Raw genomic sequence first — 131750 nt, forward strand, 5'->3', positions numbered from 1 at the left:
TTGAACAGATGTTGTCTTGTAAGCTCCCCTAAGCAGCTCCATTTTCCAATCAGAATTGTAACTGGAATTATGTACAGAAGATAATTGCAGCATTTATAAAAGGGGAGTCCAAAAAACTGGCCTTGCAGCTCAGCGAATTGAGGTCACCCAGCAAGCTGCTGCCCTCCCCTCCTGCTTGTTTCAAAAAGCCAGATGATTTTATTAGAGTCAGCTGCTGAATAGAGACTGTTGGCATTACAGCCCAGGACAGACAGCTAGGACACTCTTGCCACTAACTTATTTCTTGGCCAGAGAACAAACCAATGCTTGCTGTATCATCAAACAGGTAACGGTCTCTTGTGTAATTAGATCAAATTATTATAACAGTGATTATAATAATTTGTATCTATTTGTCCCTTAAAGCAGCTCCTTCATCATGTTTTTCACTGTCTGCTCTGTGATTGTCTTGCTGAAGTAATGAGCATTTTGGGCAGGGACTGTCTGTGTCATATGCAGGGCTGATCACTCTCCTCATGCCTAAGGAGCAAGGTTTTGGAAATTGTATTGTATCACTGAAGTCAGCTGATAGTAACAGGCAGCAACATCTGGATCAGTATATAATAACTGCCAGGAATCCCAATATTATTTTACTTTCAAGACCTGTGCAAACATGTAAATCCACCAGGACTGGGCTGTCCGTGCAGCTGGCTAATGAAACATTGCCAATTATTTTAGGCCTCAGCTTGTTAGATGCAGCGACCCTGCTATTCAGCAGGTGTAAATCAGTACAAAATAGCTGTTGAAAATCTGACCCATAGATTAGAGAGCTATATGTGAAGCCAAGGAATGATTTTTGAATATAGCACTGCCTGAATTAAAAAAAAAAAAAAAAAAGTTTGGATTAAATCTCCAGTCTGCAATGCTAATATAATTATAATGTTAGAAAAAAGACAGCATCAACCATGTTAAATAAACATCCCTGTGGCAGAAAGAACAGAACTTTTTAAATAGACAACATATATCTGTGAGCCAAACAACAAACCCTTAGGTTTGTTGAGGCTCTCCAGAGTACTTTTCTTCAACTTAAAAGTTTCTCCATAGCTCCCTTTTCCTTCCATGTTCTAATCCCAATTATATGATTTTCTAATACCAACCTCAGTGCATGGCAGATAGATGAAATATTCCTCGCAGACAAGCTTGTGGTTTGACCAAGTTCCACTGATTTTTTAAGAGCTTCAGCTTGCTACATAGACTTGATTGCAATATGTCTGTAGATGCAGAAGTGTGTACACAAAATCTGATGTTAATGTCTAAATGGGGCACCACAGACCCTTGGATAATGGGCCATGAATTAAAGTGTGCAGGGTGAGGCTTTGCTTCAGTCTCAGCTGTTCAGAGACCCTGCAGTGGCAGAAGTTATGTCCACTGGAAGTTCACTGCAATGACCAGCCCAGACTCCACCAATGCACAGTGACAGCATTGCTTCTTCTTCAAGAACAGATTTTGTTGTTGCACTCTGCACAGTGCAAAGCACACATGGATGTATTTATGTGTACTAAATTGCATGCCTATATAATATACACACCCTGAAAAGACATTTATATTACTTACAACTGAAAGGAACAAATATTAATATTTTGAAAAATGAGGTTTTCTTTGTCTCCATAAGTTTTCAATTTCTCTCCACTATAATTTAAACATAATTAATTTTCACAATTTTGACCTCAGAAGCACTCAGACTAATGGGTTTAAACCAGGTTATTATTCCTGCCTATTCAATACAAGCTCTTAAAAGACAATGCTGGTTAAGGGATAAGTAGTATTCCATAATACTGGAAGCCACTGGGATGATGGATAAGTTGTGAAAACCCAACATTCCCAGCATGAGCAGGTGGGCTGGCAGGTGAACAAAGGCCTGTTATACAGGTCTCTGCAATTCTTTGTGCAGATTTTTGGAGTGTTTGGATTGATGCTAAGCAAGTCCCATTGTGTGACAGGTATAAGGGACAAACATTTTTAAACATTCTGTGAAATTCTCTAAGATCTACCAGTCACATGAGGGATATTGTTCTCCTAGATTCAGAATGAGCTGGGAGCTGGAATTTCACCCATGCCTGTGGCCATCACTATGAACAGCAAGTGGTTAAAGCAGTCAGAGTCAAAAATAGGAGGTAACAGAAATCACGGCAAAACCAGTCATAACAGAAGGCTGTGTTTGTGATGTGCAGCAATTTTAGAATCACTGGATATTTCAGTTTTGTGTTGATCCCAGCAGTTTCCCTTGGTCAGCACAGTATTTGTCTCCCAGCTTGACAGAGGACCCAAAGCAAGAGCCATCTCCTCTTCCCCAGAACCTCCTGAGTCCCTGCCCAGAGTCAATGCTGGGCCAGGCTTGGCTGCCCTTGGCAGGGCTGTTCCCTTCCCCTGAAGTGTCCTGGGGAACAAATTGACTTTAGGGCATGGAGAAGGGAGATCAAACCTCCTGCTTGAAACACAAAAGAAACCATCCCTGTCTGTGTGTGGTTTAACCAAGCCACCTCCTAGAGCTGAGAGCCAACTTCCATCCCCAAATCAGCGAGGCTGTTGAGGTGGCCACCATTGTACCTACCTGTGCTTCATTGCCATTCCCTCCCCAGGAGGATGCTTTAGGGGTAAAGGTCTGGTGTGCAAACCCCTCATGGCTCTTCCAGCTGGCTCTGTAAGATGAGAAGCTCGACAGCAGGTGACAAGCAAGAAACCAAAGAGGAATCAGTTCCCAGCTGGCCATCCATGGTCAAAAGAAAACTCTGGCCTCATGGCAGCTTAAAAACATGTCAAAGCTTCTTTTTGCTGGCCTAAAAGGCCTGGTAGTTATGGCCCAATGGCCAGGAGATTTGTTGCCCTCCCCAAGAAGTCACAATAAAAACAGCCCAGAGCAGCCAAGGAGCTTGGGAAGACAGAAGAAGAACTTATATATTTGCTTTCTGCATTTTGACTGCCAGATCTCTCAGGAGAGGTTGGATTCTTCACAAAAATGCTTGATGGGAAGAAAATCCCTAGGAAGGGATTGCTCTGTTTTGTTTTGAACTTAAAGGCCTCCAGTTGACTTGGGACACTGCCACCAGCCACGTAAGGAAAGCTTGAAGCCTTCTTACTCAGGATGGGGTAAAATCCTACTGTGGGTGTACAAAGGGCCTTCAGAGGCACAACTTTCCCTGGGACACAACTTTCTTGCCACAATATATTTTGTGGTTGAATATAAACTGTGTGGCTTGGTGTTTTAATGACAAAATTCTACTGAGGTTTCTCTTTTCCCTCCCATCCCCCTGTGACTTTTACTCCAGGTTTTCCCTGGAAATAATTTTTTTTATGGCTCTTGCGTGCCTGCTATCACTTTTTCCCCCAATGACTTTTTAAAATGAAAAATGCATAAACAATCCAAGAAGCAAATGGAAAACTAGTTTGTCTGCTCAGGGATAGGAAACTTCCTTACTGCCTTGAATATCTTGCTCTCTCTTAACACTCTCTGTAGCTCCCTGAATTTTTCATTTTAGGCAGTACCTCCTCACCCACAGGGCGGACAGAGACTCACATTCTTTGTTTTAATCACATTCTTTATTTCTCTTGTCCCAGCTTTAATGCCCCCTCCCATGAGCCTGCCCTCCCCACCAGGGACAGCAGAGTCCCCTTGGGCTAGAGGGGCAGGGACACCCATGGGTCCTTCTGCACACTCTGACACTGAGTTATTGGGCAAAACATGGACTTGCTCATGTCCAGCTGGGTGCTGCAGGCACTCAGCAGTGCTGGTGTAGGAGCTGTGGTAACTTGGGTGCCCACTGACTGCTGCAGACACCCTCAGAGCTGCAGCCCATAGGTTTGAAGGTAATGTCATGAAAGTTCTGGGATCCTAAGCATCAAAGTTACCTAGTGGTTATTTTGTGGATATCTCCTTGGGTTTAACATCCAATTTCTGTCTAAGTTCTCTCTTGGGGACCTGCTATTTTGGAATGTTGCTGACAGATTGTTCTTGCCTCAGTCTCTTTAAGTATATAATGGAGGTCACAATATTTTCTGGCCTTGAAAGTTTATTGTGATAATGTATACGTTTAAGACACTCAGTTTAAAATGAGGTGAAATGAATTTTCTAACTGTCTGTAACAAATAACCTGAACCCTGGTGATTTACAAAAAGACACTTCTGATCAAAACCCTACACCCTGAGCACGACCTGTATGAGTCTGTGGATACATTTTGTAGCAAGTGCAGTAAAACCAAAGAGGTACAGTGTTGTGACTGCTAAAACTTTAGTCTAACTGCCAGTTTCTAAAGACATCTTCCTTAATGATGAAATATGTGACCATGTGAAAGATTGCAATATGCTGTGGTGAAAATTTTCCTTCTCTACAGAAGGAAACCATTGACCCAGAAATACAAAATAAACACAAAGTCTATCTATTATTGACTGTTTGTAAGTCTCACAACTTCCAAAGTCACAGCATGAGCTGCCCCTAAATTTGACTAGCACTACAAAATGTAAACACAGAGGTAGGCAGAGAAATATAGGCAGAGCCTTCTTTATCCTGCCTAGCGAGGTGACAATGGGAATCTGCCTGCAAGATGCACCACAGCAATTCAGCATCAGAACAGGGCTGGGAGCTTGACCTCTCTGGGTCACAGGGTACAAACTGTGCCCATGTCCTATTTAATTGATGCTCTGCTTACCACTCTGCTAAGCACCAGATTTGGAGAGTCTCCAGCTGGTGTGGATGAAAGAGTGGCATCTATTTGCCCCTGTTCATTCCTCCACTGCTGTGCAGAAGAAGGTAGGATTTTCATCTCTGTTGGCATTTTAATCATTACTCTTCAAAATGAGTAGAGAGCATTTATGATTTGGTTTCTGCCTGTTAGGCCTGAACTGTGAATGAGCAAAGTGGTGGTGAACTGCTCTGCTTGTGGCCCTGGAGTCAGTAACTAACTTGTTTCTCATTCAGCAGCACTAACCCATTGCAGACATGCAAGTGACATATTTTTAAATAAGATGTCAATGAAATTATTTGGTTCACCTCATGTTTGGCACATCCTCCTTTTAAATTACAAATGTCTTTCCTTCCCCACCCCATCCAATCCCCAGTGTGCCCAAGAGGGATTAGTATAATATTCTGGACTTACAGAAATATGGGGCTAGTGAGCCAAAATAGTTGTCACTCTCAGTGTTTTAGTTTTAGATAACAAAGACAGTGCTTGTAAACAGCACATGTAAAGAAATTTATTGACGAGAGGTGATCCACATGCAGAACCAGGCTGCTCATGGACAGGGAAGGAAATGTGAATGGATGGAAAAGCCAAGTTTGTTTAATATACTAATATACTAGTGTGCAGATGTTATCTCTGTTTACAGACAGACAAACTGAAACTCATAAGAACTGAATTGCTTGCCAAGAAAATACAGAAAAAGACAACAGCAGGTCTGGAGAAAGACTTTGGATCTGTTGTCTCCGAATCATCAGCTCTACCAAGCAATAGTTACTCCCTTTAATTAATAATTCTCTTTTAAGGGTTTGGAAACAGCTGAGCAACAAGCATAACACAATAAAACATGTCTTGTTGGCATCTTTTTGGCCATGAAAGATGTGATTTAATATTCCTTCTTTTTGGCATTGAGAAATCCTTTATAGGGCAGAGAGCAGCTGTGTCTGGCCTTCATGAGTGATTAAAGGTGAACAATTGATTTACTATTTTTGCTGCAGATCTTGTTGGCAATCATGCAAAATGTGAATTGCCTAATTGTTTTTCTCTTAGTAAATGTAGTGTTTTTAGCATGATAAATGTTTTTACTCAAATATTTATCTCTCTGCTGACCTCTTCTTTTGCCTTGGCTCTGTTAAACCATCATCTCTTTTCAACCTTATTTTCCACAGGGAAAATTTCAGACCCACTTTTCACTCATAAGAAGGAAAGGCAGGGGGAGGGGGGAAATCCCTTGATTGTTTTTGATATACAGAGATCTCCACATCATTGAAAAAACCCAGCAGCTGGAGTATGTCATTAAGCAAGTCTTTTCTCCCTGTTGGTATTTGACTTTAGTGTTGTGCTTGGACCTTCCCAGGAAGAGTTATCATCTGTTTGTGTCCATCTGAGTCTGGCTGCTTCTCAGGGTGTACCAGGTGTAACAGGGATGCTTTGCAGACATCCAGTGTGCAAATGCAGAAGCACCTCCCCAGCAGGAGCTGGGGAGGATTAGGGCTAGAGACATCTTAACTGGTGTCCCTAAACCCATCCAACCCTTGGGGTTATTTACCCTGGAGAAAAGGAGGCTCAGGGGAACCTTTTCACTCTCTACAACTCCCTGAAAGGAGATTGCAGCCAGGTGAGAGTCAGTTTCTTCTCCCAGATAACAAGTGATAGGAGAAGAGAAAATGGCCTCAGGTTGTACCAGGTAAGCTTTAGACAGGGTATTAGGAAAAAATTCTTCACTGGAAGGGTTGCCAAGCATTGGAGCATGCTGACAAGGGAAGTAGTAGAGTCACCATCCCTGGAGATGTTCAAAAGACATAGATGTGACACTTAAGGATGTGGTTTAGCAATGGACTTGGCAATGCTGGATTAATGGTTGGACTCAATAATCTTGCAGGTCTTTTCCAGTCTAAACAATTCTGTGATTTTAGAAAGCTTAATATGGCTTCAGGCAGCCTGAATGCTGTTTGCTTTGGAGGCACAGGGTCTGCTGGCAGTCCCATGGACAGTGCGATGGTCAGGTGTTTGTGAGGCCTCCATGTGGATTGAGGCTCCTTGTGCCCATGCTCACCCCAAAGCAGCTCTCTGTGGGAACAAATAGTTCATGTCTTACAAACTCCTGCATTCATGCCTGATTTATTAATGCCTGTCTCACACAAACATTGAACAAACAGCACGTGGCCCCAGACCATATGACTTTGTCCCTTTGCTGTCATAGCAGTGTCACTGCTGTGTAAATATTTTGAGCATTTATTTGGTCTGAGTATTATTTGTGTGCTACATCCACATCCATACTGAATTCACATCCATACTGACATCACTGTCCACGACTCCACTTTCTCTCAGCCCTTCCAAAGTCCAAATTAACCTTCTTTCTGCCAGGAGAGAAAAGATGTCCCTGTGCTGCCCACCAGATTCCCAAACATGTGCAGTACTTCCAGTGGCACACTCCCAAGTACACATCCTCATATAATGCCAATGGACAAAGTCCAAAGGATTCCTTCTGTTCACCATCCTCCTGTCCATGTGCTCAAAGCCCTTGCTCCAGTAAAGTTCATTGACCTTGCCAAAGCCTTTCCTGCATTTCCACTCTTGTTTAGCTCATGCTTACCTGCTTTTTCTCCCTGTCCCACCCTTTACCTCCTGACACCTGAGTCATACAATCATTGAATCACAGAATCCTTAAGGTTGGGAAAAATCTGAACAATCATTGACTCCAACCATTAACCAGCACCACTATGATCACCTTTACACCACATCCCCAAGTACCACATCTACACATCTTCTAAATATCTTCAGGGATGGGATTAGACTATCATCATTAGTCACTCCAGGACAGATGGTGAGTCCTGGAGTGATTTATGATGATAAATAAATGTCTTTCCTTCCCCTTCCTTTCCTTCCATTAACAGACTGCCTTCCATGGGCAGCCTGTTTCAAGGCTTGACAACCCCTTAGCAAAGAAATTGTTCCTAATATTCAAACTAAACCTCCTCTGGTGTAAATTGAGGCCATTTCCTCTTGTCTCATTGCTTGCTACTTGGGAGAAGAAGCCAGCTCCCACGTCAGCACAATCTTCTTTCAGGGAGTTGTAGCAAGTGATAAGGTCGATCCTGAGCCTCCTTTTCTCCAGAATGAACACCCCCAGCTCCCTGCAGGGCTCTTCACAAGATTTACTCTCCAGACCCTTCCCCAGCCATATTACCCTTCCCTGGACACACTCCAATGCTTCAATATCTTATTTGTAGTGAGGGGCCCAAAATTGAACACAGGATTTGAGGTGTGACCTCATCAGTGTCAAGTACAGGAGGTTGATCACTGCCCTGGTCCTGATCCCTGGTCCTGGTCCTGTTTCGGCTACAAGACACTGCTTTAGGGCCCTTCTGGGAAGCTCCTTTTTGCAGGACACTGATCAGTACCATGTCATGTCAGCACTGCTTTCAGGTTGTTACCAAATCTCCACTGTTCTCCTTCTTAACCAGGCCTTCTTTGCCTAACAGAGCTTCCTCACTTAGGTTTCATCCTTGGCAACTGCAGACAGCATTTCATTTCAACCAGCAGTGGCAAAGAGGGTCAAGGTCCTCTTGCTGGAGTAAATCAAATAACTAAATCTGGCATCCTGCTGTCCAAGTGGAAAAAACCAGGCCTGTGCACAAAATACTGCAGAGCATGGAAGTTCAGTGTGCCGTGCCACGGTGAAAGCCATGACCTGTGCACCTCATGTGATAGCAGGGCTAACTGAGCTCTGAAAAGAGATAACTTTTCTAGCAGCCTCCTAAAGGATGTGGGTGGCAAAACAGCAACAGTAATCAGCAATGCTAATTGCAGTCACACATCAGTTCTCATTGGTGTTTTCCGACTTTTCACATAAAAGACATTGTTCCACTAGAAAGTGGAGGTCAAGTTAGCTAATAATTCACAGCATGTTTTCTTTCTCCCAGGATTGTTTAGGATGAATTGTATCTTGTGCTTTAAAGCTGTTTGAAGCAAAAAAGCCTGGAGAAAAATAGTTCAGTTTGATTAAAGATTTTTATAGCTGAGCTGCCAATCAAAGGGATTCAGGTGACTTGCTGCTCTTACTGTCTGGTGAATGAGACTCCACTGTGTTGTTGATTAATGTGTGGGGAGTATCTCTGAGCAGTTGATCTGCTTTCTCCTAAAATGCTGGTGCCAGTAAAATGGTGCTATTAGGCATATCTAAAACCATCCACTATGTCTGTTGCTAAAAATCATGGGACTCTGAGTCAGTCATCCTGGATGACTTATGGTTCTCTCACTGATTCACTGAAAATGAATGTCTACACAGCACCCAGCATGAACCAAATGGAAGCTCAGATGCAAAGAGCAAACAAACCAAAGGCCAGAGGGTTTGTCCCTGGCTAATTAGGGTAAATTATAAGTCTATAGTTTCATAAGTCTGTTTTATTAGGTTAAGGTGTTTCTAGTTAGGAGATGTACTCATTCAGAATGGACTGGTTCCTTTGCAATCATGTGCCCTACATTATCTAACCATACCATGGGTGAATAATGCATTTTCCCAGCTGAGAAATGTGCAGACATGTTAAAGTGCTTTGAAAGGAGTGTTTTAGTCATTGCATTGCAGTGAGTTATTTTTCTCCAAGTTATGGAATATGACTTTAATAGGTAAATGGGGGAGATTAAGCTTTCAACCACAACGTATCTATTTATAACCTAAATATAGAATGGATTAAAAAACAATCAAGCAAACAAACAAACTATAATTTGTATTCAACTATAAGACCTGGTACAGCACTCTGCAGTGAGGACAGTTGGTGATTCAGCTTTGTCAGCAAACTAGACATTTTCCAGCCTCACGAATGACATGGGCCCTCTAATGCCACCTTGCATAGACAAAGGTAGTTGTCCCAAATTTGTCAGCTAGTCATTAGCAGCCACTGAAGGCAGAACTCTTGCCTCCACGACTCTTCTGGGAGTTCTGCACCAATCCTGGTGCTGCCCCTGTGAAGGGCAAAGCTTTAGGCTACATCATTGCTTGGCTTGGCCTCCCCTCAGGGTCTGCTCCAGCTCCCCCTTACCACCCTTTCCCAAACACCTTTCCCATTCCCTTCTCCTGACATTGCCTCCCAGCCCAGCAGAGCCCCAGGAGGGAGGGGCTGTGTCCTGCAGGAGCTGCCCAGGGCAGGCAGAGGAGCCTGGGCAGCTCTGTGCAGCAGTGAGCCAGCACCAGGGAGATCCTGCTGCTGCTGCCCCAGCACCTCCTCCGTGTCTGGGGCACTCACTGCTGCCTTTCTGCAGCAAAGCCATGAATATTTATTTATTTTAGATGAACTGGCGCAGAGCCCAGGCTCGTATGTCCCGCAAAAATTAAACACTTAAGCTCTGCCTTTCTTTAACCTCCCTATAACTTGTCCCTAGGGAAGTGATGGCTTAGCCCCCCAGGCTGCACACTTCATAGTGCACCACCCCAGTTACATCCATGCACACAGAATAGGGGCAGAATTCACGCCACATTTTGCAAATTGACATCTTGTCAGGACATGAATAAGGGAAACATTTCTCATCCAAGTTCAGGTCATATGCTGGATCTTTGCTTGGACCCTTGGTGCTGAGTGACTGTACTGTTATCTTTTATGGACCTCCTGTAAGGACCATGGGCAGTGGAGCACGTCCTCCTGTGCCTCAGAGGAGCAGCAGGCTCTCTGCTAGAGGCTTTCTGCACTGAAAATCCCTGATGCAAAGGGAACCACCCCCTGGTTTGGCTGGGACCCAGGGTAGATTGGAAGGACTGGTTTCAAGACAAGGTGCCAGGCAACTAAACAGGCACAACTGGAACTTCATGTGCTTTATTACTCGGTACTGTGATAAGAGCTTTCCTTGCTTGTTCGTGTCTCACCTCCATGCACTGCCAGTGCTGCCCTTGGATGGGGCAAGTGCTGCTGTTGGTACCACGTAGGGCTGGTAGGGAACTGGTTCTTTAGAGCCTCTGTGCTTGCCTTTCACACAGACCAGTCACTGAACTAGTTCTGTGGTCAGGCTGATTCAGAAAGCAAAACATTGCTACTACAGGCATCTGTTTGTGCCTGTGCTTGGCACAATCTTGAGGCAACACCCCCTCCCAGATCTTCTCTTCCCTGCATCTTATTTTTAATGCATTTTTCACTTCCTGTCCTGCCCCCTCCCTTAGCAAACCTCTGTTGTTTCATTGCCAGAGAATGTCATCAATCCCATCTTGAATTCAAAAGGTATTTTTCTAATTCCAGTGTATTCACCTTGCTCATTGCCAAAAGTCTTTATGAAAATCATTAATATGTTGGAGGCTCAGAGGGTAAATCAACACATGGGAAGGGGAAAGAAACCTACTCTTCTACCAGCTCTGGAGACTGTCAGAAGAATTGGCATGAACATTCATTCACCTCTGCTCTCAGCTATTCCCTTCTGCAATGCTCCTAAAGCAAATTATGCAGGACGGTTCCATATGATTGTCCCTTGTGTTCACATGGGGCTGGGAAATGGATTCCAAATTGCCATGGGAGAGGAGCTGGGCGCTCTTAATGCTTTGTGGTTGCCTTTCTTGAACCATTTTGGCCTCAAAAATACAAAAGGCTTTGTTTTGCTCAAAAGAGGCAGGGCAAATCTTTGAAAAAGGCAAGTTTAAGCCAACTGTACTGGTTTTAGTATTCAGTGCAGCTCACAATGCAGGGCTTTGTGCAGACTCCAAGGAGAAGAACACATGTGCACATTTCAATGGGAACTGAAAGAAATGTCCTGTCAACTGACCAGGAGCTGGAATGTTTAGGGATCACTTTTCCAAGTGAGTGCCATGGCATAAGATCTGTTAGGAGATGATTCAAACCAACATGCAGAGCAAAGCTCTCTGAAAGAGTCTTGCCCTGGACAGATGATCTCAACTGAAACAGATCTCCTTCTGAAGTGTATTTGAGTAACAAATGCATAGGCAGGAAAGGATGTCTGATCTCTTTTAGGTTTTGCTTCTCCTGGAAACTCTCCCAGAGGAGTATTTAGGCAGAGAAGAGGTTGAGAGAGACCCAAGCAGAAATGTCTCTCTGGTTAGACACACTGCTAGGATGCACTTGTATCAGTGGTTACTCCTCCTAGATGGAGTCTAATCATCCACTGCCAGTCTACTGGATGATGCATTTGTGGGAGGGACTGTTGTTTCTTTTTCTCATGGAAAACCAGCTGAATTACTTTTATCCTTCAGCTTGAGCTGCTTTTCATGAGCAGATGACTGAAGAATGCTGCCACATACTGCTCTGCCAGTAGGGCAGTCATTGACAGCCAGGATATCAGGGGAAGGAAGGTGGACACAGCAGAGTCAAATGAGATCTCAAAAATGTGTAAAACCACCAGCCAAAGCCTAAAAAAAGATAAAAGAAACCTTTTATTCCCTCACTTTGCTCAACCACTGCAGCTCCCCAGAGCCTTGTGCCCCAAGCTGTGAGTGGAGAGCCTTGATAACAGAAACAGCCAGGGGAGACTGAGTCCTGTGATCTAGGGATCTGGTAGGGAGAAGAACACTCCAAGTTCCATTTGGGCCATGGTGGAAAGGCAGGCAGAATCTCCCTCAGACTGTTTCACAGCTCTTCTGCAGGACTCTTGTTTGCCCCAGAAACACTGCTACACCAAGAATAATGACAGACATCCTTTATATGGAACACCTTTGGTGCAGCACATCCTCTGCCTCTGCCTGTCTGTAAAGTACCCTAAAAATACCCTAAACAGGCATTTTTGAATGGGACTCTGCTCCAGTACTCCTCTGGAGTGTGGGTTAGGGTACAGCCAAGATCAGAAGGTGCCTGGCTCCAAAAGGAAACCCCATACTCAGGAGTCATCAGCAGTCACCTGCCCTCAGGAGAAGGCTCTGCATCCTCAGCACACAGTGATAGCTCCATTTCTCTTCTGCTTCAGGCAGATCAATCCAGGGTAGGACAGCAATGCAGCAAAGCCATGCACTTCATGTTCCTGTCAGGTGGCAGTGCTTGTGTTGGATGTTCAGATCATGTTTATGCACTGTTTATGGAATCTTATGTCTGGATTTCATGGTGAGGTTGGGCATGTAAGGCCTGAGCCTTGGCGCTCCTGAGGCCAATTCCTCGCCACAGGTCCCCTAAGAGAGGTTGGTTTTGTTTTGCTGCACCTCTCACTGCATAATGAAATGTGCTTTTGCTGCCTTGTGTTAAACACCAGCGTTAATACAGAATCCCACCATGTAATGGTGTTCACAGGGGTTCTTGGATTGGGGAAGAGATGAGGATCTGACTCCATGTTTCAGAAGGCTTGATTTATTATTTTATGATATATATTACATTAAAACTATACTAAAAGAATAGAAGAAAAGGTTTCATCAGAAGGCTAGCTAAGAATAGAATAGCAAAGAGTGATAACAAAAGTTTGTGGCTCGGATCTGTGTCTGAGGCAGCTGACTGTGATTTGCCATTAATTAGAAACAACCAACATGGGCCAATCACAGATCCACCTGTTGCATTCCACAGCAGCAGATAATAAATGTTTGTATTTTGTTCCTGAGGCCTCTCAGCTTCTCAGGAGGAGAAATCCTAAGGAAAGGATTTTTCATAAAAGATGCCTGCGACACCACCATGGAGCATTATGTCTGTAATGGGGAAAGCACTGGGATTCAAGCACAACTAGAGCCTCAGTGTGTGGTTGGTCAGCTACTTTCCACAATATTTCTGCTGTGCATAAAACAGTTCCTGTACCTGTGCAGCTGAAATATTACACAGACCAACAAGCTGTTCCGGGCCTTTCCTCAAATGTGGGCATCCCTGCCCACTGCCTCAGGGTGTGTGCACATCAGAGAGAGACAAGCTAAGGTGGCAGAAACCATCTTTCACAAATTCTTACCTCTCTCCTGAGCAATTCATTGTGCTTGCAGCCATCACCACATCAGCCACACTGTCACTGTGGCATGAGCACCACCTCCTTCCATTTGCTGCCCACCTGGGGAATGAGCTTGGCTGCCTTGCATTGCATGGTACAGTGACAGTCCTGGCAGAAGGAAAGGCTGAGACCAATACCCCTGATTGCCAGGGTTGTTCCCACCTTGACCCTGCACCAACAGATGCTGAGATCTCTGGGCCACAGTGCCATGGCACTGCTTACCTGCTCAACAGGAACACCAGCAACACCAAGAGCCAAGGTGTCCATGGGAAAGGAGGATGTTTCTAAACTCTCTGCAAGCTGTTCTTCTTTCCCAGGCTACCATGTTGTCAATTAAATGGTCTTGAAAAAATGCTGAGAAAAACATATGGTTTGCACATGTATCTAGAAAATAGGCATCTCCCTTCCCCAAAAAGCAGTCTGCTCCTTCTTCTTCCCCATGCCTGTGGAAATCTGTTTCTGATTTCCATTAATTTTTTTCACAAACATTTGAAAATCAGAAGTTCAATACTCTGAGGTTTTTCAGTCCTCTGGTTTGAGTAACCTGAGGAGCTGACCCCAGATCTGTACACCTTGTTACCCTAGCACATAAGAATGAGGTTGTGAGGTTAGCTCTCAAATTTGTGCTTACATGCCTTCCAGAGTTCTGTATTTCTGTTTGAAAGGAAATGGTAGGTGGTCCTTACAAGGCTGTGCCCCTTAAAGGTAAGTACACACAAAAGCCATACTACCTGGGGGCCTTGTTTGACTTGCAGTTTTCTTCCTTGCATCCCTCCTAGACATTCTTCTGTGTCTGACAGCAGATGGACAGATAGAATTTGCCTTTGTGTCCCCAAATGCCACAGTTTCACTGAAAAGTGGCCCATGCATCAGGCAATCAGCTGTGCTGCCCTGTGGGGCACCAAAAACTTATTTCCTCTAGGAACTGATCCTGGTCTCCTGTCACAAGGTGCACCAGGGTGGTGATTGTAGAATATGAACCTGAGGGTGCATTCCTAAGGAAAGCACAGGAGCCTGGGGATTGAAACACAGCAGGGATGATGACAAAGGCAATGTAAGGCCCCTGGTTTGGTCTCACCCTCACTGCATGTGGGGAAAGCTTCTTGTGGGAACTGCTATCCATACCTAGCCAAACTTTTGTCTTGGGCAGAGCTGGTTGGGCTGTTCTCTACCAGATCCTGGAAAGAAGAAATAGTCCTGCAGTGTGGGCAGTCAGAGTTTGAGTTGCCTCAGTTTCTTCTCTGGATAAGTTTTATTTTTATATAACACCAGAGCACAGGTGGGAGATCAAACTGTTCAGAACCCACACCACAGTCTCAGGGACAGACAAAACACAGTCCCTGGTTTTTGAAGGAGGCTCTTCTGCTTAAAGTAATCACCCCTCTTTTGAATTTTTAGATTCAAAAGTGAAGCATCAAGTATGGGCCTTTTTGGCTACAAAAAAGCCCACCCTTCATGCTGAAGATGCCCTTCCCTAAATGATTTTCCTTTCCTGCCTCTTCTGCAGCTGGTTGACAGAAGGCCTTAGAGATTAGCTGCGTTCCTGTGAGCTATTTATACAGAAATATTTTCTGTTGAAAGATGTAAGCCCTTTGTTTCCTCTGTATATACACAGAGATCCCTGCAGGCAAGCAAATCCTGCTTTGTTTTGGATCAGATGCTCTGTGAATTGCTGTTGTAAAACAGCCCCAAGTGCACTTTTATGAGTCAGTCTCACCTTTTTGCTTCCACATATCACCAGGCACTCTCAGATGTCTGTGCAGCTTTCCAATTGCAGATTACCCTAGTTAAAACAAGTCTAATCCCCACTTGGGATGACGCTTCCAAAACATTTTCTCTGAAACAATATTTCTTGATAAATTTTCCAGGCAGAGAAAACATTTAGCTCCCTGGTTGAGCAAAATAGGAAAGCCCCCAGTAACATGCTTGGCCAATTTGGCTGGCTGATGTGTTGGATTAGGCAATCCTCATATGTAATGGAATCCTCAAATCCTAAAATAAAATCTGTGGGATCATACAGTATTCTCCGCTTGCGTGAATGGAGAGGGACTGTGCTTCCACACAGCCCAGGTGAGAGGGTTTCAGAAAGGAAATGGAGATGGGAATAGCACAAAAATGCAGGCAGACAAACATAGGGATGGATTTCACCCCAGACATCCCTGCCCTTCCTCCCTTCCCACAGCAGAATGGCTCATCTGCTGGGCTCTTATGGAATGACCAAACTCAGGGGTGAGACCCTGGCAGAACTGCCCAGGTGGAGGTTTTTCTATTTATCTGTGCATTGTGGAGAGCACCAGCAATTTGGGAATCTGAAAAACCAGTGAGCTCCACACTGAGCCAGCTCGATGGGTCCTGAGACCCTCTAACCAAAACTCCCACAGCTTTCCAGCCCCATAAGCAAGGGCCCTGTCACAGGGAAAAACCCAGAAGCATGAAGCCTGAATACTGGCTTTGGAGGAGAAGTCAGCTGGCAGCTCAACATGGCCTTTCCAGTCTCCAAACCATCTTCTTCTCACTCCTCCTCCTCTCCTCAGTCTGACAGGAGCAGAGGTGATTGGCACAAACTGAAAGACAGGATAATTCCATGGGCATAAGAAATATTCCTTTCCATGCAGGTGACTGAGCTCTGGCACAGGCTGCCCAGGGCACTGGTGAAATGCCTTTTTTTAAGGGTAACAAAAACCAGATCCAATCCTGAGCAACCAGCTCTGGAGGCTCCTGCCTGAGCAGGGGGAAGGACCAGGTGACATCTGGAAATTCCTTCCTGCCTCCATCATTATCCGTGGTTCTGTGAATGCACAGGAAAGGTCCCTTCCCCGGAATCCCCTCACACTCTGTGGGGCAGCAGGGAAGCTCAGCATTAGCACAGCCCTCTGTTACAGCTCTAACTGGGAACCAGCTTTATGTGACCCAGGATGAATCACTGGACTCACAGGTCAAATACTTCATTTTGTTACACCCATTTAGTTCTGTGGGCTTCAGAGAGTGGGAGGGTAATGGAGCTGCTCCAGCTACATTTTATTAGAGCAAAACTGCATCTTGGTCCAAGCTGTTTCAAAAACACTCAATAAACAAAGCACACTTTATTATAATGTCCTGAAAAGGTCACAAAATCCTATTCCTTTGGGAAGATAATTAATTTAAATAAGACTTGGTTGAGCAATAATAGCATTCTAAAGGGAATTTTGCTTTTTCTTGGACAATATAGGTTGCCATCAATTGCTGAATCCTTCCTCAGTTGCACAATTTATTAATACAAACATAAACTGCTGCTATTTACTGGGCACTATTTACAGTTCTAAATCCTCTGAAATGAGGTTTTATGCTAATGGCTTCCACACTTCACTGGCATTTGGGTTGTAAGAATTTATATTTGAAGACTTTTCACCTCAGCTTTGATTCAAGGATTTTATTTTTTGTTACTTGGAAGTTATCTGTACCACACTTACTAGGCATGCTGCAGCTTTAAAGGGCTTCTTCAGATCAACTCAAAGCACTCTGAACACTTTTCCACATTTTTATGATATCTTTGGAGAGTCAAGGATGATTATTTTCCACATTGAGACAGCAGTATGTTCCAAATGTCCCCATCCCTCCCAAATAAATATCCCAACCAAACAAAAAACATGTCTATAAATCAAGTTTCATTATATGATTTTTATGAAACTTTTTAAGGTCAACACAGATGAGGAAGGATGGCAGATGACTCTGGCCTGCAGTGGAATTTTAGTCTGTTTTGCAAAGTAGAAGTGCTGTAGGAAAAAAATGTCACTGTTGCTGCCAAAGTTGCCTTCCAATAACAAAAGTTAAATTTTAACCAATAGGTTTGTTATAATTGATTCTTTTTACATGGAACTATTCTAGGGTATGGCTGATTGTTTTAAATCAAGCATATTTATGGAGACTAAAATAAAATATATTTGTGATTTGCAGTTTTTTATTTTGCTAAGTGGAATATTCATACTCATTCAATTTCTTATTTCTATTAAAATGGGAAAGTCTTACACTTTGAAAGACAATAATGCCTCCAGCTACATTTACACAGAACCCAGACAACAACTCCACATTTTGTCTCTTGAGTTTTTTTCCTCTGTCTTCTTCCTACCTCATATATTTCATATTCTTCTAAGTCTAGCAGCCCTGATTGCTGGGATCATGCCTGGCATTAAACATTTAACAGAGACCTTTTGTTGCTCACTGAATGGTTATGACAAATGGCAGACTGTTACAGCAGGAGCTGTGTTATCAAAAATCAATCCAGAGTGTGCCAAAAACTCTGACTCCTTTTGCAGAATTCCAGTGTGGAACAGGCATTGTATAGATTGGGGAAAGAGACAACTCATGAACTCCAGCCAAATAAAAACCTTAGGAAGAATGAGGAGCACAGAGATGTCCAGCTGGAGCCAGCAAGTGTGTCACCAACTGTGTTCTTTTTCACTTGATTTTGCATGAAAAATCCCTAAAAGAGGGAGCCTTTAAAGGCTGACTGCAGTAAGGGCTGGTGACGGTGAGTGCCCTATCTGCCTTTAAGGAGGTGGAAGTGAGGAAGAGGAACAAATCCAAGGAATTCAGTTCAATGTGGAAAGCTCTTGAAATAAATTATGCAATGGCCTGTGAGCAGCTGGAAGAAAATACAGTGCTCAGAAATGGCCAGCAGGGTTTTGTCAGGAGCAAAGCATGTTAATGGAATTTAGTTCCTTCTCTAACATGGTGCAGGGCTCATGTGGTCAGGTTTTGGAAGTCCAGGGTTTACAGGGGATGCTTCTGCGAGAAGGTGCCAGAATCTTCCCACCTGTCTGACAGAGCCAATGCCAGCTCCAAGACCGACCCACCACTGGCCAGGCCACCAGCAGCAGTGGCAACTCTGGGATAATGAACTAAAACAGGGGGAAAAAACTTCTGTGCAACAGCAGCCAGGGGAAAGAGGAGAGAGAGAATATGTGGAAAAACAGTCCTGCAGAAATCCAGGCTGATGGAGAAGGATGGGAGCAGGTGCTCCAGCCACTGGAGCAGAGCCACCAGAAGCTCAGACTTGGTGAGGCAGCTCTGCCCCTGCAGCTGTGGAGGTCCATGGGGGAGCACAGATCCACCTGCAGCCATGGAGGTCAGTGATGGAGCACAGATCCACCTGCAGATATGGAGAGGTCAGTGATGGAGCACAGATCCACCTGCAGCCATGGGGATCAGTGATGGAGCACAGATCCACCTCCAGCCAGGGAGGTCCATGGGGCAGCACAGATCCAGCTGCAGCTGTGGAGGTCCATGGGGGAGCACAGATCCACTTGCAGCCATGGATGTCTGTGATGGAGCACAGATCCACCTGCAGCTGTGGAGGACCCTCCTTTCAGAGCAGGGGGATGTGTCCTGATGGAAGCTGAAGCCCATGAGGAGCCCAGGCTGGAATAGGCTTCCAGCAGGACCTGTGGCCCAGGGAGGGGAGCCCTCACTGAAGAAGTCTGACCCTGAAGGACTGCAGGCTGTAGAAAGGAGCCATGCAGGAACAGTTCATGAAGGATAATTGTGTGATTGGACTCCATGCTGGAGCTGGGGAAGAGCGTAGGGAGGAATGTGTGATGAATTGACCTCAACCTCCATTTCCCATCCCCTGTGATTCTGAAGGAGCATGAGGCAGAGGAGTCAGCAGTGAAGCTGAGCCTGGGAAGGAGGATGGAGGGAAAGTGCTTTTAGTTTTCCTTTCATTTCTCACTGTTGCTAATTAACAATAAACTAAATTAATTTTCACCAAGTCAGGTCTGTTTTACCCTTGGCAGTAACTGGTGAGGGATCTCCCTACTCTTATCCCAGCCCACATAATTTCCACCTCATTTTCTCCCCTCATCCTGCTAAGAAGGAGTGAAAGAGCAGCTTGATGGGCCCTTGCTGGCCAGCCAAGCTCAATCCACCACACTCAGCTGATGACAGGGAAGCATTGATGTAATTCATTACATTAGTAATAAAGCTTTGGTATAGATGGTCTACAAAAACTGCTATAATGTAACCACAAAATTCAGTGATATGCTCATAGAAGGGTGTAATAGTTGCCACCCAACAGAGATGGAACACAAAATAGCTCCTTTCAGATTGTGATTTATATCACTAAAATAGAAATCCAATTTACACAAGCAATGGGCATCAACATGTGCAGGCAGGTTCAACATTCAAACTGATGTCATTAAGCAGAAGAAGGGGCCTAAGTTAGTGAATTTATTAAAAACATAGAAATCAGAAATCATTGACTAATTAGGAGAAAAGAGACCCTCCCAAGGCAGCAGTAACAGAGAATAGGCTCTACAAACTGAATATGAAAGAGGATGATATTTGGGAAACCAAGCAAACATCACCCTGGGCTGTATTAGCAGAGCTACTGTAAGTCGGACATAGGAGGTAAACTTCGCCCTCCATTTATCCCCTTTGAGTAACAAATCCAGAGGACCCTTCAGCACTTCTGAATTCCAGATTTCAGTGCCAGCTTTGGATACCAGAAGTTAAAAAGGATGTAAAGAAAACAGAAAGTGAAAAACTGTGATGCTGGCATGCCCTTTAAGCAACAGGACTTATGAGGAAATGTTTCAAAAATTAAGTTTCTTGTGCTTTTCTATACTAAAAGGGGAAAAGAACCAGTAGAAACACCACAGAAACACACAGAGAAAGAAAACCTGAAAACTGCTGGCCTTCCTGTACTTGGAAATGTTATCAAGAATGTTGCATATTAGAAGGAAAGCTTGTTCTCTATTTCTGGAGGATTTTAAAAGAGGTTTAAAAAGTGTTGATAAGCAATGGTTACATTTAATTGACCCTTGTTCCAAAGAGGCACAGATTCCCATTCTGAGTTCTCTTCAACTCTAGTTTTCTATAATATGATATGAAAATACATGTTCTTTCCACTAAGAGCTGCTGGCAGCATTCTCACTTTAAGGGGAAAAAAAAAGTAATATTTGGAACTGCTGTGAATTTCTTTCCAACTCTGGTTTCCTGTCAATAGACTAAAGCCTTGATTTTCACTCAAAGCCTCAAGGCTAGTAGCCTGTTTTTTTCAAATGTTTACAGTAAGTCAGTACTTTCAGTAGTGTTTCCATCTAATATCTTTTTAAAATCCCTTTTTATGCAGCACTACATTGCTTTTGGTACTTTTTTTTCTGAAGTTTTTTTCTGTTCAAATGGTCACAAAAACAAGAAACCGCTTGAGCTTCCCTAATCCTCTTTCTATAGGAAGCTGCATGAAAACCTTGTTTCAGTCCTTTAAAGGGTCACATCCCATTTTCCAGGGTGTCTGAGCCTCCCTTCTCCACATGTTCTGGTGATGTTTAGGCTGTTTTCCTTCTTGAAACATTTACACCATTAATAAACTGGTCACAAAGCAATAATTAAATATTTGCACTATGAGGAGGCTCAGCACAAAGGAATAAGCAGGAAAAATCATATTCAGCTTCCAGAGTTACTTTTGTTTTGTCTGCTTAGCACAGTGATGTGTGCCCATGTTGCCCAGAGCCCTTGCCAGCTGGGCGACCCACTTCCCCAGTGGAGCTTCCTGGACTTAAAATCATCTTAAAAGCAGTTCAGGTTTCTGAAACCCAGCAGCTCTGCCATGTGTTTATCCTTAAGTGAGAAACAGTCTAAAGAAGATGAAGTTGACTTTTACCTCAGCTACCAGATCCCTCCCACCCGTTTTTTATTCATGCTTTCTGCTACTCCATCCCTCTCTCTATGACCAGAAAAACAGGAATCTGTTCCCATTCAAAAAAGGATTGAACAAAGAACATTACAATGCCCAGGTTTCCCTCTTAACTGAAAGCACCTCAAATCCTTTCTCAATCAGTTAGACTGGGATAGATATGCTGTTCCTTTTCCACTTTTATAAACAAACCTCCTCTATTAAGGAACTGATTAAAGCATTTAAACAGAAACACACATCAATGGCAACCATGAATCATTGTTGTTATTTAACTGCAGGAAGAACTTCGGGTGTCATAACACAAGTGAGTGTTTATGAGAAAGAGGTGTTTTAAAATAGTGGTTAATCCTATCCTTAAATATTTACCAGACCTGCAGGCTCAGTATCTCACTCCGTGCACTGGCTCAGCCTTTCTGCAGTCCCAGGGAACATTGGAACTGAGGCCCCTTCAGATTATTCCAGGGAGGTTTGACACTTGGCCAGGAAAAGTCCTGAGTACATAACATTACTAGTGGATGTTGGCAGTGGGCACACAGACAATGTGGCTCTAAAAATGTCTAGTTCAGTACACTGCAGCTGCTGGGGGAAAGGGACACTTCCCCTTTTGGTGAGGAAAGTTCTGCTTTGACAAACTTTTAACAAGAGGCACTGGCAGCTGCAGAGCCCAAGGCACTTTTGGTACCAGCAGTTATCACGAGACATTGTTTGGGCTTTTTTCCTGCCTGGGGTTTTAGTGCACTGCTGGTTCTGTGTGATGACACAGGCAGACAACACAAGTTACCCTGCAGCACTGAGAGGCTGGTACCCAAGGGCTGGACACTACTGTAAAGCCACTTGGATACAGGTGAGGATCCATTTTCCACAGCACCTTCCCTAGAACAGAAAGTCTCATCACCTACTCTTGCAAATTTGCCTGAAGGAGGGTCCAAACCAAGGATGTGGATTGTCCCATCTAGAAAAAGCCCTGAAGGACTTTATCATAAGGCAGATAGGATTACAAATCTTGTCCTTTGAGGATAGAACCCACCAGATTCCTCCATCACCTGAGTGTTTATCACTCAAGCTTGTCATTGCTCAAGCTCTTGCCTGAGGTTATGGAGAGGTGGTAGATCAGACCTGGGTGAGCTTCCTGCAGGTATCTCAGGAATTCTTTGGGACCCTTCCTGGAAAACTGTCATACACACAGAGAAGGAACAGATGTGGTCTGGCTTTCATGTCTGCATCTGGAGCTCTCAGCATGGCCAAGACCAGGATTAAGCTAAAACCTGATGAAAGCCAATCAATAATGGGTCTCAGGCAGCTAGAGTCTGCTTTCAGCCTTTGTCTTGAGTTTCTAATGGTGGCAGACAGAAAGGTCTAGAAAATCTCCTTTCACCATTGAGAATAAACTGCTGTAAAGCAGCTTCCCAGCTGCCCAGGGACGTGGGGCAAGAGCTGCTCCTTCTCCCAGCCTGCATCAAATGCCACAGAAAGAACACAACATGAAATTTGGCTTCTGTGGGTTTTTCTGTTCTGGAACTAATGACAGTGATAACGCAGCAGGAATAATCAGATATGGTATATCTGGTTTTGCAGTGAAAAAATCTAGGAAAAGTTTTTTTATTATTTCCATGCTACTTAAAAAGAATTTTTCAGGCATGTTCCAATTTTACTGTAATTCCCAATTTTAAATCCTGCTGCAGATGGATCATTATGATTTTTAAAATGTGTTAACTAGTTATGGTCAAGGCTTCCTTTCTCAGCTTAGAATTGTTTTCAGAACTTATTTAAGTTTCTAACAAGATGGGTTTGAAATGCTGTCCAAATATAGCTTGAGATATCATGTTTGAAAATTGACAGTAAAAACTGCAACAGATTTTTGCCCTCTTTTAAACTCTGATAATTTTTAAAGAGCTTCTTCTGAGATATAAATAACCTACGATGTGTGGGACAAACAAAGCCATAAATGAATTCCATCATGGAAAGCATGCTAACAGGAAATTTTACAGTCACTAACAAATATTCTTAATTATTCCCTTATCAGTTTGCTCAGGGTCTTTCAGAGCTGAAAGGACACAGACTGTGGTACAGGCAGACTTCTCAGATACAGGGCCTTTAAACATGAACTGCTTTGTTTCAGTATGTTCACATTGCTCTCCCAGGGTGATGTTGTATTAATCATTCTGCTCAGACCCCTGCCTTCATTGTTCAGATGTGTTCAAGCTCCATGATCCATGGTTATTGTATTTGCTGGGTGCCCCAAGGAAGGCAGGAATGATGAATCTGACTCCATGTTCTCAGAAGGCTCATTTATATTATGATACTATATTATATTAAGGAATACTATACTACACTAACTAAAGAATGCAGAAAGGATACTTACACAATGCTAAAAAGACAATAATGAAAACTGGTGACTCTCTCCAGAGTCCTGACACAGCTTGGCCCTGATTGGCCAAGGAGTCAAAACAACGCACAGCAGAAACCAATGAAACAACCACCTGTGGGTAAACAATCTCCAAACACATTCCACATGAGCACAACAGAGGAGAAGCAAATGAGATAATTATTGTTTTCCTTTTTCTCTGAGGCTTCTCAGCTTCCCAGGAGAAAAGTCCTGGGCAAAGGGATTTTTTCAGAAAATGCGAATGCCACACATGGTGCTGTTTGCTGGGATGGATTCTCCCTTTCTGCAGGGCTGCCCAGTGCCACAGACCATGTGTGGGTGGATTACAACACTCAGGCCTTTACCCAAAGCCTACGTGCACTCAGAATCTGCTCATCCCACAACAATAATATTTGTGCTAGCTCCAGTACTTGTAATTACCAGCAACCTCAAAGTATTCCAGTCTTATATTCTGGCCTTGGCTCTCAAGCAGAAAAGGATAGGGAATTTCCTCACCACTTCAATAGTAATTTTTGTCACAAAATGTCTCTCAAGATTAATTTTTAGTAAAATAACCTTAACTTAGTAAATTAACCTTAGCTTACGAAATTAACTTTCATTGAACAAATTAGCCTCAACTTAGTAAACCAGCCTTAACCTAACCTTAGCTCTACCAAGCAATGTAACAACAAAATTAATGAATAATAATTAACAAAGTTTGTAAAGCTTTGCTGCACACTATTAAACACCTGTGGCCTTGCATCCTTTTATGTTAAGGCTCAGCTCTGGGTGATGAAAAGCTAAATTCAATCCTCAGCCATGCTGGCAGACACTTAGAGAGTTCAGTGAGGTAACAGGGATCAACATACATTTCCTGAAAAGATGCTTTTTTCATTTGGCACCACTGGTGATCAGCCCACTGCAGTGAGGACCAGCAAGCAGCAGCAGGAATAACTCACTACAGACTGTGGGAGCTCCTGTCCCCAGGCTGTGATCAGTGCTGGGCATCACCTGCTGTGAAATGAGCTGTGAATTAAAGAGAAATTATATGTCTGAGTACTGGATCTTCCACCAGGGCCATTTAGGATACAAGCTATAAGGGCTGTGCTTCATAGAAAATAAATACAAGCAGCCCTTTAAGATGCATTTTTCCAGCTGCTGTTAACACTGCTCTGGTTGTTCCTTCTTACTCTGCTTGATCTGTACTTTTTGTAAGTAAGGCAAGCCTTAGGATTTTTCTAACTCTGTTCATTGGATATCCTCCAACACAGCCCTGAAATTTCCCAGGTTTTTTGACACCCTTGTCCTCAGCATTTTCACCAGAATTCCTTCCTGCTCCAGCCTGTGCTCTGCAGTTTGATGCCTCTGAATCAAGTTTTATTTACAGTGAGCTCTTACCTTTCCAGTGACAACTGGAACTGGAAAAAGGCAGTGCAGCTGCCTCCTAACAATAACTTTAACCAATGTTTTCTCATCTAAAGCCCATCCTTATCAGTAGTTCTGTAGTGTTGACCACTTATTTGTTCAAAAAAGAAATATGATGTTTACAGGTTTTAAATGACATTGACCTGCCCACACTGACCCTCAGATGCTTGCTCTATTAGATATTTGTTCTGAAGATTAAGAAGTAGGTCAGAAAGAACCATATTTCTTCCAAAATTAACAGAGACCTTATGCCTCTCATTTTTCCCTAGGTTTTAAACTCTAAGCCTTCCATCCATATCCAGAGGACATGCTGTACAGTAGAATTTCTGTCCAGAAACTGCTTATTTTTCCAAGTAGGTGGAGCCTCCAGAGTTCACCTTTTTAAGCCCTTTTGGCACCCTTCACTGTTGACTCTGTTTTACAGTGGAGATCCCAGCACTGCTGTGATCTACTCCATGCCCTCCTTTCCTTTGGGCCTGCTCCTTCCACTGAGCAGAACTTATTTCAATTTCCTTTAGCTTTTTGTTACTGTCTTAAACATCAGATTTATCTCAGCCTCCCAAGCCATGATTTGTGTCTGTTTCCCCTTTATATTCTCTGCCACTACCAAAAAGGGTTTGTCCTCATCATCCCTCCAGTTTCCCCTCACCCAGGTGCAGCTGCTGCTCCACCATCCTGTGTCTCCTCTTGCAGCACAAACAAGCTCAGCTCCCTGACCTTCTCCTTGAAGATCTTCTGCCCTTCCATAACTATCTTTGCAGCCCTTTGATGAGCTTTTAAAGTTCTTGACATCCTGGTAGGTCCAAAACTGGTCTCACCAGGGATGAATAAAGGAAGCAATAATTTCCCTGAATCTCTTTCTCCTAATATAGCTCCATGTGCTGTTTGCACCACCTGTAATGAGAGCAGAATATTTTCTCTTTACACATTTTGGCATCCAGGTTCCCTTTTATAAAGTCTCAGCCATCCAGTTCCCAGCCTGTGCTGATGTGTGGGGTTATTCCACCCCAGCACAGAACCTGAAACTTCTCCCTGCTGAATTTCAGGGAGTTCTTGGCAGTTTTCATGTTTCTCAAAGTTCTTCTTGGTTAAAGCTTTGCCACTTGGGATCAATCATTTTCCCTCACTAAGCATCATTTGGAATTTGCTGCAGGGTGCAAATCCCTTGTCTCATCATCCAAATCACTGATGAAGACATTGAAAAATCCTGGATGCCCTTGATACTCCATTTATTACTGGCCTTCAGCTGGATGTTAAGCTACTGATTTTGACACACTTCAGGCCTGGTATCACAGCCTTTTTTCAAGCACACTCATGCATTCTTCAATACTTTCTCAACTTGAAAATAAAAATGCTGTGGGTGAGAGTGTCAAAAATGTTACCTGAGACAGGATATATTCTCACTGTCTCTTAATTCACATAGCCAGTCTCTCCAACAGCTGTCCTTTTCCAAGGACAAATGTCAGGAACCTCCCATAAATAACAGGATGCTTTGCTGATGGTAGACATCAACCTGGCAATCATCACTCATCTTTGATGGTTCCTACAGCAAGGAACCTCTCTCCTTCTTTCGGCCTTAGGCTGAGGAACGCTTTCCTGGAGGTATGATTTGGATTGCAAATGTCTCTATTCTGTGGCATCTTGAGAAATTCTTCATTTTTCTTTTACAATTTGTTTTCCGATAAAAATACAGCAGATATGTTTTATTTATGGGAGTGTCTGTATTCTGTTAAAAAAAAACTTATCAGAGCTGTTCTTGAGTTAACTGAAAGCTGTTAAACATATCAAACATTTCAGCTGCTGTGAGAAATGAGACTACTGCCTTCCTTTTGGCACCCAGTTTCAGGCAGATGGAAGCTGAAATTTCCCAGTGTTTTGCACCTATCCAGAGGCTGTCAGCAGAGGTGGCGCTTCACCTGCTGTAATTCTTCATTAGCAAGTTTTTGAGGGCTAGATAGGTTTTCAGGAGTTGTCTCTGCTCAGTGTTTAACTCCAGGTGGATGCTTGTGATAATAAAACCCACAGAGGAGCCTGCTCAGTTCCTCTGGATGTGTAGGATAAAAGGGACAGGGTGTGAGCTCATACCCTTGCTTTCCCACATGGTGAATTTCTGTTTTTCTCCTTGACTCTGGGCTGCCCTCTCCCCAGGAGCTGCCGGCAGTTTGTGATGACCACACTCCAGCCCACACAGCCTCCCAAGGCTGCCCCATCCTCATGCATACCCCGGGGGATGCTACACACCCCTTCAGCTTCAGGCCATGAATACATCACTCTTGTGGGTTGCAACACCGCCCTTAGGTTTTTTTCAGAGCCTTTGTACTCAAAAACACAGCAGAGAAATAAAGATAAATCTTAGGACCCGAAGGGACACCACTTGCAGCACAGAAGAGAACCAGGGCCAAGTGCCACACAACTTGTGGGGTCAGTCTGACACAGAGGGATCACCCAAAGACTGGAGCCAGGCCACATCATTCAGGGTCAGGGCCAGACACTGGGGCTGTCCATTTTATATTTAGCAGAATGGACAGAGCATCTGTTTGAGAGACAGCTTGTACAGGCCAAAACTTAACACCAGAGTGGGATTTTTTTTGTAACTCTTTTGCTTTGCTAATCTGAAACAGATTTACCATGCCTTGTTTAATAGGGAACAGCCTCTAAAGCTATTAAATGAATGAACTGCTGATTTAGAGCTGGCTCTTTGATTCTGAGCAACTGTTTTGAAATGGCTGGCAAAAAGAGCATGTCCAGTGTTGCTGCAAGGGCTACAATCAGCTTACCTATTGCTCTCTTCTCCTGTCCCTACTCCCTCCACTGCTTTGTCTGAAGGGTACACCCAGTATTTGTCAAAAAAACTCTTTAAAGCAGATTGCAATCAGAAACTGCTGCTTGTGTCCTATCCATGCTCTCTCTGGCATCTTCTTCCTTGAGACTTTTGTATGAAGCCATTCAATCCTTGTCTCCTCTGCCTGGACAGAAGTCAGGGAAGAAACCTGAAGTCTCTGTTTCATTGATGTTTGTGTTTTATGCCCAGGAGGAGTCCAAGAACAGGACTTTGTGTCTCCTTGATTCTGTGTTCAAAGTTCTAAGACCAGCATTTATGACCAACAAATTCAGAAAAAAGCAGCAGCCATCTAGCTAATCCCAAGTGACATGTCATTCAGGGCCTTGAAGGACCAGACTTTCTTTCAGTGAATTGCTCAGCTTTGCACTGCTCTGCTTTGCCCCTGGGCAAAGGGACACACACTTTTCAGTGCACTTTCAAGCAGAGGGCACATGATATTTCTATGTGAGGAAGATTAGACAATGATCAGGCCTTTTACCAGCTCTTCCTTATCAGACATCAGTGAGGACAGAATTCTGTCTTGCACTTGCTTAGCTGCTCCTCAAAGTGATAGGCTCCCTTCAGCCTGTTCTGCTTGATTTTGAGCTATGTCAGCCTTGGTGGGTTCAAAAGTTCAGCTGAGATGTGAGTTGGATGTTCCTTCAGTGAGGCTGTGAGAAATGGAATGGGAAGGATTCTGGTACACACAGATGAACCCTGGCTACGTGTTTGTGTGGAGCAATGCCTCAGCCAGACTGAGTGGGAGGAAGAGGTGAGGGGGGAGGGAAGCACTTTCCAGATTTCTAGCCACTAGAGGAACTTCTTTAAAAATATAACAGCTAAAGATGGGGGCAAAAGGGAGAGAGGAGGGCAATTGCACTTCAGTTTTGGAGCAATTTTGCTCAAATAAATAATGACTGCAGATAATCAAAAAGATGCCAAATTGCATTTGGTGCCTTCTGTCCTGGTCAGTATAGGAACTGCAGGCAGCTCAGCTAAAGGAACCTGCAGAAAACTGTTTGAAATCAGATTTCCTAGTGGCTTCCAATTTCTGTGATCTCTTGTTTCTAACAGCATAATTTATCAGAGCACAGACTCATACACAACACCTCTTTGGTCACACTTTCCTGCTAAAGAACAAGTTGCTGCAAAGTCTGTTTTACATAAATGGCTTTAAATGGCTTCAAATTGCTTGTGCAGCCCCAGGTGAGCTCTGTTAGAACATCCCTGACACTGAGCCTCCAGGGAGGATGTGAGCGGGGTTCATGATGGTCAGGTTCATAAAATCCCTCCTTTCTAGTATCTGAAAGCTGCTTTTAGGAAAAGACAAGTAAAACTTACAGGTACTTCTATTAAATTTGGTGTTGAATTTGCAGCACAGGACAGTATTTTCAGTGGATGGTCAGTCAGATTCTCACTGAGCAAATCACAGGATCACAGAACCACAGGATATACTGACTTGCAAAGACCCACAAGAATCCTTGAGTGAATGGGAAGGAGTCCTGGCACACCAAGGTTTTGGCCAGGCAGATTGAGGGAGGATTCAGATGAAGAAGTTGTAGATGGACAATTGTGAGCTTTAGCTGGGCTGTTAAAATCTCTGCTCACTCAACCCCTCAGAAGTTTAATTAGTGGTCTAATTAAAACACTAATTAATTAATTAGTCTTCATCTTGTCTTCTTGTAGGCTGTTTTGGAAAGAAAAGTTCAACAGGAAGGAATGTCAAAGGCTAGACGTTAATGATGACAGCATTACTTACTAATTCTATTTCTTTAGGCAGAGGCAACTCCATCTGAACAAACACAACTTTCTCATTGGGGATGGGGTAGAGAAGGGCACCCATGTCTGAGAGAGCTGAGAAAAATCCATTCATATTTAAAGCCTTTCAAATTTCCATTTCTCCCACCTCTGACTGCTGTGTAGGACTAAGGCACTGCCTTTAGCTCACAGTTAAATTGGTTTCTGTACTTCCTTGCCTGCCCATAGTTGAGTGCAAAAAAATCCACATGAATGGAAAAAAACCAATATCTCATGCCAGCTTGGAAAACTACATCTGTAAGGAACTTATTGTGTATGTTTAGTGTAGATCTAAAGCAACAAACTGTGCAATTGTCCACAAGGTGTGTACATGTGTGTTTAACAGGTGGACAGGTCTGAAGAGTATGACATTCCTCCAGCATGAGCAAACAAACTCAAACTCAAGCAAACCCAGTTCTCCAATCCCCCATCAGCCCCAAACAGCTTTCTTTTAGACCATTGGACAAACACGAGGGTAGGTGAGCAGCTGGTAACATCCTGCTGGGGCCACCAGGGACCTTCATGGGCCACAGTGCATGGCATTGTTCAAATTCTGCACAGTGGCAAGCAGGTGACAAAGAAGGTTACACAAAGAACCCATCTGAGCAGCCAAACTGAGACTAAATCTGTGTGTTACACTTTGATTGTGGTGAATTCACCTGAACCTCAGGGAATCCCAGAGTCACAGGATCCCAGACTGGGTAAGGCTGGAAGGGACCACAGTGGGTCATCTGCTCCAACCTCTCTGCTCAAGCAGGGTCATGCCAGAGCACATGGCACAGGATTGAGTCCAGACAATTCTCGGATATCTCCAGTGAGGAGGCTCCACACCCTCTCTGGGTAATCTGTGCCAGTGCTTGATGGCTGCACAGTAAATAAATTCTTCCTTATATCCAGATGGAACTTCCTGGGCATCAGTTTCTGCCCATTGCCTCTTGTCCTATTGCTGGGCACCACTGAGCAGAGCCTGGTTCATCCTCTGACACCTCCCTACAGACAGACAGACAGACAGACAGACATCGATGAGGTCCCCTCTCAGTTTTCTCTTTCCAAGGCTGGACAGGCCCAGCTCCCTCAGCCTTTCTTTGGAAGAGAAAGCGTCAGTCCCTCAATCATCTTTGTTGTCCACCACTGGACTCCCTACAGGATCTCTACATCTCTCTTGCACAGAGGGCTCCTGAAATGCACACAGACCTCCAGGTTTGGCTGCACAGGGATGAGCACAGGGGCAGGATCCCCTCTCTGACCTGCTGGCAATGCTCTCCTGATGCACCCCAGGGTACCTCTGGCTTTCTTGGTTCCCAAGGACACTGTTGGCTCATGGACAGCTTGTTGTCCACCAGGACCCCCAGGTCCTTCTCCACAGAGCAGATTTCCAGCAGGTCAGCCCCCAAGCTGTACTGATGCCCAGGATTATTCCTTTACAGGTTCAGGACCCAGCATTTGCTCCTTTAGTCTGAAGCACAGGTGCCACTGAGACCTGTAAAACCCCAGTTGTGCTGCCACCAAATCAGGATGTGTGTGAAACCCCTGACACCCTGGGAAAGGGAGCTGCTCTTGGTCCTAATTGAAACCCCAACTGGGATTTCTTTCCTTTTGTCTTATCCTGCACAAGTTTCAGGATAATCCCTGCTGGCTTAAGCTTTGCACAACAGATAGATCCAAAAATGAAGGCTCTCTGTGAGTTTAGTGTGAGAGACAGGTTTTCATCTAGATATTGAAATTGGAGCCTTTTCTGTTTGGAGGAGGAGTGAAAGTATGCAGCAAATCCCAATTCCCCTTCCAACTGCAGCAGGCATGTAGAGCTATCTCTCTGCCTTCACAATGACATCTGTGAGCTGCAGAGCCAAATTCTTCCTTTTTCCTGTTTGGCTTGAAGAACTTTCATTATTTTTACAAAATGCATTAACTCCTTCAGGAAGGATTGCAGGCAAAGCATTGTGCAATGGATGTATCCCCACCCTGGAGGCTGTGGTTGAGACATTTTCCTGGTTAGCAGAAGAGCTGTGCTCACACACAGCTGAGTTTGGGATCTGACACCAAGTCCCTGGTTGCCTGCATCCTCTCTGGGTTACAGATTGTGAGGCAGCATGGAGAAAACTCTCAGTGACCATAGGTATTCATCTCAGAGGGAACTCACAGTCAAAAACCTTATGTGGAAATAAACATAAAATCTATTTTAGACCTTGTCTCTCTTGGCTTTTTCTCTTGGCTAGCTTTAATATTTACCAGTCATCATGCTGGCTTCTCATAAACCCAGTTCTTAGGCACTTATTTGTCCATGTCATGGGACCAAAAGCCTGAGTGGGGAACGTGGGGCTGCGTCACTGAGCAGCCAAGTCCTGCTGCCAATGTCACTCACAGATTCCACAGCAGCAACAGAGCTTCCTACAGAAATGCTTCCATGGTAAAACACTCCACCAAAACCTCCTAAAGGCACAAACCTGTTCAAAGCAAAACAGATCAACCCCCCAGCCCCTCCATTCTTTACAGAAAAACACAATATTTTCAAAATTTTTTTAAAAATCCACTTCCTTTGCAAATGGCAGGAAGTTCCTAATGCAAGACCAAATAATGACTCACCCCCTTGTACACTTTTGCTGAAGCAGCTAAACCTGCCAAAAGAAGTTTCCAAACTGGAAATAAGTACTTAAGTGGGGATATGAATAATACCAGGAAAATCTCTGACAAAGGCATGTGAATCTTCAGTCTGTGGTGTTATTTATTTACATTTTTATTTGAGGTCAATGCCCTTGGTTCAAAGCTGCATTGAATAATTTTTGGAAGGACAAATGATCTGAATGGCTACATGTCAGCATCATCCAGGGATCCAAAGACAACAACAAAAGACTATAGTAGAATTAAATTCCCAGTGGACAGGGTGTGATATTTGATGGGTCACACAGGGAATTCTTTTAACATGAACCAGCAAACATCAAGTATATTTTTCATAAAACATGTAGCTTAATCCAAAATTATCCCTCCTGTATTGTTAGCGAGAACAAGGGAACACCCAGTTTCTTTTGCAGTGACTAATAATATTACCACTGCTTAAATGTAAACAGTGTGCAGAGATCTTTCTAAACAAATACATAATATCTTTTGCAAAATATAACACTGTACTCCAACTTTATTTAACTCTTTTTTCCTTCTTTGCTGCTGCAGCACAACCACTGAAATTTCCTGGATTAATGTTGGCATGGCAAGAAGTATAATGTCAAGGGAAAGAGAAATAATCTCATAATTAACACCTGTTTCCATAGCATCAAAATTGATGGAATTGACACCCTTTGGTGGACTTTGGATCAGGTCCCTACTCTGGTGGTTCTTCATTTGCACCATACTCTTTACCCTGGAGCCTTGTCAGCATTGATTAGTTAATGGCTTTAAAGTGCTATTTAAATGCTGAAATATTGTTACTGCCAGATACTGGAGCACATAGGCAGGTTTCTGCTCAGCATACGTGATTAGTCTTGCACTAGCATGGAATTATGGCCTTTCATTCTTTGGTTGTATTGGTACCTACAGCAACACATTTTAGTAAAATAAAATAAAACAAAACAGTAAACCAAGGACTTGTTTACTTTACTCTTAAATAACTTGAAAACCTATGCTGTGATCTCAAGTGAAAGCACCAGCAGCACAGAAGAGGTTTCAGGTTTGTGACGGTGTTCACAAGGGGTTTTGGATGAGGGAAGAGAAGAGGATCTGACTCCATGTTTCAGAAGGCTTGATTTATTATTTTATTATATATATTACATTAAAACTATACTAAAAGAATAGAAGAAAGGATTTCATCAGAAGGCTAGCTAAGAATAGAATAGCAAAGAATGATAACAAAGGTTTGTGGCTCGGCTCTGTCCAAGCCAGCTGACTGTGATTGGCCATTAATTACAAACACCCAACATGGGCCAATCACAGATGCACCTATTGCATTACACAGCAGCAGATAATCAATGTTTACATTTTGTCCCTGAGGCCTCTCAGCTTCTCAGGAAGAAAAAATCCTAAGGAAAGGATTTCCCACAAAAGATGTCTGCGACACAGGTTCATTTGCACAGCCTGTTTGCTGGCATGGGAATGGAGATCTGTGTCAGGGCAGCCACCCCTCCAGAGATGCTCTTCTCAAAAGGACAAGTGCCTGCCAGCTGCACAGAGCTGGTTTATTAAGTGAAATAATATTTACAACAGAAATACCCATTAGGATTTCAGAGGGCTCACATGGGTGGCAGCTTGTATTGTCTCCCCAGCCCGGTGGTTCCTGAAGTACACACGTCTGTACACGTACAGCTGCTGCTGCAGGAGCCATCCAGATGCTGTGGGAATGCAGTGAGAGCAGTTCTGCAGCCCAGCACGGCCTGAAAACTCACTGAGGCTGAGTTGTTGCACTGTCAGCAGTGACACTGGCAAATTAATCCTGGAAATTCCTGTTTTTCCAACCTGTCTTCTGCGCAGACTTTTTCAAGCAGAGAGGAGTGATGTTCCCTCAGCTTTCAGCTGCGCTCCTTTCTGGCACAGGTCAGAATTTGGATCTCTGAGTGCAAGCTTTATCAATTACATCTTTACACAGTAAAATACTTCCTAACTTGGATTTTTAGAATTACTTCATTTTCTTTCGCAATCCACCAGTCTCTCAGAAGTGACTGTAAATCAGGTTATCCTCAGCCACAACTAGCAAAATAGCTGGGAGGAGTGCATGAACTACTGAAGGCTCTGTTTGGATGCACAGATTACCAGGCTTTCCAAGCAACTACTCCTTGGGATTTCTACATGCCTGCCTTCAACATTTTTGAAAGTCCAACACTGCATGTGATCTAAATAAACTGCAAGGCCAAAGTGAAAGAAAACACTTCATTTCAGTTTTCCAGACCATTCCAGACTCAGCACTTGTTTTTTTAGCTCATTTTATCTGAATCTCTGAAGCTTTCAGCCCCTTCCCCAAAAAGCAGCCAAGCACAGCACACTCTAAAACTGCTTGAGGATGGGCCAAATCATACAATTCAGACACTGCCCCAGATCTGTTTTCTGAAGAACTGAATGTTTTTGAGTGAGGATATTGTTTCATGACCAGATGAAGGAAGGATTATTCTGCTGGAAAGTTAGTCAAGCCCATGTTCTCATTCTAGCATTTGCAGTTGTTCCATGACTTGGGTACACTGAGCAAGACAGAGCTTCCATAACAAACACAGCATGCCAGTGAGCTGATGACGTCATTTTGAACATATGACTTCAAAATAAACTCAGTTGCAAATGAAATTATTTGTGATGGTTTCATTGGTTTCCTGGCATCACAGTTTAAAACAATTATGAAAAAGATTAGGCCTTTTGTCATTGAAAAAACCAAAGAAAGCGCATAGAGAACAGTGCTGTCTTAGGATGACAAATGCTCTCATGCATTGTTCAGAAATACTTTTCATCCTTGCAGACATTAATTAATCAGAGGGAAGAAAGCAAAACATTCCCTTTATTCTACACTTGGTAATACTTCAATTAGAGCTGCACAACATGATCTCCCATAATTTTGTGGTGAAAAAGGAACCAGATTCCCAGGATTCCACTTCCAAAGGCAGCAGTTTCTGACTCAGGTGCAGAAGCTGACTTAGGAGGAGAGAAGCATTTAAATAGAAGCAAGCTTTTGTAGACTCAAGTTAATAACCTTATTATATAACTGAGAAAACAAAGACTGAGAGTTTAATAGAGTTTCAGAGTTTGAGGATTTTCTGATTTCCTCTTCAGGCCACCTCATAAAGGGCAATGACAACATGCTGTGGATTTCATGTGTTTGGGTCACAGTAACATGCCATAAAAGTGAAGTTTGTTAAGTGAAATCACACACTTGGGGGAAGAGTGTTTTACAGTAAAGTCAGAAAAAGCAGCTGAAGCCGTGACAGTTTAACCCGCCTCTCGGCGGATGGCTGCACACAGAACTGTGTGTACAGAGATACTCTTTGCTCAGCAGGCCAGGGCCTCTTTTTTGGAATAAACGATTAGCTGCACTTCTTGCCAAAGGGCTGTTCACTGGGAAACTCACTCAGCACTTGCAGCACCGGCTGCACCCTCTGAACCTCACCAGAAATGTGCAAAGGCATTTTCCCCCCCTGCAATTACAGTTCCTTCCTAGTGATCATTTTAATGTGTGACTATAAGATTTTGCAACTCTGGTAAATAGACTTTATATCACATAGAAGTAGTAGGAGTTGGGACCAAGACCACCTGTGCCAGGTCACCGCTGTCGCCTCTCTCAGCTCAGCCTTTCCCAAGGAGCAGCTGGGTCCTTGGGCAAGCCCTTGCACACATTCCCTTCTCCTGGCCGAACTGCTGGAAGCCCCGGCTAACGGGGAAAGCAGGACGGGGCTCTCCAGCCCTCCGGGAGCGCGATGTCAGCGCTGAGCCCACTCTGCGGGGCCCAGGGAGGGGCGGCCGCGCTTGCGGTGGGTGTCGGGGCTCCGTGCCGATAGCGGGGCTGCCTGCAGATACCCGGGGATCCCTGCCGATTCCGGGGCTGCCTGCAGATACCCGGGGCTCCCTGCCGATACCCGGGGCTCCCTGCCGATACCGGGGCTGCCTGCAGATACCCGGGGCTCCCTGCCGATTCCGGGGCTGCCTGCAGATACCCGGGGCTCCCTGCCGATACCGGGGCTCCCCATCGGGCCGGGCACGGGGGCGCAGCGGCCGGCGGGGCCGGCGGGGCGAGCGGGGCGGGCGGAGCCGGTGGCGGCGGCGGCGGCGGCACCGCCCGGCGGGCGGGGCAGGGGCTATAAATGCACCCCGGGCCGCGGGCGGCCACCGGAGCGCGGGGCGGCAGCGGCGGCGCACGGACAGCGGCAGGTAAGGGAGCCCCGTTCGTCTTTCCATCCCTCCGTTCGTCTTTCCATCCCTCCGTTCGTCTTTCCACCCCTCCTTTCACCCGCCCTCGCTGCCCCTCGAGCTCCCATCTTTGCATCACCCTCCCGCTTTCCCTTCGAACGGAGCCCCTCTCCCCGTGGCTCCGGGCAGGGCTGTGCCGGGACAGCGGTGGCTCCCAGCGGCTCGATCGCCCCAGCCGGACCCCGGCCCGTCCCGGGATGCTGCTGCCGAGCTCCGGGCTGCCGGGCAGGGAGCAGCGGGGTGGGGTGGGATGGGCTGGGCTGGGCTGGAAAACAGCTGTGCAGCCAAGGCACGTACTTTCTCTGAGGAAGTTGACCACTGGTGATTGCCCGCGTTTCTCTGCTCTCGCAGCTCTGTGCTGGATTTGGAGCCCCGGACAGCACTCGGGGTCCGCTCTGTGTCTCAGCGGGGTTATTGTCACCGTGTGTCTCAGTGGGGCTGTTGTCACCGTGTGTGGTGACGGGGACAGTTCGCCATCCGTCCCCCGGGCGCTGCCGGGCTCAGAGCCCCTGAAGGGAGTGTGAGTGTGTGTACTGGGCTTGGTGAAAGGAGGGATTGCGCTTCAGCTAAGGAGGAGGTTTTGGTTGATGTTTTTCATCATGGTTCAGTTTTCCTATGAAACACTTGCAAGTTGGCACTGCTCACTGCATAACCCACTGTTTCACAAAGATCACAGTGCCCTGCTTAGCACCCCATCCCCAAACAGGACTTCAGATAGAAATATTTCTCACCTATGTTATTTTGATGGTTTTTCTTTCTCTGGTTTAAATAGGAACCGTATTTTGAACCTAGAAAATGTGCTTGTAATGACATAGAAGAGGTCAAAGACAACCTGAAGCTTTCTGTCCAGGTTCTCTGCATGGTGTTTTGATTGTTTTGCTTTCTTCTGGCTTTTTATCAACTTTTTTTGGCGTGTATCAAAGTGTGTCAAAGATACACAACTGCTGTAAAACTCACTGTTAAGGGCAAGCAATGGAAATGAGTGTAAAAAGGAGCTAAAAGTGATTCAGGCAAACATCTGAGGAGCCTGCCTTGCTGTTACAGCCTTGGCTGTTACAGGTTTAATTTACATCAAAACTTCAGCCACTGGCATTAAGCAGTGCACTTTGAACTTGGCTCTGGGAACATATTTGGTGGTTGATTTTTGTGTTTTGGAGGTTTTTTTGGCAGGGGGAGGGGGCTTTTTCTGTTTTGGTTTGGTTTTGGTATTTTCATTAGGGGTTTTTTTTTGTGTGTGTAGATATTTCTTTCCTGTTGTTTATTTTAATTTTGTGGTCTTTTAACCAGAGTCTAATGTAGTTTGGCATGGAATGACTGTGTTTTTATCACAGGTACTTGAGTAAACAGCAGGCAGCTAATGCGGTATGATGCACAGCAAGAATTTAATGACTTTGGATGAAATGCTACAGCTCAGAGTAGATGCAGCACAAATTGTGATTCTTAAGGGCCTGTACAGTTCCCAGAGTACTAATGAGTCCCAGGCCCTCCAAGAAGAGTAACTCATGAATGTGTTCAGGAGGATCTGGTGTGTTTTGATATGGAAAACACAGATGCAGTGAAAGCAGGTTTTAATGTAGTAATGATGGACTCCTTGGGGTTTGGCTTTTACACCTAATATTTTTCAGTAAAAACTGAGCAGATGCCACAGCATAATGGTTAGGGGGCCTGGAAGGCCTCAGCTTCTGAGTCTGAGTTCCTCGGGCAGCAGAAAACTGAATGGGTTTGATTTCAACTTTAAAAACTTTAAACATTTCTACAAGTACTGAACTGTGAGATCACAGAATGGTTTTTGTTCGAAGAATATCTATTGCAATTCCCTTACCATGGATAAGAACACCTTCAACTAGGTCAGGTTGCTCAAAGCCCCATCCAGCCTGGCCTTGAACACTTTCAGGGATGGGACATCCACAGCTTTTCTGGGCAGCGCCTCTGCACCCTCACAGTGAAGAATTTCTTCCCAATATCCAGCTAAAATGGACCTTTTTTCAGTGTAAAGCCATTCCCCCTTGTCCTGTCATTACATACTCTTGTAAGGAGATGAGCTCTTCCCCTGAGAATGGGCACTGCAAAGTCACTGACCTTGAACCAGACTGGGCAAGAAGGGCCTAGACAAGCTCGGGTTTGCAGTTGTTTCCCTTAGAAAGAAGGGTTTCTGTGATTATTTTCTGCGTTCATTGGCCTCTTTACCCAGATGACAGCAGGATAGAGATGTCAAAGTGTCAGGTGTCCAGAGAATTAGGCAAAGCCAAAGAAGTGTCACCCTCTGCTGAGGGAGCTGCCACAGGCACTGCCTGTGTTTGGGAACCAGCACCTGGGCCACCAGAAAACAAACTCTAAAGGTTTTCACTTTGTGCCTTCCACAATGGCTTTTTTTATACTAAACTAAAACTGTGGCAGACCATCTGGGTAGATTGTATGAATGCTCAGTAAAACCAGCAGGATTCCCCCATTGTCTTTCCTCTAGTGGGAGGTACTCTGCTCTTTGGACATTCCTTTTTGGACTATGACAATTATGTGGAGAGATTACAGGGCACCTTTTGGAACACTTTGGCAAGGGAACCTGATCCTTAGAGGTAGTTATAAGGCAATTAAGTAATTTGCTCTTGTAGTTCAGGTGAGATTAGCAGTGAAGTGTTGGGAGAAAAATTCTTTGATTCAGATTTTAAGCCTAAGTGATTAATTTCTTTGACTGAAGTGCAACATAAAACTTCTCATGAGCAGCTTAAGAGACTTTGACAAACTTCTAGCTTCCCACAGAAAATGCTGGTTTTTCACTTACCTCATTAGAGCACAAAACACAGAGTATATATATAATGAGACATTTCCTGCTTTTATTGACTCAAAATAGACAAAGAGTAAAAGAAAAGATACAGAAGGGGTGAAGTTGCCTTGAAGCTCTTCAGAACATGAGCAGGAACTGTGAGACTCTCAAAAATAATACAAATTCTGATTGTGGTGGATCAGCAATGTTTACATCATGTGCACAGCTGGAAGCTTAAGGCAGCAAAGCCTGTTTGCTGCCAGGGAGAGCAGAGCCTGGGCAAGCAATGGCCTGGAGCAGCTCAGTCACAGCCATGACAACACGAGTGACTTTCTCTAAGTGCCATGGTTTGGTCAGGAAAACCTTCCCATATACAGGAAATGCAACTGCTTAGCATTAACAAGGATGAAATACTGGTTCTGGAGATGAAGTAAGACCTCCAGATGACTTTTTAGATCTAACTTTCAAGTTCAGTCACAGCACTTAGAAATACAGAAGTACAGAATATCCCAATTTTTCTTGTCACTGTGTTGCTAAAAAGATGGCACTGCATTTACAGACTGTCCTTTGCTTCAGCTCTAGGTGTGAATTTGAATGTTTGCCTAAAGCAGGATGGTGCTGTCCCTGGAGCTGCCTCTGTGGAGAATTTCCCTGGACAGTTAGGTGGGGCTGATCTCCAGTTTCAGTGGCTCATCATAAAATCATAAAGGGCTTGTGTTGGAACGGGCCTTTAAAACCCTCTAGTTCCACCCCCTCTGCCATGGGCAGGGATACCACCCACTAGATCAGGTTGCTCAGGTCCAGGAGCAGCAGTTACCCCTCTGCCTCTGTCAAAAGCTTTGTCCCAAAGGTTCCCAGTAAATTACTTGCTACTACTGGAAAGTTAGGGGCAATGTTCTCCAACTGTTTCAAAGACTAAGAATAAGGCAAACCCGTTTTCAGGTTCAGTGGTGTGTATTCCTGTGGGTGACTAAAATCTGGGTTAGACATCCTGGAAATCAATGGCTGTGGATATAATGGCTATTGAACCTGGTGTTTCTATCAAATGGTGGCAGCTTTTCTCCCCATCTGTGTCACTTCCAGAGCCCTGGGTGACTTCAGTGAGGGACAGCTAGTGGGCGGTAATCCCTATCAGTAATTTCCTCTAGCTGTGGTTTTTAAGCAGCAGTAAGGAGCCATTTAGAGCTTTTCCTGAATGTGTTCATGTATCATTGAAGTGTTACTATGACATAATTAATCCCAGTACTGAGAGTCCATGGGAATCAGTACCATTGTCTGGCATGTAATCCAGAACAGCAAGAGTGGAGTACAGAAAAAGGTAAAGCCTGAAATTGTCCAAGTGTCAGACTTGAACGTGCAAGCTCCTATGTTGGATGATGAGGGAGATGAGTTTAGTTTTACTTTTGTCTCAGGGCTGCTGCAGGTTCAGGCCTATTTGGTTTCCCAGCTGGCAAAAGAGTGTTGCCTTTGGATAATGCCCAGGAGTTTGTTGTCAGAGGAGGTGTTCTCCATGCAGAGGTGTTCCATGGTGTGCTTGCTGGTGCACAGCTGGACTGCCTGTGCTGAGGAAATTTTCCACAGCTGTATCTCTTTGTACTAAGCAGGATGTGTGTCAGTTTTGCTGCTCTTATTTTGTGTGGCTGATCACATTTCCTATGTTTCTTCTGGGTTTGGGGCTGCTTCCTTTCAGTTAGTTGTCAAAATTTTAATATATCTTTTTCATCTGTCAAGGTTTTTCTCTTGGTAGCTGGAAGTTAGTCAATATGGATCTTCCTTTTCAAGACCTGTTTTTAGAACTGGTTATTCGCCACTTTCCAAAGCCATCAACTGGCTGCTTCCTGCCTGACCTAAGTATAGCTTTGAAAGTGTAGCTTTTTCAGCTTATTTTCTACCATGGATGTGTAGGGCCAGTCTGCTAGACCTGTACAGATGATGCAGAAATTAGTACAAACACCAAACTTTAGGACTTAGTGCAACCTGAAAACCCAACTCACTGCAAAACAAATATTTCCATTTGCTTTCAACCATTCTTTGGGTGTTGTTCTTTCAACCTGACGACTTTTCTTACAATCTGACTTTAAGAAATTCTGAATTTTAGGAAGCACAAACTAATTAATAAGGATTTTCAACTCTAATGCCCTCATGAAGACTCTGGAGGTGGAGGCAATATGACAAAAAATCTGCTAGTGTGTTTACTAGTGGGCATAATCTGTAATGGAAGAGTAATCAGCAAAGTAGGATGCAGCTTTCAAAGGAACTTTTATTTGTGAACACAGTAAACAGACATCCAGATGGGAAATGCACTGTTCAAGGAAGGAAGGATTGCTCTTGCTGTGGGTTTTTGTGTTGCTTTCTTCAGGAAGATCGTGTGCACCTTGTCAAATGATGTAATTTTCCTACTGCCATAGTTCTGGAATGCTCTAAACATGCTTTGCATGTACTGTAACATATCTCTGCTAAATTTTAAGATGTATTTTTATCCTTTGACAAAGTTGTGGTGTTTTGGGCTATGGAATTAATAATGCAGTAGAAGCACTGCAGAATTTTATGATGACCTTTTATATTTTCTTTCCTAGATGATTCAGTTTAAGAGCATCATGTTTTTTCCCATCTGAAACACTATGAATTTTATGAAGTTTTATGTAAAATCCCAATGCTATATAAAAGCTTGGGCATGTATAACTCCAACTCTTCTTGTAAACACAGCCTGGAAAGTGATAAGAGTTCTCTGCCTGTGATGGGCACTAACCTGGAGTGTAGATGGGTAAGGCTTTGAAATAAGTCAGAGAGGATGGTGAATTGCCTTTTGCTCACTTTAAAGGATTTTAAAGGGCTTGTTTTGAGAAGCAAGGAAAATTCATGTACTTAATATTGCTGATTTAGACCCTTCCTCACCAGTGCCACCTGTTGTGGTACAGGCTGTGTGCTCAGCCCTTGGGAAGAGCAGATTGTATATTTGGATGCTGATGTTTGCAGGCAGTGGAAGACTTTTGCCCAGATGTAGTCCCACATAATTCAGCATGTGAAAATGCTTACATTTGGGTAATTTTATAAAGGGACTTGCTTGGGAAGAATGAAAGATATGTCTTAACACAATGGCCATTTGTGCAAAGTTTGAGTTCACATTAAGCTCTAGAAGGCTAAAGTTCATCCTAGAAAAGGGAACTGGCTATGCATGGGAACAGAATAATATCCATAAATTATACTTTTCTCCTCCATAAACAAGAAAAAATCCTCATGCACTCATCATGGAAAACTTCAGCACAGACATTTTGGCAGGGGTTAGAAAGAACTTGTAATAACAATGACCAAGCAATTTTAATAGGTGGTAGAACAAGTCATCTATGTACTCAGAAGCTGCAACCTGTATAGTACAACCTCATGAATAAATGTAAATTAAGAAATGTCATCAACCTTAGCTGTGATGCTTTGTAACTTAAGTCCTTGTCATTGCAACATCAATATGACAATGCAAAATATATAAAAATAATCCACTATAATCTTGTGAGGGTGCAACCTAGAGAGCCAGACAGCATTCCTCATCTCTGAGTATACTGTGAGACTCTCCCTTCTGGAATAATCTCAGTGTGTTTCTGCCTCTAACTTTGACAGCACCACCCACTTGCAGAAGCGGCTGCAGCTGGGCAGCAGCTCTGGGCTGTCAGAGCATGGCAGATTGAGAATAGAGGGGGCAGGGAGCATGTCCTGACACTGTGAGCTGCAGGAACAATGGCTTTTTTCTTGTCTGTTTAGACTGTAATCTTTGTGGCAGGAGCTGTGTCTTCCATGTTATGAAATACCTAATCCATCTCTGCCCCCCCATAACATCTCTGTTATTTCCTCTGCCCCCAGAGCCCAACACCCCAGGGCAGAGCAGGTGCCAGTGCTCTGTGTCAGTGCATCACCTTCAGTCTTTGTTTCAGACCCTGGTGTGGGTCAGTGGAAGGAGCAGTGGGATGGATGCAGAGGGTGCTGGGGCAGTGGAAGGGACAGGTTGGCTGGCAGGGTGGGTGTAAGGAAACAAAGCCTGGGAAAAGCAGCTGATTGCTGTTCATCCTTCCCACCCTCCAGTGCTGCCACCCATGGCCTGGAGCCCTTCAAAGCCAAAGCACAACACTGGCACCAGTGTGAATGGGCAAATCTGTGTTTTTTAGATATCTGGTTCCAACCCTTCTTCCACTAGGCCAGGGTGCTCAAAGCCCCATCCAGCCTGGCCTTGAACTTGCCCTGCATTATCAGACAGAACCACTTGTCACAGAGCTGTGACCTGAGGCAGTTTCAGGTAAACATGAATTTTTGAGAACTGCATTAGGGTTTGTAATCTGTCCCTCATGGAGCTGTGATGTTATAGTGTAGGTAACATTAAGGATTGCTGCAATAGGAAAAAGCCCTAAGGCATTGAAATCTTTCCATTTCCCTGCCAGCTAGGAAGAGAGAGCTGCTCATTATACTGGGAGGGGTACACAGCAGGGGTACAAAGTGGTGATGGGGACAGCAGGAGTGTCCTTTGGCCAGCTCACCAACCCTTCCCACAGCCAACTTCTGCTCCTGTGGAACACAGGAGGACCTCAAGCTTTGTAAGGAACATTCTTCATCTCATCCCACAGAGGGGGTTGTGCAAGCTGTATTGCAACAGCTTCTTGCTCAACATCTGTGGGGTAGGCAGAAGGGCTGTTCCAGCTCCTGTGTTTTGGTGCTGCTCTCCATGTGCAGCTGCCAGCAGGGTTCATGGGTGGTGACCAGCCCCTGGTGTGAGGAGCTGGCAGTTTCAGGGCTGTGTCTGATCCCAGAGTGGCCACAGCTGAGCTCTGTCCCTCGGGCACTGGGGACAGTGGCATGAGAGGAGATGAGCCAGGGGAGGTGTGCTGGAGCTGAGCCTGGGGATCTCCTCCCTCACTGCAGGACGGTGTCCCAGCTGCTGGCAGGTGGGGCTGGGGGATGCTGGGGCCCCCATCTGTGCCTTTGTGCTGGACAGCTGCTGGCTCTGTCCCTGCAGCTTCACCCAGCTGTTCCCTGGCACAGGGCTCAAGTTCATGGCTGAAAGGCTTTGATTTCCTAATCAGATTGGTTAGCACATAGCATAAGGGTAAAGTTAAAAATGGTTAAAACTTAAGGCTCTTCTTGGTTTTTTTTTTTTTTTGCTTGAAAAGAATCACTGTTATACTACATTATCCTCCTAAAAAACCCACATTTGGGGTTTTTTCCCTTGGATGCCAGCTCTCATTTTCAACTAGAGCCTTCATGAAAACTTGCTGGTGGAGTAACTCGCAAACAGGGTTGAAAGAAAATAAAAGTAAAATAGTTAGAAAAAAAGGAATGACATTGAGTATCAGCAGTGTCCTGTGCTTGAAGAGAGCAAGGTGATAGAGCTCCCAGGACTGCCATCACCTATGAGCACTTAGCACACCTGTGACCTGGAGACTACCAGGCAGCACAACTGTTTCAGTTCCCTGATAAAATTTGGTAATATTTGGTTTAAGGCATTGATTCCTGGCCTTTTCTCATTTAAAACTTGAGGCTATTTAAGGGCTCTGCTTTGAAACTTTGTCTCAGGTTATTAACTTTTAGTTGCAAACTGAGATAATGTGTAACCCGAGGCTAAGGAAGCCTGGAGAGTCCCTGGTAGCTGAGCGTCTTCAACTTTTGGCGCTTCCTGCTCAAAATGTTTGCTCAGATCCAACTTAAATGTCAAAAGTAATTTGCCTTTTTTAAAGGGGAGGAACTGCTGTAAAACTTCTTTCATAATTTATTGTGTGGAACGATGGCAGAGAAAAGCAGCAACTGAGCACAAAGGACCTCGTGATGCAAGGCCTGTAACAAAGAGGAGTTTAAACAGGGCACAGTGGGGGCAGATGCTCGTGCATGAACTCTTTGGATGCTTGCAAATGAATCATTCGGTTCACAAACAGGAAGATTAAATTTGTCAACTTTGATATGAAATACCTGAGATGTAAACTGAACTTAGAGATGCATGATGGCCCAAACCCACACATGGGGGCTGTGAGCTGTCTTGTCTTGCTGTGCACTTATCTCTGTTTAGTCTCTGCTTAGTGGAGACTAGTTTGGTTTTTTTTTTCAAGATTGCCTCCAGTTTGCAGTAACCATGTTTATGTTAGGCCAGTCAGACAAGTTTACAGCATTTACTGTTAATGACTGGAAGAGGTCGAATTGACTGTGGAAGGCTCAAAGGCTGTTTGAACCTCGCAGTAACTTTCCCTTGTTGTCAGATGCCTGAGATTTGATGCGGATATTTGCCAATCAACTTTTTCAGAGCTTTGGAGGCATTTTAGCTCTTTCCATTCTTGTCTCATTCTTGCATAATTGTTCTGGGAGCTGCTACAGGTGCACAAAACCTCCATCATCCCTGTCCTCCCTGCCTCCTTTGGTGACAGTGCAGAAGACACCCATCATTTCCAAGGGATGAAGGGCAGAATGATGGGACAGCCTTGGAAACACCTTTCACCTGTGGTTCTGCAGCCCAAGTTTCACATGGCCCCTCTCTCCCCAAAGAGAACAACACCAGTTCTTGGGAGCTGGCATCGTCAGTGCCCACAACTGTTTCCCTCTCTGCCATTAGATGCTCATGAGAGTTTAATCCCCCATGCAAAGTGATTGCTGTCCCTCCTGCTTGCTCAGCCTGCAGAGATGAAAATGCCATCAAGATGCTCTGGTTACCCTTCCATACACCAGTACTCAAAAGGAGAATACTCTCTGCTGCCAGTGTTTAAACAAGCAGTTTTGAGGGAATTGCCTTCCTTATGAAACTCAGGCAGGAGCTTTTTGTTGCTCTTTGTTTTCTACGACAGCATATAAATAAAAAATGGTTGGGTGTGAGGGCAGAGAAATGCTGTAGAGCCAGTAGCAGTGTCCCCAAGCCTTCGTGGATGTGAGGCCATTGTGTTTGATTAGATAGCCCATGGCACAAGCTTGAACAGCCCTGCACGTGCCTTCAGAAATAGGAAGTTTGAAATGGGAGATCTTGGAACTTGTTTTGCTTCTGTGCTTGAAAGGAATTTGGTCACACACATGCATATTACCTGATGTTTGGTATTTGTCATTGCTGGGGTCTGAAGATGGTCTGATAGGTGCCTTCTTGGCCTCTTTGCTGGGATCTCTGTTATGCAAAGCCAGGCTGCACATTTATCCTGTACTTTCTGCTACCAAAACAAGGCTGCAGCAGTGATTGTCCCTCCAGCAGTGACACAGAGGGAGAGGGGATGTATTCTGAACTTTTAATATCAAAATAATCAGGCCCCTGATAGAAATTCCTGACCTAGTTGCTGCAGTGGTTTTGGAGCAGTGGGATTGGGCTGGAAGGGGTGTATAGAAAAACTTCTGAATGAAATTAGCCAACACAGATGACTTCACCCTACCCCACACCTTCCTTGCTTCCTAAAGTCTGATGCCTTTCCTACTACTTGGCCAAGATAGATATGCATCACTTTTAAAGCATTTTGCCATGTCAAATAGTTTAAACATTTAGTTTTCTCCTAAAGTATAATTATTTTATGACAGGTACCTGGGTGCAGGTTGGTGGAAGTGGTTTGTCCTGGAGAGGAGAACTTGGGACCTCTCCGCAGGCTGAATTGGCCAAGCAGAGTGAAAAAAAGTTGTTTTTCTCCAAGTTGGCAACTTTACACTATTGCTTCCAGATATAAATGAACTTTGTCTTTGGAAGGCACCTGTGAGGGAAGTGCTTTGAAATGTGCATAAAGGGATGCTTGTATGGTTATCTATTTAGGAGAGTTATGCAGCTATGTTAGCTTTGAGCTGCCCTGTCACATAACAGAGGGCAGCACAAAGCACCTATTTAGAAAGTATAAAATTTGTGCTGAACAAGGGTGGTACAAAGCCACTTCCCCATCTTTCTCCCTAGAAAAGAAGATGTTTTTTACAATGCTGTCGGATAGCAGAGCTTTGTTTGGCAGCTCTTGTGAACAAACAGCGCATTGTTATCCCGCCTTGACGCAAGGTTGCCGCTCGCTAGGAATGTTTCAGGTGTTCCTGATGCACAGACGGCAAACCCAGAGCTTGGAAATGCCTGATCTGAAAGTACTGTGGCTCCAAGATATGATATCTTTCCAAATGTGAGAGCTTGGTGAAGGTAGGGCTTTTGTTCAGCAAGTTTGGTGGCAGTCGTGCAATCTGCTGGTCAGCACTTCCTAGTGCCGGCACTTTCGGAAACACAGAGCAACAACTTTGAACTATTGTGAAAACAGGATTGTTTTTAAGGCTATAAAAAGCATCCATCTTGTTCTTTTTTGGCACAGTTTTTTTGCTCATTTGTAGTCAATGCTCTGAGTCCCTGAAAATCCAAAACTACCCCATGTAAACAGCTCTATTCCACATACAGTGGCCATGGCTTTGTTCCCTGAGCAACTTCTTACTGGAAAACTGCAGGGACCTGCCTTTCTACTCTCCTCACCTTTGGGCAAACCATAGAAAAATCCTTGCACTTCTAATCCCTATTGCAGAATTAGGTGCAATATTAAGGTAATTGTCTTAACAGAACTTGCTGAATTAAGAAAAAAAAAAGCTCTTGGGTGCAATTGAATATGACTATTTCAGTCTCCAAATATTGCAACAGCATTTATTTTTCCTCTCTGCTGTGTCCCATGGCCCACTATGTAGAATGGCAGACTACATAGAAGGCTGTAATCACAAAAACATGTAATATTTGCTAAAATATCACTTGCTTTTTTTCAGAATTTTGCCTTTCTTTTTCCTGCTTATTCTTTATGATTAAAATTTGTAATGGACAAAACACAATGGAAAACCTGGAGAAAAGGGTGAAGAGACACTTGAGTCCCCTGATTGTTAAAGTACCTCTGATGTCATCTTGTAAATTTGAACTACAAAGCACTGACACTGGGATTAGTTTTGGTTCTGTCTTCATGCCTCAACTGATGGTGTAAAATATTAATGAAAAATTTCTCTAACCTTAAAATCCACAGTCTAATTTTTACCTAAGATCTCCCCAACTGCATAGCTAGCAAGAAGAGTTCCTAAAGTCCAAAGATATTTGAATATGAATGGACACCCATGTTTTTCCAGCATTAACTCTTCTAGTCTGAGTGTGTCCCTTCAGTGCTTTCTGCAGCATCCAGCTGTCCTGCAAAGTGCCACCAGAGCATCTTTGCCCAGGGACAAGTGCATTAAGTTAACCCATGGGGCAGAGTGAGAAATAATGCTGCTGCCAATGCCTGGATGCTCCTGCAGGCTTCACAGCCCTTCCTGAGCCATCAGGTCATTTATGTAGACAGCATGATGGGCTTAAATCAGATTTAAGTCAGGAGATGGGGAATCATGCTTTAAAGAATCGATGTAAATTGTGTTCTGTACTTCTATGCTTATTTTCAGAAAATAATTAAAATGTGTTCAGTTACACTTAATCAATAATTCCTAAATATGTTTCAGGCTTTTGGCTTGCTTTGAGTGCACTTAATCATATGCTTTACTTGAGACCATTCTAAAATTTTCTTAAGAAGTAAATATTTAATTTGTTTTACAATTGTGTAGATGTACAAAATTGGAAACTTATTTAAGATGCCTAAACCCCATATGATATGTATTTCTCCAGCAGACTAAAGGATATGTAGTAGATAGACTTTGACTTCTGTGTTTCCTGCTGCAGCAGTTCTGGGATCTCTTTTGAGAACTGCTCCTTGTCATTCCTTAGAGCTTCACAGGGAGCAGCCTGCATGTGACTCTGGTTCCTTATCTTTGCCGAAGGAATGAGAAGATGACTCCCAGTCTGGGAAATGCAGAAGGTGCTCTGCACCTGAGCATGACCTCTGACTCTGTTTGCTTGGCCATCACCTCTGCTGGGCTTTGCTCTGTCTGGGTTCCCAGTTAAGCTTCTGCAGCTGAGGGCTGCACATCACAATGCCAGTCCTGTCCAAGAGCAGGACACAGCAGTCTTGTTCCTTCCTTTGACAGTCTTGAAAAAAGCATTATTGCATGAACCTTGTTGGTGTCCACTTAAAGGAGTCTCTGATTTTTATCTGTCCTGAAGAATGGAGCACATCAATCTGACAATAAAAAGATGCTAATGGGTGTCCAGTTTGATTTTCTCACTGTAAAAATCTGGGGAATAGTGAGGGAGCCTTTCATACACTGGAAAAAACAAAAAGGTTTTCAAAAACTGTTCAAGCACATTTCAACAGGCAGTCATGCAGATTTGGCTATGTCTTCTTTCACTTGTGCAATGACAGTTTCCATGGTTCTCTCTGCTGTCCCTACCCTGTTTTCTTCAGCATTCTCTGCTTTGAAGCTGCCAAACTTCTTTTTGATCTTGCAGCCTTAGCATTTCTTTAATCTCATATTGTGCAGGAGTGTGTGTATATAAATAAACCAGGGAGGCATTTTACAAGAGATTTACAATCTTCTAGCAGAGGTCTTTTAAACTATAACCTGAAAGAGTGGGGCATTGTGGGGGCTGGGTGGAGCAGGATCTTTTCTTGTTCCTGTACTTGATCTTTGATGCAAGCTGAGAACAAATCTCTTTTCCTCTTTGCAGATATCAGCTACTGACCATGTCAACAGAGTTCCAGGATGCTCACCTTGCAGAGGTGAAACCTCTGGTGGAGAAGGAGGAGGTAATTAATCTAAAGCTTTTTAGAGCTTCTGTGTTTTCTGTCAGGACTGCTTTTGCAACTGCACGTGTGTTCTTAGATTTCTTTGAACATATTGTGTGGAAGAAGAACAGAAAAACTGGAGATGGAATAAGAATAGTTCATTGGGTTGGTGTTTTAAATAATGCAAAACTTACCCTAATTATTTGTTCTTGTTTGGTTTTGTTATTTTAATATGATGGTGACATTTTCTTCTTCTCTTATTGATGACAGCTCAGGGTGTCTCTATCTGTATCAAACGATGCCAATTGGGCAATCTCATGTACGTGCCTCTACAACTACACATTTCTCAGTGTAAAGACAGACTTTGCTCTGTCAGCTGCCTCTCTCAGAGAAAGCCTTTTCATTTCCTTTGGGCACAGCTGAGTCCAGAGGTAGAGCTGAGCCCCCTCTTGTCCTGAGTGTACTGAGCCATAAGTTGCAGCCAGCTGGGTGTGTACAGCACACAGCCTGTTGCAGCCACTGGATTTGCAGCACAGAAACATCATCCTACTCTTTTTTTTTTCTTTAACCTGTTGTACTACTTTCCACTATTTATTGGACTTTTTTTTTTAAACCCTATCAACAACATCTGGATTCAGTGTCTGACTCTTGGTAGCCATACTCTGTGCTTTGGTAGGTTCATGGCAAAAAATTAACTGTAATATGTGAAGAAACATCTCAATGTTTTCTTGAAACAAAACTAAGATTTTCTCTTGTTCCCAATGGCATTTTTTTCTTGACAATCATGTATATAAATGTGCTGGGTTTTTTCTGGTCTTATGCACTAGAATTCATTGCTCTATCTACTGCTTTCTTTTTTATTCCCTCCCTCTTTTATGTAAACACTTCAGAAAATAATTCCCACTTGTGACTGCAGTGAAATGGCTAGAGAAACTTTAAACACAGCTCTTTGCCAAGGACATTGCATGAAAGCAGAACTTGTTTGGATACCACTGAATAGAGTGCTCAAACTTTTCAGAAACTAAGACCCCTTTTTAATGCCCATATTGTTCAGAACTACCAAAGCAAAGGAGATTCTAAGATTCAGAAATCCTGTTGGTACTGGAATATCTTTGCTTCAAAGTTCAGAAATATCTTAAAATACTGATTAACTTCCTGGGTTTTGGTACCTCATAGGCCAAAAGTTGTAATCTTAACAAGGAGCCCTACATGCTTTTGTTCATGATGTTGCCTTAAATTTTGTCTGCATGGGGAAAATTAGGACAGAGTTTGATTTCTTCTGTGATCATTTTAACATAGGTGAAGGATGTTAATTTGTTCTGAAAAAGTGGAAAACATTGCCTTGAAGGATGCTCATCACCTATTGAGATGAACAGGGGAGCTGGTTTTGAGTGGGTTATTGGGTGAGGCTCTCTGGAGCTGTGTCCTGGCTTCTTGTGCTTGGGTTTCTGCTGCAGCCAAGTCTTTGTTCCTGAGCAATGATCACCCATATTTCATATGCTGTTGGTGCAGGTGCCAAATACACTTACTCCTTTCAGCCCTCGGTCCCATGGGAGCAAACAGTGGCTGAAATATTTTGTTTAAAAGATCATGAGACCAACAGTACAGCGAGAGTGAAACACAGAAAGCTAAGGCTGTGGCAAAATTATTTCTGCTCACTTAGATCTTAGGTAGTTGTTTACATGTCCAAGACTTTGCCTAAAAGTTACAACTGAGAATTACAGTTTGTACTGCAATGTTTGAGGGTCCCTAAGAAAGCAGCTATGATGCTTCTGACGTCTGTCCTTACTTTATCTGGGCTTCTGAGCCTGAGTGACCTCCTTGCCAGGATTTTAAGCTTTCCTTTTTATCTCAATATTATTTTTCAAGCTTTGGCCTTCTGCACTTTGCAGCATAAAGTGCTTGCTTGGCTGCTCTTCCCTCTGTTTTCTTTCCCCCCAGTGGAAATAAGAGTTTGACTTCTTTCTTCTCCCTTAAAAAAAAAGGAGGCAATTAGAAGACATTTCCTCCTTTGAGGCTATAAGCCTTGGGGAGGTGGGGAGCTTGTCGCCTAACTCCTTTCCTGGTGGAGACCCTTGACAGGTGCAGGAGATTGTCAGTGGCAGCTATGGCAGGTGACAGGGTGGAATGGACCTCTGTGTGTCCAGCCAGCTTCCCAAACACTGCAATGATTGATTTTGGCCAGAATAAGAACCTTCCCACCTTCCACATTACGTAACCAAGTGCCAGTAATGACTGCTTAACTGAGTTCCAAGTGTTCAGTGCATTCTTGAACTGAGACTTCCCACCCTAGGCAGGGCTGAGGCTGTTTGGCTGTCCCATGGCCACAATAAGTGATGCAGAAAAGTTCAGTTTTACTGCTCCTTAGGAGTGTATTGCTCAGAGATTTAACAATAACTGAGGAAGCAGCAGCTTTTGGCCTTCATTTTGCTGGTCTATAATCTAGTATTTTACCGCTTTCATTTCTCCATGAAGATTAGTGGCTTTAAAAGCTCTTGGGAGAATTTTGATGCTCGTCAGAAGAGCTTTCATTGAATGGACAGAGAGAGCTCTCAGCTGCAGAACTGGGGGGCTAGAACACATATCCAAGCATAGATTTCCACAGCTCCAACTTACTTCCATTAATGTTTTCAAATCTCTTCACAGGCCATCACTCGCCTCCTTCCAGACTTCGATGTTCAGGCAAGTAAAACTATTATTCTTTCTTTTTTTTTCTTCTTCCATTTATTTTCTTTTTCTTTTTGCATGAAGGGAGATTGAATTGACATTTGAGAAAACAGCAAGATGTGACCAGAAGGGCCTGCCTGCTTGCCAGGAATGCTGTTACTGTGGGAGAGGGCTCTGAATGGGGCTGTGCTGTGGCCATGTGAAGGGGACCACAGGGGGCCTTTTCAGGCTAGAGCTGAGAAAGTTTCGGTCAAAGCGGGTGGCTGGTTTGCAAGCAGTTCTGTTCTTGCTAGGAGAATGAGAATCTTCAGCAGTGGTGGTGAAAACAATATATTCCCCTCCCACATGGACACACACTTCCCCCAGTTAATTTGCTTTCATTAGCAGTGAGCGTGCATTTCCTCAGAGGAAACGTTCCTCTGGATGAATCCCATTATGCTGTTGAAATTTTCCAAAATATTCCTGAAGCATGTGGGGTGGTGGAAGGTGCTGAACAATCAGTATTGTCAGTAAAAGGAGTGATGATATTTCTATATTTTTATTTAGAGACAGAGCATGCAAGTTCATAGCACAGCGCTAGGTCACATGGAGGCCCTTCACTTTCTCCGAGTGTCACGCTTTTGACAGATGACTTGGTCACTCTCCTGCCATTTTATTGCCATTTGGGCTTTTGACTGAGAAGTTTGTCCTTGCTGATTCTTAGCTGAGACCAAGGAATTGCATGGCTGCAGGAGCCAGGCTGGGATGAGTTGGGGTGGAGATCAGGGAGGGTGAACCTGCCCTGATGATCAGTGGGAGTGCTGTTTTCCCACTGCTGAGGATGAGGATTGTGTCCTGGGAACAGAGGCTCACTGGGTGTCTCATTTTTATCAAGGCATGTAGAAATGGAAGCGGACTGTGCAGAACCAGGGAAAGCTATTCAATTGTTCTAGTCTCTGTCCAGGTACTTGAAGGAAATAACCCTTTTCTACTTTATTGGATGTTGTGTTTTATTAGCACCTGTCTATATTTTTATTCAATGTTGTGCCAGTTGCTTAAAAAATGCAGCCCAAATTTGAGACTTTTCCTTGGAAACCAAGTGAGACAGCTATCTTGAACTTTTTTTCATCTTTCAATGGTTCTTACTTCTACAACAAAGCTGTAGTTCACACTAATCCTGCATCTTGCCCCTATTTTTTCTAATGAAATCTACTGCCTGAGGTCTTGATAAATGTAAGTTAAGATTGTCACCACACAGCTTCTGGCAGGGAGCATGGGAGAAGCTTTCTGTTGGTTCCAGATTGATCACTTGGTCTAAATAAATTGAATCCCAGATTAAGTCTGCTAACAGGAATACTACAGTCTTTTGATTAAGAATCCAGAAGTGACCCATATTTCATTTCTATTCTTGGAATAAATTGCTTGGTTTGTAAACCATGTGTATATATAGATTGTTTTAACTTGCAAGATCAAATTCTCTAAGCCTTTTTGCTTTTTTTTCCTCTCCATGTTTTGGATTAACTATCACTAATCCAGAGCAGTGGTTCTTGTCATTTAGCTATGTTCTGCCAGCTCTTACTTTTTTTAATGATCTATCTTTGTTAAGAGTTTAATCTTTAGTTGTTCTAGTTCAAGAAAAATGTGGAATAAGTCTCAGTGCATTTTGTTAAGAATTGTGACTGCAAAGGAGACTTAGCTTTGGTCCTTAAAGCCACAAGTACCCTCCCTGTGCTTCTTGAAGTTCTTTTGTGGTTGATTTGTGGAAAAAGTGGTTTGGAACTGCTATGAGAGATTTGATTGCTTAGTTCATTAGAGAAATTCCTGTGTGGCCCTAGAGGACCCAGGTCACTCAGGACTGAGGCTGAAGCTCTTAGGGAGCAACCTCTCCTATGAACTATTTGGGAAGAGGATGGACCTGGCCAGGGAAGGAAGTTATTGGTGCTTGGCAGGATGGGACTTCTTATTTAATGCCTGTGTATGGACGTGGATGTCCACTATATCCACTGCAAGTTCCTCCATCCTTCTGGGAGCAAGTTAAGCAGTGTTCAGTTAATGGCTTTGTTTCTGCTACTAGTGAACAGAACTGTCTGTGACGCGTTTTCCCTCCAAGAGTAAAATTTTGCCTAGTTAGTCAGATTTGGAAAAAAATAGATTCTTACATCACATGCAGTTCTAGACAGACTGGAGTTAAACATAGCTTTCCATTTTTAGAGTATGCCCTTTATAGTGGTATATTGCCCTTCTGAATGCACATGTTGCAAGGCATGTGTGTGGTTATTCTCTGGAGGAAAATCTTTGTGAAATTACCAGGGGATGGCCAAGACAAGAAATGAAAGGGCTGACAGCTCTGAGCTGCCTCCAGTCAGTAATTTGTCTGTTATGATGTCTGTGGCACCCCCTGAAAATTGCAGTAAAGGTCTCCTGTGTCTCAAGCAGGGAATGTTCCTGGCCAAACCTGGTTTAGGACAATTGATGATAAACGGTGCAGGGCACGGTGCCCTGGGTGCCTGTGTTGTCTTCATGCCAAGCACATTTTAATTGCATTTCCAGTTTGATATATGTGTGTAGTCTCTAGCTCAGTAGCTTTGGAGCCAGTGGAGCCCTGGCTCCTCTCACTGTGCATATTCCTCCTCCCAGCTGTGTTTCAGTCCATCAGGACTCTGCTTCCTCAGTGGCTCAGCAGAACTTGGTGCTCCAAGTTCTGGTGTGGCAGCTACAGAGATGAGTTTGTCCCCTGCGCTCATGGCCATCTGTATCCATAGGCAGGAAAGATTTGTTTCTGCCTTGCTTCCTCCTCCTCCTGCCTGTTGATGGAGAAGGAAAGAGCTGCAGGGGGGATGAATCAGCTGGAGTAGCCGGCAGGAGGGGTGGGATTCCCAGGTTTGGGGCATTGCAGTGTGCTGTGTGCATTTCCTCATCCTTTGGGACCCTGAAGGAAAGGGAAGGAAAGGGGGTGGCTGTGGTTTGCATCACCAGAGTGAGAGCAGAGCAGGGTGACCCCTGCTAATCGGACTAGGAAGGATCCCTGGGCAGAGCTGTCGCAATGACCTGCGTCAGTTCCTGCTGCAAAGTTTTTGTTCTTGGCTTCCACCTTAGCAGGGTCACTTACATTTACATCTGAAGTATCATTCTTATTAATGTACCTGACTCCCTGCCTGATTTTGGGAAACCTTTTTCTTAATATTGCTAATTCAGAATAGAAATGTTAACTAATAAAAAAAAAAAGGAAATGTGGGCTTGGGGGTTTTAGGAAAAAACAAGCATAAGAAGAATTGAAATTCTGTTTTAGAGTAAAAAAAATCTATTGAGAAAATGCTAAAGAACTTCAGGGCAAAGGGAGTTTGAAATTCAACATTGAAATAACACATTGAACTCCCAAATAATTTTAATCTCCAAGAAATTGAAAAAGAAAAGTGAAAAAATAGCTTATGCAGGTATTACTATAATAAAGTTCTTAAGCAATAAGCATTTAAAATATACTTGCTCCTAGAAATTTAAAAGCTCTTTAAATCTTCTTTAAAAGCTCCAAAGCTTTTCACTCAGTTCTAAGGCAAGAGAAGGGAGGTGTATTTGACAGTCATAATATCATGAATTAAAATAAAAGCATGAAATTGTAATTGAGGATTAAGTATATTTGAAAGCTTTAAAATAATCTTGATGGAATGCAGTATTTTACTTAAAATATAAAACATGACGTATTTAGCAAAATGTGCAGTGTGCATATGCAGTTTTCCTTTTTAGATATCTGAGGTATTTTGGTCGTATATTCCGTACTTGAGAAAACAACTTGTTCATAAACATGTTTCTCCATCCATGTCTTACTTACCCAGGGTAGAGGGGAAGGAATTACTGAGCCCTCCTGTGTGATAACAAATTGTCTTCTCCTTCAAACCTCATAAAAAAATTAAAAGGTCACTTGAAGCAAAAATAAAATCTATTTTAGGATCTACCGGCTCCTCCAAACTGAGACAGCCTCCCTTAAATTGCACACATTGAAAGTATTTTTATGTGTGTGTTTAGTGCACTGAGATAAGACTGCACCTCTGTTAAAGTGAGAGATGTGAACAGATGGTGTGTTTGTCTTTATCCTTCTATCGGATTAGTGTACCTTGGATTTTTTTCCAAGATAGTGTTTTAATACAAATCAGTTGGTGAAGAGCCTCTTACTATAATGTTGATGTTGATTGGGATGTGCTGCCATCTGTTTTCAGTGCTCTGCATTTTGAAAACATCCATCCCTACATCACGTAGACAAATCTCTTGATCTTTAATAGGATCAATAGGGATATGAAGTTGTTGATGTCACCAAACAAACTGGTTTGAATTGATTGTTTTTTAGAACCTTGTGTGCATTTCCCATTAAGAACTTGTGCTACAGGAAAACAGCACAACCCTATTGAATTAGAGGAGTCTCACTGGGACAATAACGAGGAATTGAGCCAATTGTTAAACTGACTGTGTTGTGCCACTTATTGGGAGCATGGTCACCTGTTGTCTCTGAGCTATTTTTAGCTGACACTGAGTTTGAACTGGATCCAGGTTTCCAGCTCCGGAACAGTTCTCTGTGGCGGTCCGTGGGATGTGCAGGTTCAAGGGCTTGGTTTTGTCTACCATGAACAGACCTTTTCTTTCATGCATGAAGGAGGTTGATCCTGAATCTTGAAAGCGCTCCCTGCAAATAAAACAAGTCCTGGATTTTTCACTGTTGTTACTGGAAAGCTCTAGCAATAAAATCTGATTATATGAAATGCCTATTAGTTTCTAACTGAGGAGAAAATAATTTCAATATTCCACACTCAGCAGGAGATGTGTTACACAATAATGCTTACTCTCATTACAGTGCTGAGGTTGCCCAATTATTATTTCTTTAATTAGCTAAGCTTAAGAAAGTAGAATGTGGAAAATATAAATTGCCATCATTATAAATTTCATGTATTATTAATTGCTATATACTGGCACTGCAAGTCTCTTTAGGACTATTGTATTATGAAAGTACCTAAATATGTATTAATGATATAGAATGTTATTGGGGCCCTGAGCAATCTGATTTAGTGGGTGGCATCCCTGTCCACAGCAGGGAGTTGGAATTAGATGATATTTAACATCCCCTCCAGCCCAAGCCTTTCTATAATTATATTTTAATAGTATATGTTAATGAACCACCCAATGTATAATGTACAACACCATATTTTCCACAAAAGCTGAACTTGATGACATTTGTGGGTGATGTAGGAATTCTGTAAACTAAAAGTTGCTGATCTACTTTGGAAATACTAGATATCAAACATTTAAAAGGCCTTGTTTTTTTTTTTTTTTTTTTGTTCAGAATCATTGTGACTTAGACTAATTTTTCATTCTTTTGCATTTACTGAAAAGTTTAATCCTGGCTTTTAGGAAAGAACTCAATTCTGATTCAATTTAGCATAAGTTTGGGGTGTTTCAGCATTTCACGTAACAAAACATTAAATTAAGCTAAACTTCTCAAAATCTGATGGAAACAGCAACAGGAAAGACTGTGCTAAATCCCAGGTCAGAAATTTGGCACTTTGAACATTGTGTGCAAAGGACTTAGTTCATCTTTGATGTCTGACCTCCGAGTACATTCTTCCCCTGGTCAAACCTGGCTCAAATCCTATTTAAGAGTGACATCCTCGTGATTGAGTCTGTTTTGGTTTCCCAGCTGGGCATGATGGGAGTCATAAGCCTATGTAGGAGAGCAGCTTGTCTATATAACCCAGTTCCCTGCTGGGGCAAAATAAAAACCTGCCACCCGTCCTCTGTGTGATTCGCTGGATTTGTCACCCTGTTTTGCCTAAGGATGGTCCTAGATGTGGAAGATACAGCTTACCTGATAAGTAATGCAGTGAGTATGCAGAGGAATGAGTCTCTGAGGAGACAGAGAATCTGAAAATTAGAGTTTTGGGGTGTAGTTCAGAGAGCAGTGATGTCCTGTGTGCAAGGGGGGATAGATTGTGATTTACTGCCTCAGTTGTAACTTAAAACTGATGTAATTGTGTAATTAAAAGGAAAATACATGAAATGTAGAATGGTATTGCCTAGAATATTTATTTGCAACAAAATATGCAGTGCATTCCTTGTATCAAATTAAGGAGCTGAGATTTAGATGGAATTATTACTTCAGATATTGGAACGTAATCAAGCCTTTTAAAAAGATTTTTTGCAGAGGCTGTACACCTCTGATATCTACAGGATAATTTTTTTGATAGATTTGAATTTAACTTGGACTTTGCCTCTGAGTGTTACTGCATGGAACCAGTCAAACAAGCCCTGCAGCAGCAGGCAGTGCACTGCACTGAATGCCATGGATCATATCTGTGTCCTGTGCTGTAAATAAAGGATTCTGGGGAGATGCAAAGACTGGCTACTGCCCATATAATCCCTTGATAGTTATGTGAGTGCAACCATACTGTAAATAAGTGTCAGAAATAACTGTTGCTTTGGGGTTCCTTTGATACATGTTGGCAAAATACCGAATTGTTTATACCCATCTGAAGTCCAAGTGGAAAAGAAACAAAAAACTGTTCCATCTGTTGTGTAAGTCACATCTGATTTAGAGACTCAAAAGATGGTGCTCGTGGGGACTTTGGTTTGTTAATGAATGTGTCCTTGACTTTGAGATCAGTAAGCAGTATAAACTCCTGTTATGCCAAATAATAGCAGTTTACATTTTAATTTTTTTTCTGGTAGCCATCAGAATAATGTTGTGGTAATTTTGTTCTAATAGGAAACTTTATACAGTTGGGTTTATGCTCAGGTCTGTACATCACAAGCCATAAAACAAACACATGTGGCTGCTGATTTTATTGGGGGAGACTGCTGCAATCACAAGGCTTCACAGTGTAATAAATCCTTATGGTAGATAAGCATGTACAAGCTGCTTAATGCTACTTTCTTTGGGGAATAGTCATCATTTTCTCAGCTAGAGTTCTTTTCTAGAAATCAGAAATATTTTATCTTAGTGACTTGTACTTTTTCAAATATTGAGAATCATAGTTGTAAGCTCTTGGTATTCTAGGTGTCATTACAACAAAACTGCGTTCTCTGTTTTCTTATTCTGCCTTTTAATGTGGTTAAAAACTGTTAAACTGTTCCCTCAGCATCTGGTTAGAGCTAGCAGCTTGAGTGCTTCTGTAATTGTCTGTGGACTGGAGGAGGTGACATCAAATGTAAAATGTACCATGGGGCAGAATGGGGGGTGTCAGGGTGGGATTGCAGGGCAGACCCTGGTGTGGGGCTGGACCTGTGCTCGTGGTCCATCAGGCTCCGCTGCAGGAGCACTTGGACAATCCCTGACAGGCTGTTGTTGTCCCTGGCAGGAGCAGGATGTGGAGACTGTGCACGGCTCTGTGCGGGTCACCATGTGCGGCACTCCGCGCGGGAACCGCCCGGCCATCCTCACCTACCACGACATCGGCCTCAACCGTAAGTGGGCTCTGCTTGCACCTGCACAGCTCCTGGGACAGGAGCAGCAGTGCTTGGGAAACCCTCCCCAGCTCCTTGCTTCTTTGTGTGCCCCGGAAGCCATTAGATGGCACCTAACTCTTAGAGCAAGTGTAGTTCTCAGATTTTTTTAATCCTTGCTCAGTAAATAATTGGAATGCTTTAAAGGATCTCTGGTAGTTCACAGTGACTGTGTATGGATGCTGTAAAAAAATCTCAAGGGGAGGCTGATGGTGTATTGCCAACAGGACTGGAAAAAGAACTCTGCTGGGGCTTTGGGTCCTGTCTGATAAGCAGCCTTATGCTGCCTCGTGCTGCAGTTTTTGTGAATTCTGTGTCAAGTCAGTATGAAATGAGTGCTGGATTTGTGTCCTTAGCCAGCATTAGGGAAAAAAACTTCAGGTGCCTTTTATCTTATCTATCATATGATGAGTTAATAGCCAGACCTGCCCTAGTTTGTTCTTTTGTCAGTCCTATTTGTTGCATACAGTTCATGGTTCCTTAATCAGTTATCAATATTTAAAAACACCTGCTGATCTTTATGGGCTGGCTATTGCAACGGGGTGAATATTACAATTAAGACAAAAAAAAAAAAGCTTCTCTCACTTCCAGGAAACACATTGCCATTGTGTTTCCTGGAAGTGTCTTTAATTTTGATTTTCAATGAATCAGCCCAGAGAAACCTGTAATTTAACATTAAATTACACCTTTTCCTTTCCAAAGTTATTCTGCATTCTAAAGTTGATTTGAGCTAAAAGTATTTTGTATTCTGCCAAGATTTTGCATGTGTGTTTTGTGAGGACATTCAGAAACATACGGAGCATTGAACCATTTTCTAGGCATCTCAAAGATGGTGCTTTCCACACTAGAAGGATAATGCGCTAATCCTCTCCCTGTATTAATATTGCTTAAAAATCAGAAATCAGAAAATCTCAAGCCCTGGAGCCTACCGCACTGAGTATCCCAAAAAGATGCTTTTGTCTTGAGCTGCAGGAGTTGATCACATAATGTTCTACTTGTAATATTTGGGCAAACGAACAAGTCACAATATTAGCCTTGAATATTTTTCCCTCCATTTGTGTTGACACAACTAAAGAAAAAAAAGAAAACAGACAAGGAAATGGATAATTTAATCTAAGATGAATGGGATGAATATCCTTGGCTAAATTTTGTTAGTATTTTAACTTTTGCATAAAGGATATTTTTTTTAGGAATTAGGTGTACCAAGTAAATACTTCTAGTAGGTACAAAAATAAGATGCAAAACCTTAGCTGACCTGATTGATTCAACTTTTCATTAACCTGATTAATAAATTATTTTTGTAGCTGCAAACCTAGTATTACCATCAGCATAATTATTTCATATTTTCTTTTCCTTCCCAAGATAAAACATGTTTCAATCCTCTCTTCAACTTTGAGGATATGCAGGAAATCACCCAGCACTTTGCAGTCTGCCACGTGGATGCACCTGGTCAGCAGGATGGAGCACCATCTTTCCAGGCTGGGTGAGTTGTCAGGGCATGTCAGCTCATGCTTTCATAGCTATCCTCTTTTTGGGAAAAGAGAGTCTTGAGCTGCAGTTTCATTAAAAAGTAATTGCACCAAGCACAGTAGTTGGCTTTTGAACTTAAATCCTGACACTATTTCTAAAGCAGTGGAGTTTTGGAAGCTCTGTGTTTTTGTGCCAGTTCACAGCAGACTTGGTGGCTGCAGTTCTGTGTTTTAGCTCTGCTAACTAGGCTGCTTGTAAAGCAGTTCCTTGACAGGTATCTACATCTTGTAAATTTAAGTATTGACTTAGCTTGTTTTGTAATGACACCCTGAATATAAATACTGAATGAAAACTAAACAAGACAGGCATTAACCTCTACATCACCTCCCTCGTAAATCTGTGCTCTTTATGAAGTGGCAGCATGATAGATGTTAAATTGATAACCCACCTGGAAAATGCAGGTTCTTGGGCAGTAATAGGGTGATGATGACCCCCACAGAAGGTTTTAGAGAGGATTTTTGCACTCCTGACTGTGCCATATATGATGCTGTAACTCTTGGAAACCTTGTGGGCCATAAGCACTGCCATTGCCAAAATGCTTTACCTGTTTAGGGCAAGTGGGACAGGTTTACCTTGAGGTGCCCCTTGGACAAGAATCAGCTTGGCTGAGGAAGAGAGAAGCCAACATGCCAGGGGAGCGAACAGGGCAAGGAGCAGTTGTTCTGTAAGAAATGCGTATTAAGGAGCTTATAAGTGCCCTTAGTGCATGAGCCAGTCTATTTCCCTGCTTAATATTTAAGCTGGTCTGATGCTGCTGTTAGCTGCAATGGCCCAGTTGTCTGTCAGAGCAGCCTACAAAGCTATTTCAGTCACCATGCCTTTGCATTTGTTTAAATCATGAGCTTTTAAGTGCCTTAGCCCTCGTGTCCTGAGCGAGTGTTAACACTTCTGAGTTGGCAGCTGCAGAGGGCAACCATCCTGCTCTGGGGCTGGCAAAGACTTGGTATAATCATGGTGGGCTTGTAAGGAGCTGTATTATCTCTACCTGCCCTTCAACTGGGAGGCCAGCATTCCCAAATTAAGTCATAGAATCATGGTTTGGTTTAGAAGGGAAACTTTCGTGTTACCTGGTCCAACCCCTCTGCAGTGAGCAGGGACAACTTGATCAGATTGCTCAGAGCCCTGTCCAACCTGATCAGGAATGTTTGCAGGGATGGGGCACCCACCACCTCTCTGGGCAACCTCAGGGTTTACCACCCTCATTGTAAAAAAACTTCTTCCTTAGATTATAGCTGTGCTGTGAGGAATGATGAGGAGGACTCCATGGATATCAGAAGGCTAGTTAATTACTTTATTATACTATATTATTCTATACATCTAAAACTGAACCTGCCAAGCACTCGACCCTGCACACACTGCACTGAATCCTGTGACTGTCACACAACAGCCCTGACACACACACTCTTGGCCCTGCTAGGCCAAGGAAAGAAAACCCCATCACTTTGGGTAAACAATCTCCATATTGCATTCTACTTTGGCACAACACAGGCACAGCAAATGATAAGAATTGTGTTTTCTTTCTCTGATGTTCAGAGAATGTGAAACCCAGAAATATTCTTGGGAAGAATTGTGCCTTGCTTTTCTCTGTGAAGAGAAATATGGGGCTACATTAGATCTAATTTAAATCTACCCTCTTTTAGTTTAAAACCATTACCCCTTTTCCTATCACAACTGGCCCTGCTGAAAAGTTTGTCCTCCTTTTTCTCATAGGTCTCCTTTAAGTACTGAAAGGCTGCAATAAAGTCTCCCTGACCAAAGCTGTTGCAGTGACACCAGCTTTTGTCATGTTAAGGTTTAATTTCCCAAAAAGAAAATCTAAAAAAATAAAATGTTTCACAGTTCTTGGTGGTGTTTGTTTGGTTATATTTTGGAGACTAAATTAGAGAATAATTAGGTATAACAGAGATTTAAATACATCCTAGGCAGATGTTTTCCAGCTCTGCTCTGGATAGATTTTTTTTTTTTTCCACATGCTACTCAGTTGAGATTTTGCTCAGAATCTCCTTCTCTCAAAGTTTTATTTCTGATTTAAGAAGACCAGGAGCATTAACAAACAGCTGTTTTTATTGAGCCTTCACCATCAGCTTCATAGTCTTTCTTATGCCTTCATTTTCTTCATCAATATTAATGGAAAGCTGTTCTTATTTATCCTATGGTAATGTTTGTGTCCCTAAAAACATGCATGTAATTTTTTTGCCAAATATCTAGAAGGAATTTCTGTGGTCTCTGATTATGCAATACTGGGAAAATTTTGTGGTGGACTAGAAATACAAACATAGTGAATGTGGTTGGAAACTCATCTCTTGTTCAAACTTTCTCATAAGCTCTAAGTGTAAACTTTCCTCAGAAAAGATTCATTGTAGTTTTTGTTCTTAGACATCTATTATCTTGTAACACATAGAATATATATATAGGTTATGCTCATATTTCTGCAAAATTACTTCTGCTTGCTCCTGATTTAAATTCCGCTCATACACTCAGTGATCTCATGATGACCACGTTTGGTGGTGATCACTAGCTCTACAGTGATCACTGTGCCTCTAAATGTGCCAGTATACACTGCTGGATGTGGTGTAGTAACTACTCAAAACATGCTTGTTTTAGGTATGTGTATCCCTCCATGGATCAGCTTGCTGAAATGATTCCTGGAATCCTGAAACAGTTTGGGTGAGTGCAGAATTGTTTACTTACTTTTCTCATTCTCTCTATGTGGCTCACTGAAAGAGCAGGCATTTGTTTTAGCTTGGCTGTCTGGCATTTTGTTTGCTAGAAATACACTTGTGGTTCTTTTGGATTCCTCTCTTACAGATGGATTGCTTTTGCCTTGGTTTCTGAAAGAGCTTCTTTTTTGGCCCTTTTTGAAGTGTCTAGTTATTTTTAAACAGGAAGCAACTTAGGAGAACTCCCATGAGCCTAATTTAGGGGCTTCCTCCTATATTCTCTGTGCATATCACTCACAGGGGCAGGGCACAGACAATCTGTTCTTCCCACTGTAACAACCCACGTTTTCCTGTGTGGTTAAGCAGGACAAGAAAAAAAACAGAAGCACTGTCCCATCTGAAGACATTTACTGTTTTGCTTCTGTGGCTTGAGTGTTCTAGGGGGTCAGTCTGACCTCCCTGAGCCTCTTCTACTACCAAGTGCAGATGCCAGTGTTGAAAGACCTAGTGGCAGTGTTCCTGGGTTGTCTACCTGCACCAGGTTTGGGGATTTGTCCTCCCTTAAAGCTCAGCTTTAGCAGGAGCTTTAGCTGAGAAAAATTCATTTTCTGTGGAGCTCATGCTCCTGGTTCACAGTGGAAAGGGCAGGAGACACCTCCAAGAGGTTTTTAGAACAAGCAGAGAAAACTTTGCATTCAGAGTTAGGCAGCTTTGGCAAACACAGGCTGAACCATCTCCCCAGTTTAGACATTGCACAGTTATAAGCAGCTCTTACAGCACTGTGAACCAGGTTACCTCACTCCCTCCTTAGGGGGTGTGTATTTTTTGAACTGCCTGATTTCAGGCACAGGGTTGCCAGTTCTGTTGCACTGCTCAGAAAAATGTGACCAATAACATCAGTACCTTGGAAATCAATGAAACTGGAGTGTATTTACAAAGTCTTGATTTAGTATTGCTAATGAGAATTAAAACTATCCTCAGGTATTTTCCTAAAAGCATTGAATAACCTGTTTTTCTCAGTGGTTTTGTCTAGCCTTCCCTGCCATGTATTTTCTCTGACCTTGAAGGTGATGCTTTAAATCTGATTTCAGTAAATGCAAATATTTGGTTTGTCTCTGCCCTGTTTGGTTATGAAGTTTAAACTTCATCACCCCAGTGGCTGGATAGCAGGAGATGTTTCCCTGCCAGGCTCCTGTTAGAGAGGAACCAGTGCCCCAGTTGGACAGCTGGGATGGGGGAGGCTGGGGAGGGGGAGCTTTGTATTTAGGCTGCAAATTTCAGGTCCGAATCTTATAAGTTTTTCTGTCAGTCTAACCATTTCCTCCCAGGATCAGAACAATGTTGTGGTTGCTCAGTATATTTACTTAAAGATAAGTGAGGATGGCTGCTGCCCTGCAATGCAGGAGGACCAGGGTCCTGCAAATATTCCTGGGGGCACTGACATGGCTGGGGGTGCACAGCCTGCCGCAGCTGAGCCCTCCCCTCTGCAGATACACTCTGGCATGTGAAAGAGGAAGGCTACTGATGTAACTTCATTTTCAGCACCCTTCCTCATTTGTCTCTTCTGTTTTATTGCTGTGCAGGCTGAAGACCATCATAGGAATGGGAACTGGAGCTGGTGCCTACATTTTAACCAGATTTGCTGTAAGTTTTGTGGCACTTCCCTAAAGCCTTAAACCTGATTTCCCTTACACATTGTTGTCCCCATAGTGTGCATGGAGAATTCCTGCTCTGCTGTGCCCAGTTAAGCATACAAGCCAAGCTTTTAAGTGAAATACCACAATCTGCAGGATAGCTAATCCAGAAGACCTAGATTTTCCATTTTAAGGCCTGGGCTCTACCCAGTTAATTTGCAGAAGGTTTTTATAATGGGAGTTCTCTATTTAAACTGAGGGTGGAGAAAAAGTTAAATCCTAATGTTCTCCAGCTGCTCAGTTGAATTGCTTTAATGATTTTTTTTTTCCATACATATGTTCTTTTCTGCAAGATAAAACTAGACCTACCACTTTCCTCCCCATGCCATAATTTGCTAATTTAATTTTTTTGCTGCCTGTTGAGCTGCAAAGGATATCTGACAAATCTTAGATCTTCTCTTTTGCAGTTAAACCATCCAGAGATGGTGGAGGGATTAGTTCTCATTAATGTAAACCCTTGTGCTGAAGGTTGGATGGACTGGGCAGCAACTAAGGTAAATATCTTTAAGTTAGAAAAATAAATCTTACAGCAAGCCTGTGGGATATGAGGAGTTTGACCATCTTGTATGTCAGGCATGGCTGCAGATGCTAAAAATCCTGGGCTAATTCCTTTTGGGTTTATTCTTCCATTTGCAAAAAAACTTCATACAGGGCCAGTGATAACAGTAAATTCTTTGAGAAAGCAGATACATGTGGCACAGTGGAGCTACTGGGACAATTCCTAGCAGCTCATAACTGCTGGGGAGAACAGTTTACCTGGACATGGTAGTTTTGGAAACAACTTTCAAGAAAACATCAAGTGTAGTGTAGCATTCAGTGCTTTCTTCTCCATGGCTTTGTTACCAACACAGCCCAAAATATGAAGCAGGACACAGAAAAATGTCCAGAACAGCATCCTCCATGTTTCAGTCATTTGTGAGTCTTAGATGCCAAAAAGACTTAGAAAAGAGCATTGGCTGCAGATGGTTTTTACAACCAGATGATGCTGGCATAAAATAAACTCCTAGGAGAAACCTGCGGAGCCAGGATGTAACATTCTTTCAAGCTTAGTTACTAAATACACTCCCATATCAAACTTATAAAAATAAAGTGAGAGACAAACTTATTTAAATGAAATGTAATAACTTTTCTATGCTGAAATGAACCTCCTGACCCATTTGATTCTCACCCAATGCCTCAGTGCCTTAAATTCTTCCATATCTGTCCCTCTGCCTTCCACCTCTCAAGGCGAGTACTGCTCACCTCAGGAGCACAGCAGGTGCCTCATGTTCTTGTGTCCTTCCAAAGCAGGAGCATTTACTGTGGGTTGTGAGCTTTTGGTCCCAGTTCCATTGCATTGTCAGGGAGGAGAGTGGGCAGTGGGGTTCAGTGACACCCACCAGGCTGGTTTGCTTGGTGTTCCTGCAGGGAGGGATTCCCTATTCACCTTTGCCCCTAGCAGTGTGTTCCCTGTACAGCTGCATTAGTGAAGGCATCTGATGAGAATGACTCCAATGCCCAATGGTGTTCTAGCTGGATTGAGGGGGGAAAATATCACTTCAGGATATTCTATATGTAGAGAGAGCATCCATTGGTCTGTTTATGGATAATTGGGAGGTGTTATTTGTCCAGGGGCTGTGTTAATAGCAGATACTTAATTGATCTTGCTGTTCAGATTTCAGGTTGGACGAATGCTTTGCCAGACATGGTCATTTCACATCTATTTGGAAAGGTAATGTTCAAAAGATTCTTCTGATGTATTCAGTCATGTGTATTTACCTCCTGGGGCTGGGAGGAGTGCAGAAGCTTTCAGTCAAACAACAAAAGATGAATTAAACTGAGATAGGATTCATACTTGTGTCCCCAGCATTTTGGGCAGTATTCTGCCTTGGGGTTTTCTGTGTCCTGAGTACTCAAGTGCACCTCAGTTGTGACAACTCTAATAGGGGCAGATTCCTGCCTAGGCAGCCAACAATTAAGCATGATATAAGAGTTGTATATGCTCATGTTCTGAGCTGAAAAACCCCACAGATTTTTTTATATAATATACTTGTAGCTGTGTGACAGCTGGTTATTGGTATTAACAGTGCTCTCCAGACCAGTGCAAGCTTAATGTAAAGTGCTGGACTGTTTTTGAGGCTACTTTGCTGTGCTTGAAATTGTTAGTGAATGCAATGGAAAACTCCATTCCAGCAGAACAAGGAACTAATCTATAAAGACTTTAGAACCCAACTGTTTGATTGAAGTCCTCAAAGCTTAGTTATTTACTATTGTGAAATTGAGTTCCACATTGCACATTTTTGTAAGCTTTCAACATCTGCTTTACCCTGGAAATATTTATTAGGCTTCTTACCCTGAATCTTCTTCTGTTTGTTTTAAAACCTCACACTTGTCTGACTGTAACCATCTGCACTACAACATGTTTTGCAATTGTGAGATTTAAACATTATGACATATTTGAGTTTTCAAATGAAAATTGTGGTGCTGCAATCAGAAGCCAGTATTAATTCTGGGTGACTTCACTGGGTGCTGAAAGCCGTCCCTTCCCTCAAGGTGCACTCCTGTTGTGCATCTCATATCTATGAGTCTGATACACAACTACTGTGCCATGTCTTCAGATCCTTTCAGAAAACAGCCCCTGTTCTGAACAATTCTGTCTCCACTTTAGGAAGAGATTCACAGCAACCATGACCTGATCCATACTTACCGTCAGCATATCATTAATGATATGAATCAAACCAACCTTCATCTCTTTGTCAACTCTTACAACAGGTAAATACATTTACCTGATTTCTAACTGGAAATCTTTAAGAGGCTGTCCAGCTCTTTAGAGACCGTATTTCTCGTGTGGTGGGATTACATGTGTTCCCCCAGTATGAAGTTCTGCTTAGTAGTGCCTTTAGGGATCTCAGGTGGCTTGCTTATTGGAAAAGGACCTCATGCATTTGTGGGGTGAAAGGTTGCACACTGGGACTGAACTACAACATTGAACCTTCATTCTAAGTGTGGTTCTACATCAGTTATGGAGGCCACAATGCATTAAATTGTGATTAAATTAAGTCAAATTAAATTAACATGTGAGTGTCTGTGCTTTCCCTAAACTAGAAGAAAATAAAATTCCAGAGTATTAAAAGCCTTTGTCCTCTCTATTTTTTTTTTAGTCGACGAGACCTAGAGATTGAGCGCCCTGTTCCTGGAGTGAATGTTGTCACCCTTCAGTAAGTATTCTATTTCAGAGCTTACTGCAGGTTAGGGACTGCCATTAGGGAGAACTCCTCTCTTCAGACCTGGCAAACATATTGAAATTGAAAGTTAAGTAGTTCCTGTCACTGTACATGTAAAAATTTGGGCTTACAAAGTACTTGAAAAGTTAGTGTGTTTAGATTCATGCAGAATTGTGTTATAGTTAGTGGAACTATACCTCTAAAGGCACTTGAGCTGTGCTTATACAACCAAGAATAAAGAAAGCCCAGCTTAAAACCTTTTAGAAAACCAACCAAACAACAAAAACTCCCAGGAAGACAAAGCAGGAGTGAGAATGACTGATAAATCATCTGGCTTTTGCTTATGCTCCAACTTGTGCAATATAAGTTGTGAAGTCCTTCCTAGCTCAGCTGCTGATGGTTATACACAGGGCACTCTGTTCCTCTGACAATCTGTTTAGAATTGGATGGACAGAACCAAAAGTTGGAGCTCAGGGTCTGGGGGGTGGTAGGCAGGAGGCTTTGATGCAGATACTCACATTCAATTTCTTATAAAGCAAGGAAGGAATAAGAGCACTGGCAAGGGCTGGTTTGCTGCCAGCTGAGGAAGAGAACAGGTTCTCAGGCAGGGAATCAGAGCATGTCACTAGATCTGCAGCCAATGCAGGACTTGATGTATCTTTAAGGTGCCTGGAATACAAACCAAATCATTTCCACACTCTTCACTGTCCCACCCTTCCAAAGACACAAAATACAGCTCAGGGCAAGTCTGGGCTGGGTGGCAGAGATAACACCTCTCATGTGTGCTTCTTTGCAGGTGTCCTGTCCTCCTGGTGGTCGGTGACAGCTCCCCAGCAGTGGATGCTGTGGTGGGTACCTCGAGCCCTCTTTGTCACCCTGCTGGGGATGGGTGGGTGAGCCAAGGGGCAGCAGGAGGCCAGCAGAGCCCCTGCCACCCTGCAGCCCTGCTGGCTCTCAGTCCAGCCCAATGGCTCTCCTCTTCCAGACCGCAGGAGAGCTGCCATTAATTCCATGCTGTTTGTCCCTTCTGCCTGTGCACTATTATTTAATAGCTACCATGTTAGGAACAATCACCACAGCAGTTGCAGTGAACCGCAAATATTTTCCTTTGGAGAGGAATCTGCTGCTGGTATTTTAACTTGCTGTGTGGTGCTGGCGCTGTGCCCTGGGTCACTCTGCAAGGGAAGAGGTTCTTTTTGACCATTATAACTCTCCCCAGATGACTGGATGACTTCAAATGTTGTGCATTAATGGGCATGCCCAGTCTGCTGGCCCGTGGCCACATGGCTACTCACCATTTGGGACGCTACCAGATGACCCCAAATCACAAGATAAACAACACTTGTTGCCATTGAAGTCCCAGAAACAGATGGGAAAAGAAAGTCTCCAGTTCCCAAGTACGGGTTTGTAACGTGGAGAAAATGCAGTTAAAAATGTGAGCTGACTTACTTGGGTTTAGAGATGTGTACATGTATACACAGAGTCTTCACACAGAATCATAAGACACTCAGTTTAGTCTGAATTAAGCCAGAAAACAAGGTGTTGGATCTGTTTTCATATAAGAGTTCATACCTAAAATCTTGTGTGCAATGCCTTATGCTGCTTTTCTTTTCTATAGGTTGAATGCAACTCAAAGCTGGACCCAACAAGGACCACACTTCTGAAGGTAATAACAAAAACTGTGCTTTTCAAAATAAACATTCCTCTCACATAAAACCAGTTGGATTAGCTAAAAAAAGCAGAACTAGAGTGATGTGTTGCAATACTGATAATACAGTGAGAAGCCAGTTCTGATTTAAAAACACAGTTCCTTCAGGGTGAGAGTATTTTAGTGGGATAAACAAGACTAGGGGCTTCGTGTCAGAATTACAGCAAGGAATTTCACAGCTCCTCCATTTTAGAATAGTAGAGATGAGAGTTGAAATGTTCAGTATTTCACATACCCATAATGACTTTGACTAGAGCTGGCAAAGATGATTTTGAGATATTTTGAAAGATTTGAAAAGCTGTGAGCAGAGTAGGAGTGCAAACCAGTTCATTCTGTTCCTGTGCTTGCCTCTCAACAGCAGTGTCAGGTGAATCAACAACTAATCTATCAGCCACAGTTTGGTCAACCTGCCTTTTATGAGAATACAGTCTAGGACATCTTACTGCTAATTTCCAGAAAAATTGAAAAAATGCACTTAAAAACAGCAGATCATCATGGAAAGGCTTTGGCTGATATTTGGCATTCAGAGTATGAGTGCAATCTTCAGCTTGTAATGAAGTAATGATGAAGTAATAGCATGCAAACAGTGAAACAAGTTTGGTCATGCTTTGCCAACAGTTTCTACTGCATCTCTCTTTAGTGAGCTAGTCAGTGAAAATTATAATAAATAAAAAATATTTAATTTTTTTTCCTCCTAACATTGAAGAGTTATTCTGCTGCCCTATAATGTGGGTGTGGCAATCACCCTAAAATCTGACACTGTCTCAGTCTTTGTATCAGTGGCCAGCCTTTGCTTAGTCCAGGGATATGCCTGAGGCCAGATCCTGCTGCAGGCCTGTTTTTCTGCTAACTAATCCTAGATAGGATTTGGGGTTTCCTGTAATTTACAACTCTACTGTTTTCAGCTTGTAGTGTTCCTTGGAACAGGGCTGTTTTTGTTGGGTTGACTTTGAGGGGTGGAGTGGCAGGAAAAATGAAATGCTCCAAAAATATTTCATGCACTCAAGATAGCTTTTCTCATTTGGCTTTCCCTGCTTCCCTTGGCAAGTCAGGCTGATGCTTGCCATCAGCAATCTCAGCAAATAATTTTTCCCCTTTTTTCTCTCGCGTCTGAGCTTTAGGTGTTTGTTTTCCCTACCCTGTTTGTCATCCAGGTCAATACACAGTCATGTTATTGGAATTCAGAGCTGAGCTTGCAAGCAGGACTAATAGGTTGGTTTCTAAGAAACTGGTAACTGCTGCCCAGCAAAAAGCATTTGTAGCTCCAGCTGATGCTTTCCCTGAGCATCAAGAGCCTTTGTGGTTTTCTGGGGTGCAGTGGTAGCTTTTTAAACATTTAACAGCTTGCTTTGATGCATTCATCCACGTGTATGTTACTCACACAACAAAAGGAAGTGTTTTTCTGCCAGATAGCTGAAAAGGTCATTTCAATATATCCTGAGCACAACTGAGTTCCTCTGGCATTACTCTAACTGGCTGTTCTCATCCCATTTCAGATGGCTGACTGTGGTGGGCTCCCCCAAGTTTCCCAGGTAGGATTTGCTGTCGGAAATCCTACTAATCATGTTCTGCAACAAATGGGTGTTTTCCTGTAGGGTACTTGCTGTTCCCAAATGTCAGCCAAAAGGATGGTTATGATTTCATGAATAATGATGTCAGTTGGTCCTCTGAGCTTTCTTTTTTCTTTAAAGAGCAATGAAGCACAAAATTAACATTGGGAGGGGATATTATTTTCACTGATAGTTGTAACCAAGTAAAGAACTGAGGTGGGAATGCAGAGGTATTATTTTATGCCTATTTACTAAGATAATGGAGATTAAGGCTTTAACCACTGACATTTTAACAACATTCTTACTTGGACTATTTATAGAATATATCAGGAAAGTGGAAGACAGGAAATAACAATGCTAGGGTATTGCAGACACTGGCTCAGCTTGACTGTGGATGAACTGGAGTTTCTAGAACACATTTAGGCATAAGTTCCAAGCTGCTAATAAAGCCAGGCTGGCAAAGTTAAAGTTTACCTATGCCCTTGTGTTGCTTCACTTAAAGAGCTGATTTGTAAATCAGCTTTGGAATGTGATCTAACATTTAAACAGATTTCTAAGAAATATAAAGTGGTGTTTGTGAACTTCAGGAAAAGCTAAATTTGTAATTGCCTGCAGCTGAATCCCTATACAGGCAGTGTGTGCTCCAACAGTAGGAACTGGGAAAAGGTTTTTTAAAAGCCACATGGTAGTATGTGCATTGCTTCTGTTATAGGGAGTCCATTCTTTGCAGTGTTTCAGAGAATTATGCAAAAAATATTTTCATGTGAAATAACTGAGACTGTAAAGCTGATGTGGCCACTGTTAGCAAAGAACAGGGAGTGCCTCATTGCAAGAATTTTGGTTGTGGGCAGTTGTGCTGGTGTATGCCTGGTGAGCTTTCTAGCCCTGTACACATAACTATCAGCTCTGAATAGCTGAATTTGTTCTCTGCTGATAGGAATTACTCAATTACCAGTCCTGTATGAACTGCCCTGTACATTTTGTGAGGACAGTTGTTTTACTTTGGTTCACCTGCCTCAGAAACTGCACAAGTCAAATTTTAAGCCAGGTTTAGACCATTTGTGTTCCCGGGATCTCAAATGCATGTATCCATTTTGTAAAATAATGGGGGGATGACTAGGGAGGGGAAGGATGGAATTTTCTTATAAATGAAGTTTTCATGCAGTCAGTAGAACCCTGATAATAGTTAATATGTCCCTGTTAAAATAGGGCATCTGTGGCATATGTAACATTGTAATATAACCTACTGACCACTGCCTACGATAACTCTGCCTCTCTTTTGCAGCCTGCCAAGCTTGCTGAAGCTTTCAAATACTTTGTTCAGGGAATGGGATACAGTAAGTATTGGTTTTATTGAATGGCTGATCTTGCTACTGAAGTTAATTGGGTATTTAAGCACCCAGAAGTCTCTGATCCCAGATGTGTCACTCTTTTCCTTTTGGAAATGCATTTTCAAGGGGAAAAAACACATGCTGTATCTGGGCAAAAGGTTTTCAGACCAAGTGATGTTATTAAATAGTAGAGAGCTTTGTAAACAGCTTATACCCACAAATACCTCTTTTACTTCATCTCAATGTTGTTAAGGTTGACTATTTGTAACAGTGTCCCCTCGTGGCATCAAAGGATGAGGTTCATCTACTGCACACAGCATTTAAAACCTCATTGGTTTCAAATGAGGTTTAAAACCTCATTTAAACTTCTTTGAGTTGTAGCTGGTTTTTTTTCCACATATTTGCCTCAGACAGCTGCTGTGAGGATGCACTGTGAGCCTGGGCTGCCAGCAGAGGCTGAATACTGGAAAGTAATGGGAGGGCTGATGAGTCTCTTCAGTTTCCCTCTGGATTCTTGCAGCCACAGCAATGTGCCCTAAAGTTTCTTGAATCTCTCAGCCCTGGCCACTGATTCCACTGTAGTGATTTGGTCTCCTTAACCACATGCCTGGAGCAGGGGAGCATGTGAGGGTACCCTGAAAGTATCTATTCCACCATGAAGGCTCCTCCAAGGGTGGTTAAGGCCAAGGGGGAAGGCAAGTGTGGTGGTGTTCACAGGGGTCCCAGGATGAGGGGAGAGATGAGAATCTTGACTCTGTGTTTCAGAAGGCTGATTTATTATTTTATGATATGTATTATATCAAAAGAAAAGAAAAATTATACTAAAAGAATAGAAGAAAGGACATCATCAGAAGGCTAGAAAGGAATGATAATAAAATCTTGTGACTGACCAGAAAGTCTGAGACAGCTGGATTGTGATTGGCCATTAATTATAAACAACCACATGAGACCAGTCAAAGGTGCACCTGTTGCATTCCACAGCAGCAGATAATCATTGCTGACATTTCATTTCTGAGGCCTCTCAGCTTCTCAGGAGGAAAAATCCTAAGGAAAGGATTTTTCAGCAAATATGTCTGTGACAGGCAAGGGCATTTTTCCATGTCCATGCAGCGAGGCATTAATGAAGGGCATTAATGGAAGGCTCTCCTTGCAGTGCCCTCTGCCAGCATGACCAGGCTGATGCGGTCCCGCACGGCCTCTGGCTCCAGCGTCACCTCCTTGGACGGACAGAGGAGCCGCTCCCACACCGGGGAAGGCACCAGGAGCCGCTCCCACACCGGGGAGGGAACGCGGAGCCGCTCCCACACCGGGGACGGCTCCAGGAACCGCTCCCACACGGACACGCGGATCGAGCTGACGCCCAACTCGGCCAGCAACGCGGAACAATCGAGCCCCAAGTCCATGGAAGTGTCCTGTTAGACGGCTCTGGGAGGTTCAAAACTGGTCACAGTGTGAAAAAGTGATGGATGCCCCCTGTGTATCGCAAAAACATAACTGGTATTAATCTCTAGCTATTCTGTAGGATGAACTCTGTTCACCAGGGTCTGAGAGGGACCAAAGAAAAGAAGCATCTCATTTGCTCTATCGTTATTCTTGTGTCTCAGACAGCTGCTGCTATTGTGCCCTCCTTCAGTGGATGCCAAATTCTAAAGGATACTTGCCAAAAGCTGATGTGGTTGTAAACACTTCAGAGTCAAACCAGAATTGCTCAATACCCTCCTTTAAAATCAAAGCTGTTACAAGCCCCTTTATTTTATCTCTTCTTCTCTTGAAGTAAACTGGCACAATTTGAGATGAGTTTCAAATCGGGGGAGAAAAAAATAACTGTTAAGGATGACTTTAAGCAAAGGAAATGAAACAAATGTGTTATGGCCTCATGTTGAAGCTGGAGTTGAATTCATTGTATATAGCTTGACTTCAAATGATAGAGAAGTTAACGTATCGTGCATTTATAGGCCTTCTAATTCATTAGTATTCAAGCCTGTTTTCCTATGTACAATAATATACTACTAAAATAGGCAATTTTAATGTGACTTTGAGATGAACTAAATCTTTAAGGCTTTTCATTTCACTTTCTTGAGATTTAGTTCCAGTCTTCCTTCCTTCCCCCCTCCTAGACCCTAAAACCTGCTTAGCCAAATGAGGACAGGATTTAAATTTGGTAAGCAAGGTAGGATTTCCTGTTTGGGAACTTGGGCCAAAGGGTTTACCAAACTGCAGAAGTTGGTGTAGTTGTAACAAGTAGGGTAGCTGTACATGCCAGCTAAGCAGAAACAGCTTGGTGTTTCCTTCAGAAAGCTTCTTATCTTTGCAGCTCAAGTTTTTTTGTGTCCAGCACAATTGTCATAAATTTGGAATTCTGTAAGCAAAGACAGATCCAGCTGTTCTTTGTCAGGAGAGATGAATAACTGTGGGATGGGCATGTAATTAGATACTGTACATTCAACTGCCACTAATTACTAGATTTGAAACTGAGGAGATTTCACTGGTGCTGAGAAGTGTATTCCATGAAGTGGTGGAGCAGCAACACTGCATGTCTGGAATGCAGTGTCTAATGACTTTGTAAATGTCATGATTGGCTGGTTCTGCATCTTTGCATAGCCTCCTTGAGTTGCTTTCTTTGAAGCTAGTGGCTTGGTACCTTTCTGCCACTCAGAATGTCACAGTTGGGAGTTCTTAAGTTTGTCCTTCCATAGCTAGTGGGACAGGATTTCCACAGCTCCAGTGCATACCTGCTGAATTGCAGTCCTCACACAGACAAAAAGCTCAAATGCTGAGCAGTTAAATAGCAAATGTTAATACTTTGGGATTGCTTGTTCAGGAGAACACCATCTAGGTTACGTTATATTGACTAACTTCAGCTCTTGTGTAGAATATCCATAACATTTTGTGGGAAGAACAGACTATTTCCAGAAAGAATAAAGCTATTGTGTAAAGTCTATCAAGAAAAGTTTCTTAATGAAGTATTTGTATTTATTTCAAAACAAATAAATTTGTAACTTTGCAATGTCTGGTGTCTTCATATTTTACCAGGAGCACAATAATCTTTTTTAGTCCAAATATATTCTTGTCATCCCTTTGTATCAATGAAGTCTTTCTGATTTTACTCAGATCTGTCATTCCCTGCTTTTGTACTTAGAGCTTTCCCTCCTCCAGCCTACTATTCTAAGAAAACAGCACACACTTCTTCAACTTTGTTGCTGACTATTTTAGTACTAAAGGATATAGAAATACAGCAAAATATTGAGCCATGATATAGAGTACTATTTGCTGTTTGAACTTCTTTCTGTCTCCCTGGCTAAAGTAGTGTCTAGTGCACAGATCTGGGGTGTGACTTCCTCACTGGAGGTGGTGCCACCCTCCTTGCATCCTTTCTGATCTCTAAATCCATTGATGTGATGATTTCCCCATGCATATCTGGAGTTATTCAGGCCTCCTGACTGAAATTGCAGATGCCACTTGGATTTTCTGAAGGTGGTTCTTTTTGGAGCTCTTACAAGAATGTAACTTCAGGAAAGTAAAGATTAACCCAGTGACTTACTTAACATACTGGAGTTTTCAGAGACAGGTGCTTTGATGACTTTGCAGGGACTATTTTGGGCTGCTCATTCCTCCTGTAGCTCAAAAAAAATCCTGTGATAGGAAGATGCAAAAGCAAATATTTGTCATGTCTGAGCCAAGGCTCTACTGGATGTGATGATTCAGCAGTCAGGACTGGACTGATACCAGCAAAGGGCTTGACAGCCAGTGCCAGTGAAAACAGCAGCAACCTGTGCCAGCTCATCTTACAAAAGAGGGGCAAAGTTGGGTTCTTTGCTGAGCTTTTCTGGGAATGGCTAATCATTCCTCCCACAAGGACACCATGGTGTGCCTGTCAAGCCCAGGCAGTTTATTTTGCTTTAATGGGGAGGAATGCATCCAAGTCTTATTGCAGCACAAAGGGATCTGCAAGCACTTCTGAGCTGCAAGGAGTTGCTAGGATCACTACAAATGTCAGCTTTGCCATCAGAGTGTTCATTTGGCAGAGAACACTGTGTTCCTGTGCATAAAAGCTGGAGGGCAGCACAGGGGAGTGGTGTCTCACCTTTTACAAGGAGTTATGACTCCTCTTTCCCTGCAGTGCTGCTCTCCTGGCATCTTTAGCTTGTGTTGTAACTGAAGAGATGCAAGTGGCTTGCAGATTTATCAGAAATTTTTATAAAAACCCTTCCCAAACCTGCAAGTACTGACTTCTGCATTATTGTTGGAGACAAAAATAGCCTGGATATTGCAGGGTCATTAACCTGGAAAAATGGAGCTAGGGTCTCACTTTTTTCCATGTGTGAATGGCCACCAGGGAGCTACTGTGGCATAGAGGAAATTCTGACCGGGTGACAGGAGGTTTCCAGAAAATATCCAGTTCACTCCTCACAGTGCTTTTGGGGCTATAAAGTAAAAAAACAGGATGGGCTCCCAAGGACCATGAGGCTTGGTTGCATGAGTGTATCTCAATGCCAAATCTTTGCTGCAGTGGTACACTTCAAAATCACTAATAGAAAGGATGTCATTGCTGAAATCCAAGTTATTTCCACTTCTGCCTAGGCCTTGCATCTACTGTATAAAAATCTGGCTAAACTTCATGCTATCCTTGCCCCTCCCTGTCCTTGCAGAGGGGGAGTGGGAGGGAATGTGCCAATCCCATGTGGTGGCAGCAGGACTTTTGTGCTGAAGGATGCTGCTGCTTTCCTCTTTAAAAGTCTCCATTGACTGAACAGCTGGAAACTTTAACCTAGATGTGTTTCTGAGGTTTATGATTAATGTCATGTGTTGTGAGGGATGGGCTGAGCTGGAGTGAAAACTGTTTATGGCAAAGCTGCTTATTTTTCCTCCCTAGGGCTGGAATCCTCTCCCTGTCTGCTTTTGCATCTTGGGCAGAGTATCTGCTGCATTCCTCCATGTACCTGTAATGGGGTCTGTTGCATCCACCAATGCAACACACTGAGCAGTGGTGCTTGCAGCTTGGCCCTCTCCCTTCCCACATGCTGTCTGCTTCTTCTTTTTCTTTGCACTGTTTTGCACTATTTTACATTCACAGGCACAGAAACCTCTCCCTGTCTATGTAAACAGCTGGTTTGATGTGTGGATTTAGCATTTCCACTGAGCCAAATATAGACTTTATGGTGGTAGCTTATCACTGATATGCCTAATGTTTAAATAAGTGACAGAAAGGATGTCAGGGTATTTTAAGAGCTCAACCCTTCCCCCTCAGCCCTTTGTAACAGACAGACACAGCCTCTCACTGTTTCTATCTATTGCTTCATTAAGGGCTCCATTCATTTTATAAACAACACAGCTGCTGACCAGTGTTAGGGGGGAAGAAAAAGGAAAAAAAAAGGCTTCTGATTGCAACTGCCAGACAGTTCAGTGTCTGTTCTCTGCAGCTCGGTGTGGGGATCATTTGCTTACCCAGCGCTCCTATGGGCTGGAGGAGAGTCATTGTTTTGATGTTATTAAAGAGGCAGCCCCACATCCCATGGACCCCTACATGCTTTGGGATGTGCATCAAACACTGCATGCAGACACCCCTGGGCATGGGAAAGAGCCCAAGGGCTGGCAAAGGGGATGGCAGGCAGTTTTCCTTCACAAGCAGCTGCACCATAGTGGGCTGTGACCTGCAGCAGAGCTGCAGGAACTATCCCTGGGTGACCTGCCACTCTCTGCAATTGCTGTGGCTGGAGTGGATTATGGGATTCAGGCCAAGGTCAGTGTGTGGAGGGGCTGGGGGAGGGCAGGGCTGTTTGCTGGGCAGCAGCACTGAGGAAGGGCTGGGGCAGCTCCAGGCAAAGCCTGTTTGAGCCAGGGCACTTGGAATAGAGCAGGACACACCACCAGCCTGGGCTTTTCATGCCCTGGCTCTGTGTGTGCATGTACCTCTGTGTGTGCACAAGTCCCCACGAGGCTCAGCACATGATGGGCAGGGAGGATGGGGCTGCTGAGCTGTGGCTCTGCCCCACACTTGGGAGCTGGCATTGGCACAGAGAACAGCCAATCTGCTTGTAGGGTTTGGCAAGCCCACCCCATGCAAAGGTGCCATCCAGCCCCACACACAGCAGTGAGGTGTGACCGTGTTCACAAGGGTTCTTGGATGAGGGAAGAGACAAGGATCTGACTCCATGTTTCAGAAGGTTTGATTTATTATTTTATGATATATATTACATTAAAACTATACTAAAAGAATAGAAGAAAGGATTTAATCGGAAGGCTAGCTAAGAATAGAATAGCAAAGAATGATGACAAAGGTTTGGGGCTTGGCTCTCTGTCCGAGCCAGCTGACTGTGATTGGCCATTGATTAGAAACACCCAACATGGGCCAATCACAGATGCACCTGTTGCATTCCGCAGCAGCAGATAATCATTGTTTACATTTTGTTCCTGAGGCCTCTCAGCTTCTCAGGAGGAAAAATCCTAAGGAAAGGATTTTTCATAAAAGATGTCTGCAACAGTGAGGTGCACATTGTCCCACCAACCTGCTGGGCCTCAGACCCACACAGATCTCTCCAGCTAGGAAATTGTCATTTACTGAATGACTGCAACATGGTTTCATTTATTTTTAGTGATAATATGGCCAAATAAAAAAAATCTTAGTTCTTTATCACTAGCTGCCAATATTAAATGTTGATCTGATCCTGTGGCCATTCCCTCTCTGCTGTTCACGAGTGTTTGTTTGGGGCAGAGGAGATCCTACAGAAGCAGAGCCTCACAAAGGGTCAGCACTTCATTTGGAAAGTGCAAATACTGAGGAAATGATGGCATTCTCAGACTAGTGAAAGCAGCCAGGAAGCCCTTCATGCAGGATTGTGTGCTGGGCAGCTGCCACATGGGTGAGCAGAGGTTGCAGAGGCCAGATGGGACTTCTGGTGCCTGTAGAGACAGCAGGGAAATATGGTACCTTTGTGGAAAGCCATTGCCAGAGGCACAGTTGGCTGGAAAATGCTTAAAAATGTAGAGGACTGCCCTTCTTGGGGGAAGAAAATATATTAAAAAAAAGAAAAAGTATAAAAAGGCACACTGGAGGAGAAGGCTGGGGAGAATGGGGAGAATGAGGAGAATGTGCTTTCTTGCCATAAACAAGCCCAACCAACCAACCTCAGTCCAAGACAGGAGGCCACTCAAAGTGTTTATGTTCATATGAAGGCAAATAACGTACTTCAGGCTGGAAGGCAATCTTGATTTGTTGGAAAACACTACAGATATTTATTTCTAGAAATAGAAGGTAGAATCCTTACTGGAGTTAGCTCTGGAGGTATATAAATGGAGGGATACAAATTAGTGTTTTGTAATTAATTTAAATGCTTTTCCCCCTGTCTTTAATAACCTTGTTTGAACAATTTCAGTGTGTATGGCTTTTGGAAACAGGTTGCTCCTGCAACTTTTCAAGAGTGCTGATAATGAAGACATGCTTAAGCAGATTGTGTAATATACTCCACTTTGCTCAAATACTCTTGACCTCTGTCCCAAGTCCAATAAGAGTGTTGCAGAAAAAAACCCCAAATGTTGAGCCAGAAACAGACCAGCAAAGAAATGTAAATTGGGAAACAACTGGATTTTCCAATCTGCCAAAATATTCAAAATTAGGGAAATGCTCTCAGACCAATTTTTTTTACCACATTACAGTGCAGGCTCTTTACTTTTCTGTGTCCTCCAGTTCCCAGCTTTGTCACAGATTGCAAATGCCCACTTGGACATTGGCCAGGCAAGAAGAAGGGAAAAGGAAATGTCAGTCACAGATATATTTCACCTTCATTTGCTTGCCTAAACTTCTTAATGAGGTTCCAGTCACAGACTCATTAACCATTTGCCACTTATTTAATATCTTTAAGCCACAGAAGCAATGTGCTATCTTAAAATCTTTACCATGATGCTTTACAAACAAGTAATGTATTATATAGCTGGAGTAACTCAGACTACCAAACAAATCTTGTTTTCTCATTATTTTTTCATGTATTTCAGTATATGAAGCTTACAGAAATAACTCTACAGAAATGTTAAAACTGGAAAGTCACAATTTGAGAAGGTAAATGTATGGAGGTGTGCCTCTAGATAGTGAGAACACTGTCTCTATCAATTTAATAAACTGTTTGTTTCAAATTTCCTTCAAGAGAGCTGGGACAAAAAAAAAATCCCAGGGTTTCATTTACAAGATGACACAGTCTTTCTAAATGTTGTGGTTTTCCTGGAATATTACATATACACAGCACGACCCTAGTGAACACCTCAAAAACATGGCAACAGCACTACACTCTGTTTCCAGTTGCATGTACACCAAAATGGTGTTTTAAATTCCAGCCAACACTCCATGGAAAGGCGTTTTAATCATCTTCATGCCTGCTTTCATACCAGCATGACCAGACCTTCAAAATCCCACCCTTCACCCTTGACCCAGCCTAGAGGACCAACAGGATGATAGCCATGAGCTGAATGTGCATTAAACTCTCTTGGCATAAGTGGATTGCAAAACTGTCATTCTCAAGCTTTCTTTAGCTTTTCACTTGCCCATTGCAGCAGAGGGCTCTGACCCTGGCACCTCCTCAATGCTATAATTGTTGATGGTGGCATCACTTTCAGGCCCCAGCAGAGACCTGGGCCCATTGCACAGATGTACAATGAGCATCAGCTCCTGCAGGAGGAGGCAGTGAACAGCAGGGCCTTGTTCTGGCTCTGAAATCCTGGGGGAAAATGAAGCAAAGGGATGGATCCATGAAAGCCTTTGGGGATCTAGATCTTCAATGAATTCAAACAGTAACCACAAAAGTACCTCTGTAAAAGAGACATGATTTCCCCAGGCACAGAGGGAGCCAGGGAGCTGAATCTAAAGCTGGACTGTTGCCTCAGTCCTAGGGCTAATCTGCTTGTAAACACTCACTAAAACAAAGGATCTCAAATGCACCACAGACTGCAGATCAAGGTAATTGGCTACAAGTGATGCTCTTCCCCATTCAGAGCCACTGGACAGACAACCAGTGGCACAAGCAGAGTAGTAGAGCTAACAGCGCTTGGTTTCCTACAGATTTGTGTCCAATGTCCCCACAAAATTCCTTTACAGCAGTGTAATAACCACTGTTATTCCCCACTGTGATTCCTTCAGCTCTGCCTCCTCCATGGCTACTTGTTTCCAGCCTGCAAATCTGTTTAAAACCCCTTTTTGTGCTGCTGCTGGGGTGGGTGTGCCACACTGCAGAAGTGTTGTGCGCACGGCCTTGGCAGGGACAATGTGGTCAGCCCCTTCCCACCCTGCTCCTTGATTTCATGTTTTATTGCAGGAATTGCAAGGCTTCTGAGATCTTTACACTTCTGCCTGCTTTGTTTGACATTTCGCACAAAGGGGCTGCCTGACAGACACACAAATGAACAGTATGGCTGCATACACTCAGTTTCCTTAGGAAACCAGGCTGGAGACAGAAACATCTTGGGTGTGTTGGGCAGGATCTGTGGTTTCCAGGCACTCACTTCACTAAAAACTGACACACACTGGAGCTGCTGGTCATGCATTAGCTCTCAATAGCTTCTTTTATCTCTCAGAGAAAGCCTTGTGTTACAGCCACTGCAGCATTTGATTGCTGTGGTTACAGAATTAACTAATTGCAAGCAGAGCAAGCCAGTTAAGGGACAGAGTTTTTCATACATGATCTGATCCTGTTTTCTTGCTTCCTTATGTGTTCATGTAAGACAGAGAAAGACTGAATGTACTTATAAACACCCATTATACATGCACTGCTTTTTAAGAATATATATAGGTAAATAAACACATATATATATTCAAGGGCATGTTTTCATAAGATTTTATATATAATATTATATAGATGACTTCACATAATATTTTATAGGTGTATATCCATCTACATATAAATGTATATATATTTATTTATTTTTATTGTTTATTTATTATTTATTTATTTTAATGTGTATACACACATGCATATATATGGCATTTTAAGATGGGCAAGAATTAGAACACAGGGTTCTAAGTCATATTTTGGGGAACTGATTGAGAAAGAGTTCCTAGTATTTCTTCCCTATAACTTCTTAATTCACACCATTTTCCCTTTTGGAAAACATTGTGAAATTCTTGACCATGGCCTCCTTTTTGTGTGTTCACATGGAACTTTTTTTACCAAGAGATGGAGTTTGAAATGTAACATTCTCATTCTTGCAAGTGCTGAGGTCTTGTACTGGAGGTAAATAAGTCAGGTATCAATTCTGCTGTCACATCATCCAGGCCAAGGCAGTCATGAGGTTGAATCTTGCAAAATGTGGTGGCCTCAGGTTCCTTAAACCAGAGAAACAAAGGGAAGAGGGGCTTTGCACCTGCATTGGAACATGTTGGCAGGGATCACCCTTCCTTTCTGCCACTAGAGATTTCATGGAAGTTTCAAAAAAGAAATAAAGCTTTAAATTCAGGAATGACCTAGGTCTATAAAGAATATATGAACCAAATCCTTGTGTACAAATTGAGATACTATTTGTGTTAACAGCTTTTGATGATATACAACATTTCTCCTAATTGTTTTTTTATAGGGATGGTATTATTTTTAGGCCACTGACAAGAAATTTTAATTCATCATAGCCAGAAAAATTTATGTCTCCCAGAAACTAATCAAGCTTCTGCTGGGTTATCAAGATGAAGACAGACAATTTGCCAGCTGAAAGTAAAGCAAAATAACTGCATCACCCCAAGTTCAACCCTGTACTGGTCAGATCCCCAGATCATGTGTCACTCAGCAGTTCTGCTGTGCCACCAGGGATTTTTGAAGTGGATATGACATTTCTCTTGTTCATACAGAAACACAATTCTGCTCTCCCAACTGAAGCAGCAGCAAACATGCCCTGGGGCATAACTGCTGTACTAAAAATTTATTTGAGATAAAACTGGCTCCAACATCCTTCAGTGTTGATAAATTTCTTACCTGGAAAGGTAATGGCAGAGCTGTTTTTCTTTTTCTCTTAGCTGACATTTGCATGTGAAACCACTTCTGTAGAAAATGTTTATATTGATGTTTACTCTAAGCATCAGCCCAGCTGGAATGAATGCACCAGAAGCTACGCCAAGGGCTGCCTCTCCTTCTGCATCCACACATTCTCAGAGCTGATGTAAAGCCTAACACCTGTTTTCTCATTTAACATGTTTTTTTCCCTCTTCCCCAGTCATGTAAAACAATGATTTGTGTCACTGGCAAGGTGGCAGTGGGAAGAGGCACCTGTGTGCTGGTAACACCATGGGGAGCAGGAGGTGCTGGGGGTCCCCAAGCACAGGCCACACAATTTCTATTTCTACCAGAATAAATGGATGCAAGAGGTTTTGTCCTTCACCTCTTATCTGGCTCTCTACATTTCATCTGCAGAGATAGCCTAGGAGCAATACATCACCTGTGGATTAGATGGATCCTGGAAACATGAGCTCTGGAGTGGCTGTTTTGGGTTCAGTCAGGCTATTCAATATCAGAGAATTCAGAGAACTGTGAAAATGTTCCTGTCACAAGGTACTTCAAGAGATTGAGGTGAGTCCAAGGAGAGCAGGACACAGAAGTTCTTGGACCCAGCCTTTGCAGTGAGACAGAAACATCACACAGAGATTTCAGGAGAAATATTTTTTCCCCTAGGTTTTTCCATTAAATTCACCATGCAGTAAAATCTGACTGAGAATAACAGAGGGGTGATTCTAGGACTGATCTCAGCCTGACAGATGTTAGACTTTAGCTGCAAGGCTCAGGCCATCAAATCCTGATGTCTAATGTTGAATATGAAACATTTACATCAGTTTTCCAGCTTGGACAATAACATTCAAGAAATGACAGTAAGGATGTCTGAATCTCATGTCTAAGCTAATGACAGCCATACTTTTGCTGTCACACTAGTGCACTGTTCTTTCCTATGGGCAATTAAACTGCTGGCTTAGTAAATGACAGTGCCAAGAGAACTGTCATTTAAGTCCCAGCATCAGTGCATAAAGGAATTTCTGGCTACTGTTAATGGATGAAGATCTATTAAAAATCTTGTTTGTTCAAGGCCTCATCAAAAACAGTGTGACAAAACAAAGAGATTTAACATTGATGCCTTAGGCTTTAGCTTTCATATTTTCCAGATTCTGTAGTGCATTAGTTTATAACTCTGAACTTCATGTAGAGTGTTAGCAAGTTCTCTTCACAGTTTCATTAGACAAAACAATCCTTCCCAGCCTGAGAACCAAGGACACCACTGCAGCTTCAGGCCCAAAAAGTACAAACAATATTGAATTGAGGAGAGCAAACTGGGAGGATGGGACCTCATAACCTGAAGCTGTAGTCGGACAATTAACCCAATATGTAAATGGACCAAAACTTAAAAGTGTGAAAACACATGACCAGTTGTCCATCTTGGGTGTAGCCTCAGCCAGACTCTTGTACTGCCCAGGGTGTATTCTTTGAAGGCCTTTTTAATAAATAAATACTTAATTCCTTTAAATAAATACTTTATTTCTTTAACACTGTCTAGCCTCTGTTCTAGGTAGCCTCTCAAGGCATCAACATCCTAACTCAGGAAAAGAACAAATTGCACATTGGCAATGGATGAAGATTCTCCTTTTATTTAAAAACCTCTGTAAAATCAGAGCAAAGGGTCAATTCCAGCATTCAGCCAATTTAATTAGCGATTTCAGAGTAATCATAGTAATGAGCCAAGTCAGCAAAGATGTCGTTGGGGTTCCTGCAGTTCAGGTTGCAAAAACAAGCATTGATCCACATAATTTTCCAGGAAAACTCAGTTCCATCTGGGCACTGGAAGCTCACTTCAATAGTCTTGGACTTGTAGGGTGTGCAGCACCTGTTGTCTGTGCAGACCCCACAGTACTTGGGCCTGTAGGGGCTTTTGCTCACACACCCAGAGATGGTGTAGTTCATGGGCTCATTCGCCCTGTAGACAGCCAAGCATTTCTTCCCAGGCTAAATCAGAGAAGAAAATAAAAACAAAGAGGTTAATATTCAGTGCTGAGACTTGTAGGAAATAAAACCCATGTTGCTCTTTGCAGCTACCTGAAAGGAGGCTGTGGCAAGGGAGGGGATTCGGCTTCTTCTACCAGATAAACAGAGGTAGGACAAAGAGAAACAGCCTCAAATTGTGCCATGAGGGGTTTAGGCTGGATATCAGGAAAAATTTCTTCACTGAAGGAGTGGTTAAGCATTTGAAAAAGCTGCCCAGGGAAGTGATGGAGTCACCATCTCTAGAAGTATTCAAAAAACAGACATGGCACTTTGCAGTGTGGTTTATCAAACATGGTGGTATTCAGTCAAAGGTCGGGCTTACTGATCTTGGACATCCTTTCCAACTTTAAGGATTCTATTATTCTATTCTGTGATTCCTATGTTTAAAGGGATTTGTAGATTAGGAAGAGTTTTACAGCCCTGACCTAGGTAGTGTGAAAGATTTACATGTTTAGACAGAGGAACCCAAAAGCTGTAGAGTATATTGTGCATATACTTGCACAATAGAGTTGTATATTGTGCATATACTTGCACAAGAGAGTTCACAGCCATGACCAGGCGTGCAGCTCTGCTTTTCTGTGAGCTGAGCACAGGGCTGTCCGGGCCAGCATCAAGCACAGCAGGCTTGGCTTGGCTTTCCTTGCAAGGACCTTTTGGCTGGAGCCGAGACTCGCAGGGAAAGGTTTTCATACAAACACAGGCAGGACATATTTTGGAACTCTGTGCAGCACAGTAAGTCCGTGTACAAGTGCAGCCTCATGAGGCCTGAACGCTGCCAAACAAAGGCTGACTCAGTGTCCATGGGGTGCACAAAGGAACAGCCCCCACCTTGATGTGCTGGGTTATATCCACCTCACAGGGCCTCATGTTGCACAGGCGGCTCTCCTTCAGGAGCCGGCACTGCTCGTTGTCGTTGGAGATCCTGGTGGAGATGCCCAGCCCACAGGTCTTGGAGCAGGGGCTCCAGGGTGAGGTGTGCACGATGCAGTTCTTCTGCCAGGCTTCTTCCTCTCCCTCGTACGCTGCGGACACAGATTAACCCCACATCATTCAGCCTGGGCAGCTTTACATATTAAACACCCTCTCCCCAGCTCATTGCACATTCAGGCCACTAACCCAAATAACTAAACCACAGCAAAGTGGCCCAGCATTCCTGTGAACATCCCACCCCCTTTGTGCTGACCTACTTGTGTCAGGCTCTCCATCGCTGCGAGCGCTCGGGGCCAGGGCTCATTCCTTTATTCCCCTTCACAGCCTCACACAAGGGGGTCCTTGTCTGGGACCCCCAGGTGCTGCCACAATATAAACAATTACAGAAGCCTGAGCCAGCGGGTGGAGAGAGGGGGTGAGATCTGATCTCACCATGAAGGTTTGTTTCTGAGCCCATTCACTTGGTTCCCCATAGCAGAAAGTGGTCAGCAGTCTCTGCTGGATGGCAGAGGGCTTGGGAAGCAGCCACTGCCTTTCACAGGGAGGAAGAACAGCTTCAATAGCTCTCAGAGAGCTCAGCAGCCATTTGAAGAAAGGGTGGGCTCTGTTTTGAAAGCAGCCAACAACCCCAGCTATGGTTCTGTCCCAGCCTCAGCCAAAGTCCCCACTGCTTTACAGCTCACAGGACAGTCCATAGAAAGTGCTGCATTGAGCTTGCTCGCTGTTATATTCATTATTATATTAATTATTATATTAAATTTAATAAATGCTACTCTGACTTCTATAAGACTTCTCCTTAGAGGAGAAAAGCCAGGAAAACAAAGCTATGTTTTGCCCATTTGGGGACACAGGCCATGAGTACATAAGGCCAGTTTCAGTAGTAGATATTTTGAATTTGGGCCCACCCCACATTTCAGAGCTATCAGGGACAAAGAAATGAGGGCTAAACTCTGGTGGTTTTACCTCACAAATGAAGACTGAGGCTATTTTTTTTTTGTGCAACAAAAGAACAAGGTTTGGGAAAAAGCTCTTCCCACCAAGGAGCCAAAATCTTTGTTTACAGCAATCCTATCTCTACTTGAGCTCTGCTTTTGTGAGATGATCTAAAACATGGGGCTAATATGGCTAATATCACTACAGTGTGTCACAGGGCATTTTGACAATAAATTTAAGACATATGGCAAGTTGAATCCATCTTAAGCATTTGGGACCATGTTTGAGGCAAATGATAGCACCTCTGTGCTGTGGGTTGCATGACCATTATTATAAATGTGAGTGTGAGGACAGAATGTTTAATGCTGCCATCAGTTCAGAATTGATGAAAAGTTGTACCACCACAAAGACAACTTAGCCCAGCCCACAGTGAAATTTCCACACAATAAGTGCCTTCAAGGTGTTGTGTAAGTTTGAGACTCCTAAGTCCTATCCTAATGTACAGGGGCTTTAAAATTGCACTACAGTAGCAATATAACCTGGACAGAAAGCCTCAGTCCCAAATTAAACTGAGTCTATTTGCTTTCCCAGAGGGTCCAGACTGAGGGAAAAAATTAATATGAAAAATATAAAAGGACTTTTGATATCTTCGGAGTTCCAGCAGACATGTCCTTCAAAGGGGGCTTGGGCACACAGAATTCCAGAATGGTTGCACAAGCATATTTGATGAATATAACACTCATGGAATTGTGAGATGGTTTGGGTTGGAAAGGACCTTAAAGATCATCTCAATGAACTCCCCTGCCATGGCCAGGGGTAGCACCCACCAGATCAGGGCCTTCACCACCAGAGATAGGGCATCCAAATCCATATTGCTACGAATGAGTTCCACTGGTGTTTGCCTGCCCTGTCCTTCAGCACATGCTGTGTGGGAGGCTGTGTCTCCCTCACAAAGGTCAGACACCTGCCAGGAATGGCAATACAAACTGATACTTTGCTAGTAGACTCTGCTAGATGTCAAAGGAGAGCTCTGCCTTGGCAAAGGAGAGCTCTGCCTTGGCAAAGGAGAGATCTGCCTTGGCAAAGGAGAGATCTGCCTCATCCCCACCATACCTGCAGAGGAGATGTGGCGTGGAGATGTCTTCCTGATTTTCCTGGAGTCATCACAAACCCACTGCTCGCAGCACTTCCCTGTCATCTTAATCAGCTTTGGGTTTGGGCACCAGACAAGTGGAGGACGTGAGTTTGTGCACATGGGAACACAGCCCACAGCGCCATTAATGCAGGTGCAGTTGTATTTGCAGTTGGGCTGGAATGTCTCCCCATTCTTGTACCTCACTCCATTGAGGACACATCCTACACCAACAATCTCTGAAAAGAGAGAAAAAAGAGAGAAAAGCACACAGAGCACCATTAAAAGAATGCTGGCAACAAACAGCTACAATGTGTTCCTTTACCAAGCTGATCTGTGGACTGGCAGTGCTGTAGAGCCAAGTGTTCAGCCTGATGCTGCACCATGTGTAGTGACACCATCTAGGAAACTGTTTCCATTCTAAATCACAGCAAAAAAAAGAGAACCTTTAAATGCTTCAATGAAAAAATAAGTTAGAAAATAAAACAAGTTTTATCCACAAATTCTTACTTAAAAAAAACAAGAACATTTCATAGCGTGATGCTAGGAATTACTCACAGGAGGAGAAATCAAAGTAATTTTAAAAAATATTTAGTAAAATTTGAGGTTTTCAGAGACATATGAGACATTCATGGAATTGAACATATGACACAGCTGTTCACAACACCTGTGTATATCTGAAGCAAAAAGGGAGAACAAACAAGGGAGCAAAAGGAGCACCCAAATGGCACTGGATTCCTATATTTAGGAAACTTGATCTTACCCAGTTTATCACAGAGCAATTTTCTTGGAAATGAAGTACATGTTATAAAGCCTTTACAGGTTATAAAAATAAATATTTGATGTATAATTTTTTTGTATAAAATCACTTTAAAAAGTCAAGCCTTTTCATTGCTCATGAACAGGAATCACAGAGCAGTATTTTTTTGTTTCAAATTGTAGACAGTTCTTTGGAAGCAGTGTCTTTCAATGGAAAATTCAAACTTTAGTCTCTTGTTTAGTCACATGGAGGCACTGCTCACACACTGGTTGTGTTGCTTATGTTTTCAGTCTGGTCAGAAATGGAGTTGCTTCAAGAAAACACAAATTGAAGTGCTGGATTAAAATTCTGCAAAGGCTTCCTATTTTTAGAATGAGCTGAATGAAAACATCAAGCACAAATCCCTTTTTCTGCACAAAAATGGGAGCTGTTGGAATTTCAAGCACAAATCTAGATGTCCAGTTCACACTCAGCTCCAATTTTTGTAATGCTTCAGCCTTTGTACTGAAAAGGCAATCACTCAGTGCTGGAGCTGGGCCTGAGAATTCAGAGAGACTTCTAGGTATGCACACAGATTGTGACAGTTCAAAAAATGCTGTGTCTCCTGGTGCTTTCCTATGAGTATATTCCTCCTGGATTATGTTAATTTAGAAGTCTCTACAGAGACTTCCTGCAGGTCTCATAAACCAAGAGGATCACCATGAGAACATCCCCAAACACAAAGGAGCTGTTGAATGCCTTCATGAAGAACCTCACTGAGTCTGCATCAAAATAAAGCAATTTGGAGGCACATCCCTATTCCCAGCCTCACATGCACAACACCTGCCTCACCCCCTGGGCCTGTGCTCAGCACCTGCTGCCTCTGCTTTGCTGCAGAGAAAAGCCAACAACAAAAGGAGAACTCCAGTGACTCCCAGCAGGTTCCTATTTGATGTCTGTGAGGTTAAATCTGGGACACACCTCAGCATGGCAGTCCAGATACAGTCTGAATTTTCCCCAGTTTGACACCACTCCCTTTCCCAACATATATTCCTGACTCTTTCAGGGTCCTTAGTTCCCATAAATTACATTGTTTCTGTGGCCCTTCACACCTTGGATTCTCTAGATCCAGCCAAAAGCATCCATATGCCAATCCAGTTCCTCACAGCAGTTAATCCCCAACACCCAGCACAGGATTCCCACTCACAGGAGCTTTCAGTACCAGGTCAGGACAGAAGCTGGTGGGCTCAGAGCAGGGTGATGCAGCCTCTGTGTGGCCCAGGGTACAACAAGAACACATCAGCAGACCCTGTCCTGTACCTCTGCCTGGGTGCTGAAAACAAGGGAAAGGCCACAGGTTTCTCTGGCAGTCAGAGACAATCTGCCTCACATCCTACCCATGGAAAGAGCTTCCTCTTGCCCCTTTCAGCTGTGCACACTGTAAAGCTGCTCCCCAAAAACCCATTAATGTCACATAACCACAAATGTCCCATGTTGTCATGGCAGTAGGGAAGGGAAAGCACAGACTGGGGATGCCTCCAAGCTCACTGGCAGAGCTGGGGTCAGTGTTCCTTCAGCACAGGGATGTGCCACTGGCACACAGAGTCCCTGGGATGTGTGAGAGGACTGCAAAGACCAAAAGATATCCAACTAAGAAAACAACCATTTAAATAAACAAACAGATGCAAAGCACCATGAGGGCCTTTAGAGAGGCCTAGGAAGCCTGATAGCTTTGAGACAACATCCAGCCTGTTTTCCTCTCCCAGCACAGGGCCAGCTGTAACGATGTCATTCTTGACAATGTTTGTCTAACCTGCTCTTGCAGACCTCTCATGAATGTTCTACACACAGTCCAGACAATGCATTTAAATGATCTCATATCCTCTTTTCTTAACCTTAATCTTTTCTAATCTTGAAAATCACTGTTTGAGCTTACAGCTCCTAGCACGTAACTTCTCTTGTTGTTATTTTGCCTGTATCCTACAAAAATCTGGTCAGACAGCACTTTTTGCATGCTTGATTTTTTTTTTTTTTTTCTTCTTTTGTGCCTGAGCCAGTGCAAAGCCAGGTCATTTCTTACTAGCCTTCCCACCCTGCTGCTGAGCAATGCCGAGTATTGCTTCTGCAAGAACCTGCCAGCTTACCTTGAACTCCTTAACTCCTCAAACCTGTCCCTTGGGTAACCTCTGCTCATATTCTAAGTTTATTAAAGCCCACAATTTTGAAGTTTTTTCCTCTTCTGTGGGTGAGTTATTCTATCAGTCCATCTCACAGTCAGGTCTCCTCCAGGTTTCCTTTCACCTTTACATTTTCTATTAAATAATTTGTTTTTATGTTCCAGCCCAGAAGCCCCTTGATTTGAATGGCTTTTTTTCTGTTTATGAACCTAAAGCCATGACCATATGTTCTAATAACTTACTAAAAGCAGCCTTTCCAGTCAGCGATGTGTGTGGTTGTGCTGATGATCCTTTCACTTTTAATCATTCCCAGAGTAATAATTTTCAATAATTTCTAAAATTTATGAGAGAATCAGGGTCCCTTCATATTCTAGAACTCAGAACAAGTGAATATATTCTTAATACATAAACCACTACCTAATTTCTTTCTGTGCTTTTTCTTGAAAAGCATTCCAGTGTCAGGGAACCAAGAGTTTGCTATCAGAGGTGGAAAGAAATCCTTCTGCTTCATAACAGCTAATGTGACTGTAACCATTGTAAAATTGAGGCTCAAACCTCAATTTGTAGCTGACAAGGTCTGATGGGAGATGATTCATTCCTGACCATCTTGACAGGGTGTTCTACAGACCATGTGCTATCCTTCTTAGGTATCTGCTATGGGGAATTAGCCAAAAGAGCCCCCTTAATGTCATGGCTTTCATGTAGGGGCCCATATTACTTGTCTGTAAATCCTGCTGTCTATCTATCCTTCCTTCATCCTCAACCTACTACAGCACCTCCTCCTGTTACAGAATAATCTATTTACATATATGGAGACTTCCAAATGTTGGTGGTCTTTGCTCTTGGCTGCACTCAAATCAAAAGGCAGGAATTCAGATGTCATTTCTTATCCAGCCAAGTGCCCTGAGAACAAAGACAGCTACAAGGGAATGGAAGATGCCGCATGGAGGAGCTGATAAGCGTGAAGCCAGGTATCTAAAATGAGATAAATCCCAACCTCTGCTCAGCCAGCTGAGCTGCCAGCCTATATCTAATCAAAAATATATGTACATCACTTACGTGCACATACTCCTATTTCGTACCTAGGTCTGTCTCCGCTGTAGTCACAGTACAAGCCCCTGTGGAAGTCACAGGTGTCAGCCTCGGTGCAGCTCTCCCCTCTCTGCTTGGCACACGTCTTGCAGCAGTCACAGCCGTCTGTGACCAGGCTGACGCCAGGCGCGCAGCGCGGCGGGGACCTGGGGCACTCGCAGGGCCACCTGCAGTACTGAGCCCGTGTGTAGGGCTCCTCCGTGGCTGGGACGGGGCTGCTCATGCTCAGGGAGGTCTGGCCAGTGGCCTGCAAACAAAGAAACACAGCTTGGAGAGCGTTACAGAGAAATGGGGGCTGCAAACCCTGTGCTGCAAACCCTGCGCTGCTTAGTCCTCAGTTAAAATCCCCTCAGGTCTCATGAGTAAAAAAAAGAAACTTTAACAAACCAAGCCTACAAGTCAATTATTCATTATTCATTATTCAATTATTCGTTATCAATGAATTATCACATTTAAAATTTGATAATCAGATAAAAAGTATGATCAAGGTTAATCAAGGTAGGAAAGGGATTTCATGTAGCACAGTGATGCCATTCCAGGTCACTATTACTGAGATCATGGAGAACTGGGATGCCGTAGTTCATGTCAAACCCAGAGAAGGTAGAGGCTCATTGCATTCTGAGCTCTCAAACCCCTAGACAACAAATTCTGGATGACATTTAACAGCACCAGCCATGCTTGTGGTGCAGGAAGGGTGCAAATCAGGCAAGTGACAAAGCAAAGATTTCATTTTTCTAACAGGATCACTGCAAAGAAAACCTGTGCTGTACATGGGGGTCAAGCAGGGCACAGTATCTCAGGCACAGAGACAAATGGAGTTATTCACATGGGGTCAACAGCAGAAGGAACATGGCACTACTTGGGCACATGTGGTCTAGAAGCCCTTTCTAGTGTTGCAAAAAATAAGTGCACAACCCTGAAAACTACAAAGAAGGAAAGTCATACTCTAGAAATTGCTAAGGCAATTCCCTCCATTGCTGCCTTCCCTGTACTGTACTTTATATCCCCAGTGTTTTTCCTCTTTGTAGTTTGAGATGTCTCAAACAAAAGGCTTTCCAAAAACTGTTCATGAAGAAAATGCCTCACCCAAGAGTTTGTGGGAAACAACCCCACTGCTGGTGAGCTATCCATCACGATATCTCTGCAAAGTCCCTTTACTGTCTTTTACAGTTTCTTTGTTAGCAGGCTCAGATTTTATTAAAGTACAATTCTAAGCCTGCTTCTGCTGTATCTGAAGGTGTATTTAAATATCTTGGAAACTGGTTATCCTATATTTAGAACACTAAATTGGGAACACATTGCTAATAACTGCCAAATAGAAAATGTATTTGCTCTGGGCAGAATTCCCAATTCCATTAAGGCCCCCTTTACAAACAGTTGGCCCTAAAGTAGGCTTAAAAACACCTTTAAACTCTTGTTTAAACTAAAACATACCAATATAATTTACTCCCACTTTAAGGCTCCTTGATGCTGTCAGAGTTGTTAAAAGAGGAACATTCAGATGGATGAAAAGCCCTGGCCTTTCAATCCTAGGATTTTTCATTCCACTCACAATCATTTGAGTAGGTGCAATAATCTGCCACTTGAGAAGAGAGGACTCCGAGTGCCATAAGCCTATTTACTTTGTTGCTGATCATTAGAAAAGTGCTTAATAATCAGGTCCAGATATACAGACAAAAGTCACACAAAGCTATTTAAAGAGCTCATTGCCACAGCCCAGCCCTGTAAGTAAATCCCTTCACCATCCCTTGTTTCTATTGTCAACATGAGCAAGCAGCTTCTCCCTGTGCAGATGTGAACGTGTCTGTGAGCCAGCACACGTAGCAAAGAGGAGCCCTCGTGCTCCTGTGGGTTTAGTTAATATGGGAAGGGCTGAGGCTGAGCTCTTGTAAAGCACAGAACAGCTGGGAGACATTCGGTGGCTTGTGAGAAACAGGAGTTTAGAGTAAATTATTATTAGAGTAAATTATTATTAGAGTAAATTATTCAACAGCCCTTCCTCTAGGTCTGACACCTGAGCTGGCCAGGGAAGCCTTTCCAGTGTCCCTACAGTGAGCTAGGGCTAAGTTTATAGATAGTTGGGTGGTTGGGGTAAATGTGTAAGGTAGTAGGCCTAGAAGATTAATGAGTAGGAGGAAGATTATGAGGGATGTTAAAATTAGGGCTCATTTGTGTCCTTTGTTGTCTAGGGGTATTATTAGTTGTTTTGTGACTAGGTTGATAAATTATAGTTGGAGGGTTGAGAGTTGGTTAGTAATTCATTGATTGTCTAGGGAGGGTAGTAAAGGAGCTGGGAATGTTATTGAGATGAGGATTAGTGGGATTCCTGGGAAGGATGGGCTTGGAAATTGGTTGAAGAAGCTTAAGTTCATGGTCAGGTTCAGGGGGTAGTGCTTGGAGCGATGGGTGGTTTGCTAGAAGGGGGAATTTATTGACACGAATGACAGAAGTTTGGGTTGGATAATTGAAGAGAAAGTGAGTCATGAAGTGAGCATGATAAAAAATCAGGGGCTAGGGTTTTGTTGTGGATGTGCTGGCTGAATTGTCCAGAGGTGTGGCTGAGTCCCTTGGATGGATAGTGCACATGAGCATCTTCAGATAATCAGTGTGGATAGGCATCAAACCCATCACTCTGGGTTTTACAAACAGGGAAGGCACGGAGTGATGGAGTTGGTAGCATGTCCTAGGCTCCATCTCCACCTAAACAAAACCCAGCCTTTGGAAATTGTTTTCCACTGGAGCCTTTATAAGTGCTCAACCTATACAGCCTTGCTGGTTCTCCTCCTCTCCCCTCCTAAATCACTCAGGCCTTCACTGAGGGAAAAACCATTCTGTAGATTTATAAAATTATTGTGTTTCCCTTTTCCATGGTCATCACTGTCATCACTTAGGAGTACCTAAGTCTCTTTGGAAAAGTCATTCAGCCCTACTACTTCAATGTCCCAGACCATTTTAGAAAATAGCACCTTCCATTTTAATGAGTACATTGGTTAGATCATCATGACTAATGCTTTCCACAAGTGCTATCAACAGGAAATCACACTGTAACAGCCTTCCCCAATGCCTGTCTTTCATTAGAAAAAAACACCAAAAAAACCCCCAAAAAATCCACCCATGTAATTTAAGGTTTCAGGAATCATGTTTTAAGGGTCAGTATAATGCAGAGGAGGACAATGATTTTGTCAGAAATCTGAAATAAGATTTCAGTTTAAGAAAGTGATAAGAGCAAAGAGAAAATAAACACTAAAAGTCACACTAGTGGGGATTTGACAAGCTTATTTCAAAATATCAGAAAGATAAAAGAATATGCCTGTTAGGAAATTAATTTTCTGATGTACTGGTAATTAACCTGTTTCATTTAATTATTCTTTAATCTTGGAGTCTGCAGATTTGTCATCTTGGGTGCCAAGGAGAAAATATTTTACAAAAATTATTCATGCGTTCTAATTTTTCTGCTTCTGGAGATACAAGCCCATCCTCATTAAAACAAGATGAAGCCTTTCTCACCCTGCTATGCCTGATAATTCTCTATTAAAGTCACTCCTGATTTATGCTTGGCAAGCTCCAAAATTACTTTCTTTGTGCATCTGCAGAGCAGATGGCTAGCAACAATTCCCAGCTAATTTCTGTCTTCACATTCAAGAAAAGAGGAGAAAATAAGAAAACTACCCACTGTCTGCCATAGCCACAAACTCAGTATTTTTATTAGCAAGGAGTTTTACTACCAATTTTCAAGATATAAAATGGATAGCAGCATTTTAGCAGCACATTCTTCCTACTGGCAGCACATACTTTCAATCTTTTGAAAAATCCTGCAATTGTAAGTATGTTTTAATTTTGAAAACTGGAAGAACGAAACTCTGGTGGTGAAACCAGTGTATATAGCCCAAACTACAAGCTAGGCAGTCTTATTGCAGAACTTTTACATAGTACATGAGAAACCTCTACATTTGCTTTAAAGCAGCAAAGCATCACAATATACCCCTTTGCTTCCAGCTTTTACAAATGTTTAAAAATATATTCATGTGTATTGATTTTACTGTTTCAGTGCTGAAAGATCTCACTCTTAAAACCTTTTTCTTTCAAGTATTTTTCTTTTCAGCTGGGTGAAGGCAGGGAGAAGCTATCCCTGTTCTTCCCTTCCAGTTTATTGATGGGAAACATTTAGACAGGAGAGTGATTTCTAAATTGGATTCCTGTGGCTGCCAAGAGAGCTGGAGAAGTGGTTCCATAGCAGCAGAACCTTGGTACTTTATCAGCTTCCACTGTTTTCTCCTTGGTGGTAATTTAGTTTCAAAGGAGAACTTTTTATTTTAGTCAGAACTGCCCAAGCTGTGTTTTGCAGGATACATGTTGTTGGGTGCACTACATTTAATTTCTCACAGTAGAACACATTAAAGTAGTTTTAACCTACATTTCTGATGCTGCCCTTCTGAGCAAATGCCAGATGTTGTTGATGGAGGGATATGATGTGATCTGGATTATCCTGTTCTCTATCTCTGACATACTCACAAGAGAAAATGATTAGTGAGGAAATTTTATTGAAATATTCTCTGTACTACAAGGTCTGACAATGTCATCCTGTCACTGTTTAGAAGTAAGTCCAGATTTGGAATTTGACTGTTCTAAACAAGAATACTAAAATAAAAAATGCAGTTTTATGCAGATACTTTGTGAGGCATCTCCTAGGAAAGGGCTGAGCCCTTGTGCATAGCTCACATCTGCTTTCCCCTGGTTCCACCTACTGGCTGAACTATTGAGACAGCACAAGCAGAAATGCCTGTAGAGTCAATTCCAGTTCCAAGAACCACCCTAAGTATTCCCATTATCCAAAATTATTTTAAAGACACCACAGGAGACTCATGCACATTCCCAGAGTTTCTTACATTAACCTGATGTAGCACATTCCCAGGGGAACACAGCATCTGCAGCTCAATAAATAAGTAAAAAATGAAAAGACAAAATGAAATATAAATAATCCATTAAATAAAACCACATACCTTTCCATCCCTCAGTTGTATTTCTGGGCAAGCATAGAGGATGCTTAGTTTCATTCCAGAACTGACAGAAGTTAAAAACTCATAATGCTTGTCAGAGAGATGGCAATGTAAAACAGGACCTGGCTTACATCAGTGGGCTTAAATCAGGCCCTCAGGGTAGACATTTGTTCTTGATTTTGCTCAGCTGAAACTTCTGTGCTGAATCTTTCTGAGTATTTGCATTATTGTTATACCCAAAACAGATGGGTTAACAGAGAGCCAGTTCTTACAGGGAGATCAGCAGTAATCACAGTACCATCAGGACTTCCTTGCTGTTAAACTCTTGCAACAAATCCCTAAGTCCCCATGAATGCTCATAAATTGTCACAAGCTAATGCTAGGCACAAGTAGCATCAGGACAGAGATATAAATCTGATTCTGCAGGACACGTAATTTAATGGTCAGAGGAAAATATGATTATGCAGGGCTCAGCTTCCCCGTGCATGAGGGTCTAGATAGCTCATTAAAATTGATCCCAGACTTGAAATCTCCTGGACATATTATGAAATAACAGACTCCGAACCCAGAAAATATAAGACAGTTTTAAAGATGTCAGGTGCCAGCTGGATTTATTCTTGCTGTGCATGGTAGGTTGAACAGAAAAGAACATTCTGCATTAAGGAAAACACCCAATAGCCTAAGAAAATAAAATATCCCCAGTGAGCCAACCATTATAAGTCTGTGGATCCATGAATGATGAGCAATCAGCTTCCCATAACTTTATTTTGGGAAATGTATCTGTGGGAAGAATGTAGACAGATGTTTGGAATAGCCTTTTCTAACTCAGTTTAGACAATTACAGAGTAAAGATTACATACATTCATCTCTTTGCCAAAAGATTGCTTATACTGGTAAACTCAGTGTGACCTCCCCTTTTCTTCATATATTTCTATGGAGTATTCAGAGGAAGAAAAACCTTTCCTGCTAGAAAGCAACCTGATGTTTTATAACTGTTGCCCCTTGTAGAAGCACTTACTTAGAATAGGGTGACCGAAAAATGTTTGGGCATCATTAACAAATTGACACTGCCACCACTGACTCCACAAATAGAGATATTGAACAGCACAATTTATGTGCTTTAAGAGCATTTTAATGTCTTGTGCTGCAATGAGCTCATCCCATGAAAGAAGCTTGAACTGGAGTTTGAAAAGTAACAGGGAACATCTGGAGGAGCAGTGAGAAAAGTGTCCAGAAGGTACAAGCAGACAGACTTCAGTTTTAGGAAAGGGAAAATGTGTGTGCACCATCCAAGGTATCACAGAGTCTGAAACCACCCTAAAACTGCACAGCACAAGATATGCATAGTGCCAAAAGCTGGGTAGCAAAACCAGCGTCAGTTCCAGCAGCCAGACAGGAGCAGAGTGCTTTGGCCAAGGTTTTACTTTACAAGTGGCCTTGTTCTGCTTTTGCTTATCTCCTTTTCACTCATGGCTGTGAAATCAAAAGGAAGATACTTTTCATCTTCTTACCCTCTTGGGGACATTCTTCCATGCTGTGCATAAAAAGTAAAGAAAAATTTTAAAGCTCCACTTGTTTGTTTGGTTGTGGTGTCTTTCCCCATAGCAAGAATAGTCCAAATTTCATTAAGCTCTTCAATATTATCTTGGTTTTCAGGATTTTTTAAAATAAAAATATGAATCTGCAGTTTCAAGTATCCTGGATTTTCTGTTTCTGTTCCAATGCAGAGAATTTTGACTTAAAACAACTTTTCATTTTAAAATTTCAGTGTTATTTAAATTCTCTAATCTGAAGCAATTTGCTTGACCTAATATCTGCTCTTCCCTGGAGTCGGTAATTAACTGATTAAGTAATGAATCCCTAATTAAGTCAAGAATCCCTATTTCTCTTAAATAGCAATTTTCCCTCCATATCAAGTTTTCACAACTATTTATCTCTAGCTCTGAATTTCTGAGTTGGTCACTTTATTTTCCAACTATCAAAGTTTCTTCCTCCTTGAAATACATATTAAGTGCTCTCATTTTGCAATTGTTATAAGTTTATTTAGATGCAATATGGAAAATAATCTGGTTTTGGTGAGATATCAATAGAACAATTCATTTCCTGGACTACAGTCTTGAACCCTCACTTCAAATGGTCTGTCTGGGAATTTGCAGTCTAGAGCATGGCAACCAAGATGGTCAGAGACCAAAAGGAGCAGACACTGAGGGAGCTGGGCTGCTCTCAGTCCACTCTTCCCAGTGGTAGCAGAGGGTGAAACAATGGGCAGAAGCCACAAAATACATTTGGGGAGGTTCTGAACACAACTTCTTTACCAGCAGAGCAATGCACCACCAGGACAGGCTCTGGATTCTCCATCCTCACGTGCCGCCTTCAGAGGGCAAGGACAGCCGGCATTCCTGGCAGCCTGTGCAGGCACACCATGCCAAATCCACATGTGAAAATGCCCCCAAACCACCTACAGGGCATCTTCCCCTGTTCAGTTCTGCGTTGTGCTGCCTAAAGTCTGCTTCTGGCTCATAAATGGAATAAAAACCGATCTACTTGTTAAATGGTGCATATAATGCATATAAAAGAATTCTATTTTTCAGGACCATGCCAACTCCTATCATAAGCCCAGCCAAACAAAAGCTATTTGACAGATTATTATTTTATTTGATGACAGGAAACATACCATGAATCTGGTTTTGTAGCTGGAAAGAAAAAGAAGCTGCTACTCCTGCTACTTTAATGGCCCCTTTGGAACACATGGCATGCCTGGCTTCATCCAAAAAAACATAGCTGCCATTTAATACAGTGTTATATCACTATATCAAACCCACCTCAAGGCTCTCAGTGAAAGATGAGCAGTCTTTGCACTGCTACATCCCTGTGGTTGAGCAACAAAGAGATGGAGCCTACATCTTGTCTGAATAAACAGCAGCATTTCCAGATACAGAGTCCCATCACAAAAGGGTATTTTGTGCCAAGTGTGGCATATTTTGGTAACTGTGGCATATGATATATTATGAGATCTGCTAGACAGAGAATGCAGAGAGAAGAGAGAGGTCAGCACCATCCTTAGGGCCAATGGAAAATGCCAGACTTCTGCATACTTGAGGAGGACCTGAAACTAATCCTGAGTCTGAATGCAGAACATTATGATCCAGCTTGAAGTGGTATGTGCTGTCTCACCCTTTGCCAGGCAAAATCATGGCACAAGTCTCTTGTAGCATCTGAAGTGAGCTGGTTCCGTGTGTGCAAAAGGATCAGTAAAGCAGCATTTGTACAATGCTGCTTTACATTTGAAGCAAAGGCACCCCCAGCACAGTGGATGGAGGCCTGATCTGGGTGTGCTCTGGCCATGCTTCTGTGAGGAAAGCGCCTTCTTTTCCCAGAATCGTGGAATCCAAATAATCCACCAGACTTTAACTACAGCCTGTGGCTCTTTCTAGAAAACCAAATCAGGAAAGCTGTGAAACACAGACTGGGAGAGAAGGATCATCAGATTTTATCTTACACCAAGCAGGGGAAAAGAATAATGGCAAGAATGCAATTCCAAGTACCAGCAATGACAAACCCCATCCATGTGATTGCTGTGTTGTGCTTGCAAGGACAAGACTTGCACCGTGGTCTCCACCACAGCTCAGGTCAACCTGTGATACTTTCACATCTGTATTGTGAAAAATTCAGCTGATATCTCCCACCATGAGTTCCTCTGAGAAAAAAACAGATCAAATTCCAAAGATCAAATGGAACAGTGTTTAAATAAGGGAGGGAAACATGACTTGAAGATGCAGCCAGACAGCAAGAGGTCTGACTGCTGTTCTGAACAAGCAGCAGGCATCTGGAAATCCCTGAAAACAGGACCATGGCAGTGCTGAGACATCTGGGAAGTGACTGAGTGTTGTCATCACACTGGGGGTGCAGAGAAAAGAGAGACTCACACAGAAGACAAACCACAAAACCTCCCTGTGAGTTAAAGTCATTGACATGGTTAAGGCAGGGTGAGGCACAAACCATGAACATGAGGCAACTGGAGTGCCCAGGCTGTCACAAAGAGGAAAAGGGGAATTGAACTTTTCCACAAAGAGGAAAAGGGGAACCTTCTACTTTCCCCCCCCCCTCCCCATCACCCTCTGTGGGCATCTGATCACACTGACAGCAGCACAGAAACAGCACCATGGCCTGTGCTACTTCCAAGGGTTGGGTTTTCTGCCTTGACTGTCATGTAAGTCATGGAATCACAGAAGATGAGGGGCTAATGGGGATGTCTCAAACACCAACAGCCAAACAGCTGTGGAGCCAGCCAAGGGTGTTGGTAATAACACACTGTGAGAAAGAACAGGACATGGCTGGAGAAGGGGTCATGGGCAGGTAGAGGCAGTACATTTCTGGGATAAATGTCCTTGCTCTGGCTCCTGCAGATTAACACAACTTGGTACAGCACCAGAGGAGGATGAGGAACAGGCTCAAGACTACTAAATATTCCCAAAATCCTCCATTTCCAGAAAAATCAAAAAGAACAGACTGTTTGTGCATGCTAAATAATTTCCATAGAAAATTAGAAACTTATTTCCAGGGCAGGGATGATTTATCAATAACATAGTACCCCCATGAAGCCTTGGTGTGTGTGACCCCCAGGAACCTGGACTCTCTATCAGATGGGTCACCAGGACTGGAAATGTCTCTCTTCCCTCCCCTCTCTCCCCTTCTTTAATCCAATCCACCAATCTCTCTCTTTTCTCTATCACCCTATTCCTTTAGCCAAACCCCACTGCTGTTTGCTTACACTAGGAAACAGGGTCTAACTTACACCAATTTCCATGCAAAGAGAGCAATTTACCAATAAAACTTTGTCAGTTTTCATAGACTTTTGTCATTGTTTGTCAACATGAACACCTACAAATCTTGTGTGCTTCCCTTTCTTAGAAGGGTGGGACACCATGTAAAGTCTCTTCTGCCTCTTTCAAAATCCCCCACGAAATTCCCATGACATTTCTCTATGCTACAGTGTGAAATTATTCACTCAGACACACATCTAAACAATCTCCAGTTCAGGGATCTTAAGGAAAGTGTAAAACAACACACAGCACAGAGCAGATGCTGCTTTAAATCCCATCCTAGAGGAACTGAAGTAGAGAATTCCTTAGGGAGACATTATCTTCCTAATCTGTTTACTTCCTAAAGCTGGTATCAAGCTTTTAGCCATATCACAGGGTACCAATGTCAAACAACTGGCTCTGAAAATCCCCCCAACAAATTTAATTATGTATTTTGTCATTGTGCTTTAGAATGTGCAGAAAATATTCTCCAAAGGAAATCTGAAGTCCTTTGCAGCAGTGATGCCTAAAAAGAGAAGCAAGCAGCAGAATGCTAACACAAGCCTTCTGAGCATTTTTTTCTGACTTGAAAAGCAAAAATCTACAAAACAGCAACAGCACATATGTAGAAAAATAGACTTAAGATTTTTAAATAAAACCAGTGAATTCAGTATAAATGTAGCTGCAAGCACAGCATGAGAACGAATGTACAGAAGACCATGGTTGGAAGGGAGTCTGAGCCCAGGCACAGCAGGGAGGCAGCAAGCCAGACACAGGGTGGTCCATAAGCTAGAGAAATGATGAATTGCTCTAAGCTCATATTAGAAGCTAAACTGAGATCAGCACCAACAACCTTGCCAATTTTATGGTGAGATCATTTAGCAGGAGCACAGTGATTAGCTGGAGGCCTGCTTTTCCCAAGCTTTGCTGAACTTATCTGCCTAAATCCCTGGAACAAGCCCAGCCTATCTGAAGAAATTTACTAGCTCAACATGTGGAGCAGAGACATTATGTGCCAAAACATGAACACAACATCCCTTCCCAATGATGATATCAAAGAGCATTAGGCCTAAAGCCATGAAGATGGAAAGGAAAACTAAAAAAATCTGTAATTTGTTAACTTTTCCAGATGGTAATTGAGACACTGAAGTAGATTGGAATACAGGTTTTGCAAGCAGAAAGGAAGAGACTGTAAATTTCAGATACCCAAAGTACTCATCACCAGATGTACCAGATCCAGGACAGCCCTGTGCTCAGTTTTTTCTGATCTGTTACAAGTGACAAGCCTGCACAAGTAGCTTTTGGTCTACCAAAACAGACAATGTTGGAAAGAAGCATCCTCTGTCTTCGAAATCTAGGAAAACAGATCAAGTGATATTCTCACCCAGCTGCTCAGCTCAGTCTCAGTGGTGGTCAGGTGTGAAATGCTGTACAGTACCTGAATTTAGAGATGTGCAAAAGGACATCAGAAGCCCACAGACTGGATGCTATCTAGAGTGAAAATTACCCCCTAAAGCTGGCACCAATCTGGGACAGATGAGTTCTTATGACAGACTTTAACCTGTCTGGGGATCATGCTGGAAATCAACATCAGCACTGCATTTCCAAGAGAACATCTAATAAGACATGTCAAAACACAAATTATTTTTACATATTATAAATTTCCTTAGTGCTGTCATAAACTTCATGTAAGCTACAAGCCCAACCACAAGCAAACCAACCTTTAATTTTTCTTTAAGAAAGGAAAAGAAAATCTACTTTCAAGACAAGCCCATCAGGAGGGAAAGGGTTTGGGGCATGCAGTCATTTGAGGGTCAATCTATCCCATTAAAGGTATAAAAGAAACATTTTTGTTCTCTGTGAATGTAGAAGCTACTCATTTCTTACACGTTCAAGAGGATATCTGACCAGATTTCCCCCAGAGAAGGAAATAATCCAGTAGAGGAGATTGCTCAGAGCCCATCCAGCCTGGCCTTGAACACTTCCAGAGACAATGTGTCCAAAACTTCTCTGGGCAGCTGTGTCTGTGCCTTACCACCCTCACAGTAAAAGATTTCTCCCTAATATTTAATGTAAATGTCTCCTCTTCTGATTTAAACCTGTTCCCCCTTGTCCTGTCACATCTGCCCATGTAAAAATCTCTGTCTCTCTTTTTTATAAGCTGCTTTTATAAGTAATGGAAGGCTACAATGACTCCACCATGAAGCTTTCTCTTTTCCAGGCTGAACAACCCAAAATCTTTCAGCTGGAGAGAGGAGGAGAAATGGAGGAAATCAATTTTGTCTGGGACCTGGAGATGCCCATGCAGCAAGACATAATTACAAGTAAGACTGTATAAGAGAAGTTCCTTTTCTAATATAGACCACAAAGCCACGTGGTAATTGCACATGGATGCATTTTGTTCACTTCTCATAGTCACTGCAAAGGATAAATGACAGGCAGAACAGCATGACTAAAACAGCAATGCCTTAAAAGAATATTTATGCTAATAAAAGTCAGATAATTTGCACTGACAAATTAATTTGATCTAGTCCACAAATAAATCCCCCTGGAATTCAAATGTATGTGCATTTTGGCTCCAAAAATGTGCTGGAGCAAGTCACCAGCTCTGTGTCACAGACATCTTTTATGGAAAATCCTTTCCTTAGGATTTTTCCTTCTGAGAAGCTGAGAGGCCTCAGGAACAAAATGTAAACATTGATTATCTGCTGCTGTGGAATGCAACAGGTGGATCTGTGATTGGCCCATGTTGGTTGTTTTTAATTAATGGCCAATCACAGTGAATTGGCTCGAGCTCTCTGTCCGACACACAAGCTTTTGTTATCATTCTTTCCTATTCTATTCTTAGCTAGCCTTCTGATGAAATCCTTTCTTCTATTCTTTTAGTATAGTTTTAATGTAATATATATCATAAAATAATAAATCAAGCCTTCTGAAACATGGAGTCAGATCCTTGTCTCTTCCCTCAACCTGAGACCCCTGTGAACATGGTCACAGCTCTGTGCAGTGCTGTAGAAGATTCCAGGTTTGTTTATAAGCAGTAACCACCCTTGTGAGACACTCAGTAGGTCACTGGGATCTTTGGCACTGCTGAAATGTGTCAAAACCCACCCACTCTCCTCAGCTTCTCTGACAAGGAGCTGCATTCACAGCTGCTGGGTGCAAACCCTGGTGCAAACCTGTGTTAAAAGCAGAGGGAACCATTGCATTGACTTCACAAGAATCTTGACAATTCTACATAAAATGCCTGATTTTAATGCGGCCAAAGTGGAGAACATGAACTCTGCATTGGAAGAGTAGAGCATGACTTTGCTATTTGAACCTCTCTGTGTCTGCAGAACAGGAGTGGTAACAATTCTGTTGTTACAAGGAACAAACTCTGAAGATTGTGAGGTGCCCAGACCATGGAGGAACATGCAGTTTCCAGGGAGAAGGGAATGAATGCAGGTGAGGGATGAGTTCCCTATAAAGACATCAGTATGGACAGGGAGAAGTGGGAAACCCAGAGCTGCTACAAGGGCTGTAACCTCAGGGCTTTGCTGGTGCTGCACCTGGGAAGAACAAATTTCTACCCACTCACCCACAGAAATATCCTTATTCAGCTTTTAGCATATGATTTTGTCTGAATATGACCTTCAGATGTGTCTGGAAGAGTTCAAATATGGTGGAACACCACAGTTGAGCACCTTCAGGAAATCTAGAAAAAAAGGGTTTCTCCATTTTCTTCACTTCAGAGAACAATGATCTGGCAGCCAGGACATTCCTCAGGCTGGATATGCCTGTAGCTCCAGCAGCAGAGAGGTTTCACTCAGGATGGCAGAGTCAATGCAACCAGGTCCTCACCAATGGGTATGATTCACAAATGCCATCAATTAAATAGGGTGTGATACCCCCAATGCCATCTATTAAGTAGTGTGCAAACCCAAAAGGAAAACAGACAGTGGTGAAGATTTTGTTCTGGTATGAAAGGCTGAAACACCCCTAGAATGTAGTTTATCCCAAGCTGAGGTCTATTAGACACTTTCTCATCTCATGCACTAAAAATTCTCTTTACAGAATTCTGGTACATTGGTTTTCTGCTGGTTCTCTTGCCAGGAAATTTAATAATTTCAATTACTCTGGATTAAACTCAGAAGATTCAATTATTTCCCCTCCACAAAAACAACATGACAAAATGGGGATTGTGAAGGACAGAAGTGTTTTCACCAACAGCAGGAGGAAATCCAGTTCTTTTTGAATGAAGTGTTAAGCTACAGCAGGATGGGTAATGTGTGAGGATGTGCAAAAATAAGAAGGAGGGGAAAAAAGGATGATCTGGACAGAAAAGGTAGAAATTTCCCTTAAGGAGAGAAACTGGTGATGCTGAAGCAACACAACTGCAAGATGTGAAGGGTTAAACTCTGTGTTTACAGAGCTATCCAGTAGGAAACACAGCTGTATCAACAGGAAGTGGATTCTGGAGTCAGAAGTGCATTTTTAAACTTGTCCATTTCTTTCTCAAACCTACCAAGGAGATTAACAGTGGAGATTTAACACAGAAAAGAAAGACCTCAAGTGTGCAAACTCTGCAGCAACAAAGGACAGAGAGGGAGAGGGCAGATCCAGTGTGCTGGCACAGCAGTTATCAGCAGTAGCATCCTCTCTCCAGCCCACCATGAAGACATAAAGCCTACTCAAGGCTCAAGGAAGTCTCAGATGATGGGAATTTACTGTCATGGGGATGACTGACAGGCCCTTGGGTCGAGCTGAGCCAGAAGCAGCCAAAGTTGTGTGGACCAGACCTCCATGGTTCTCCATCTCAGCATACACCTCCACATCTTGCCTGGCCTCCAGGCCACTTTTCTCCTCTCTCCCCTACTCTTCATGGTTGAATACCCTTAAGAAGTTATGATTTCAATTTTGTATTTCTCAATTCCTTCAGCCAAGCTCCCAGCCCCAGAGGAGTGTCCAACTCTCATCGGTTTCAATATAAAACTCAGACACAAAGTAGAGAAAAATAAAGAGATTTTAGAATATTGGTGTGGATCAGGTTCCTGACCCTACCCAGAGCTCCCATTAGCTTTCATGTAAACAGTGGAATTCAGCATTTTAACTGTAATACAAAAGGACTTTTCTTCCTCCACCCCCCCCTTTCTGATACAGTTCATCACAACTCTACAAAAATGGCAGGTAGTGCATTAGCATTTTTACCAGAAGGTGAGTAAAAAACCTGCAAATTTTGCTACAGGGCACTTGGAGTGTCCTTCCTACTCAGTCTCTTTTATTAGAAAAAACAAACCACAAGCACACAAGCAAGCCAGCCTGTTAGAGACTGATGCAAAATGAGAAGAAACAACATTTTATTTTTCCAAATACACTCATTTTGCAAGCCAAGAATTAATGATTTTAAGTGTGCTACAAACTGCAGAGTGTCTGGGGGGAGTTTAAGGCTGACCTTTAGGGACCAGAGCCTCAGCCCCCCTGTTCACAGAGCCCACAACCATTAAATTCCCAGGTCAGAAGAGAAAACAGATACAGCCTGCTTGGTATTGGCTGTGGAGAAAGGATGCCTGGGTTTCACAGCCACTCTGCTACATTTTTACCTTATTTTCAAGCATTAAGAGGGATTTAGATCCATATCCTGTTTCTTTGGGGGTTTTATTTCAGGTAATTACTCAGCTCAGGGGAAATGGTGATGTATCATTTCATACAATAGGTTTTAATAGCATCAAATAATCCAAATAGATTGACCAAAAAAACCCTAAAAAAACAAAAACTCCACCAAAAAACAGCAACAAAAACCCCAAACTCAAACATTGTCTACACTTTATTAGAAGCAAAGGGAAATAAGATGATCACAAAATATTATGAGATTTAAAAAAATACCCAGAAGAACCAGGGATTTCCACAAGCAGAGGCTGAAAATCCAGGGCAACTGCCAGGAGGCAGCAGGCATGTCCATAACTTCAAGATCATTCAGAATGTCTGCTATTCAAATATCTCAGAAAGATTTATTCAATGTTCGTGAGAAGGGAAGAAAAGAATGGTTTTGTTCCAAAACAGTTTTTCTTCAGCACTGATCTGGGGTTCATGAGGAAGTTCCCATCAACAGATGTTCTGAGATGGTCTCTGCACCTCAGGTTTAAGGGAAATCACTTTTTAATAGTTTGGCTACTTGATAACATTCTTTAAAGAAAACCTTGAATTCAGATTCAAAATTTTCACCTTGATGTTCTCTCAGATTTGTAAAGCTTCCTTACTTTGTCATGGGCAATTTCACCACATCTGGTCTGTGTTGGTCTGGATTTCCATAGAGCTCACATTTAAAATTCAACAGACCTGGCAGGGGAAAGTTCCTTCTCTTGGCTGCTAGCTCATAGCTGGGAAAAGCATTCTTTCCCTTTCTGAAAATCAGCAGCACGTGGCTGAGAGTGTTTGGCATGTAAGGCTTGGATAAAGATGGTTATAAAGGTGGTTATAAAGGTGGTCAGGTCCCAGGGCCAGTGCATTGTGACAGCTCTGAATCAGGAGTTTGCTCCTGCCCTGGAGCCCACGTCAAGGGGAGCCCATTGGGTATTGAGTTTGCAGGGAATGCCCCAACAAAGGCAGGAATGATGCATCTGACTCCATGTTGTCAGAAAGCTAATTTATTACTTTATTATACTATATTATATTAAAGAATACTATACTATACTAAAGAATACAGAAAAGATGCTTCCTGAATGCTAAAAGACAATAGTGAAAACTCGTGACTCTTTCCAGAGTCCTGACCCAGCTTGGCACTGATTGGCCAATGAGTCAAAACAACTCACACCAGAATCCAATCAAGCAATCACCTTGGGTAAACAATCTTCAAACACATTCCAGACCAGCACAACAGAGGAGAAGCAAATGAGATAATTATTGTTTTCCTTTTCTCTGAGACCTCTCGGCTTCCCAGGAGGAAAATCCTGGGCAAAGGATTTTTTTCAGAGAATGTGAATGCCACAGTTGAGGCTGTGGGTGCCCAGGCCCCGAGGTCACCACCTGGGGCTCACCTGCCTTGGCAGCCCCACACTGTGGCCCTGGGAGACAAAGAGTCCCTGCTGCTGACAGGAGAGCACCACAGGGCTCTCTCAGCCACGTTTTGGCTGCCAGAGCAGCAGCTGAGCGCAGAATCAAGGATGAGAAGCCAGCAGGGAGACAGAGCCAAAGGGAGCTTGGAGAAAAGATCACCTGGGTAAGTCTCCCATGTGAGGCCTAGGAGATGGGCTGATCCAAACAATTTTCCTAAGGGATATCTTTTTCTTTTCAGTGAGAGCTGTTCGGGAGGAGCAGTCAGCAGAGTGATGGCTATGGGCAGCTTCTTGTCCCACGTGCCACAAAAGAGAAGGAAGTGGGGGGGATGAGTCCCTGAACGGGGAGAACAGGCTGTTCCTGAAGATCTGGCCCAGAAACAGCAAAAAGAGAAAATTTGTGCTGTGGGAATAAGGGGGCTTAGGAAAAGTCAGAGCCAGCTCTTGAGCCAGCCTGGGCTTTGCACTCCAGCCTTAAACCAGATATGCCTGAAGCTCAGATCCTCTTTTAATACACAACAGAAAGCTCCAGAAAGCAGCTGTACCTTCCCTACCACCCCTAACAAAAGCTGACACATTGCAAATGTGGAAGAAAGAAAATAGAGAGAGGCCTTGACTTTTACAAGACTTTGGGGGCAAAACCATAGCTTTTGAATTAAATACAGTGGAAACTACAAGTAAGGAAAAGGGAACATTTCCTGGCACAAATTCACTAAGAAAAAAAAGAAAAGGAGTGAAATTGTAAATATAGAAAAAGGATGAAATGAGCTGGAGAATTAATCTCTTGGATTCCAATGTCAATGGAAACAGAACTGAAATTCAGAGCTTTGGTAAAAAGATATGCCAGAGAGTCAACCTAAAAAACTGATGCAGGAATTAAATATGAAGGCTGATATACTTAAAGGTATCACCTCTACAGCTTGGAATGCACATACATCACATGCACAAGCAAGAAGAGGGTGTCACATTCTGTTTCTAGGAGGTATCACTCATGGTGGAAAGAAGCAAGGTTCATGAGGGTGATATTATTAAATGATCCTGTTTTAATCTGGGGCCCCAGAGGTGAAGTGACTGTCCCACAGGCAGACAGGATATCTGTGGCAGAGCCAGAAATAGCAGTTAGATTTCTTGTTCCTACACTGCAACCATACCATGATCCCTCCTCCTACCCACAGCTAATAAACTACTGAGTTCTGACTGGATGCAAAAAAGAAATCATTCCCCTGAGCTGCCTCTCATGTGCTGTCAGCACAGCAAAGCCAGAGTCTAAGTGTTTGGCTTTCAGCCCTCACATGCACCTGATGCCTGCAAAAGGGCAGAACTCTTTCACCTCTCCAGCACCTTCAAATCTCACATATCAGCGGTGATCAGCAGTTTATAGCTTGATGGATCTGTGCAGAGTGATGAAATGGGTCTTTCATACCATTCCCTCTTGCTTGCAGACAGCTCTGATACTGCTGAGACTAAACCAAAATGGTGACAAAATTCCTGTTTGTGATCCAGAGACCTGCAGACACTGTGAATGTCTCAACACAGAACAAAACAAAGCAAAACCAAACAGAACTTTGCTCAGGCCAGGGTATTGCTGCCACTTCCCCATCCCAAACCACGCCAGCCTGGAAAGTGGCAACACCTCAGCCCTTAAAGAGTTAACACTGCTGCTTGCAGCCATGGGGCAGAACAGCAGCTGTGTGAGCTGTCTCTGGGAGGATGAAGATGAATTGCTGATGATGCGGTTACCAACATTTTGGTCTGCCCCAGCCCTGACACGCGAGGGCAGTGTTGGTGCACAAATGGTGCTCCCAGCAGAGCATCCCCTGGGCTAAGGCTGCTCCACGGACACCTTTTGTGCCAGAAAAACCACACTGGAGCAGGCAATGAGGAGGGGCAGGGAGGTGTGAAGCCATATATTTGTATCCTGTATACATTTATATCCTGTCAGCTCCCACTGCAGAGGCAGTTTTTGTAAGGAGGTTTCCCTTGTATGTTAGAGGGTGGACAATGAAACCCTGATCAAGCCCTTTACAGTCAAATAGTCACATGGGAATGAAACAAATTCAATTATATAATAATTGCCCTGTAAAATGTTACAGTTATCGAAGATGCAGAGGTTTTGAAGTAATCTCAACTTTGCTGCTGCAGTATCCATTTATTCCTATAATCAAATACTCCAGACTCCCAGATGATACTCTGGCAAGCATTTTAATATAGTTTCTATAGTATAGAAACAGTGAATAATACAGCACAAACATCTCCTCAAGTACAAGCAGACTCTCTGTATGATATGTATGGAAAAACTGACACAAACCAAAAAATACAAAGAGAGTGGAGTATGCATATGTGTACTATATATATACACTATGCATACAAACACACTTACATACATACATGTAAACCACAAAAAATTAAACAAATCATCTTCAAAAAGCAGAAACATCTTATTTGAGCCTGAAACTAGGTATGCAATGCATTGTTCCACCACAAACCCAGGAGCTCACCCACACCCAGGCAGCTTTGGTGGGCAAGGAGTTCACCAGCCCTCATAAGCAGGATCACACCACCCCTGTGGGGAACCCCAGTGCACCGAGCAACAACAGCACAGGTTTTGATGCAAAATCTGCAAATATAACTCAAGCAACCTCCCAAATTCCACTTCTTGTGACCCCTTTGTCAGGCTCAAGGACTGCTGTGCCTCATAGAATAAATGTCATTTTAAAAATGTGCCCTTGAGACGCCACTAGAACAGTAAAAATTAATAGTGAACAGTCTCCATAAATGACCTGCAGTGTTATATAGCAGAGATGTCATTTTATATTTAACTGCTGGGGTCAAATGTGGAAATAAAACTCACAGAAAGGAGCCAAATGAGTTTGCCCTCATTCTCTTACTTCAGTGTTTATCAGCCCACACACAGATGCTGTGGGTATGATCCGGTCCTTTAAGTCCATGATCTTGCAGGAAATATTGCCAGCAGTACTTATCAATAAATCACCTGCTGAATGGCCAAAGTAGTTAATGAAACCTGGCTATTTTCCTTATTGTTGTTTTCCAGCCTTTCTTTTCCCCCTCATTAAAATGTAACTGAAGAGTTTTATCATGTAATCCATTTGCAGATCCTTAGCACTGGCTGCAGTTTTTGTGGTTTGGTCCTTCCTTGCTAAACAGCCAAAGTGACCCAGCTGTTAGTCTCAAGCCCAGGAATTGGTAGCCTGGGGGCAGCCAGGAACATGTGCCAGCCATTCAGAGGAGAATTTAATTCTCCTCCTGTGGATTTCAATGTCTCTGCCTCCCTATCAGCCCAGATACAGAGTTCCCTTTGTCACAGCTGATACAAGTTGGTGACCATAAATGTGAGCTGTAGCCTGCTTGGTCATCACATACAGCCAGGAACTTACTGGTGGACTTGACAAAACCAGAAAGGAGGATTTGCAAGTCCAAAACCTCAGATACAGAGTGGCCTCATATGCCCACAGCTATGAGAATGCCAAGGACACATCAGGCACAGCAGTGATGATGGCACAGGGGTGTAGAGCACAGCCAGGAGATGCTATGGCATAATCATGGCCCTTTTTGGTGACGTTCTCTCTGCAGAGCCATTGTTCACCCAGTGCAAGAAGGCTGGTCCCTACATTCATAAAACAAGTCCACCAGAGTCATTGCTTTGGATGATTAGTGTTGCTCCCAAAAGGCATCAAACTGTGTTCCAGCAAAGCCATGCTCCATTTCTTACTCTATATTCTTCTTTTCACAGGCCAAGGATATGTGTGTGGAGAAGAGGAAACTTCAGCAAGAGAAAAAAAACAATCTCCCACCCATCCTGCCATCGCTTATAACTCAAAATCTTCGGTAAGAAAGCAACAAAAAGAAAAGCCTGATCATAGTGTGGAAAACTGGTGGAGCATGGAAAGAATCAAAACCTTTAAGCCACTCAGAAATTCAAATGTGAGTTGCATTTACAAATCCTAGAAAAGGGAGAGTGCAGCAGTTCATGCAGCTACAAATTATTCCTACCATCTAATGAAAATAAAATCATTATTATGAAAATATTATCATTATTTTTAATAATGATAGTCTGTGGGTCATTCAGAGCAATTTTGGTCAGAGCTGTGTAGCCTGTGTGGGCTGCACTGCTCCTGGTGGCATACAGATAATTTTCTGTCAGGCCTTGTACAGAAATTAGAAAGTTGGTTACGACTCCTGACTTTACTGTGCTCTTTTCCTTACATACAGATACTACAAGGGTACAAGGGGTAATGGGTTTAAACTGAAGGAGGGGCAATTTGGATTAGACATAAGGAAGGTTTTTGGAAGGGTGGTTGAACACTGGCACTGGTTGCCCAGAAAGGTGGTGGCTGCTCCATCCCTGAAAACACTGATGGTCAGGCTGGGGGACTCTGAGCAGCCTGGTTGAGCTGAAGATGTCCCTGCTCATTGCAGCAGGGTTGGACAGCTTGACCTTTAAAAGTCCTGTCCAACCCAAACCATTCTATAATTCATGACTACACATGATATTTACATATTTCTGAATCTAATGTAAATACTAACTGAGTCAAGCCACACAGTTGCATGTTAGAGATGTAATAATAAAACCAATCCATCATATCTACTTCTAAGCCTTTCACTGGAGATTATTTCAATGTGTTTGGAAGGGAAAGGGCAAGTTTACTTTGAGATAAGTAGGAGTTTGTTTCATGCTGGACCAAGAGGTCCTGCTGCACCTTCCCATCACCAAGCATGGGATATTTTTTCCTAGGAAATCCTGTGAATTTGCAGTGCAAGCTCATAGGATAAGGTCCTTTTGCAGTGCTGGAATTGCAAAGGTTTAACTGTGCAGGTGTCCAGCAGCATCAGGGTCCAGGTGACTCATAACCCTCTGTGGATGAGCCCACAATTATTTCTGCAAATCCCTCTCAGGTTTCCTTTTGGGCTCACTGCTCACCATCCCAGATTTCATGAAACTTGGCCTTCCAGCTTGCTCATCTCTCATTTGCTTTGTAGGTTAAGTGGAATGACAGACCCAGACTAATAAAACAGAAGAACAACGTGGGAGCTATTCAGAAACAGAAGAGGAACTGAGATGACCACAGAGTCCTGGAATGCATTACCAACCCAAGTATTAGAAATTCATTATTTGATCTATGCCACAAAGTTCAGCTCAAGTGCTATCTTCTTCCACAGCTATTTCAGCCTGAAGGCTCTCCTTTCCCTCCCCTCCTAACCACAAGAATATTTTCTTGTGGGACAGAGTCAGTGCCTGGCACCCACAGAGGTAAAAATGCCCTTTTTCCTTTTGCTTTCCCACACCTTGCCCAGATGCAAGGATTACAAAGCCCAGCAGTAATCTACAAGAAAATATAAGGGATTAAAAGGACCTCCAGAAGCTTCATCCAGGATGCCAGAACACACATTAGGTTTCAGTATGGATGCAAATAAAGAAAAGAGCACCAGCAGAGGTACATCCCAAAGCTGGGAGACCACCAGGCTGTAGAAGAACCTGTGATCCTCACCCATAGCTAGGAAACTCAGAGCAGCACTGGAGAACACCTGCACAGAGCTCCTAAAGCAGCAGTCAGAGTCCTTTGACCGTGCAACACATCTCTAAAAATCACATCTGTGATCTCCTACAGCAATGGGGAGCTGAACTGAACTAACCTCAGGGAGCAGCAAACCCTGGGTGGCACAAAACATGAAATTGGGTGCTGGAAGTCCAGTCCAGCTTGGTGGACATCAGAACACAGAAAGGAAAGAAATGGGTAGCATTTCTTTGGGTCTATCAACTACCAGTCAATGTTTCTACTCAAAGAAAGGGAAAATTGTGTTTTTAAGATAAGGGCCATAAGAATGAGGATGCTTGATCTATATAATATGAAAGCAAAGGGGGAAGCAGGAGGAGTAAATTAATCCAGGATACCTGCTCAAACCTCCTACTGACAAATCTGAAAGACTGAGTAAAATCTCACTCTGCTTTCTGGCCCACACCCTGAGACACTGTCAGGTTCAATATCCAAATGTATCTTCAGCTGAAGCTGTGGGTGTCCAGCTTTGCCAGGCCACCGCTGCCAAGGTTCACATCATTTCTTGGGTTTGTGAACAGCTTCAATTCCACTCATGCATGAGAGCCAGGGCTGTCCAGACAGGAATGCTCAAGACCCCTCTGGGACACAGAGACATCCAAAAGGAGCAGTTCTCAGGAAGCTGAGCCTGGCAAAATGCTAGAGCAACTCTTCACATGCTAACATGGGAGCCCAGAGCTTCTGAAGAACAAAGGCCCCATATGGGTATTGAGGACTTCTGAAATTTTTGACCATAGCACTTGGGGAAGGCAGGAGAAAGAAAACATGCATGAGTCCTTGAAAGGACAGACACACAGAATCATCAAATAAATCTAACTTTTTTGCTAAAATCCATACCTCTCACTTTTAACTAATGCCTCCTCCTGGAGAAGCCTCCCCTGAGGGCAGGAGTGCTGCAGTGTGGAATGGGGACAGGACCTGTCCCAGGGAACACAAACAGGCACAGCTGTGAGGAGGGTGAGGAAACCAATCCCTGCCCACAGCCCTGTAGTGGTCAATGCTGGAAAAGATATTGTTTCACACTACCAAAGCAAATTCAGACACTTCCAGGAGAAATTCTGAAATAAAATGCATCAGGTCCTACTTCTCTCAGCAGAAACTCTGTGTGTGTGTGCCTGTGTGTGTGTGTACTTAGGAAGCATCTTCATCAAAACCAGACCTGGGTGTGGGTCTCTGATCCATGTGAAGATCATTCAGTGCTACCTTCAGGATGTTGCCTTAGCAATGATTTCACTCTGCAATGGATGTGTGAGGGGGTCTGCCAAATGAAAGCTCAGCTTTGGGAAGGCCCAGTGCACAATGCAGCCATACCCATGGGAGCTGTGTCTGCCAGCTCCAAGCCTCAAGATGTTAAATTTCCAGAGCTGAATCTTCAGCTGCTATAACCGGAGTGATTTAATTGCTGACTACAATTTATGGAAGTGTAGGATAAGAGCCCTTCAGAGAAGTGTATCCAGTCTACCTCTGGTAACCTGGTGTTGTTGAGCAAGAGGGAATAGTGGGAAGGTTAGAGGGACAAGGCACAGCAATTTTGAACCTCTGCTGCCTGAGATTATCTGTGCATCATTAGCCATGGTGCAAACCAGGAGCATTCTGTCAAGAAGCACTTAATAGGTAAAGCTCAGCTCACCCTCCCTGCAGAGCCATGGGACTTTTGCAGGGAAGAATAAAGGTGTCACTTGGTCTTTTATTTGTGTTTTTGTTTTGCTTTTTTGGTTTATGTCTATGTTTGGTGGAAATAGGGTTTTTCCTGGAAGACCCCAAAGAAATTTTAAAATTTTTTCATGTTACCAAATCCAAATATCTTAAAGATTAAATTCTTGGCTTTCTATCTGTAAGACAAATCTCATAAAAGAAGGAAAAATAACACATTGTGGTTCTTAACACACAGCCTGAGGCAGCCCTGAGCCTGGGTCATTTTCAGTTACTATGTAGTGAAACAGGTATCCTCAAATGAGATGGTGCCAAAGAAAACCATTTTTTGAGCATCTCTCTCCTCCTTCCCACCCATCAAAGCCAAAAGCATTGTGTTTGTGGACCATGACTGCCATCACATCAGATAAATCAATACCTGCCTACTAGTAGATGTGATGAAGAACAACTTGATTCTTTGCTTTCTTTCTCTATTTGAGAAATCTGCAGGTTGGCATTCACCCTATTATTTTTTATTTTAGATTATCAGATCCACACAACACCCATTCTTCCACTTCAAGTGTTTTAGAAACCTCCAATGCTGTTCTTCTTACCTAAGCTCCTTTGCTACTTTTCTACAAAGTGCAGAATAGTTTATTTAATCACCTCCCTGGTTTAGGACATTTTGTCCTTTCTGAATGAGTGGTCTCACACTTCTGACTCATCAGGACTGGAGACTGAAGATGCTGGCTCTGACTCCTCAATGTGCAACCCTGAAAGGAGCCAACACATCCAGTTTTAAAGTCCTTGCTGCAAAAATGAGTCAGGCACTGAGGAATCTCAGCCTGGTTGAAGGGACTTAGGCTCCCATGGTCTCTGTCCCTATATCTATTCTTAAAAAAAAAAGAAAAAAAAAAAAAAAACAGAAAAAAAACCCCAAAACTCAAAAAAAACCCCACAAAAAACCCCAAAACAACAAGATATTTCAAGAAATCTTTCAAAACTTATGCCTAAAATTCCAGCAATGTTCAGTTATTTTTTTCTTCACAAGCCCATCACCTGTGCAGTTTTGACGTAATAAAAACCCCTGTTGATAAAATTCCTTAAGAACTGAATAACTGCTTCAAACAGTACCAGGAGATGCAGAACCTGAGAGCTGCCTTCTGAAATGCCTTTGAGACCCGCCTGACCTTCCTATATTATCTCCTCTGCCTTTCTCCCTGGAACAATATTATATCTAACCCAGAGGGTCAATCCTTTCCCAGTGGAAGATCTTTTTCTGCCCACAGTTCTTCCCATATGTGAAGAGTGACAAGCCTCCAGGGAGACCCCAGGGCTTTGCACAATGTGCACAGTGACCTGCCTGGTGCTGCCACTCCATGGATGTCTCTGCAGAGTCAGAAAGATCTTTATTACTGTTGTGATGATGCCAGCAAAGACAAAAAGCTACGGATGATGAGTTGGGACAGTGTTGGAGCTTTACCAGGACTCATCTGTTATGAGTCTCATGACTTATCTAAAATATCTCATTAGCAGGGTGGCCAGGCCAGCTAAATATTCACAATATCCCAAAATAATTGCAATATTCCTTGTTTCTTCATACAGCACCCTTAAGAATTCTCTGCTCCCCAAAGTCCTGTCAATACTCCATAGGTCAATACTCCCTCCCCGGTGCTCTGCCCACCCCCTCTCACTGATTCATGCTGTTTACTTTTTTCATCCTTTTCCCCGCTCCCCTGTATATGACAAACAGAAACCGGCTTTGCTCAGCCTACCAACCCCCATCACATCCCAGCTCAGGCATGGACAGGGTCCAGAGAAAGCCATTTCATTACTGGGGAGAAATTCTCCCCACTCAGTGGTTTCCGAGCACAGCTTTCCAAGTTCCAACCCAAGGGTGTGTTCAGGAGGTGACAGCGTCCCCAAATGCCCCAAGGAGCAGCTTCACCTGCTCTGCTCAATGGAGAGCCTGAGATGGAACTGTTGAGACCCAGGAGACTTTTTAGGCTATTTTTTAAACTGTTTTGAACTCTTTTTAGATACTCTTTAGACCAAACATGCTGCCAGGAGCATCTGGATTGCACTCACTTGCCTACCCCCTCAGGAAAAGCATGTGCCTGCATGTATTGACACATTCACAGAGATTTTCATTCCACAGCAGGTTTTTCACAAAAATCTTTGATACCAAGGGAACCCAGGACAACCCCTGCACAATTTACAACGTTTGCACAGATCTCTTCTAGTGACAGTGTTTGGGGGGCAGGGGGCACCTCTCTCCTTTGATTTTTTCCCTGCTGAACAAAAATAAGCTGCGGTAAGAACCAGCTTCCCGCAGGAACACAGGAGGTGCCGTTTGCTTGCCGTCGGCTTTGCGGTGTGTTTTATTTTACAGAAGCCGCCCTGTTATCAGCATCCACGCAGGACTTATCTCTGTGCCATCTGCCGTCACCCAGGTGTGCTGCTCCCCTGGTTTAGAGTCTCGCTGCATCTCACAAACCACCAGCCCCTGAAGCAGAGGGGATGCAAAATCCCCGGTGCAGAGCAGAGCAGGCGGTGTCACCCCGCTCCGGGCACAGGGATGCTCGCACACATGTCTGAATCCGGGAACCCCACCCCGAGCTGGGGAGCCCAAAGGGGTCTCTGGCATCCCGGGGATGGGATGAGAGAGTGGCACTCATTCCCGGGGTCTCGAGGCTCGATGACCCCCGAGTGCAGCGCCGGGGATGGGGACAGGGATCCCTCACCGGGTCCCGCCGGACCCTCGGCTGCCTCAGCCGCTCCCAGCCCCGCCTCCCGCCCGGGAATTCCACCCGGGAAAGGCACAGCAAAACTCCGGCACCTTTGGGAAACGAGCGCTTCCCTGGACAGGCTTTCCCAAAGGGGAGGGAGAGGAAAGCGGCTCCAAGAGATCGGGAAGGGATCGAGGATCAAACCCTGCTCCCGAGGCAGCGGGGGAGCGGCTCCACCTGCGGGAGCGGCCGCGGCACCTCCGGGACCCGATCCCGGTCCCGATCCCCATCCCGGCCCCGTCACGGCTTCACCCCGCCCCGGTACCGGCACCGGGGCTGCCTCGGTCCGGCGCTCCTGGGCACCAGTCGGGAACCTGCCCTGTCCCCTCCACACCGGTCCTGACAGCCTCGGCCGCGCTGCTGAGGGGAATCTCCTCATCCTTCTTCTGCTCCATGGCATAAATAGTGGCAATACACAGAAAAAACCCGACAGTTTTCTGTGCTGATCCACCTGGATGCTGAGAAGAGCTCAACTCTGAGGCACTTCTGCATCCTTTCCTTTCCTTTCCTTTCCTTTCCTTTCCTTTCCTTTCCTTTCCTTTCCTTTCCTTTCCTTTCCTTTCCTTTCCTTTCCTTCCCTTTCCTTTCCTTTCCCCTTCCCTTTCCCTTTCCCTTTCCCCTCGGCTCACCTTTCCCTCCCTGCTCTCACACCTCCCCAGATCTCTGCAGCACCCTCAGCTCTCCCAGCCCACCCTGCATCCAATCCCGTGTGTTTGCAGAGACAGCTCTCCCCGGCAGTTTCCAAACTCACCTGCAAAATGCTGCTTGCTGCTAGAATCCAGGGCAAAAGCCACCTCATCCCTGGAAGCCAGGATTAAATACATTTGATTGAACCCAGATTTAGAGCCGTTTTGAACAAAAACACCACTTTGGGGAACGAAGAGCAATCCTGAACTGGCAACCCAGCCTAGGCACGCTGCCTTTTTCTCTTGGCTCTTTGGGGATTTTATTAAAGACAGACCTGACGTCACGGTGAAGGACAAGCCCTGCATTTTTCCTCTGGAGAAACTTTTCCTGCCTTCACTTCTCATTTTTGTGCGCGGTGTTGTCCCACCTCCTGCATTTCAGAGCATCGCCGTGAGCCAAAGGGCTCTTAAAGGAGCAGCGGCAGCGCCGGCTCCAGCCCGCTGCGATTTTAGCTCAGCTCCAAAGGGCTCAGAGCTCATCTCTCACCGTGCTGAAGGCGTTCGGACTCTGGCAATGTGGCTGGTACAGCAAGGAACCTTTGATCTGGCTTTACTGGTTACAATCAATGACACGACACGACACGTGTACAATTATTCACAGATGCTTGATGCATTTGATTTTTTTTAAAAGAGTGACTTCATTTGAAGAGCAAAAGGACATTTGTCCTGCACACCCTGTGGGAAGCAGTCTGACAACTCCTTTGGGACTCCTCTCTTTACAGAGCAACCCCAGATCACACAGTCCCCTGCCATGCCTCACATCCCCTCCATGATTTCAGTGTTTAGGAGGGCACATCAGCCCTATTACACTTCTGTCCTGTGCCAGCAGTGGGCATGGCAAATGTTGTCCAGGTACATGGGAGTGCAAACCCCACCCGAACCCAAACCTCACCCCAAACTCTCTGATCACCTGTATCCCTGCCAACTTATGCCCTGATTTTAGCTGAGAAAAAGTCCGATGTATTTTTCCCCTTTTACTTAGGCACAGGTATAGGCTTTCCCCCAACCATTCTTAATCTGAATTTGAGAGAATTTGAAGTCTCTTCCATCCTTAAACTAAAATAGAATATTATAAGGAAAATGAGTGCTAGCAAAGGGAAGGAAAACTTTGTTAAACAGCTTCACAGGTCTTAGATGCAAGAGTTTGTTCATGGGCTAAAATAAGTGTCAAGCTAAATTTAAAAGTAGGCAAACCTCTCTTCATGAGGCTGGGCAGTGATGGGTGGGTGAATCACTCTGATGGCCAAACTAGAACTGAGATGTTTCCTTAACTTCTGCTCTGCTTTGGTTACCAGCTGGAACTCAGCTGTGCCAGGTTGGGTTGGGATGAGCCACTCCCTCACCCTAAGCAGCCATCCAGCATAAGAAGGATGTGGAGCTGTTGGAGTGAGTCCAGAGGAGTCAGGTGATCAGAGGGATGAGATACCTCTTCTGTGAGGAAGGGCTGAGAGAGTTGGAATTGCTCAACCTGGAGAAGACACCAAGAAAACCTTATAGCACCTTCCAGTATGTAAAGGGGCTCCAAGAGAGCAGGGGAGGGTCCTTTGGCCTTCAAGTAGGGACTGGATAAGCAAAAATATCTTTATGCTGAAAGGGGCTAGATTTAGATTAGATATTAGGAAGAAATCCTTCCCTGTGAGAATCATGAGAGACTGGAACAAGTTCTCCTGACAAACTGTGAATTCCTCATCCATTGAAGTGTTCAGGACCAAGGGCTCTGATCTTGGATGGGGGTCTGAGCAACCTGGTCTGGTGGAAGATGTCCCTGCCTGCAGAGGGGGGGTTGGAACTAGCTGATCTTTAAATTCCCTTTGTACCCAAACTATTCTGTGGCTCTCTCCCAGCCCTGCTGGGTGTCTGGCGCTATGTGGGGTTTGCTCTGCAGATTTGGCACAGCTGAATGCTCAAGGCTGGGGCTGACAGTGAGTGGGGTGAGGAGGGTGAGAAATCTGCTCCATTGACTCCTGGTCACACAGCAGCTTCTGCCCCTCCATGATGTGTGATGTGACATGGGCAGAGTAATGGTTTCACACCAGCTGGACCAGAGAGCTCTAAAAGATTGGTTTGTTTGTCTGGACAGACAGCTGCTCTGGGAGATGATGCAAACAGAATTAAATCAAACTGAAGGAAGTTCCACAAGCTGTCTTCCTCCTCCAGCCCCTTCACCCCTGCCACAGTCCCTTCCTAGGACTCACAACCCTGAAGAGCAGGATCAGGATTATGTTTTCTGTCAGGTTCCTCCAGAACTATGTCTATTCTCCCTTCTCTACATCCTCCCCATTTTTCCTCACTTCCTCCTGTGTTTGTTCATTCCAGCTTATTCTGTTTCAATATTTCTCTCACCCTGCTGTCACCAGCACATCCTTCCTTGTGCACTCTCCATATTCTGCAGCACAAACCCTGCAATCTTGGTGTCACCCAGGTGGTGTTCACTGCATGTGGACACTACTGAGTGCCAGACTTTGGGGTCCAAACCTCTAATACTCTCTGAAGTGAAAGTAGCATTTTGAAAGTTCAATTCCTCTGACCTAGGTGAAAAGGCCTCTTTTAAAAAAAAAAAAAAAAAAAAAAAAAAAAAAAGTGAAACTATTTGGGTTAGCCTAGGGTAAAAGGCTCAGATGTAAATCTGATAGCTAATATTTCATACAGATTGTGATTGCTGGCTTGGAGATAAAGGAGCCACGATAGCAGGTCTAGCAAAAATAACTTTCCAAATGAAGGAGGAACAAAAGTTCAAAGCTCATGTGGTATCAGACTACAACATCAAGGGAAAGAGCACTTTAGAAATGACATAAACATGGCATTGTGTTGGTTTGGGTTTTTTCCCAAAAAACATTTGGTTATCTCCCACTCTTTGACTATTTCCCCAGCGTATTTCATTGCCTCAGTGAATTCCTTAGCAAATGCTGTGGTTGAGTGTGTCAGCAAGGATGAAATCACTGAGATGTGGACATCTGGCTGCTTGAAGCTCCACAGCCCACCTCAGCTGGCTCGTGAGAGTTTGTCATGTGATGATAAAGCATTCAGTCTGGCTTGGCTTGGATGAGACAGGGCTCAAGGACTGGCCCTGCAGCCCCAGGGACACCCAGGTGCCTGAGCAGTCTTCTGGTGGTGATTCCTGAGTGGGTATGGCACACTGGGGCACAGTGACAGTGTTCACAGGGGTCTTAGGATGAGGGAAAAGATGAGGATCTGACTCCATGTTTCAGAAGGCTTGATTTATTATTTTATGATATACATTATATTAAAACTGTACTAAAAGAATAGAAGAAAGGATTTCATCAGAAAGCCAGCTAAGAAGGAAAGAATGATAAAAAAGGCTTCGTCTCGAACTCTGTCCGAGCCAGCTCACTGTGATTGGCCATTAATTAAAAACATCCAACATGGGCCAATCACAGATCCACCTGTTGCATTCCACAGCAGCAGATAATCAATGTTTACATTTTGTTCCTGAGGCCTCTCAGCTTCTCAGGAGGAAAAATCCTAAGGAGGATTTTTCATAAAAGATGTCTGTGACAGAGCACTTGCAGGTGTGCCGGGGTGTAATGTAATTTCATTAAATTCCAAATGACAGGGACATTTTGGCTCTTGTTGAGCTCTTTGACTGCAGCAGCCCAAACCTGGGCTTCTATGAGGTCTCAGGTCCCTCAAAGGATGAGAGTGCTAAAAGAGATCACTGCAGTCCTGTGTCACCCTGGCTTGATCCTGGGGAGTCTTGTACTGATCCCAGTAAATGAAGCCTCTAAAGACACTTCTCTGTCTAATTCAAAGACTTCAATTTAAGATCTTCAAATGATGGAAAATCCACTTCATGTTTTGATGAGTTCAGTTACATTCACTATTAAACATTTGTGCCATATTTCAGTCTGAGTTTGCTGGTTTCATCTTTCTGCCAATGTCTGCTTGGCTGATGAGAATTCAGCACTTTCTTCCAGCATATAAATATGCAAAGGTTCCATAAATCACTGCTGACTCTTCCCTTTAATAAAACAAGGAAGCCACATTGCTTTTAATTCTCAGTGTCAAATTGTTTTTTGGGAACTTGAATATAATAGTTTAATGGCTTTTACCTCGTTACCTTTCCATGGACATTACATATGCACATGGCACTATCCATCACTCTACAGCCATCCACAGTGAGCAGGCAACAGGCAGCATGTCCCAGTTCCAGCTAGCTCTGATTCTCTCAGGCTGGTGCTTTAATATCACTTCTTCTTCAATACATCCCTTATGTCTCTCAGCCACATAAACAGGTTTCTCAACTTGACTTCATTTTACAGTCTTAGAACAAATAAACTGGGAAATAGATTGATTTATTTTATGCTGTTTGATTTGTCTGACACTTTTACTGAAGGCTATAGCCAGCCAAAGAATACAGGGACTACTAAGAACAGAAAGAGAGCTCAGGGAGGATGGGTGCTGTTTCCTCTTGTAAATGCATGGCAAGAATATCTCCTTGTCTGTAGCTGATTTCCTTCGTAAATAGGTGAGATCAGAGTCTACCTACATGTCCAAGGGGAAAAAAAAACACCTTGGACTTTCCTGACTCATTAAAGGTAAAGGCTGAGTCATGGATCTGACTTTTAAATTATCCAAACTACTGGCTGTGTTAGTTTCCTATCAGGGTGCTTTTACTTCTGCTTTTCTCTGTGATGGAGGTGACATCCCTTTCAATCAGCAGAAAGGCTGGGATTCAGGAAGCACGTACTAGAATGGAAAGGGAGGTGGAGAAATCAAACTGTACCATCAATTATTGTTGGTTTTTTTGACACTGATTAGGAGATAGGAAGGAGAGTTACATCAGCCTGGGCCTTTGAAATATGAAAGCTTTACAAACCAGAGCATGTAACCATCTGTTTTAGCTGAGTCCTGATAACATCAAGAATCTGAGCACTCATCCAGCCCCACTTCAGCACAAGTGAATATCTCATTTTCAGAGATGCTGGCCTTTGCAGATAAGACCTGGAACCTGAGTGAAAGAAGCTGCAATACTGCAGGAAAACTCACTCTTTTGCTGTCTAAAGAGTCTTTCCAAAGAAGAAGATGGACAGGAATCACACTGGATTCAGAGCCAAGAGCTCCTTTGCTGCTGTTCAGCCTCGTGTCCCCCTGATACAGTCATGCAGAAGGTTCCAGGACCTAAGGGGATAAACCCAGCACTGAATTCCCTCAATCCTTTAGGAAATGCCAGATGAAGGGATTTACCTTGGAATGTTACTCAGCCCAGGTTTCCATTACTGAGTGTGCCTGCACCATGCTGTGTGTGGATTGAACTCCTTGTGCCAGAATATTTGTGAGGCTGATCACACACCCAGCTGCTAAACAGAAAATCAGCTGGTCCAGGTAAACCAGCCTGACTGTCAGCACTCCAGGACCAGCTGGTCATTTCTCCAAAGAGCTGGTGTAAATCAGCTCCACTGAGTTAGGCGAGGCAGCAGCCAAGTCTGAAAAATGGAACATTCAATATTTAATTCATTCATGCAGCCAAAATAATTCATTCCCACCATTTAAGGAGGACTGCTGCCTTTGAGGAGACATGACTGTGGTTTCATTCCCCATAAATAAAGTCAGATTTATTAGGACAGGTCTTCAGCTGGTGTCAATCTGTGTGACTCCTTTGATTTCAGCAGTACTAATCTGGCTGACAGCATCCGAGCTGTGCAAAAATGAACAGGCACCAATGGCTATAGCTAAGAAACAAGTCATTAAAATACTGTAGTTTGCCATATAAAAGATTATAGAACTTTATATCAATTTTCAAATCTGTGTTATATTAGATTTTCAGTTACTGATAACAGCAATATTGTGTTTTCTTCATTGCCCTCAATAGCCTCACTACTGTGTTCATCCATTCATAAATTCTCATCACTTCCTGATGGACATTATGTGGGCAAAACACACACTCTGATGGTTTTGAACCACCACCAGGCATTTGTAACATCAACAGCAGTACCCTAGGGTATCCAGTGTTTTTCCTGAATAATTGTCTGTCTTAATATCTGCACTCAAATCCCCAATTACTTAATCAAAGCTTTCAAATGGAAATTTGAATAAAAAATAATAACAATAATTTTTAAAAATCAAACACAAAACCATCACATAAGTAAGATACCAAGCTCTAAAAATAATTAATGACCAAAATGAATAGGCCATAAAGAATGAGGAAACTGCCAGAAACACAAACAAACTCCTAATAATTTCTTGCTGTAGAAAAGTAGTCTTCTGGAAAGAAATATTTACATAATGTTTACTGACCATTAAAAGAAGCTGGCTTAATAATACATATTGAGTCTGAGCCTCAGCTGGTTTAAGTTTGAAGTGCTTGGAGTTGCATTGATTTGTGGCATTCATGGGTGCAATGCATTATTCATAAATATTAGTTCAACTATTTGAACAAATGCAGGAGGTGCAGGGGAGGAATTAATCTTTGGGCTTGCCTCCTGCAGATGCTTTTCTTGATACCCATTAAAAGAGAGGAAAATACATTGGCTAAAAAGCTATGAAAGCATGAAGAGTCCTAACAAATATTTTTGTTAGGACACACATTCCTGAAATTCAGGAATATTGTGCCATTCCTGAAATGGCACAGCTTGCTCCCTTTGTAGGTTTGTTCAGCTTCATTATCATGGTCTCCTGGACAAGCAATTTTGTTACATGCTCCAAAAAATGATGTCACCCACTGTAGATAATGTCCACATGCTGACAATTCTATTCTCTAGATCAGTGACCACAGAACTGCAAAATTACACATTAATCTGGCCCTTTTTTATTTCTACTAATGCTGCAATATTCTGCAGTCTCTGGGGTGGAGTTGGCTACATGAGGAGGGAAATCTCCTCTGTTCTCCTGGAAATTCAGTTCTAGGGAAGAATAGATTTTGAACTTTTCGGTCACACACTGAGGCTTCCCAGCACTGTAGATATGTCTGTGCATTTCCAAGATTGGGTTAGATTACGCATATATAAATAATAATTAAACCTTGTGAGACGTTTAGAAAAGTTATTAATAAATTCCCAAGAGATCAAACCTGCTTGAAACGTGAAATATTTGAGAGCCAAATATTTTTCCTCCATAGCCCAAGTATCCAAATTCTGCATTCTAACTCTGGTAACTTTTTATTCAAAGTTTCCTGTGGCATTTGGTTAGTAAATGTTTTCCTTTCAACAGAGCTGCTTTCAGTCCGTGTTTCCTGGGGAAATGGAGCTTATGCAATCACTTTGAGCATGTTCATGTCTGTCTGTGTGCCTTTGCAGTCATTTTTGAGACTTTTGGGCAAAACCAAGCCAAATTATGTCAGAAAGATGGGTATCTCAATGATGATGCCATCTCTCCACTTTGTGAGAGGAGGCACAGAGGGAGATAAGAGAGGCCACTGGAGTGTGACACTTTTGGGAAAAGTGAGCTGTTTATTCACACACCATTAGAGCCAGAGAAGCCACACAGCTGAGACCTGTCAGTCTGCAGGAAAACACCTTCAGCTGCAGTTTGCAGTCAGCCTCCAGACACAAATCTGTGGGGAAAGTGGCTGCTATTGATGTAATGCTCACAAAAATACTGCTACTTTAGACACACATGGCCCACGTGCTCTCAGGTTCTCATATTTTTATTTTTTATTTCTTGCAAGTCAGGAGAGCTTTCATCTGTTAAAAACCTCTTGGCATTATTTATTCACCATGTGCTGGGTCAGGGCTCTTGAAATGTGCCCAGGGAAAGTGTCCACATGGGTGATGGAGAGGCCTGGCCTCCATCAGGGTACCAGAGATGGAGCACAGCTCCTGGCAAGAACCTCCTCAGGTGGGAGCCATCACAAGCTCTCTCCTGCCTCAGGACTGCAGGTTTTTTGGACCAGGGAAGGATATGGGCTGAGAGCAGGGCCAAGGTCCTCAGCCTTGAGTGAGCTGACTGCAGAGATGAAGAGGAAAAATGGGATGCAGCTCCATGCCTGTTGTTCTCCTCAATGTCTTTATGAAATAATTCCTTCATAGGATCTCCATGGGATCTTTTATTCTCAAACCTGGATTTGCATCATCTGCAGTGCAGCCCTTGTGTGCTGCTGTTCAAGGCAGATTTTGCAAGACCCCAGCCTACATTCAAAAGCCCCCCTCCAGCTTTTCCTCCAGGACAAGGGGGCAGCACAGACAACCCCTGCTGAAGATAGCCATGGACACTACAGGATGGAATCTGGATTAGCTTTCCAATTCACTTGAGGAAATTTCATGTGAAATATTAGTGAAAGCCTTCCTACAGTCAAGGTGAAATCACACCACAGCAACTTCATCTTCTTTTACAGTATATACTCTGTCTCCCATACCTTCAAGATCTGTCAAATTTGGTGTTCTTTTAATCATGATTTGACTTTCAGAGTGTTCCAAAATGGTCTGCTTCACTTGTTTCAATATTTTTTCTAGGTGTTGACAGTATGCAGATTGGCTGATAATTCCCTAGCTCTTCCCTTTCCTTCAGAACATCAGACCCAAATCTGCCCTTTTCTCTCCCTCCTAGGTCTCACATATCCTTCAAGAGATTGGCTAGCCAGTTTTGAAATTTGAACCAAAACAAAAAATCTGTGCTTTTAATGAAACCCCTTAGCTGCCTTCTGCCTGCTGGCAGCTGAATTACTCCTCTCCCCTCACTGGTATTACCATGTTATAGGCTCACTGCAGTTTTAGTGAGGGCTGAAAGGTGAAAGGCATTGACCACTTCAGCCCTCCAGGCAGTATCAGCTTTTCTTCCTCACTATGTGAAGGACCAGCTTCTTCCTTCATATTCCTCCTTCTGCTGAAATATTAGTAGGAAGCTCTTTGCTATCTTGCACATCCCTTGCAAGTTGTGTTTAATTTTGTGCTTTGGCCTTTATGATGTTGTCCCTATATGCTCCAGCCATTCTTTTTAGGCATCTTCATTAAACTGACCCAGCTTCCACTTCTTGCATGTCCTCATAGAGCGTTTGCCTGATGCCTGGAATTGCCAGTCCATACCAGGGTAGGCTGTGATTCACCTCCAAGCTGGAGACTGGGGAAAACCAGGATCCTCTACACAATCATTTCCACCAGGGTGAGGTTGCTCAGAAGAAATATTTTGGGATCATCTCTTCTGTGAGCAAAGAGAAACCTCAGTATTGCACTGGATTGAGAAGCAGGTGCCTAAGAAAGAGTTGCGCCATTAAATGGCAGAAAGTGTCAACCCTCTGTATTCAATTATTGATGTCTCTTTTTTACACTTTCCTTGGAAACTGAGGCATGGGAATTTTGAAGAGAAATAGGATATTTAGTGGTTTCAGTGGTTTCAAATTCACATCCCTCTCCCATGTTTTCTCAAAATTTTGCTCCTTTGCTCAGAATGGTGACACATCCTCACTAACAAGCCCAAATATGGCATTTCTTCTGTCCCCTCCCCTGGGAGATGCAAGTACTTGCTGAGGAATAGCTGTTTCCACTGTGCCTTCCTGTGGAGGACCGTGGTGAAGAAAGTGCTGGAGTAAATTATCTGTTGTTTGAGTTATTGTCATGAATGCTAAAACATATGTTTCTTATGCATGAACTTTTCATGATCTTGGGCTGCAGGCTGGCAGGATAATCAAATATTATTACAGCATGGAACAAGGAGTTGTAATGGGCATATAAATCCCAAATCTAGCTCCCAATGATATAGTTTTTTCCACAGCTTATCCCTTAAACCACACACGTGCTAGTTCTTGCACATCCAGCAGCATTTTCTGTACCAATTCTTAGCTGGAAGTGAGACTTTTGGCAAATTATGTGGAAAACTCCATAAAATGTATACTCCTGCTTCCTCAGCTAATGCTAAGCTCAGTGTCCTTCAGTGTGCTCGAGGTCTCTGGAAGGTTCTCGGGCATGATTCTGTTGCCTTGTCCCAGATGGGAATGTCTATTCCTACACCTACCATTAGTATGCCCTGGGCTTTGCAGGAGAAAATGCATCAAAGCCCTTTGCAGTGCCGCAGGGACACGGAGCAGCTGTAAAGCAAGCTAAAGCAGTTAATTGCTCTGCTTCCCCAGAGCAGCATAAAGGAGCTGGAGCTCCCTGGAGAATCCAGCATTTAGAGAGTAGTTTCTGCTGTATGAAAGGCACAACTCTTAAAATCATAGGCATAATGCTCAAGGGGATTTTGGATCACACAGTCCAACTTTTCCCACTGGGGTGGGCTTAAGGTGAGAGGCAGGTTATAGCTGATGGTGCTTGCTTGCTTACAACTTTTTATGAACTGGAGATGTTTATAAAATATGTGTCCAGAGAGAGCTTTGTGCCTGCCCATGCAGAGTGGCCAAGCTCTCAGAAGTTTGCACACCAAATCCTCAGCTGCTCTTCCTGTTTGCTGTGCAGTTTTCATTCCTTCTGTGGAGCATCTGACAGGAACCAACACTGGACACAGCAGCAGAACTCTCTTCTTCCAGTAGCCCTGGCACTTGAACCTGGATTCAGACTTGTCACCATGTAGGAGACTGTGACCCTGTGACCCTGAATTTGGGATCCAGGCCAAGCCTTCCTCCAGCTGCACTGCTGGCAGTGCTGCCCCATTGAGAGCTGCCTTTCCAGCGAGC

The 131750-nt window shown here is 43.3% G+C and overlaps 2 protein-coding genes across 2 annotated transcripts; one reads left to right on the top strand and one right to left on the bottom strand.

Moving 5' to 3' along the window:
• Positions 1-2089: 2089 nt before the first annotated feature.
• NDRG1 (N-myc downstream regulated 1) lies at positions 2090-76768 on the top strand. The gene is made up of 17 exons (XM_054270362.1): positions 2090-2150; positions 36425-36500; positions 49820-49898; positions 52524-52559; positions 59861-59966; positions 61368-61488; positions 64140-64202; positions 65779-65839; positions 66297-66383; positions 67544-67600; positions 68537-68640; positions 69030-69086; positions 69889-69940; positions 70711-70758; positions 72297-72332; positions 73636-73687; positions 74835-76768. Exons 1-17 carry the CDS (start codon positions 2090-2092, stop codon positions 75098-75100), a joined length of 1362 nt encoding a protein of 453 aa, XP_054126337.1. The 3' UTR covers positions 75101-76768.
• A 9489-nt stretch (positions 76769-86257) lies between these two features.
• Positions 86258-121485, bottom strand: CCN4 (cellular communication network factor 4). Its single transcript, XM_054285980.1, has 5 exons — positions 121255-121485; positions 93644-93923; positions 89650-89907; positions 87502-87695; positions 86258-86634 (listed from the first exon to the last, which is right to left on the bottom strand). Exons 1-5 carry the CDS (start codon positions 121300-121302, stop codon positions 86335-86337), a joined length of 1080 nt encoding a protein of 359 aa, XP_054141955.1. The 5' UTR covers positions 121303-121485; the 3' UTR covers positions 86258-86334.
• Positions 121486-131750: the final 10265 nt, after the last annotated feature.

The sequence above is a fragment of the Melozone crissalis genome, unplaced genomic scaffold, assembly GCF_028551555.1.
Source record: "Melozone crissalis strain CALT ecotype California unplaced genomic scaffold, PUWL_Pcris_2 ptg000002l_1, whole genome shotgun sequence".
Taxonomy (NCBI): Eukaryota; Metazoa; Chordata; class Aves; order Passeriformes; family Passerellidae; genus Melozone; species Melozone crissalis.

What these genes read in the sequence shown, in the direction of transcription:
- NDRG1 (XM_054270362.1), top strand. Translation starts at nt 2,090, where the DNA reads ATGCCTGTGGCCATCACTATGAACAGCAAGTGGTTAAAGCAGTCAGAG. An exon ending in GCACCATCTTTCCAGGCTGG is followed by an intron (nt 61,489 to 64,139) that starts GTGAGTTGTCAG and finishes TGCTTGTTTTAG; the next exon opens with GTATGTGTATCCCTCCATGG. An exon ending in GTGAATGTTGTCACCCTTCA is followed by an intron (nt 69,087 to 69,888) that starts GTAAGTATTCTA and finishes GCTTCTTTGCAG; the next exon opens with GTGTCCTGTCCTCCTGGTGG.
- CCN4 (XM_054285980.1), bottom strand. Translation starts at nt 121,302, where the DNA reads ATGAGGTGGCTTTTGCCCTGGATTCTAGCAGCAAGCAGCATTTTGCAG. An exon ending in CGAAATAGGAGTATGTGCAC is followed by an intron (nt 89,908 to 93,643) that starts GTAAGTGATGTA and finishes CTCTCTTTTCAG; the next exon opens with AGATTGTTGGTGTAGGATGT. An exon ending in ATATAACCCAGCACATCAAG is followed by an intron (nt 86,635 to 87,501) that starts GTGGGGGCTGTT and finishes TCTCTGATTTAG; the next exon opens with CCTGGGAAGAAATGCTTGGC.